Here is a 144,179-nt window from a genome sequence, read left to right as displayed (position 1 = left end):
GTGGTCCCAAAAGCATTGCGGGAGGCTGTGCTCCAGAGTACTCATGGGGGGTGGGGACTGGACACTTTGGGGTCACAAAAACACTGCGCCGTCTCCGTCAGGGCTTCTACTGGGGGCAGCACAAGAGGGATGTGGAGGACTTTTGTCGCCGCTGTGACAACTGCACAGCGAGAAAGGGCCCCCCAGGCCGCTCTCATGCTCAGCTCCAACAGTTCCTAGTGGGGGCTCCCATGGAGAGGGTGGGAGTGGATGTAGTTGGGCCGTTCCCCACCACAGACAGTGGAAACCGCTGGGTGCTCACGGCCATGGACTATTTCACAAAATGGCCCGAGGCCTATGCTCTGCCTGACCAGGAGGCAGAGACCATCGTCGACGCCTGACAGCGGGGATGTTCAGCAGGTTTGGAGCTGCAGAGTCCATCCACAGCGACCAAGGCAGAAACTTTGAGTCCCGTGTGTTCGCCACCATGTGTGAGAGGCTGGGTATGCACAAGACCTGCACTACTCCTCTCCATCCTCAAAGTGATGGCCTTGTGGAGCGCTTCAACAAAACGCTTGGACAGCAGCTGGCCATCGTCTCTTCCAAACACCAGCGTGACTGGGACAAGCACCTGCCTATGTTCCTCATGGCATGCCGCTCCGCTGTCCAAGACTCCACCTCCTGCACGCCTGCCCTCCTCATGCTGGGGAGAGATCCGCACCCCTGCGGAGATGGCGTTTGGTCGGCCCCTGGATAGCCCTCATGTTCCTCCGGGACCGGAGTATGCCCGGAGACTCCAGGACCGCCTGGAGACAGCCCACACCTTCGCCAGAGAGCAGCTGGTGAATGCAGGTGTGAGGCAGAAAAGGAACTATGACGTGCACACCCGGGAAGGCACTTTGTGGCTGGGGAGCTGGTCTGGGTCTACAGCCCCTAAGGAAAAAAGGCAGATGGCCAAAGTTGGACAGTCACTGGGTGGGACCCTGCAGTGTCCTGGAGAGGGTAGGGGAGGTTGTGTACCGGGTGCAGCTTCCTCCCAGGGGGAGAAAGGTGGCACTGCACCGGGACAGGTTAGCCCCATACAGAGGGGCCTCTTCTCCCCAAACCCCAGGAACCCCCACAATTCCCCTCTCTGGCAATGACATTCTCCAGGCACCCACCCTCAGGTGCCGCAGACAAGGCTCCAGACAGCCCACTCCCCCTGTCTCCCCCTGTGTCACCGCGTGGTTCCCAGAGCCACGGACTGTATTACCCGTTCCCGCTTCCTTGTCCCCCATATCCCTGCCTTCATCCCCTGGTTCCCAGAGGGGCACTCTGCGACCATCACGGCCACGCAGGCAAAGGAGACCTCCGGGTCGCTTCAGAGACTTTGTTTGTTCCTCGGGGACGAGGGACTTTGTGGTGGGGGGCTGTGTAGCGACCCGCACAGACAGCTGTGTGTTATGTGCTAGGCTAGGAGGTGGTTGTGTTGTACTGACCAGTACCCGGTGTTCGCGGGGTCCGACATGTCAATCAACCTGCTATCTGCCAATCACGGGAATGCCTGGAATGTTCTGATGCCGGGCATCCTGGTGGTTGGCGGAGTGGCGTGGAGGGGGGTTGGGCAGGGGGGTGGAGCATTGGAAGTTAAGACCAGGTTCAGCCTTTGTTCTCTCTCTCTTACGTCTGGGCTTCACAAGAGAAGGTCACGATTGGCTTGTGGGTTATCTGTCATCTATTTGGCGTGTGCTACGGCCCAAACAGTAGCCTGTGTAAAGTTGGTTTAATAAACCGTCAATTCGCAAACTCAAGCCTCTGTCTGGACAATTGTTCATTTATGATCTAGTCAGGTCATTACAGTACTATATGTTACGAATTTGCAAAACGTATGATATGTTACGAATTCAAGCTAGGTGACTAACGTTAGCTAGCTGGTTAACATTAGCTAAGCTAGGAGTTAAAGGTTAGGGTTAAATTTAGGAGTTCGGTTAAAGGGTTAAGGTTAGGGAAAGGATTAGCTAACATGCTAAGTAGTTGCAAAGTAGCTAAAAAGTAGTAAGTTGTTCAAAAGTTGCTTATTAGCTAAAATCTTAAAGTTGTCTGTGATAAGATTCAAACTCGCAACGTTTGAGTTGCTAGACATTCGCGTTATAAAAAGTAGAAAGTAGTTGAAAAGTTGCTAATTAGGTAAAATGCTAAAGTTGTCCGAGATGAGATTTGAACTTGCAGCATTTGGGTTGCTAGACGTTCATGTTATACACCCACCCATCCACCCTGACCAACTTAAGTAACCATCTGTCTTTATACTACAATCTGTCGACATGTCACAGTGACATATTGTTGTCCGACATAAAACTTAGCGTTGTTTTTATGAATAATAAACCCATCCATTTAAACATGAATTTAGTATATGTCATTCTAGCAAACCAGGCAACTAAAGGCAACTTTCTTAACATTCTTGGGGGGGTCTCGAATGGTTGAGGGACAGCTATTGGGGAACATCTATCCTTTGTGATTTATGTTCCCTTCCTGTTGTACAGTTGACAACCATGGACATAAAGGACAAAGCGCCCACCTTACTGAAGCACATTATTCCTACCACTCTATATTGACCTCGGCCTTGAAGAGTACCTCCAGGTAGTGCACACACATGTTTAACCTGTTTTAGAGAAGCAGTTATGTGAAGCTTCTGCATCTACTTAAAGCCAACACCTTGTTTGCTTTTAGTGCAGAACAAAGGATGTGTCCCCCTGTATATTTTGTGTCTTGGTGAATATTGTGATGATATTGGTCTGTGTTGTGACTGTGTTTTCTCCCCTCCTCTAGCTGATGACCTATGATCTTAAGCAGGGTGCAACGGTTCCCAAGTCTCTCTAGAGCGAGGACAACAAGGACAAGGCCACCGGTGGCATCATTTGTGAGGTGGCACTCATGGGCATGCTACGGCGTCTTCTAAACACAAACACCTCATGATATGATAGATCTGTTTACTTTAACTGGAATTGAGAAAATGATGTTGAATAAATTGGCTTTATATGATGATTCAAAATGATTAAATGTACAGTCATCTTCCCAACAGGTCATTTGAAGTCATGATGGTTTCAGTGGTTTTGCACTGTTGAACTGTTTCAATTCACAATCACATTCACAACTAATGTCCATGCAGTTGTCAGTTCTAGTTTTAAGGTAATGTGACTGAAATAAATAATCAAGGCAATAGATTATATTTATTTCTGCAGGCCTTAAAAGAAACAAATATAAAAATTGTAAATAAGAAAAATATAACTAATTGAAGCAATCAACTTAATTAGATTATATTGTGGGTTCAGAAGATACCTGAAAGCTTGAGCATGAATTAAGTACAATCCTCAACAACGGCAAACCTCAGATATGCAATGCATTAAATCTGCATCATTTGGCCACATTACTCAATGGGGTTGTTACTGGTGATGTTGAAGGTTATGGTGCTGTTGGAGTTGCGATTGGAAAAAGTTGTGTCGCTGTGGGTGAATCTTCCTTTCAGAGTTGGTTGGGGGGTTTTGGCCATCACGGTGTTGCTGTGGATATCTTCTTCAGTTTGGAGCTGCACATAACACAGAATATGAAACTCATTTTGAGTTTGAAGCAGACTTACATGATTTTACTTTTCAGAACAAGTGTGCTGGAAGGCAGTAGTTTGTACATGAAGACATTAAGTAAAGCCCGTATGGCAAGTTTGATTGACATTCAGCCTTGAAACTCTCCTGTAAGTACGATTTGGTGTATTTGTAGCTCTAAGACGTTGTGGTGTGTGTAGTTGAGTGAGAATGCTTTGTGTCTTAAGAATAGAGCATGTGTGTACCTGAGACGAACCAGAGCCGTCCTCACCCACTCGTCCTTAATGCTGGCGCATACCTTCTTGTTCTTCGTGGTATAGAAGCTACAACAGAAAACACACTTAACCCTCAACCTCATAGAGATTACAAATATGAGCATACATTTTGAGAGTATTGTAACTTTGTGTGTGTATATACATCATGCAGGGCTTACATGATAGCGTCATTGTTGCACACCTCCTTATAACTCTGTTGTTTGTAGCCCATTATCTGCGTGTAGGGTACAGGCTTCTCCTGGAACTCCACACAACAGTAAAGTTTCCGAGGACCATCTGAACACATATAAGCACACAAATCAGTCAGCCACAGGCAACATCAATTCAGATCACAAGAACATGAATGCAATGTAATAATATGACCCCAAAACAAGTTGGCAGGTCTCACTGCTAGATCTTACCGGACCTTGGTAAAAAAAAAAAAAAAAAATACAGTTTACATGGATAAACTGTTAAGCAGGTAAAGTGGTAAATTGGTTACAAGGTAAACTCACAAGCTGCTGAGGTTGAACTAAACATGGTCACAATGCAGCAGAGAAGCATGATCGTCTCTAGGTATCTGGAAGCCATGGTGATGGTACGTAGGACGAGAGAAGATACACTGAACAAACCTACTGACTGGTCCTATATACCCCTACAAACGTGTGTGTGTGCACGTGAATGTGTGTTTGTGGATTATACCCATGTGTCAATCACATCCTACACTCCTAACCTTTGGTTTTCTAAATTGGGGACAGGAAGGCCAGCTCTGCATCATAGCAGACAGAGATGCTAACACTGCAGTTTAGTGACACACAGAACTGTGCTTTCCCAATGGTGCTTGAATGGTGCGTGTTTTGATTGATATACATTTATAGTGTCCTTACAACTAGGGACCTCATCAAGGCACTTCTTGGCCTAACATCGTACGTTTTGGGCTGACAGACAGAGGGTTGATGCTCAAGACCCACAGAAGCTACCGTTCCAATTCGCTCCTGTATTGTCCCTTCTGACATTTTCTGAATCTACAAGAAGTTGGAGAAACAACCACATAAAAATAAAAGTGGTACATTTTGAGATTTATGTGAATGGAAGATCTCTAGCATGGACATAGTCTGCTGATCCTTGATCAAAAAGCTTTCAGCTGGCCAACAGTCAAGCTCTAATGTTCAATATCACAAGTCAAACATGTAGATACCTTTTTGAAAGCTAAACAATATGAGAGTGTTTGTGGTAAATGTATGAACCAATAGCAAGTTGTCAACAACAACAAAAAGGAATCTGTTCCATGACCCATTTAGTGGTGTTTCTGCAAAATGCTGAGAAGAGCAAACATCTCATCTGACCTAGATAAAAGAGATGTTGTTATTGTGTTCTCATGCAGCACTCAATATTCAACTTGTCTCAGTAACAAATGCCATGAGAAACAAAGCTATGGGGTAAATACCACTATGTGGGTTCGAGTGAGCCCAGAATCTGGTGCAGTGCTGTAGAGAAAACAAAAATGTGGCTTAATTGCATAAGATCACTAGAATGTGCATGTTAAGTGCATGCAATGTTTCAAGCATTATTTCAGAGTTGAATGTGGCTTAACATCAGTTGATAAAAACTCAAGTCAATAGTTGTTCAATACAGTGGAGGCTCCTCAGAGGAGGAAAGGGAGGACCATCCTACTCAGTGAATTTCATTTAAAAAATATATGAAGCATTTAAAAAAGTTATTATTTTTAGATAAAACTATACTAAATATATTCACGTCACCAAATAATTGATTAAAACACACTGTTTTGCAATGAAGGTCTACAGTAGCCTCAACTGCACTCTGTAGGGTAGCACAATGGTGTAGTCGGAGGACAGCTATTTTCCATCCTCCTCTGGGTACATTGACTTCAATAAAAAACCTAGGAAGCTCAAGGTTCTCACCCCCTTCCATAGATTTAAACAGTAATTATGACATCTTCCGGAGGACGTCCTCCAATCTATCAGAGCTCTTGCAGCATGAACTGATATGTTGTCCACCCAATCAAAGGATCAGAGAATGAATCTAGTACTGAAAGCATAAACTACAGCTAGCTAGCACTGCAGTGCATAAAATGTGGTGAGTAGTTGACTCAAAGAGAAAAACAATAGTTCAACAGTTTTGAAAAATTCACTTCCTCAAAAATGAAGGACAACCGAGAGAGAGAGAGAGCTAGCTGTATTTTGTTTTAAAAAATCACTTTCACTTACTTAGCTAGCGAATGCAGCTAGCTAGTTTAGCCTACTCAAACACCTGGCTCAAACAGAGAGGGATGCTATGTTAGCTAGCTGGCTATGGCTATCCAATACTGGAACTATTCCAAGTCAAGGTAAGCTTTTGGTTGTATGAAAAAAAGTAACACAATAAAATAGCAATAACGAGGCTATATACAGGGGGGGAGGGTGGGGGTCAATGTGAAAAGTCTGGGTGGCCATTTGATTATTTATGGCTTGGGGGAAGAAGCTGTTAAGGAGCCTTTTGGACCTAGACTTGGCGCTCTGGTACCGCTTGCCGTGTTGTAGCAGAGAGAACAGTCTTTGACTTGGGTGACTGGAGTCTTTGACAATTTTTTGGGCATTCCTCTGGCACCGTCTAGTATATAGGTCCTAGATGGCAGGAAGATTGGCCTCAGTGATGTACTGGGCCGTAAGCACTGCCCTCTGTAGCGCCTTACGGTCAGATGCCGAGCAGTTGCCATTCAAGGCGGTGATGCAACCAGTCAGGATGCTTTCGATGGTGCAGCTGTAGAACCTTTTGAGGATCTTTCTCCTAAGGGGGAAAAGGTGTTGTCGTGCCCTCTTGTCTTGGTGTATTTGGACCATGATAGTTTGTTGGTGATGTGGACACCAAGGAACTTGAAACTCTCAACCCGCTCTACTACAACCCTGTCGATGTGAATGGGGGCGTGTTCGGCCCTCCTTTTCCTGTAGTCCACGATCAGCTCCTTTGTCTTGTCTCTCACGTTGAGGGAGAGGTTGTTGACCTGGCACCACACTGCCAGGTCTCTGACCTCCTCCCTATTGTCTGTCTCATTGTTGTCGATGATCAGGCCTACCACTGTTGTGTCGTCAGCAAACTTAATGATATTGTTGAAGTCGTGCTTTGCCACGCGGTATTGGATGAACAGGGAGTACAGGAGGGGACTAAGCACGTACCCCTGAGGGACCCCCGTGTTGAGGATGAGCATGGCAGATGTGTTATTGCCTACCCTTACCACCTGGGGGCGGCCCGTCAGGATGTCCAGGATCCAGTTGCAGAGGGAGTTGTTTAGTCCCAGGGTCCTTAGCTTAGTGATTAGCTTTGTGGCCCTATGGTGTTGAACGTAATAGTCAATGAACAGAATTCTCACATAGGTGTTCCTTTTGTCCAGGTGGACAAAATTGCGTAATCTGTGGATCTGTTGGGGCAGTATGCGAATTGGAGTGGGCCTAGGGTTTACGAGATGATGGTGTTGATGTGAGCCATGACCTGTATTTCAAAGCACATCATGGCTACTGACGTGAGAGGCAGGCAAGAGTGTGCAAGGCAGTATTGAATGTGTCACTCTCTATCACCTTGATTCCTAAATATTGTCTCTCGACCTGTGCACCTACGTTGTAAACTTTAATTCATAGGCTAGGTTGTAGCAACCTCATGATGGGTGTAGGGAACATATTGATGTTACATTGAGCTGGGTGAATGGAATAGGAATGACAGCCATCCAATATGCTGTAATAGAAATAAGGCCATGCCCATAAAAACATTTTTGTCCTCCCTCATCTTAAACGGCATGATTCATAGCTGGTTCAATAGCACTCGGCGCTGTGACTTGTTTGGCGATTTTTCAAATGGTTTTTAGTCATTAAGCCACTTTAAACTCTCCAATATGTGAAAGCGCCATTGAAAAGCCAACCCCATAAAGAGTTTGGAGTTGAATTGAATGTAGGTCAGCTACATGAGGTGTTTTTCAAACAAAGCATTTAGTACGACTCCCAATTGGACAACATAATGGGGGAGTGGTGTGGGTGTGAGCTTGCATTGGTGTGGTAATAACCTTCTGGGGGAGTGGTGTGTGTGAGTTTGGGATATTGGTGGGTGTGAGTTTGTGCTAGTGTTGTGGTTACCTTCTACAAATGGCTCTTCTGACATTGAACACTTCAATAGAAAAGTTGGAGTTAAATGATCTCTATATTAGCAGTTGAATATGTGTTTTCTGAAATGATACATTGCCACCCATACACTGTCACCACAGAGTTGTGACGCAGAGTTTCAAATTCCACATTTTATTATGGTATACATCGTCCAACTAAATGCTTATTTGCAGGTTTCCTCTCAATAATGCAAAAACAACAATAAGAAATAATAAAAGATAATAAGAACAAAAAGGTCTTCCCACCCACCCACACACACACACACACACACACATATACACACACACACACACACACACACACACACACACACACACACACACACACACACACACACACACACACACATACACACACACACACACACACACACACACACACACACACACACACACACACACACACACACACACACACACACACACACACACACACACACACACACACACACACACCACTGATGAGCTATAGGAGGATAGGCTCATATTAAGATGCCGTCAGATCGGCAGAAAATTACCCCAATTCCAGCTTCTACTTCTACTTTGACTCATCTGCCCTTGGCTCTCTGTAATTCTGAACAAATTGTCGGGCTACCTAAGAGGAAACCAGTGTTACAGAGGCAAGAGAGGGGAGGCCTGGCGACATTAAGGCGAAGTGAAAACCGACCACCTCTTCCCTCCATTCTACTGGCTAATGTACAATCACATGATAATAAGATGGATGACCTCTGATTGTGGATTTGCAACGATTTTCTTTGCTTTTCAGAAACATTTTCAGAAACATGGCTCAGAAAGGGGGGGGGGTGCAACTGGTGTGCTAATTCCAGCATGAAAAGAAGGTCCGGAAAGTCGTCAAAGATTCCAACCCCCCAAGCTATAGATTATTTTCTCTACTGACGCTCGGCAAGAGGTACCGGTGCATCAAGTCTGACACCAACAGGCTCTTGAACAGCTCCCAAAGCAATATGACTGACAAATAGCTAGCAAAATAGCTACACAGACTAACTTTGAATCTTTATTGACCTTTTATTTCAATCTTTGCACTGTCTCTATGTACACTCTATGTACACTCACAGGGCCCTACACACTCTCGCACACACACACTAATTTTCTCACTCACACGTAATATGCACATACATTTATACTGACTAAACACCCGCACACCCACTCACATACAAGCTGCTGCTACTCTGTTTATTTTGCCCACTAGTCCCCATACCCCTATACATATAGTGCCTTTGGAAAGTATTCAGACGACTTGACTTTTTCCACATTTTGTTACGTTACAGCCTTATTCTAAAATTGATCAAATAGTTTTTTCCCCTCATCAATCTACACACAATACCCCATAATAACTAAGCAAAAACAGGTTTTTAGAACTTTTTGCACATTTATAAAAATATATATATTTTTAAAATCACATTTACATAAGGATTCAAACCCTTTACTCACTACTTTGTTGAAGCACCTTTGGCAGCAATTACAGCCTTGAGTCTTCTTAGGTATGATGCTACAAGCTTGGCACAGCTGTATTTGTGGAGTTTCTCCCATTCTTCTCTGCAGATCCTCTCAAGCTCTGTCAGGTTGGATGGGGAGTGTCGTTGCACAACTATTGTCAGGTCTCTCCAGAGATGTTAGATCGGGTTCATGTCTGGGCTCTGGCTGAGACACTCTCAGACTTTCAGAGACTTGTCCCGAAGCCACTCCTGTGTTGTCTTGGTTGTGTGCTTAAGGTCGTTGTCTTGTTGGAAGGTGAACCTTCGCCGCAGTCTGAGGTCCTGAGCACTCTGGAGCAGGTTTACATCAAGGATCTCTCTGTACATTGCTCCGTTCATCTTTCCCTCGATCCTGACTAGTCTCCCAGTCCCTGCTGCTGAAAAACATCCCCACAGCATGATGCTGCCACCTCCATCCTTCACCGTAGGGATGGTGCCAGGTTTTCTCCAGATATGACGCCTGGCATTCAGGCTAAAGAGTTCAATCTTGGTTTCATCAGACCAGATCATCTTGTTTCTCATGGTCTGAGAGTCCTTTAGGTGCCTTTTGGAAAACTCCAAGTGGGCTGTCATGTGCCTTTTACTGAGGAATGGCTTGTGTCTGGCCAATCTACCATAAAGGCCTGATTGGTGGAGTGCTGCAGAGATGGTTGTCCTTCTGTAAGTTTCTTCAATTTCCACAGAGAAACTCCTTGACCAAGGCCCTTCTCCCCTGCTTGTTCAGTTTGGCTGGGCGGCCAGCTCCGGAAAAGCCTTAGTGGTTCCAAACTTCTTCCACTTAAGAATGGAGGCTACCTTTGTTCTTGAGGACCTGTAATGCTGCAGACATTTTTTGGTACCCTTCCCCAGATCTGTGCCTCAACACAATCCTGTCTCGGAGCTCTACGGACAATTCCTTCAACCTCGCGGCTTGGTTTTTGCTCTGTCAACTGTTGGGCCTTATATAGACAGGTGTATGCCTTTCCAAATCATGTCCAATCCATTGAATTTACCACAGGTGGACTCTAGGATGATCAATGGAAACAGGATGCACTTGAGTTCAACTTCGAGTCTCATAGCAAAGGGTCTGAATACTAAAGGTATTTCTGGTTTTATTTTGAATACATTTGCTAAAAATGGTAAAAACCTGTTTTCACTTTGTCATTTTGGGGTATTGTGTGTAGATTTATGGAATAAGGCTGTAATGTAACAAAATGTGGAAAAAGTCAAGGGGTCTGAATATTTTCCGAATGCACTGTATCTACCTCCACAACGGCAGTATCTTTACACATGTAAATATGGTATTGGAACTGACTTTTTCAAAATTATTCCTGAATATAGGATGCTTACTTACTTACTTTATTGTGTATTTCATATTTCTCGTGTGTTTTTTTCTAGTAATACATAGTTATTGATTATTGCGTTGTTGGGTTTTGAGTTTGCAAGAAATGCATTTCACTGTACTTGCATGTGACAATTAACTGAAACATTGTAATGACTGGAATGTAATTAATGGAACATTATCAAGCACATCAAACATATAGAAGCCAAATGTTTGACTCGGTTCCATTAATTGCATTCCAGCCATTACAATGAGCCCATCTGTCCTCCTATAGCTCCTCCCACCAGCCTCCTCTGCCACACACACACACAAGTACACACACACACACACAAGTACACACACACACACACACTCCACAGCTTTTTGCATACTTATGATATTATACATTTTGTATTGTAGATATGTAGTGGTGTAATAGTGTTATGTGATGTACTGTTTTATATTTTGTTTTATGTGTAATGTAAGTGTCTTAATGTGTATGTACCCCAGGATCCCTAATAAATACAAAGACAACTAAGGTTTCATGCCAATGTTGTAGTTCTTATCATAACCAATAGAGGGTGATATGGCACAGTAATTCAACCCCTTTTAATTAAATTAAAATACATCATTTGTAATCTGCATGAATAGATTTAGTATAATCTCATTCAGTATAGTTAGATTTGTCCGTAGACACACAGATGCAAGTCCTTGGTCTCTGTCTGACCATCTTATGTATGTCTGTCTCCTATCTGCACTGACTGGCTCTGGTGTTCACTGTCCAGCAGTCTTTGATCTTGTGCATCCACCTCCCCCTGGAGCTCTTTGGTATAATCTGGTCAGCTATCTATGACCCTGATGACCCCCTGAGGTCCCAGCAGAACTAGGCTCCCAGATGATCTGTAGACCATCAGTGACTGTGATGAGCCCAGTCCTGGAGATCTGTAAGTCTGTCCCATGCTTTGATCACCCTCAGTTCAGACAAAGATGGGAGAATGAACATGGAGGGAAGGTACACAAGCCAATAGACCAAAGCCTTGAACCCGGAGCTCCCAGATTTGGGTTACAATCATTGAATAGAAAAATACCACCTATAGAAAGCAAAATGGATCATACGGAGGTTCAAAAGGACTCTCTGTGAGTTGGTCTCTCTCTGTCATGCAAAGCACAGGGCCCTGTTGTCCTCTCATCCTTGAAGGACGGATAGATAAAGAAGGCAAAGAAAGAGTGATGATTGGTTATCTGACACTTCACCCCTCCTGTATGTGTGTGATTGTCATTAGTTTGGTGTGGCAGAACAAACATGGCCGAGCAGGCTGTCAACAGCCAGAGACAGGATGTCACAGGTGACGAGTGACGGAACTCAAAACCAACTTTCTGTTGGAAGAGTCTACTGTTCTCTTCCTTCTCTTCAGTCTCTTCCTCTCTCCTCTCTGCTCTCAACGTGTTGCTATGTAGTACCCAAGTTAATGCTTTGCTATCGGAGGGCTGGTGTAGTGCTACTTTGTAGTGTGGGTGTGTGTCTGTCTGTGTGTCTGTGTGTGTGTCCTGCCTCCTCAGCACAACAAGGACCTGATAAAGGGAAAGGTGATGATAAGCAGTGCAATCATCTGAGTTTATGAGTCTAGTCCTCTACTGTAGTAATCCCCCTTAATACACAGTTCTTATCACACACACATGCATGTAAACACACTTCACTTTGTTTCCTTCCCTGGGCTCACAAGACAGATCTAGAGAGAACCTTTAACCAGCTCTCTCTCTTTCTCTCTCACCCTCTCGCTCGCTCGCTCTCTCTCTCTCTCTCTCTCTCTCTCTCTCTCTCTCTCTCTTTCTTTCTCTCCCTTCCTCTGTCTCCACCTCTTCTGGCACTTTGATTTATCGTAGCTCTCGTGCTCTGTAATCATGTTTGTTTTCAGTAACAGTGGCAAGTGAGTCTGCGTTTATTTAGTGGTGCTCCCATACAGTGTCATGTATGTGTGGTAATGTGTGTGTGTGGTGATGTGTGTGTGTGGTGATGTGTGTGTGTGGTAATGTGTGTGTGTGGTAATGTGTGTGTGTGTGTTTGAGTTGAGAGGACCGCGAATTATGTCCGACACAAAAGAGCTGACTGTTTGCATAAGCAAACGTGCGTGTGCCTGTCCACATATGTTTCACCTTGGGCCTCTCTCCCACTCGCTCTCCCAAAATGGTGGAAGGGGCTGAAGGAGGAAGGGACAGAGTGGGTCTCTTTGAGTTGTCCACTCACTCACTGTCCCCTATGGTCCCATCTGTCCTGCGTGGGCTGTCGGCCAACAGAAGCTGTAAAGGCAATGCCTTAGACTTTCAGTGGAAGGGTATGTTTCTTAGAGTCCTCTCCAATTGAATAAGTCATTAAGCGTGAATTAACAGCAAAGATTTAGATATTAGATTACAATGATTCTCATTTTCAAAAGTCACACCCACAAACAAAACACACACACACACACACACACATACAGAGAGTGAAGCATCCTCTTGACTGACATAATTAATGGCTGGTGAATAGTGGTTAGCCCTAAGCCCTATTCCTGGATAAATATCATCCATCAACAGTCTGACACAAACTACCAAGACAGATGGGAATCACAGTACACTCCCTCCTGGAGGAAGTAAGGACACACACACAAACACACACTCATGCACGCAACGGCACACATGTGCGCTCACCCACACCCATTAGAGGAACTATCAGTGATTAGTTATATACAGAAATATGAGTCGGGTGGAGACCCCAGGATGTGTGAGAGAGGGAGATTTTGAGGGGTCTTTTTTCAGGGAAGTCTCAGCTCTGTGGAGCTGAGGCCATACAGAAGCACCCCAATAGGTCACAATGATAAAGGAGGGGAGACGAGCGAAGATAACATTTTTCATGTGGTTTGGTCACACACACACACACACACACACACACACGCACACACACACACACACACACACACACACACACACGTGGGGGAGAGGCAGGATGGAGCCTGCGGGGTCACCAGGTGACCTCACGGTGTGCCATCACAGACCGTGCTGACAGACAGACCATGGAATCTACCACCACCCCCACGCTCTCCTTTTCTCTCACTGCCCATCTTTCTCTCTCAGTCCCTCACTGCCTCTCTCTGTCTTTCTCTCACTCACTCTACCCGTCTCTCTATTTTCCTTGGGACAGTGATCTGTTCATTCTGTTTAAGTGTACCAGGTGGAGAGAGGGAGGCAGTGTTCCCCTGTTCCTGAGGAGCAGGAAGACAACAAGACGCCAGCACAACAGATGCTTGGTGGAGAGAACCCGTGCTGCATCCATCTCTCCACCTTACAGATGAAGGATCTTGTTATGTATTTGAGTTTTAAAAAGGCTTCTGAAGTTTTTTATCTTCCACTTTGAAATTTCACTTTTGCCTTAATGAAAAATGTATCAACCCCTACAAAAATCTCCTTGAACTATAATCCACATAATAATGAACATTTCCCGTTGCTGAAGGATTATTTTCCTACTGTAGCAAACTGGCTCCAATGAAGATCCTATACTGTACATTCATCTGTACATTACTACACACACTGACTCACAGATACCCACACATAGACCAACACGAAAAAAGTTATAATTCTATCACACACAGAAAAAAGAAAGACAGTGAGAAAGAAAGAGAGGAAAGGAAGGAGAGGGAGGGGGAATAAAACAGGGTCTAGGTTCCTGCATGTGTTCTTTTAGAATTAGTGAGCAAACAAATAGAAGTGACACACACTCCTCCTACCTTTTCCTCCCGCCTTCTCCTCCTGCCTCCTCATCAAGCCTCATCCTCCCGCCTTCTCCTCCTGCCTCCTCATCCTGCCTCATCCTCCCGCCTTCTCCTCCTGCCTCCTCATCCTGCCTCAGCCTCCCACCTTCTCCTCCTGCCTCCTTATCCTGCCTCATCCTCCCGCCTTCTCCTCCTGCCTTTTCCTCCTGCCTCATCCTCCCGCCTTTTCCTCCTGCCTCATCCTCCTGCCTCCTCATCCTGCCTCCTCATCCTGCCTCATCCTCCTGCCTTTTCCTCCTGGGTTTATAGATGACACCAGCTGCTCTTTCCTTCCTCTGTTGGCATGGTAAACATTTTCACACACACATCCCTAACAGACAAATATCAGCAGATACATTATGACATAAGATTGCAAGGTGGTGTGCTTTTACCTCTTTAGTGCATAGGAAGGGAAAGAGAGGAGGAGAGGAATCCATGCTAGACTTGATGAACCTGGAGTCTTATTCAGCCAACTCTCACCCAGCCCTTCATCAGAGCAGCCGGTAGCTCAGTGGAATCATGTCAACTTGTGTGTGTGTGTGTGTGTGTGTGTGTGTGTGTGTGTGTGTGTGTGTGTGTGTGTGTGTGTGTGTGTGTGTGTGTGTGTGTGTGTGTGTGTGTGTGTGTGTGTGTGTGTGTGTGTGTTTCCTCAGAGTGGTGTGACAGATGCTAGCAAGCGCTAGGTCTCGACGCTACGCCTCCGGCATGTTAATGATGCTCTGTTTTTAACTGTGGGGTCTGGACACACACACATGAACATACAAATACAAACACAAATATATTCTACCCTCTTTCTAAGTTTCAGTCCTAATATAACATGATAAAGTGTGTTGTCAGTTAACCCATAGTCTTGTTCATGGAGTGTATGTGATAGAGGAAGCCCCATACAAAAGCTCAACTAGCAACTCTTCTGTCCTCTTTTTCTTCTTCTACTTTGTTCTTAAACACCCACACATCTACATCCCTGGAGAGTTTTCTTAAGCAGGAGGAAGCGAGATGGTGAGAGAGAGAGGGGGGGTGAGAAAGAGGGGTGTGAGAGAGAGAGAGAGAAAGAGAGAAAGAGGGGAGGGAGAGATATGGTGAGAGAGAGGGGGGGGTGAGAAAGAGGGGTGTGAGAGAGAGAGAGAGAGAGAGAGAGAGAGAGAGAGAGAGAGAAAGAGAGAAAGAGGGGAGGGAGAGAGATGGTGAGAGAGATGGAGGGGGTGAGAGAGGGGGGTTGGTGAGAGTAGAGAGGGGGGGAATGGTGAAAGAGAAAGAGGAGGAGGAGATGGTGAGAGACAGAGAATATGCTTGTTGCATACGCACACAACAACACATGTCCAATATCTCTCCATACACTAGCATCCCTATAACGTCCTCAGCGATGTGTCTACACAGCAGCTAGACCTAGATTATATATTTGTCACAACACTAAAGGGCCCTTCTGTGAACTTCTCTACACTACTGCTTCTACCACTACTTCTATTAAGAGTACTCCATTTTGTGAGTGTTTGTGGGAGGCATGAGGAGTTTGTTTGTGGTTTGAGGAGGGGGTTTGGATAGAGAGATGACTTCACTTTGGCTTCAGGGCCTCTTATGGGGGTTAGTGGGTTGGGTCTTGGTGGGTTTAGGCTTTCTAGTAATTAAAGGAAGAGTATTCCTTGGGGTGCATGGTGCTCACAAGCATACACACACTCACACACTCACTGATTGCCTGTGTATAGTTTCACAATGGAGAGGTGTGGGCAGTATAGGACCATATGGGGCCCTATAGGAACAAAACGTGTGTGGGGGCCGAAGGCTCGGGCCACAGTGGGAGTTCACTGTTCAGACCTGGGAATCCCTCAGGAGAATGGAAACACCATCACGACGGTCATCAATCAAAACTACACTGACATAAACGAGCCTAAACAACGGCCTGCAACTTTACCATGTCACCATGTCACCTCTGCCCTGTGGCGAGGGTCCGCCCACTGGAGCCGGTGTTCGATAGGCCCCTGCCCTCCATAGCTCAATGTGATTGGACACCGGCTCCAGAGCGAAGCCGCTGCCCACTCTCGGCTAATTGGCTCTTTGTGATTGCGCAGTCTATCGTGGGATTGGAGGAAGATAAAGCTAAGAAAACAGCATTATGGTCAGCGGCGGTGAGTGACGGGGCGATGCGAGGCGATCTCAAAGAGCCAGATGATCTTCCTTGGTCCATTATAGTGCATTATGGGAGATGGGATGGTTTCGCCTCAACAACCGAAATGACACAAAGACCCTCAGAGTGGGACCCTGGAGACAAACCCACACACAGCACCCCGTACTAAGGGCCCCGCCCGGACCTGAGAACGGCCCCATACACTGAGATGGAGAGCTTACGGAAAAACACGAATACAATTCACATACAGGTCTCACACACGTTAAGTGCTCCTTCTCAGCCTCTAAAATCGAGGTCAACACGGACACATCAAACACAAACAAAAGTCAAAAACTCTCTATCCAGCTGGACAACAAGTTTCAATATGATAAAAGACCTCTTATCCACATCTCAGACTCTCCAGGTAGAGCTCTAAACAAAACACACACAAAACTTGTGTGACTCTATTGAAAGCAATATTAGACATAGATAGTATGGAATTAAAGATAGTAGACTTCAAAGTAGAGCTGGGTGATATGGACAGAAACCTTTATCGTGATTAATTGCCTAAATTTTGTAAATAGAACAATAAATGTAGAAAATTACTGTGCACAACAGTTTTTTTGTATTATACTTCAATCTACAACCACTAATTTGATGGTTGTAGCCATCAATTGTCCCATTAACAATCATACATATTAGCAAACTTATTGAAATGAACAATATCAGCAAGATGCCTGCGATAAGTGATCGGTATGGTCGGTTTATCGTCCCAGCTCTACTTCAAAGGAAGGTGAGATAAATGCCCTACAGTTATAACAGGCTATAGTAAAGGACCAGTATCTATTCTCTTCAGTCATAACAGGCTATAGTAAAGGACCAGTATGTATTCTCTTCAGTTATAACAGGCTATAGTAAAGGACCAGTATCTATTCTCTTCAGTTATAACAGGCTATAGTAAAGGACCCGTATGTATTCTCTTCAGTCATAACAGGCTATAGTAAAGGACCAGTATCTATTCTCTTCAGTTATAACAGGCTATAGTAAAGGACCAGTATCTATTATATTCAGTTATAACAGGCTATAGTAAAGGACCAGTATCTATTCTCTTCAGTTATAACAGGCTATAGTAAAGGACCAGTATCTATTCTCTTCAGTTATAACAGGCTATAGTAAAGGACCAGTATCTATTATATTCAGTTATAACAGGCTATAGTAAAGGACCAGTATCTATTCTCTTCAGTTATAACAGGCTATAGTAAAGGACCCGTATGTATTCTCTTCAGTCATAACAGGCTATAGTAAAGGACCAGTATCTATTCTCTTCAGTTATAACAGGCTATAGTAAAGGACCAGTATCTATTCTCTTCAGTTATAACAGGCTATAGTAAAGGACAAGTATCTATTCTCTTCAGTTATAGCAGGCTATAGTAAAGGACCAGTATCTATTCTCTTCAGTTATAACAGGCTATAGTAAAGGACCAGTATCTATTCTCTTCAGTTATAACAGGCTATAGTAAAGGACCAGTATCTATTCTCTTCAGTTATAACAGGCTATAGTAAAGGACCAGTATGTATTCTCTTCAGTCATAACAGGCTATAGTAAAGGACCAGTATTTATTCTCTTCAGTTATAACAGGCTATAGTAAAGGACCAGTATCTATTCTCTTCAGTTATAGCAGGCTATAGTAAAGGACCAGTATCTATTCTCTTCAGTTATAACAGGCTATAGTAAAGGACCAGTATCTATTCTCTTCAGTTATAACAGGCTATAGTAAAGGACCAGTATCTATTCTCTTCAGTCATAACAGGCTATAGTAAAGGACCAGTATCTATTCTCTTCAGTTATAACAGGCTATAGTAAAGGACCAGTATCTATTCTCTTCAGTTATAACAGGCTATAGTAAAGGACCAGTATCTATTCTCTTCAGTTATAACAGGCTATAGTAAAGGACCAGTATGTATTCTCTTCAGGACCAGTATGTATTCTATTCTTCAGTCATAACAGGCTATAGTAAAGGACCAGTATCTATTCTCTTCAGTTATAACAGGCTATAGTAAAGGACCAGTATCTATTCTCTTCAGTTATAACATGCTATAGTAAAGGACCAGTATCTATTATCTTCAGTTATAACAGGCTATAGTAAAGGACCAGTATCTATTCTCTTCAGTTATAACAGGCTATAGTAAAGGACCAGTATCTATTCTCTTCAGTTATAACAGGCTATAGTAAAGGACCAGTATCTATTCTCTTCAGTTATAACAGGCTATAGTAAAGGACCAGTATCTATTCTCTTCAGTTATAACAGGCTATAGTAACCAGTATCTATTCTCTTCAGTCATAACAGGCTATAGTAAAGGACCAGTATCTATTCTCTTCAGTTATAACAGGCTATAGTAAAGGACCAGTATCTATTCTCTTCAGTTATAACAGGCTATAGTAAAGGACCAGTATCTATTCTCTTCAGTTATAACAGGCTATAGTAAAGGACCAGTATCTATTCTCTTCAGTTATAACAGGCTATAGTAAAGGACCAGTATCTATTCTCTTCAGTCATAACAGGCTATAGTAAAGGACCAGTATCTATTCTCTTCAGTTATAACAGGCTATAGTAAAGGACCAGTATCTATTCTCTTCAGTTATAACAGGCTATAGTAAAGGACCAGTATCTATTCTCTTCAGTTATAACAGGCTATAGTAAAGGACCAGTATCTATTCTCTTCAGTTATAACAGGCTATAGTAAAGGACCAGTATCTATTCTCTTCAGTTATAACAGGCTATAGTAAAGGACCAGTATCTATTCTCTTCAGTTATAACAGGCTATAGTAAAGGACCAGTATCTATTCTCTTCAGTTATAACAGGCTATAGTAAAGGACCAGTATCTATTCTCTTCAGTTATAACAGGCTATAGTAAAGGACCAGTATCTATTCTCTTCAGTTATAACAGGCTATAGTAAAGGACCAGTATCTATTCTCTTCAGTTATAACAGGCTATAGTAAAGGACCAGTATCTATTCTCTTCAGTTATAACAGGCTATAGTAAAGGACCAGTATCTATTCTCTTCAGTTATAACAGGCTATAGTAAAGGACCAGTATCTATTCTCTTCAGTTATAACAGGCTATAGTAAAGGACCAGTATGTATTCTCTTCAGTCATAACAGGCTATAGTAAAGGACCAGTATCTATTCTCTTCAGTTATAACAGGCTATAGTAAAGGACCAGTATCTATTCTCTTCAGTTATAACAGGCTATAGTAAAGGACCAGTATCTATTCTCTTCAGTTATAACAGGCTATAGTAAAGGACCAGTATCTATTCTCTTCAGTTATAACAGGCTATAGTATCTATTAGTTATAACAGGCTACCAGTATCTATTCTCTTCAGTTATAACAGGCTATAGTAAAGGACCAGTATCTATTCTCTTCAGTTATAACAGGCTATAGTAAAGGACCAGTATCTATTCTCTTCAGTTATAACAGGCTATAGTAAAGGACCAGTATCTATTCTCTTCAGTTATAACAGGCTATAGTAAAGGACCAGTATCTATTCTCTTCAGTCATAACAGGCTATAGTAAAGGACCAGTATCTATTCTCTTCAGTTATAACAGGCTATAGTAAAGGACCAGTATGTATTCTCTTCAGTCATAACAGGCTATAGTAAAGGACCAGTATCTATTCTCTTCAGTTATAACAGGCTATAGTAAAGGACCAGTATCTATTCTCTTCAGTTATAACAGGCTATAGTAAAGGACCAGTATCTATTCTCTTCAGTTATAACAGGCTATAGTAAAGGACCAGTATCTATTCTCTTCAGTTATAACAGGCTATAGTAAAGGACCAGTATCTATTCTCTTCAGTCATAACAGGCTATAGTAAAGGACCAGTATCTATTCTCTTCAGTTATAACAGGCTATAGTAAAGGACCAGTATCTATTCTCTTCAGTTATAACAGGCTATAGTAAAGGACCAGTATCTATTCTCTTCAGTTATAACAGGCTATAGTAAAGGACCAGTATGTATTCTCTTCAGTCATAACAGGCTATAGTAAAGGACCAGTATCTATTCTCTTCAGTTATAACAGGCTATAGTAAAGGACCAGTATCTATTCTCTTCAGGTATAACATGCTATAGTAAAGGACCAGTATCTATTATCTTCAGTTATAACAGGCTATAGTAAAGGACCAGTATCTATTCTCTTCAGTTATAACAGGCTATAGTAAAGGACCAGTATCTATTCTCTTCAGTTATAACAGGCTATAGTAAAGGACCAGTATCTATTCTCTTCAGTTATAACAGGCTATAGTAAAGGACCAGTATCTATTCTCTTCAGTTATAACAGGCTATAGTAAAGGACCAGTATCTATTCTCTTCAGTTATAACAGGCTATAGTAACCGACCAGTATCTATTATCTTCAGTTATAACAGGCTATAGTAAAGGACCAGTATCTATTCTCTTCAGTTATAACAGGCTATAGTAAAGGACCAGTATCTATTCTTCTTCAGTATAGTAACAGGCTATAGTAAAGGACCAGTATCTATTCTCTTCAGTTATAACAGGCTATAGTAAAGGACCAGTATCTATTCTCTTCAGTTATAACAGGCTATAGTAAAAGTATCTATTCTCTTCAGTCATAACAGGCTATAGTAAAGGACCAGTATCTATTCTCTTCAGTTATAACAGGCTATAGTAAAGGACCAGTATCTATTCTCTTCAGTTATAACAGGCTATAGTAAAGGACCAGTATCTATTCTCTTCAGTTATAACAGGCTATAGTAAAGGACCAGTATCTATTCTCTTCAGTCATAACAGGCTATAGTAAAGGACCAGTATCTATTCTCTTCAGTTATAACAGGCTATAGTAAAGGACCAGTATCTATTCTCTTCAGGTATAACATGCTATAGTAAAGGACCAGTATCTATTATCTTCAGTTATAACAGGCTATAGTAAAGGACCAGTATCTATTCTCTTCAGTTATAACAGGCTATAGTAAAGGACCAGTATCTATTCTCTTCAGTTATAACAGGCTATAGTAAAGGACCAGTATCTATTCTCTTCAGTTATAACAGGCTATAGTAAAGGACCAGTATCTATTCTCTTCAGTTATAACAGGCTATAGTAAAGGACCAGTATCTATTCTCTTCAGTTATAACAGGCTATAGTAACCGACCAGTATCTATTATCTTCAGTTATAACAGGCTATAGTAAAGGACCAGTATCTATTCTCTTCAGTTATAACAGGCTATAGTAAAGGACCAGTATCTATTCTCTTCAGTTATAACAGGCTATAGTAAAGGACAAGTATCTATTCTCTTCAGTTATAGCAGGCTATAGTAAAGGACCATTATCTATTCTCTTCAGTTATAACAGGCTATAGTAAAGGACCAGTATCTATTCTCTTCAGTTATAACAGGCTATAGTAAAGGACCAGTATCTATTCTCTTCAGTTATAACAGGCTATAGTAAAGGACCAGTATCTATTATCTTCAGTTATAACAGGCTATAGTAAAGGACCAGTATCTATTCTCTTCAGTTATAACAGGCTATAGTAAAGGACCAGTATCTATTCTCTTAAGTTATAACAGGCTATAGTAAAGGACCAGTATCTATTCTCTTCATTTATAACAGGCTATAGTAAAGGACCAGTATCTATTCTCTTCAGTTATAACAGGCTATAGTAAATGACCAGTATCTATTCTCTTCAGTTATAACAGGCTATAGTAAAGGACCAGTATCTATTCTCTTCAGTTATAACAGGCTATAGTAAAGGACCAGTATCTATTCTCTTCAGTTATAACAGGCTATAGTAAAGGACCAGTATGTATTCTCTTCAGTCATAACAGGGTATAGTAAAGGACCAGTATCTATTCTCTTCAGTTATAACAGGCTATAGTAAAGGACCAGTATCTATTCTCTTCAGTTATAGCAGGCTATAGTAAAGGACCAGAATCTATTCTCTTCAGTTATAACAGGCTATAGTAAAGGACCAGTATCTATTCTCTTCAGTTATAACAGGCTATAGTAAAGGACCAGTATCTATTCTCTTCAGTTATAACAGGCTATAGTAAAGGACCTGTATCTATTCTCTTCAGTTATAACAGGCTATAGTAAAGGACCAGTATCTATTCTCTTCAGTTATAACAGGCTATAGTAAAGGACCAGTATCTATTCTCTTCAGTTATAACAGGCTATAGTAAAGGACCAGTATCTATTCTCTTCAGTTATAACAGGCTATAGTAAAGGACCAGTATCTATTCTCTTCAGTCATAACAGGCTATAGTAAAGGACCAGTATCTATTCTCTTCAGTTATAACAGGCTATAGTAAAGGACCAGTATCTATTCTCTTCAGTTATAACAGGCTATAGTAAAGGACAAGTATCTATTCTCTTCAGTTATAGCAGGCTATAGTAAAGGACCAGTATCTATTCTCTTCAGTTATAACAGGCTATAGTAAAGGACCAGTATCTATTCTCTTCAGTTATAACAGGCTATAGTAAAGGACCAGTATCTATTCTCTTCAGTTATAACAGGCTATAGTAAAGGACCAGTATCTATTCTCTTCAGTTATAACAGGCTATAGTAAAGGACCAGTATCTATTCTCTTCAGTTATAACAGGCTATAGTAAAGGACCAGTATCTATTCTCTTCAGTTATAACAGGCTATAGTAAAGGACCAGTATCTATTCTCTTCAGTTATAACAGGCTATAGTAAAGGACCAGTATCTATTATCTTCAGTTATAACAGGCTATAGTAAAGGACCAGTATCTATTCTCTTCAGTTATAACAGGCTATAGTAAAGGACCAGTATCTATTCTCTTAAGTTATAACAGGCTATAGTAAAGGACCAGTATCTATTCTCTTCATTTATAACAGGCTATAGTAAAGGACCAGTATCTATTCTCTTCAGTTATAACAGGCTATAGTAAATGACCAGTATCTATTCTCTTCAGTTATAACAGGCTATAGTAAAGGACCAGTATCTATTCTCTTCAGTTATAACAGGCTATAGTAAAGGACCAGTATCTATTCTCTTCAGTTATAACAGGCTATAGTAAAGGACCAGTATGTATTCTCTTCAGTCATAACAGGGTATAGTAAAGGACCAGTATCTATTCTCTTCAGTTATAACAGGCTATAGTAAAGGACCAGTATCTATTATCTTCAGTTATAACAGGCTATAGTAAAGGACCAGTATCTATTCTCTTCAGTTATAACAGGCTATAGTAAAGGACCTGTATCTATTCTCTTCAGTTATAACAGGCTATAGTAAAGGACCAGTATCTATTCTCTTCAGTTATAACAGGCTATAGTAAAGGACCAGTATCTATTCTCTTCAGTTATAACAGGCTATAGTAAAGGACCAGTATCTATTCTCTTCAGTTATAACAGGCTATAGTAAAGGACCAGTATCTATTCTCTTCAGTTATAACAGGCTATAGTAAAGGACCAGTATCTATTCTCTTCAGTTATAACAGGCTATAGTAAAGGACCAGTATCTATTCTCTTCAGTTATAACAGGCTATAGTAAAGGACCAGTATCTATTCTCTTCAGTTATAACAGGCTATAGTAAAGGACCAGTATGTATTCTCTTCAGTCATAACAGGCTATAGTAAAGGACCAGTATCTATTCTCTTCAGTTATAACAGGCTATAGTAAAGGACCAGTATCTATTCTCTTCAGTTATAACAGGCTATAGTAAAGGACAAGTATCTATTCTCTTCAGTTATAGCAGGCTATAGTAAAGGACCAGTATCTATTCTCTTCAGTTATAACAGGCTATAGTAAAGGACCAGTATCTATTCTCTTCAGTTATAACAGGCTATAGTAAAGGACCAGTATCTATTATATTCAGTTATAACAGGCTATAGTAAAGGACCAGTATCTATTCTCTTCAGTTATAACAGGCTATAGTAAAGGACCAGTATCTATTCTCTTCAGTTATAACAGGCTATAGTAAAGGACCAGTATCTATTCTCTTCAGTTATAACAGGCTATAGTAAAGGACCAGTATGTATTCTCTTCAGTCATAACAGGCTATAGTAAAGGACCAGTATCTATTCTCTTCAGTTATAACAGGCTATAGTAAAGGACCAGTATGTCTTCATTCTATCTATTCTCTTCAGTTATAACAGGCTATAGTAAAGGACCAGTATCTATTCTCTTCAGTTATAACAGGCTATAGTAAAGGACCAGTATCTATTCTCTTCAGTTATAACAGGCTATAGTAAAGGACCAGTATCTATTCTCTTCAGTTATAACAGGCTATAGTAAAGGACCAGTATCTATTCTCTTCAGTTATAACAGGCTATAGTAAAGGACCAGTATCTATTCTCTTCAGTTATAACAGGCTATAGTAAAGGACCAGTATCTATTCTCTTCAGTTATAACAGGCTATAGTAAAGGACCAGTATCTATTCTCTTCAGTTATAACAGGCTATAGTAAAGGACCAGTATCTATTCTCTTCAGTTATAACAGGCTATAGTAAAGGACCAGTATCTATTCTCTTCAGTTATAACAGGCTATAGTAAAGGACCAGTATCTATTCTCTTCAGTTATAACAGGCTATAGTAAAGGACCAGTATCTATTCTCTTCAGTTATAACAGGCTATAGTAAAGGACCAGTATCTATTCTCTTCAGTTATAACAGGCTATAGTAAAGGACCAGTATCTATTCTCTTCAGTTATAACAGGCTATAGTAAAGGACCAGTATCTATTCTCTTCAGTTATAACAGGCTATAGTAAAGGACCAGTATCTATTCTCTTCAGTTATAACAGGCTATAGTAAAGGACCAGTATCTATTCTCTTCAGTTATAACAGGCTATAGTAAAGGACCAGTATCTATTCTCTTCAGTTATAACAGGCTATAGTAAAGGACCAGTATCTATTCTCTTCAGTTATAACAGGCTATAGTAAAGGACCAGTATCTATTCTCTTCAGTTATAACAGGCTATAGTAAAGGACCAGTATCTATTCTCTTCAGTTATAACAGGCTATAGTAAAGGACCAGTATCTATTCTCTTCAGTTATAACAGGCTATAGTAAAGGACCAGTATCTATTCTCTTCAGTTATAACAGGCTATAGTAAAGGACCAGTATCTATTCTCTTCAGTTATAACAGGCTATAGTAAAGGACCAGTATCTATTCTCTTCAGTTATAACAGGCTATAGTAAAGGACCAGTATCTATTCTCTTCAGTTATAACAGGCTATAGTAAAGGACCAGTATCTATTCTCTTCAGTTATAACAGGCTATAGTAAAGGACCAGTATCTATTCTCTTCAGTTATAACAGGCTATAGTAAAGGACCAGTATCTATTCTCTTCAGTTATAACAGGCTATAGTAAAGGACCAGTATCTATTCTCTTCAGTTATAACAGGCTATAGTAAAGGACCAGTATCTATTCTCTTCAGTTATAACAGGCTATAGTAAAGGACCAGTATCTATTCTCTTCAGTTATAACAGGCTATAGTAAAGGACCAGTATCTATTCTCTTCAGTTATAACAGGCTAACAGGCTAACAGGCTATAGTAAAGGACCAGTATCTATTCTCTTCAGTTATAACAGGCTATAGTAAAGGACCAGTATCTATTCTCTTCAGTTATAACAGGCTATAGTAATTCTCTTCAGGACCAGTATCTATTCTCTTCAGTTATAACAGGCTATAGTAAAGGACCAGTATCTATTCTCTTCAGTTATAACAGGCTATAGTAAAGGACCAGTATCTATTCTCTTCAGTTATAACAGGCTATAGTAAAGGACCAGTATCTATTCTCTTCAGTTATAACAGGCTATAGTAAAGGACCAGTATCTATTCTCTTCAGTTATAACAGGCTATAGTAAAGGACCAGTATCTATTCTCTTCAGTTATAACAGGCTATAGTAAAGGACCAGTATCTATTCTCTTCAGTTATAACAGGCTATAGTAAAGGACCAGTATCTATTCTCTTCAGTTATAACAGGCTATAGTAAAGGACCAGTATCTATTCTCTTCAGTTATAACAGGCTATAGTAAAGGACCAGTATCTATTCTCTTCAGTTATAACAGGCTATAGTAAAGGACCAGTATCTATTCTCTTCAGTTATAACAGGCTATAGTAAAGGACCAGTATCTATTCTCTTCAGTTATAACAGGCTATAGTAAAGGACCAGTATCTATTCTCTTCAGTTATAACAGGCTATAGTAAAGGACCAGTATCTATTCTCTTCAGTTATAACAGGCTATAGTAAAGGACCAGTATCTATTCTCTTCAGTTATAACAGGCTATAGTAAAGGACCAGTATCTATTCTCTTCAGTTATAACAGGCTATAGTAAAGGACCAGTATCTATTCTCTTCAGTTATAACAGGCTATAGTAAAGGACCAGTATCTATTCTCTTCAGTTATAACAGGCTATAGTAAAGGACCAGTATCTATTCTCTTCAGTTATAACAGGCTATAGTAAAGGACCAGTATCTATTCTCTTCAGTTATAACAGGCTATAGTAAAGGACCAGTATCTATTCTCTTCAGTTATAACAGGCTATAGTAAAGGACCAGTATCTATTCTCTTCAGTTATAACAGGCTATAGTAAAGGACCAGTATCTATTCTCTTCAGTTATAACAGGCTATAGTAAAGGACCAGTATCTATTCTCTTCAGTTATAACAGGCTATAGTAAAGGACCAGTATCTATTCTCTTCAGTTATAACAGGCTATAGTAAAGGACCAGTATCTATTCTCTTCAGTTATAACAGGCTATAGTAAAGGACCAGTATCTATTCTCTTCAGTTATAACAGGCTATAGTAAAGGACCAGTATCTATTCTCTTCAGTCATAACAGGCTATAGTAAAGGACCAGTATCTATTCTCTTCAGTTATAACAGGCTATAGTAAAGGACCAGTATCTATTCTCTTCAGTTATAACAGGCTATAGTAAAGGACCAGTATCTATTCTCTTCAGTTATAACAGGCTATAGTAAAGGACCAGTATCTATTCTCTTCAGTTATAACAGGCTATAGTAAAGGACCAGTATCTATTCTCTTCAGTTATAACAGGCTATAGTAAAGGACCAGTATCTATTCTCTTCAGTTATAACAGGCTATAGTAAAGGACCAGTATCTATTCTCTTCAGTTATAACAGGCTATAGTAAAGGACCAGTATCTATTCTCTTCAGTTATAACAGGCTATAGTAAAGGACCAGTATCTATTCTCTTCAGTTATAACAGGCTATAGTAAAGGACTATCTATTCTCTTCAGTTATAACAGGCTATAGTAAAGGACCAGTATCTATTCTCTTCAGTTATAACAGGCTATAGTAAAGGACCAGTATCTATTCTCTTCAGTTATAACAGGCTATAGTAAAGGACCAGTATCTATTCTCTTCAGTTATAACAGGCTATAGTAAAGGACCAGTATCTATTCTCTTCAGTTATAACAGGCTATAGTAAAGGACCAGTATCTATTCTCTTCAGTTATAACAGGCTATAGTAAAGGACCAGTATCTATTCTCTTCAGTTATAACAGGCTATAGTAAAGGACCATTCTCTTCAGTATAACAGGCTATAGTAAAGGACCAGTATCTATTCTCTTCAGTTATAACAGGCTATAGTAAAGGACCAGTATCTATTCTCTTCAGTTATAACAGGCTATAGTAAAGGACCAGTATCTATTCTCTTCAGTTATAACAGGCTATAGTAAAGGACCAGTATCTATTCTCTTCAGTTATAACAGGCTATAGTAAAGGACCAGTATCTATTCTCTTCAGTTATAACAGGCTATAGTAAAGGACCAGTATCTATTCTCTTCAGTTATAACAGGCTATAGTAAAGGACCAGTATCTATTCTCTTCAGTTATAACAGGCTATAGTAAAGGACCAGTATCTATTCTCTTCAGTCATAACAGGCTATAGTAAAGGACCAGTATCTATTCTCTTCAGTTATAACAGGCTATAGTAAAGGACCAGTATCTATTCTCTTCAGTTATAACAGGCTATAGTAAAGGACCAGTATCTATTCTCTTCAGTTATAACAGGCTATAGTAAAGGACCAGTATCTATTCTCTTCAGTCATAACAGGCTATAGTAAAGGACCAGTATCTATTCTCTTCAGTTATAACAGGCTATAGTAAAGGACCAGTATCTATTCTCTTCAGTTATAACAGGCTATAGTAAAGGACCAGTATCTATTCTCTTCAGTCATAACAGGCTATAGTAAAGGACCAGTATCTATTCTCTTCAGTTATAACAGGCTATAGTAAAGGACCAGTATCTATTCTCTTCAGTTATAACAGGCTATAGTAAAGGACCAGTATCTATTCTCTTCAGTTATAACAGGCTATAGTAAAGGACCAGTATCTATTCTCTTCAGTTATAACAGGCTATAGTAAAGGACCAGTATCTATTCTCTTCAGTTATAACAGGCTATAGTAAAGGACCAGTATCTATTCTCTTCAGTTATAACAGGCTATAGTAAAGGACCAGTATCTATTCTCTTCAGTTATAACAGGCTATAGTAAAGGACCAGTATCTATTCTCTTCAGTTATAACAGGCTATAGTAAAGGACCAGTATCTATTCTCTTCAGTTATAACAGGCTATAGTAAAGGACCAGTATCTATTCTCTTCAGTTATAACAGGCTATAGTAAAGGACCAGTATCTATTCTCTTCAGTTATAACAGGCTATAGTAAAGGACCAGTATCTATTCTCTTCAGTTATAACAGGCTATAGTAAAGGACCAGTATCTATTCTCTTCAGTCATAACAGGCTATAGTAAAGGACCAGTATCTATTCTCTTCAGTTATAACAGGCTATAGTAAAGGACCAGTATCTATTCTCTTCAGTTATAACAGGCTATAGTAAAGGACCAGTATCTATTATCTTCAGTTATAACAGGCTATAGTAAAGGACCAGTATCTATTCTCTTCAGTTATAACAGGCTATAGTAAAGGACCAGTATCTATTCTCTTCAGTTATAACAGGCTATAGTAAAGGACCAGTATCTATTCTCTTCAGTTATAACAGGCTATAGTAAAGGACCAGTATCTATTCTCTTCAGTTATAACAGGCTATAGTAAAGGACCAGTATCTATTCTCTTCAGTTATAACAGGCTATAGTAAAGGACCAGTATCTATTCTCTTCAGTTATAACAGGCTATAGTAAAGGACCAGTATCTATTCTCTTCAGTTATAACAGGCTATAGTAAAGGACCAGTATCTATTCTCTTCAGTTATAACAGGCTATAGTAAAGGACCAGTATCTATTCTCTTCAGTTATAACAGGCTATAGTAAAGGACCAGTATCTATTCTCTTCAGTTATAACAGGCTATAGTAAAGGACCAGTATCTATTCTCTTCAGTTATAACAGGCTATAGTAAAGGACCAGTATCTATTCTCTTCAGTTATAACAGGCTATAGTAAAGGACCAGTATCTATTCTCTTCATTTATAACAGGCTATAGTAAAGGACCAGTATCTATTCTCTTCAGTTATAACAGGCTATAGTAAAGGACCAGTATCTATTCTCTTCAGTTATAACAGGCTATAGTAAAGGACCAGTATCTATTCTCTTCAGTTATAACAGGCTATAGTAAAGGACCAGTATCTATTCTCTTCAGTCATAACAGGCTATAGTAAAGGACCAGTATCTATTCTCTTCAGTTATAACAGGCTATAGTAAAGGACCAGTATCTATTCTCTTCAGTTATAACAGGCTATAGTAAAGGACCAGTATCTATTCTCTTCAGTTATAACAGGCTATAGTAAAGGACCAGTATCTATTCTCTTCAGTTATAACAGGCTATAGTAAAGGACCAGTATCTATTCTCTTCAGTTATAACAGGCTATAGTAAAGGACCAGTATCTATTCTCTTCAGTTATAACAGGCTATAGTAAAGGACCAGTATCTATTCTCTTCAGTTATAACAGGCTATAGTAAAGGACCAGTATCTATTCTCTTCAGTTATAACAGGCTATAGTAAAGGACCAGTATCTATTCTCTTCAGTTATAACAGGCTATAGTAAAGGACCAGTATCTATTCTCTTCAGTTATAACAGGCTATAGTAAAGGACCAGTATCTATTCTCTTCAGTTATAACAGGCTATAGTAAAGGACCAGTATGTATTCTCTTCAGTCATAACAGGCTATAGTAAAGGACCAGTATCTATTCTCTTCAGTTATAACAGGCTATAGTAAAGGACCAGTATGTATTCTCTTCAGTCATAACAGGCTATAGTAAAGGACCAGTATCTATTCTCTTCAGTTATAACAGGCTATAGTAAAGGACCAGTATCTATTCTCTTCAGTTATAACAGGCTATAGTAAAGGACCAGTATCTATTCTCTTCAGTTATAACAGGCTATAGTAAAGGACCAGTATCTATTCTCTTCAGTTATAACAGGCTATAGTAAAGGACCAGTATCTATTCTCTTCAGTTATAACAGGCTATAGTAAAGGACCAGTATCTATTCTCTTCAGTTATAACAGGCTATAGTAAAGGACCAGTATCTATTCTCTTCAGTTATAACAGGCTATAGTAAAGGACCAGTATCTATTCTCTTCAGTTATAACAGGCTATAGTAAAGGACCAGTATCTATTCTCTTCAGTTATAACAGGCTATAGTAAAGGACCAGTATCTATTCTCTTCAGTTATAACAGGCTATAGTAAAGGACCAGTATCTATTCTCTTCAGTTATAACAGGCTATAGTAAAGGACCAGTATCTATTCTCTTCAGTCATAACAGGCTATAGTAAAGGACCAGTATCTATTCTCTTCAGTTATAACAGGCTATAGTAAAGGACCAGTATCTATTCTCTTCAGTTATAACAGGCTATAGTAAAGGACCAGTATCTATTCTCTTCAGTTATAACAGGCTATAGTAAAGGACCAGTATCTATTCTCTTCAGTTATAACAGGCTATAGTAAAGGACCAGTATCTATTCTCTTCAGTTATAACAGGCTATAGTAAAGGACCAGTATCTATTCTCTTCAGTTATAACAGGCTATAGTAAAGGACCAGTATCTATTCTCTTCAGTTATAACAGGCTATAGTAAAGGACCAGTATCTATTCTCTTCAGTTATAACAGGCTATAGTAAAGGACCAGTATCTATTCTCTTCAGTTATAACAGGCTATAGTAAAGGACCAGTATCTATTCTCTTCAGTTATAACAGGCTATAGTAAAGGACCAGTATCTATTCTCTTCAGTTATAACAGGCTATAGTAAAGGACCAGTATCTATTCTCTTCAGTTATAACAGGCTATAGTAAAGGACCAGTATCTATTCTCTTCAGTTATAACAGGCTATAGTAAAGGACCAGTATCTATTCTCTTCAGTTATAACAGGCTATAGTAAAGGACCAGTATCTATTCTCTTCAGTTATAACAGGCTATAGTAAAGGACCAGTATCTATTCTCTTCAGTTATAACAGGCTATAGTAAAGGACCAGTATCTATTCTCTTCAGTTATAACAGGCTATAGTAAAGGACCAGTATCTATTCTCTTCAGTTATAACAGGCTATTCTCTTCAGTAGTAAAGGACCAGTATCTATTCTCTTCAGTTATAACAGGCTATAGTAAAGGACCAGTATCTATTCTCTTCAGTTATAACAGGCTATAGTAAAGGACCAGTATCTATTCTCTTCAGTTATAACAGGCTATAGTAAAGGACCAGTATCTATTCTCTTCAGTTATAACAGGCTATAGTAAAGGACCAGTATCTATTCTCTTCAGTTATAACAGGCTATAGTAAAGGACCAGTATCTATTCTCTTCAGTTATAACAGGCTATAGTAAAGGACCAGTATCTATTCTCTTCAGTTATAACAGGCTATAGTAAAGGACCAGTATCTATTCTCTTCAGTTATAACAGGCTATAGTAAAGGACCAGTATCTATTCTCTTCAGTTATAACAGGCTATAGTAAAGGACCAGTATCTATTCTCTTCAGTTATAACAGGCTATAGTAAAGGACCAGTATCTATTCTCTTCAGTTATAACAGGCTATAGTAAAGGACCAGTATCTATTCTCTTCAGTTATAACAGGCTATAGTAAAGGACCAGTATCTATTCTCTTCAGTTATAACAGGCTATAGTAAAGGACCAGTATCTATTCTCTTCAGTCATAACAGGCTATAGTAAAGGACCAGTATCTATTCTCTTCAGTTATAACAGGCTATAGTAAAGGACCAGTATCTATTCTCTTCAGTTATAACAGGCTATAGTAAAGGACCAGTATCTATTCTCTTCAGTTATAACAGGCTATAGTAAAGGACCAGTATCTATTCTCTTCAGTTATAACAGGCTATAGTAAAGGACCAGTATCTATTCTCTTCAGTTATAACAGGCTATAGTAAAGGACTATTCTCTTCAGTTATAACTATTCTCTTCAGTTATAACAGGCTATAGTAAAGGACCAGTATCTATTCTCTTCAGTTATAACAGGCTATAGTAAAGGACCAGTATCTATTCTCTTCAGTTATAACAGGCTATAGTAAAGGACCAGTATCTATTCTCTTCAGTTATAACAGGCTATAGTAAAGGACCAGTATCTATTCTCTTCAGTTATAACAGGCTATAGTAAAGGACCAGTATCTATTCTCTTCAGTTATAACAGGCTATAGTAAAGGACCAGTATCTATTCTCTTCAGTTATAACAGGCTATAGTAAAGGACCAGTATCTATTCTCTTCAGTTATAACAGGCTATAGTAAAGGACCAGTATCTATTCTCTTCAGTTATAACAGGCTATAGTAAAGGACCAGTATCTATTCTCTTCAGTTATAACAGGCTATAGTAAAGGACCAGTATCTATTCTCTTCAGTTATAACAGGCTATAGTAAAGGACCAGTATCTATTCTCTTCAGTCATAACAGGCTATAGTAAAGGACCAGTATCTATTCTCTTCAGTTATAACAGGCTATAGTAAAGGACCAGTATCTATTCTCTTCAGTTATAACAGGCTATAGTAAAGGACCAGTATCTATTCTCTTCAGTTATAACAGGCTATAGTAAAGGACCAGTATCTATTCTCTTCAGTTATAACAGGCTATAGTAAAGGACCAGTATCTATTCTCTTCAGTTATAACAGGCTATAGTAAAGGACCAGTATCTATTCTCTTCAGTTATAACAGGCTATAGTAAAGGACCAGTATCTATTCTATTCTCTTCAGTTATAACAGGCTATAGTAAAGGACCAGTATCTATTCTCTTCAGTTATAACAGGCTATAGTAAAGGACCAGTATCTATTCTCTTCAGTTATAACAGGCTATAGTAAAGGACCAGTATCTATTCTCTTCAGTTATAACAGGCTATAGTAAAGGACCAGTATCTATTCTCTTCAGTTATAACAGGCTATAGTAAAGGACCAGTATCTATTCTCTTCAGTTATAACAGGCTATAGTAAAGGACCAGTATCTATTCTCTTCAGTTATAACAGGCTATAGTAAAGGACCAGTATCTATTCTCTTCAGTTATAACAGGCTATAGTAAAGGACCAGTATCTATTCTCTTCAGTTATAACAGGCTATAGTAAAGGACCAGTATCTATTCTCTTCAGTTATAACAGGCTATAGTAAAGGACCAGTATCTATTCTCTTCAGTTATAACAGGCTATAGTAAAGGACCAGTATCTATTCTCTTCAGTTATAACAGGCTATAGTAAAGGACCAGTATCTATTCTCTTCAGTTATAACAGGCTATAGTAAAGGACCAGTATCTATTCTCTTCAGTTATAACAGGCTATAGTAAAGGACCAGTATCTATTCTCTTCAGTTATAACAGGCTATAGTAAAGGACCAGTATCTATTCTCTTCAGTTATAACAGGCTATAGTAAAGGACCAGTATCTATTCTCTTCAGTTATAACAGGCTATAGTAAAGGACCAGTATCTATTCTCTTCAGTTATAACAGGCTATAGTAAAGGACCAGTATCTATTCTCTTCAGTTATAACAGGCTATAGTAAAGGACCAGTATCTATTCTCTTCAGTTATAACAGGCTATAGTAAAGGACCAGTATCTATTCTCTTCAGTTATAACAGGCTATAGTAAAGGACCAGTATCTATTCTCTTCAGTTATAACAGGCTATAGTAAAGGACCAGTATCTATTCTCTTCAGTTATAACAGGCTATAGTAAAGGACCAGTATCTATTCTCTTCAGTTATAACAGGCTATAGTAAAGGACCAGTATCTATTCTCTTCAGTTATAACAGGCTATAGTAAAGGACCAGTATCTATTCTCTTCAGTTATAACAGGCTATAGTAAAGGACCAGTATCTATTCTCTTCAGTCATAACAGGCTATAGTAAAGGACCAGTATCTATTCTCTTCAGTTATAACAGGCTATAGTAAAGGACCAGTATCTATTCTCTTCAGTTATAACAGGCTATAGTAAAGGACCAGTATCTATTCTCTTCAGTTATAACAGGCTATAGTAAAGGACCAGTATCTATTCTCTTCAGTTATAACAGGCTATAGTAAAGGACCAGTATCTATTCTCTTCAGTTATAACAGGCTATAGTAAAGGACCAGTATCTATTCTCTTCAGTTATAACAGGCTATAGTAAAGGACCAGTATCTATTCTCTTCAGTTATAACAGGCTATAGTAAAGGACCAGTATCTATTCTCTTCAGTTATAACAGGCTATAGTAAAGGACCAGTATCTATTCTCTTCAGTTATAACAGGCTATAGTAAAGGACCAGTATCTATTCTCTTCAGTTATAACAGGCTATAGTAAAGGACCAGTATCTATTCTCTTCAGTTATAACAGGCTATAGTAAAGGACCAGTATCTATTCTCTTCAGTTATAACAGGCTATAGTAAAGGACCAGTATCTATTCTCTTCAGTTATAACAGGCTATAGTAAAGGACCAGTATCTATTCTCTTCAGTTATAACAGGCTATAGTAAAGGACCAGTATCTATTCTCTTCAGTTATAACAGGCTATAGTAAAGGACCAGTATCTATTCTCTTCAGTTATAACAGGCTATAGTAAAGGACCAGTATCTATTCTCTTCAGTTATAACAGGCTATAGTAAAGGACCAGTATCTATTCTCTTCAGTTATAACAGGCTATAGTAAAGGACCAGTATCTATTCTCTTCAGTCATAACAGGCTATAGTAAAGGACCAGTATCTATTCTCTTCAGTTATAACAGGCTATAGTAAAGGACCAGTATCTATTCTCTTCAGTTATAACAGGCTATAGTAAAGGACCAGTATCTATTCTCTTCAGTTATAACAGGCTATAGTAAAGGACCAGTATCTATTCTCTTCAGTTATAACAGGCTATAGTAAAGGACCAGTATCTATTCTCTTCAGTTATAACAGGCTATAGTAAAGGACCAGTATCTATTCTCTTCAGTTATAACAGGCTATAGTAAAGGACCAGTATCTATTCTCTTCAGTTATAACAGGCTATAGTAAAGGACCAGTATCTATTCTCTTCAGTTATAACAGGCTATAGTAAAGGACCAGTATCTATTCTCTTCAGTTATAACAGGCTATAGTAAAGGACCAGTATCTATTCTCTTCAGTTATAACAGGCTATAGTAAAGGACCAGTATCTATTCTCTTCAGTCATAACAGGCTATAGTAAAGGACCAGTATCTATTCTCTTCAGTTATAACAGGCTATAGTAAAGGACCAGTATCTATTCTCTTCAGTTATAACAGGCTATAGTAAAGGACCAGTATCTATTCTCTTCAGTTATAACAGGCTATAGTAAAGGACCAGTATCTATTCTCTTCAGTTATAACAGGCTATAGTAAAGGACCAGTATCTATTCTCTTCAGTTATAACAGGCTATAGTAAAGGACCAGTATCTATTCTCTTCAGTTATAACAGGCTATAGTAAAGGACCAGTATCTATTCTCTTCAGTCATAACAGGCTATAGTAAAGGACCAGTATCTATTCTCTTCAGTTATAACAGGCTATAGTAAAGGACCAGTATCTATTCTCTTCAGTTATAACAGGCTATAGTAAAGGACCAGTATCTATTCTCTTCAGTTATAACAGGCTATAGTAAAGGACCAGTATCTATTCTCTTCAGTTATAACAGGCTATAGTAAAGGACCAGTATCTATTCTCTTCAGTTATAACAGGCTATAGTAAAGGACCAGTATCTATTCTCTTCAGTTATAACAGGCTATAGTAAAGGACCAGTATCTATTCTCTTCAGTTATAACAGGCTATAGTAAAGGACCAGTATCTATTCTCTTCAGTCATAACAGGCTATAGTAAAGGACCAGTATCTATTCTCTTCAGTTATAACAGGCTATAGTAAAGGACCAGTATCTATTCTCTTCAGTTATAACAGGCTATAGTAAAGGACCAGTATCTATTCTCTTCAGTTATAACAGGCTATAGTAAAGGACCAGTATATCTATTCTCTTCAGTTATAACAGGCTATAGTAAAGGACCAGTATCTATTCTCTTCAGTTATAACAGGCTATAGTAAAGGACCAGTATCTATTCTCTTCAGTTATAACAGGCTATAGTAAAGGACCAGTATCTATTCTCTTCAGTCATAACAGGCTATAGTAAAGGACCAGTATCTATTCTCTTCAGTTATAACAGGCTATAGTAAAGGACCAGTATCTATTCTCTTCAGTTATAACAGGCTATAGTAAAGGACCAGTATCTATTCTCTTCAGTTATAACAGGCTATAGTAAAGGACCAGTATCTATTCTCTTCAGTTATAACAGGCTATAGTAAAGGACCAGTATCTATTCTCTTCAGTTATAACAGGCTATAGTAAAGGACCAGTATCTATTCTCTTCAGTTATAACAGGCTATAGTAAAGGACCAGTATCTATTCTCTTCAGTTATAACAGGCTATAGTAAAGGACCAGTATCTATTCTCTTCAGTTATAACAGGCTATAGTAAAGGACCAGTATCTATTCTCTTCAGTTATAACAGGCTATAGTAAAGGACCAGTATCTATTCTCTTCAGTTATAACAGGCTATAGTAAAGGACCAGTATCTATTCTCTTCAGTTATAACAGGCTATAGTAAAGGACCAGTATCTATTCTCTTCAGTTATAACAGGCTATAGTAAAGGACCAGTATCTATTCTCTTCAGTTATAACAGGCTATAGTAAAGGACCAGTATCTATTCTCTTCAGTTATAACAGGCTATAGTAAAGGACCAGTATCTATTCTCTTCAGTTATAACAGGCTATAGTAAAGGACCAGTATCTATTCTCTTCAGTTATAACAGGCTATAGTAAAGGACCAGTATCTATTCTCTTCAGTTATAACAGGCTATAGTAAAGGACCAGTATCTATTCTCTTCAGTTATAACAGGCTATAGTAAAGGACCAGTATCTATTCTCTTCAGTTATAACAGGCTATAGTAAAGGACCAGTATCTATTCTCTTCAGTTATAACAGGCTATAGTAAAGGACCAGTATCTATTCTCTTCAGTCATAACAGGCTATAGTAAAGGACCAGTATCTATTCTCTTCAGTTATAACAGGCTATAGTAAAGGACCAGTATCTATTCTCTTCAGTTATAACAGGCTATAGTAAAGGACCAGTATCTATTCTCTTCAGTTATAACAGGCTATAGTAAAGGACCAGTATCTATTCTCTTCAGTTATAACAGGCTATAGTAAAGGACCAGTATCTATTCTCTTCAGTTATAACAGGCTATAGTAAAGGACCAGTATCTATTCTCTTCAGTTATAACAGGCTATAGTAAAGGACCAGTATCTATTCTCTTCAGTTATAACAGGCTATAGTAAAGGACCAGTATCTATTCTCTTCAGTTATAACAGGCTATAGTAAAGGACCAGTATCTATTCTCTTCAGTTATAACAGGCTATAGTAAAGGACCAGTATCTATTCTCTTCAGTTATAACAGGCTATAGTAAAGGACCAGTATCTATTCTCTTCAGTTATAACAGGCTATAGTAAAGGACCAGTATCTATTCTCTTCAGTTATAACAGGCTATAGTAAAGGACCAGTATCTATTCTCTTCAGTTATAACAGGCTATAGTAAAGGACCAGTATCTATTCTCTTCAGTTATAACAGGCTATAGTAAAGGACCAGTATCTATTCTCTTCAGTTATAACAGGCTATAGTAAAGGACCAGTATCTATTCTCTTCAGTTATAACAGGCTATAGTAAAGGACCAGTATCTATTCTCTTCAGTTATAACAGGCTATAGTAAAGGACCAGTATCTATTCTCTTCAGTTATAACAGGCTATAGTAAAGGACCAGTATCTATTCTCTTCAGTTATAACAGGCTATAGTAAAGGACCAGTATCTATTCTCTTCAGTTATAACAGGCTATAGTAAAGGACCAGTATCTATTCTCTTCAGTCATAACAGGCTATAGTAAAGGACCAGTATCTATTCTCTTCAGTTATAACAGGCTATAGTAAAGGACCAGTATCTATTCTCTTCAGTTATAACAGGCTATAGTAAAGGACCAGTATCTATTCTCTTCAGTTATAACAGGCTATAGTAAAGGACCAGTATCTATTCTCTTCAGTTATAACAGGCTATAGTAAAGGACCAGTATCTATTCTCTTCAGTTATAACAGGCTATAGTAAAGGACCAGTATCTATTCTCTTCAGTTATAACAGGCTATAGTAAAGGACCAGTATCTATTCTCTTCAGTTATAACAGGCTATAGTAAAGGACCAGTATCTATTCTCTTCAGTTATAACAGGCTATAGTAAAGGACCAGTATCTATTCTCTTCAGTTATAACAGGCTATAGTAAAGGACCAGTATCTATTCTCTTCAGTTATAACAGGCTATAGTAAAGGACCAGTATCTATTCTCTTCAGTTATAACAGGCTATAGTAAAGGACCAGTATCTATTCTCTTCAGTTATAACAGGCTATAGTAAAGGACCAGTATCTATTCTCTTCAGTTATAACAGGCTATAGTAAAGGACCAGTATCTATTCTCTTCAGTTATAACAGGCTATAGTAAAGGACCAGTATCTATTCTCTTCAGTTATAACAGGCTATAGTAAAGGACCAGTATCTATTCTCTTCAGTTATAACAGGCTATAGTAAAGGACCAGTATCTATTCTCTTCAGTTATAACAGGCTATAGTAAAGGACCAGTATCTATTCTCTTCAGTTATAACAGGCTATAGTAAAGGACCAGTATCTATTCTCTTCAGTTATAACAGGCTATAGTAAAGGACCAGTATCTATTCTCTTCAGTTATAACAGGCTATAGTAAAGGACCAGTATCTATTCTCTTCAGTTATAACAGGCTATAGTAAAGGACCAGTATCTATTCTCTTCAGTTATAACAGGCTATAGTAAAGGACCAGTATCTATTCTCTTCAGTTATAACAGGCTATAGTAAAGGACCAGTATCTATTCTCTTCAGTTATAACAGGCTATAGTAAAGGACCAGTATCTATTCTCTTCAGTTATAACAGGCTATAGTAAAGGACCAGTATCTATTCTCTTCAGTTATAACAGGCTATAGTAAAGGACCAGTATCTATTCTCTTCAGTTATAACAGGCTATAGTAAAGGACCAGTATCTATTCTCTTCAGTTATAACAGGCTATAGTAAAGGACCAGTATCTATTCTCTTCAGTTATAACAGGCTATAGTAAAGGACCAGTATCTATTCTCTTCAGTTATAACAGGCTATAGTAAAGGACCAGTATCTATTCTCTTCAGTTATAACAGGCTATAGTAAAGGACCAGTATCTATTCTCTTCAGTTATAACAGGCTATAGTAAAGGACCAGTATCTATTCTCTTCAGTTATAACAGGCTATAGTAAAGGACCAGTATCTATTCTCTTCAGTTATAACAGGCTATAGTAAAGGACCAGTATCTATTCTCTTCAGTTATAACAGGCTATAGTAAAGGACCAGTATCTATTCTCTTCAGTTATAACAGGCTATAGTAAAGGACCAGTATCTATTCTCTTCAGTTATAACAGGCTATAGTAAAGGACCAGTATCTATTCTCTTCAGTTATAACAGGCTATAGTAAAGGACCAGTATCTATTCTCTTCAGTTATAACAGGCTATAGTAAAGGACCAGTATCTATTCTCTTCAGTTATAACAGGCTATAGTAAAGGACCAGTATCTATTCTCTTCAGTTATAACAGGCTATAGTAAAGGACCAGTATCTATTCTCTTCAGTTATAACAGGCTATAGTAAAGGACCAGTATCTATTCTCTTCAGTTATAACAGGCTATAGTAAAGGACCAGTATCTATTCTCTTCAGTTATAACAGGCTATAGTAAAGGACCAGTATCTATTCTCTTCAGTTATAACAGGCTATAGTAAAGGACCAGTATCTATTCTCTTCAGTTATAACAGGCTATAGTAAAGGACCAGTATCTATTCTCTTCAGTTATAACAGGCTATAGTAAAGGACCAGTATCTATTCTCTTCAGTTATAACAGGCTATAGTAAAGGACCAGTATCTATTCTCTTCAGTTATAACAGGCTATAGTAAAGGACCAGTATCTATTCTCTTCAGTTATAACAGGCTATAGTAAAGGACCAGTATCTATTCTCTTCAGTTATAACAGGCTATAGTAAAGGACCAGTATCTATTCTCTTCAGTTATAACAGGCTATAGTAAAGGACCAGTATCTATTCTCTTCAGTTATAACAGGCTATAGTAAAGGACCAGTATCTATTCTCTTCAGTTATAACAGGCTATAGTAAAGGACCAGTATCTATTCTCTTCAGTTATAACAGGCTATAGTAAAGGACCAGTATCTATTCTCTTCAGTTATAACAGGCTATAGTAAAGGACCAGTATCTATTCTCTTCAGTTATAACAGGCTATAGTAAAGGACCAGTATCTATTCTCTTCAGTTATAACAGGCTATAGTAAAGGACCAGTATCTATTCTCTTCAGTTATAACAGGCTATAGTAAAGGACCAGTATCTATTCTCTTCAGTTATAACAGGCTATAGTAAAGGACCAGTATCTATTCTCTTCAGTTATAACAGGCTATAGTAAAGGACCAGTATCTATTCTCTTCAGTTATAACAGGCTATAGTAAAGGACCAGTATCTATTCTCTTCAGTTATAACAGGCTATAGTAAAGGACCAGTATCTATTCTCTTCAGTTATAACAGGCTATAGTAAAGGACCAGTATCTATTCTCTTCAGTTATAACAGGCTATAGTAAAGGACCAGTATCTATTCTCTTCAGTTATAACAGGCTATAGTAAAGGACCAGTATCTATTCTCTTCAGTTATAACAGGCTATAGTAAAGGACCAGTATCTATTCTCTTCAGTTATAACAGGCTATAGTAAAGGACCAGTATCTATTCTCTTCAGTTATAACAGGCTATAGTAAAGGACCAGTATCTATTCTCTTCAGTTATAACAGGCTATAGTAAAGGACCAGTATCTATTCTCTTCAGTTATAACAGGCTATAGTAAAGGACCAGTATCTATTCTCTTCAGTTATAACAGGCTATAGTAAAGGACCAGTATCTATTCTCTTCAGTTATAACAGGCTATAGTAAAGGACCAGTATCTATTCTCTTCAGTTATAACAGGCTATAGTAAAGGACCAGTATCTATTCTCTTCAGTTATAACAGGCTATAGTAAAGGACCAGTATCTATTCTCTTCAGTTATAACAGGCTATAGTAAAGGACCAGTATCTATTCTCTTCAGTTATAACAGGCTATAGTAAAGGACCAGTATCTATTCTCTTCAGTTATAACAGGCTATAGTAAAGGACCAGTATCTATTCTCTTCAGTTATAACAGGCTATAGTAAAGGACCAGTATCTATTCTCTTCAGTTATAACAGGCTATAGTAAAGGACCAGTATCTATTCTCTTCAGTTATAACAGGCTATAGTAAAGGACCAGTATCTATTCTCTTCAGTTATAACAGGCTATAGTAAAGGACCAGTATCTATTCTCTTCAGTTATAACAGGCTATAGTAAAGGACCAGTATCTATTCTCTTCAGTTATAACAGGCTATAGTAAAGGACCAGTATCTATTCTCTTCAGTTATAACAGGCTATAGTAAAGGACCAGTATCTATTCTCTTCAGTTATAACAGGCTATAGTAAAGGACCAGTATCTATTCTCTTCAGTTATAACAGGCTATAGTAAAGGACCAGTATCTATTCTCTTCAGTTATAACAGGCTATAGTAAAGGACCAGTATCTATTCTCTTCAGTTATAACAGGCTATAGTAAAGGACCAGTATCTATTCTCTTCAGTTATAACAGGCTATAGTAAAGGACCAGTATCTATTCTCTTCAGTTATAACAGGCTATAGTAAAGGACCAGTATCTATTCTCTTCAGTTATAACAGGCTATAGTAAAGGACCAGTATCTATTCTCTTCAGTTATAACAGGCTATAGTAAAGGACCAGTATCTATTCTCTTCAGTTATAACAGGCTATAGTAAAGGACCAGTATCTATTCTCTTCAGTTATAACAGGCTATAGTAAAGGACCAGTATCTATTCTCTTCAGTTATAACAGGCTATAGTAAAGGACCAGTATCTATTCTCTTCAGTTATAACAGGCTATAGTAAAGGACCAGTATCTATTCTCTTCAGTTATAACAGGCTATAGTAAAGGACCAGTATCTATTCTCTTCAGTTATAACAGGCTATAGTAAAGGACCAGTATCTATTCTCTTCAGTTATAACAGGCTATAGTAAAGGACCAGTATCTATTCTCTTCAGTTATAACAGGCTATAGTAAAGGACCAGTATCTATTCTCTTCAGTTATAACAGGCTATAGTAAAGGACCAGTATCTATTCTCTTCAGTTATAACAGGCTATAGTAAAGGACCAGTATCTATTCTCTTCAGTTATAACAGGCTATAGTAAAGGACCAGTATCTATTCTCTTCAGTTATAACAGGCTATAGTAAAGGACCAGTATCTATTCTCTTCAGTTATAACAGGCTATAGTAAAGGACCAGTATCTATTCTCTTCAGTTATAACAGGCTATAGTAAAGGACCAGTATCTATTCTCTTCAGTTATAACAGGCTATAGTAAAGGACCAGTATCTATTCTCTTCAGTTATAACAGGCTATAGTAAAGGACCAGTATCTATTCTCTTCAGTTATAACAGGCTATAGTAAAGGACCAGTATCTATTCTCTTCAGTTATAACAGGCTATAGTAAAGGACCAGTATCTATTCTCTTCAGTTATAACAGGCTATAGTAAAGGACCAGTATCTATTCTCTTCAGTTATAACAGGCTATAGTAAAGGACCAGTATCTATTCTCTTCAGTTATAACAGGCTATAGTAAAGGACCAGTATCTATTCTCTTCAGTTATAACAGGCTATAGTAAAGGACCAGTATCTATTCTCTTCAGTTATAACAGGCTATAGTAAAGGACCAGTATCTATTCTCTTCAGTTATAACAGGCTATAGTAAAGGACCAGTATCTATTCTCTTCAGTTATAACAGGCTATAGTAAAGGACCAGTATCTATTCTCTTCAGTTATAACAGGCTATAGTAAAGGACCAGTATCTATTCTCTTCAGTTATAACAGGCTATAGTAAAGGACCAGTATCTATTCTCTTCAGTTATAACAGGCTATAGTAAAGGACCAGTATCTATTCTCTTCAGTTATAACAGGCTATAGTAAAGGACCAGTATCTATTCTCTTCAGTTATAACAGGCTATAGTAAAGGACCAGTATCTATTCTCTTCAGTTATAACAGGCTATAGTAAAGGACCAGTATCTATTCTCTTCAGTTATAACAGGCTATAGTAAAGGACCAGTATCTATTCTCTTCAGTTATAACAGGCTATAGTAAAGGACCAGTATCTATTCTCTTCAGTTATAACAGGCTATAGTAAAGGACCAGTATCTATTCTCTTCAGTTATAACAGGCTATAGTAAAGGACCAGTATCTATTCTCTTCAGTTATAACAGGCTATAGTAAAGGACCAGTATCTATTCTCTTCAGTTATAACAGGCTATAGTAAAGGACCAGTATCTATTCTCTTCAGTTATAACAGGCTATAGTAAAGGACCAGTATCTATTCTCTTCAGTTATAACAGGCTATAGTAAAGGACCAGTATCTATTCTCTTCAGTTATAACAGGCTATAGTAAAGGACCAGTATCTATTCTCTTCAGTTATAACAGGCTATAGTAAAGGACCAGTATCTATTCTCTTCAGTTATAACAGGCTATAGTAAAGGACCAGTATCTATTCTCTTCAGTTATAACAGGCTATAGTAAAGGACCAGTATCTATTCTCTTCAGTCATAACAGGCTATAGTAAAGGACCAGTATCTATTCTCTTCAGTTATAACAGGCTATAGTAAAGGACCAGTATCTATTCTCTTCAGTTATAACAGGCTATAGTAAAGGACCAGTATCTATTCTCTTCAGTTATAACAGGCTATAGTAAAGGACCAGTATCTATTCTCTTCAGTTATAACAGGCTATAGTAAAGGACCAGTATCTATTCTCTTCAGTTATAACAGGCTATAGTAAAGGACCAGTATCTATTCTCTTCAGTTATAACAGGCTATAGTAAAGGACCAGTATCTATTCTCTTCAGTTATAACAGGCTATAGTAAAGGACCAGTATCTATTCTCTTCAGTTATAACAGGCTATAGTAAAGGACCAGTATCTATTCTCTTCAGTTATAACAGGCTATAGTAAAGGACCAGTATCTATTCTCTTCAGTTATAACAGGCTATAGTAAAGGACCAGTATCTATTCTCTTCAGTTATAACAGGCTATAGTAAAGGACCAGTATCTATTCTCTTCAGTTATAACAGGCTATAGTAAAGGACCAGTATCTATTCTCTTCAGTTATAACAGGCTATAGTAAAGGACCAGTATCTATTCTCTTCAGTTATAACAGGCTATAGTAAAGGACCAGTATCTATTCTCTTCAGTTATAACAGGCTATAGTAAAGGACCAGTATCTATTCTCTTCAGTTATAACAGGCTATAGTAAAGGACCAGTATCTATTCTCTTCAGTTATAACAGGCTATAGTAAAGGACCAGTATCTATTCTCTTCAGTTATAACAGGCTATAGTAAAGGACCAGTATCTATTCTCTTCAGTTATAACAGGCTATAGTAAAGGACCAGTATCTATTCTCTTCAGTCATAACAGGCTATAGTAAAGGACCAGTATCTATTCTCTTCAGTTATAACAGGCTATAGTAAAGGACCAGTATCTATTCTCTTCAGTTATAACAGGCTATAGTAAAGGACCAGTATCTATTCTCTTCAGTTATAACAGGCTATAGTAAAGGACCAGTATCTATTCTCTTCAGTTATAACAGGCTATAGTAAAGGACCAGTATCTATTCTCTTCAGTTATAACAGGCTATAGTAAAGGACCAGTATCTATTCTCTTCAGTTATAACAGGCTATAGTAAAGGACCAGTATCTATTCTCTTCAGTCATAACAGGCTATAGTAAAGGACCAGTATCTATTCTCTTCAGTTATAACAGGCTATAGTAAAGGACCAGTATCTATTCTCTTCAGTTATAACAGGCTATAGTAAAGGACCAGTATCTATTCTCTTCAGTTATAACAGGCTATAGTAAAGGACCAGTATCTATTCTCTTCAGTTATAACAGGCTATAGTAAAGGACCAGTATCTATTCTCTTCAGTTATAACAGGCTATAGTAAAGGACCAGTATCTATTCTCTTCAGTCATAACAGGCTATAGTAAAGGACCAGTATCTATTCTCTTCAGTTATAACAGGCTATAGTAAAGGACCAGTATCTATTCTCTTCAGTTATAACAGGCTATAGTAAAGGACCAGTATCTATTCTCTTCAGTTATAACAGGCTATAGTAAAGGACCAGTATCTATTCTCTTCAGTTATAACAGGCTATAGTAAAGGACCAGTATCTATTCTCTTCAGTTATAACAGGCTATAGTAAAGGACCAGTATCTATTCTCTTCAGTTATAACAGGCTATAGTAAAGGACCAGTATCTATTCTCTTCAGTTATAACAGGCTATAGTAAAGGACCAGTATCTATTCTCTTCAGTTATAACAGGCTATAGTAAAGGACCAGTATCTATTCTCTTCAGTTATAACAGGCTATAGTAAAGGACCAGTATCTATTCTCTTCAGTTATAACAGGCTATAGTAAAGGACCAGTATCTATTCTCTTCAGTTATAACAGGCTATAGTAAAGGACCAGTATCTATTCTCTTCAGTTATAACAGGCTATAGTAAAGGACCAGTATCTATTCTCTTCAGTTATAACAGGCTATAGTAAAGGACCAGTATCTATTCTCTTCAGTTATAACAGGCTATAGTAAAGGACCAGTATCTATTCTCTTCAGTTATAACAGGCTATAGTAAAGGACCAGTATGTATTCTCTTCAGTCATAACAGGCTATAGTAAAGGACCAGTATCTATTCTCTTCAGTTATAACAGGCTATAGTAAAGGACCAGTATCTATTCTCTTCAGTTATAACAGGCTATAGTAAAGGACCAGTATCTATTCTCTTCAGTTATAACAGGCTATAGTAAAGGACCAGTATCTATTCTCTTCAGTTATAACAGGCTATAGTAAAGGACCAGTATCTATTCTCTTCAGTTATAACAGGCTATAGTAAAGGACCAGTATCTATTATCTTCAGTTATAACAGGCTATAGTAAAGGACCAGTATCTATTCTCTTCAGTTATAACAGGCTATAGTAAAGGACCAGTATCTATTCTCTTCAGTTATAACAGGCTATAGTAAAGGACCAGTATCTATTCTCTTCAGTTATAACAGGCTATAGTAAAGGACCAGTATCTATTCTCTTCAGTCATAACAGGCTATAGTAAAGGACCAGTATCTATTCTCTTCAGTTATAACAGGCTATAGTAAAGGACCAGTATCTATTCTCTTCAGTTATAACAGGCTATAGTAAAGGACCAGTATCTATTCTCTTCAGTTATAACAGGCTATAGTAAAGGACCAGTATCTATTCTCTTCAGTTATAACAGGCTATAGTAAAGGACCAGTATCTATTCTCTTCAGTTATAACAGGCTATAGTAAAGGACCAGTATCTATTCTCTTCAGTTATAACAGGCTATAGTAAAGGACCAGTATCTATTCTCTTCAGTTATAACAGGCTATAGTAAAGGACCAGTATCTATTCTCTTCAGTTATAACAGGCTATAGTAAAGGACCAGTATCTATTCTCTTCAGTTATAACAGGCTATAGTAAAGGACCAGTATCTATTCTCTTCAGTTATAACAGGCTATAGTAAAGGACCAGTATCTATTCTCTTCAGTTATAACAGGCTATAGTAAAGGACCAGTATCTATTCTCTTCAGTTATAACAGGCTATAGTAAAGGACCAGTATCTATTCTCTTCAGTTATAACAGGCTATAGTAAAGGACCAGTATCTATTCTCTTCAGTTATAACAGGCTATAGTAAAGGACCAGTATCTATTCTCTTCAGTTATAACAGGCTATAGTAAAGGACCAGTATCTATTCTCTTCAGTTATAACAGGCTATAGTAAAGGACCAGTATCTATTCTCTTCAGTTATAACAGGCTATAGTAAAGGACCAGTATCTATTCTCTTCAGTTATAACAGGCTATAGTAAAGGACCAGTATCTATTCTCTTCAGTTATAACAGGCTATAGTAAAGGACCAGTATCTATTCTCTTCAGTTATAACAGGCTATAGTAAAGGACCAGTATCTATTCTCTTCAGTCATAACAGGCTATAGTAAAGGACCAGTATCTATTCTCTTCAGTTATAACAGGCTATAGTAAAGGACCAGTATCTATTCTCTTCAGTTATAACAGGCTATAGTAAAGGACCAGTATCTATTCTCTTCAGTTATAACAGGCTATAGTAAAGGACCAGTATCTATTCTCTTCAGTTATAACAGGCTATAGTAAAGGACCAGTATCTATTCTCTTCAGTTATAACAGGCTATAGTAAAGGACCAGTATCTATTCTCTTCAGTTATAACAGGCTATAGTAAAGGACCAGTATCTATTCTCTTCAGTTATAACAGGCTATAGTAAAGGACCAGTATCTATTCTCTTCAGTTATAACAGGCTATAGTAAAGGACCAGTATCTATTCTCTTCAGTTATAACAGGCTATAGTAAAGGACCAGTATCTATTCTCTTCAGTTATAACAGGCTATAGTAAAGGACCAGTATCTATTCTCTTCAGTTATAACAGGCTATAGTAAAGGACCAGTATCTATTCTCTTCAGTTATAACAGGCTATAGTAAAGGACCAGTATCTATTCTCTTCAGTTATAACAGGCTATAGTAAAGGACCAGTATCTATTCTCTTCAGTTATAACAGGCTATAGTAAAGGACCAGTATCTATTCTCTTCAGTTATAACAGGCTATAGTAAAGGACCAGTATCTATTCTCTTCAGTTATAACAGGCTATAGTAAAGGACCAGTATCTATTCTCTTCAGTTATAACAGGCTATAGTAAAGGACCAGTATCTATTCTCTTCAGTTATAACAGGCTATAGTAAAGGACCAGTATCTATTCTCTTCAGTTATAACAGGCTATAGTAAAGGACCAGTATCTATTCTCTTCAGTTATAACAGGCTATAGTAAAGGACCAGTATCTATTCTCTTCAGTTATAACAGGCTATAGTAAAGGACCAGTATCTATTCTCTTCAGTTATAACAGGCTATAGTAAAGGACCAGTATCTATTCTCTTCAGTTATAACAGGCTATAGTAAAGGACCAGTATCTATTCTCTTCAGTTATAACAGGCTATAGTAAAGGACCAGTATCTATTCTCTTCAGTTATAACAGGCTATAGTAAAGGACCAGTATCTATTCTCTTCAGTTATAACAGGCTATAGTAAAGGACCAGTATCTATTCTCTTCAGTTATAACAGGCTATAGTAAAGGACCAGTATCTATTCTCTTCAGTTATAACAGGCTATAGTAAAGGACCAGTATCTATTCTCTTCAGTTATAACAGGCTATAGTAAAGGACCAGTATCTATTCTCTTCAGTTATAACAGGCTATAGTAAAGGACAGTATCTATTCTCTTCAGTTATAACAGGCTATTTCTCTTCAGTTATAACAGGCTATAGTAAAGGACCAGTATCTATTCTCTTCAGTTATAACAGGCTATAGTAAAGGACCAGTATCTATTCTCTTCAGTTATAACAGGCTATAGTAAAGGACCAGTATCTATTCTCTTCAGTTATAACAGGCTATAGTAAAGGACCAGTATCTATTCTCTTCAGTTATAACAGGCTATAGTAAAGGACCAGTATCTATTCTCTTCAGTTATAACAGGCTATAGTAAAGGACCAGTATCTATTCTCTTCAGTTATAACAGGCTATAGTAAAGGACCAGTATCTATTCTCTTCAGTTATAACAGGCTATAGTAAAGGACCAGTATCTATTCTCTTCAGTTATAACAGGCTATAGTAAAGGACCAGTATCTATTCTCTTCAGTTATAACAGGCTATAGTAAAGGACCAGTATCTATTCTCTTCAGTTATAACAGGCTATAGTAAAGGACCAGTATCTATTCTCTTCAGTTATAACAGGCTATAGTAAAGGACCAGTATCTATTCTCTTCAGTTATAACAGGCTATAGTAAAGGACCAGTATCTATTCTCTTCAGTTATAACAGGCTATAGTAAAGGACCAGTATCTATTCTCTTCAGTTATAACAGGCTATAGTAAAGGACCAGTATCTATTCTCTTCAGTTATAACAGGCTATAGTAAAGGACCAGTATAACATTCTCTTCAGTTATAACAGGCTATAGTAAAGGACCAGTATCTATTCTCTTCAGTTATAACAGGCTATAGTAAAGGACCAGTATCTATTCTCTTCAGTTATAACAGGCTATAGTAAAGGACCAGTATCTATTCTCTTCAGTTATAACAGGCTATAGTAAAGGACCAGTATGTATTCTCTTCAGTCATAACAGGCTATAGTAAAGGACCAGTATCTATTCTCTTCAGTTATAACAGGCTATAGTAAAGGACCAGTATGTATTCTCTTCAGTCATAACAGGCTATAGTAAAGGACCAGTATCTATTCTCTTCAGTTATAACAGGCTATAGTAAAGGACCAGTATCTATTCTCTTCAGTTATAACAGGCTATAGTAAAGGACCAGTATCTATTCTCTTCAGTTATAACAGGCTATAGTAAAGGACCAGTATCTATTCTCTTCAGTTATAACAGGCTATAGTAAAGGACCAGTATCTATTCTCTTCAGTTATAACAGGCTATAGTAAAGGACCAGTATCTATTATCTTCAGTTATAACAGGCTATAGTAAAGGACCAGTATCTATTCTCTTCAGTTATAACAGGCTATAGTAAAGGACCAGTATCTATTCTCTTCAGTTATAACAGGCTATAGTAAAGGACCAGTATCTATTCTCTTCAGTTATAACAGGCTATAGTAAAGGACCAGTATGTATTCTCTTCAGTCATAACAGGCTATAGTAAAGGACCAGTATCTATTCTCTTCAGTTATAACAGGCTATAGTAAAGGACCAGTATGTATTCTCTTCAGTCATAACAGGCTATAGTAAAGGACCAGTATCTATTCTCTTCAGTTATAACAGGCTATAGTAAAGGACCAGTATCTATTCTCTTCAGTTATAGCAGGCTATAGTAAAGGACCAGTATCTATTCTCTTCAGTTATAACAGGCTATAGTAAAGGACCAGTATCTATTCTCTTCAGTCATAACAGGCTATAGTAAAGGACCAGTATCTATTCTCTTCAGTTATAACAGGCTATAGTAAAGGACCAGTATCTATTCTCTTCAGTTATAACAGGCTATAGTAAAGGACCAGTATCTATTCTCTTCAGTTATAACAGGCTATAGTAAAGGACCAGTATCTATTCTCTTCAGTTATAACAGGCTATAGTAAAGGACCAGTATCTATTCTCTTCAGTCATAACAGGCTATAGTAAAGGACCAGTATCTATTCTCTTCAGTTATAACAGGCTATAGTAAAGGACCAGTATCTATTCTCTTCAGTTATAACAGGCTATAGTAAAGGACCAGTATCTATTCTCTTCAGTCATAACAGGCTATAGTAAAGGACCAGTATCTATTCTCTTCAGTTATAACAGGCTATAGTAAAGGACCAGTATGTATTCTCTTCAGTTATAACAGGCTATAGTAAAGGACCAGTATCTATTCTCTTCAGTTGTAACAGGCTATAGTAAAGGACCAGTATCTATTCTCTTCAGTCATAACAGGCTATAGTAAAGGACCAGTATCTATTCTCTTCAGTTATAACAGGCTATAGTAAAGGACCAGTATCTATTCTCTTCAGTTATAACAGGCTATAGTAAAGGACCAGTATCTATTCTCTTCAGTCATAACAGGCTATAGTAAAGGACCAGTATCTATTCTCTTCAGTTATAACAGGCTATAGTAAAGGACCAGTATCTATTCTCTTCAGTTATAACAGGCTATAGTAAAGGACCAGTATCTATTCTCTTCAGTTATAACAGGCTATAGTAAAGGACCAGTATCTATTCTCTTCAGTTATAACAGGCTATAGTAAAGGACTAGTATCTATTCTCTTCAGTTAAAACAGGCTATAGTAAAGGACCAGTATATATTCTCTTCAGTTAAAACAGACCTCTACTGAGTGTCTTTGTGCAGCAGCTCCATTGAGAGAGAGAAGGTGTGGGAGGACAGGTCACACACCCCTCTCTTTGTACCTCCTCTGTGCTTTTAGAGCCTGCACAGGATGGAGTCTGCCTTTTTTAAAACAGTGTGTATAATGGCTGTGGTGTGTGCTTGACTCAGTGGCCTCCCTGTATGGTCGATGTGAGGCCTTGATCTTTATGGCACAGTGGTGCACTTGTCCCATAACAGCAAAGTTGCTGGGTCAAGAGCCCACTCTGACATGTTATGGTAATAGTATCACAGTTATTGTTATTTAGATATCATAGCCTTAGGCTATTGAGATCCACAACCATCACCCCAGATCTCACTGCAGATTGATTTGCGTCAGGTAGGGACATGAGCAAACGACAGGGGGCACTATCTCCCTCTAGTTTCTCCTCCATCCTTTTCAGTGAGGCATCGTATTCAGCAAGAAACGCGGGGTATATGTCTTACTATTTGATGTGTTCAATAACGAATATCAATAGCCAACAGTACACAAATCCATCTATATTAAACTATTTTGTAGTTGGTTATGAATGGTTGGTTACTTTTGTTTTAAGCTCTAAGCACTTTTCTATGCAACATTTGTCCAATTCAGTCCCAAACAAATAACATTATTTGTCACATAATGAATAATTTTCCTGATAAACTCGACTGTTATCGAAATGATCACGGCATATTGGCTCATCATGAATAATTGACGCAGCTGAAGTCATGACCGCTTTCTCAGGTAGGCAGTCGTCATGATGTTGTCACACTATTGTGACTTGTTAGAAACATCAGTAAAACAGTAAAAATATTAAAACATTACAACATAGTCTACACAAACATAACATTCAATTCACAAGTTACAAAAACATACATAAAAGGGCCTGCTGTGCCAGCAAGAGAGCACAGAAGATAAGAGACCTACAACATGCGTCAGAGGCGCGTGAGACCGCCTGTGCCACCAGCGTTCGCCTCGCGCGGAGTAAACTGTAATTCCCACACACTCATTCATTCTCCCACTGGGACAAAGCAACTATAGTCCGTGCGCGGAGCTAAACTGAGACTCTTCCTTACAGCGCAAATGGCTGCGAGTTTCTGCAGAACGACTTGTGCGTTTATATGGATGTTTGCTGTTGTTTCAACCGCTCGAGTATACCCACCGAACGAAGGTAAGGAGTGGAGTGTTTTTTGAGTATTTTGGGGGATTTAGGGAGGGTAACGTTACGGTTACCGCAGTATTTGGTTAGGCTACTCGCCGTGTCTTCATTGAGGGTCAGTTTCGGTCCCTTTTCGACTACTGGAATATGATAGATCTTATTATTTGGTAATAATAACATTTGAACCTGTTTACACATTTGGAGTAGTTTGCACATCGATTGGTTCAGCAAGTCCCAACCTGCGTTCTGTTGGATCCGCTCGGATAGATATTCAATGAGGAATGTCCCTTATCTGTCCAACCTGCTGCTGCCTGGAAAGCGCAGTTTTTCCTCTTTCATTTTACTTTTATCCAACAATTGTATAACAAACCTAAAATTATCATAATCTCAATACCACTATTTTTCTTTATCAGGTTCAGTATTTTACAGTTTTGTTTTTGCTCAATTTCAATTTCATGCAGGCCGTCGCTTTTTCAGACTGTAGTCATTTGAACAGAGGCACAAATGGAACGTCAGACAGACAGTACGGTTTTCATCACCGTTTTGTGACCGGGGCCTACCCTACTGCCTATGTTTCCGATCCTAACCCAGGGTCGTGAGTTACTAGCTACAAGATATGTTCAACGTGTATCCCAAAATCTACATTCGTTCCCGTAAATTTAAGATAGTCTTTTTATGCATTTTGAGTTATGCTCTTATGATTATCTTATTGCAATTTCTGCTTCTGTATGAAAATGTATAGGCTCTTATTGAGACCAAGAGCAGCAGAAAATTGACTAATTTCCATGTATTGAGACTGGGAATAGGAAATCACTTTCCTTATCTCTGTAACTGTGTGTTTCAGTGACATTACTGGACACAAGGACAGTTCCTGGGGAGCTGAAATGGGCAGCCAATCCCACAGAAGGAGGGGTGAGTGAGGACTTACCTACATCAAATCAAACTTTATTTTCCACATGCATCGAATACAACAAGTGTAGACTTTACCGTGAAATGCTTACTTACAGGCACTTAACCAACAGTGCAGTTCAAGAAGAAGAAAGTATTTACCAAGTAGGCTAAAATAAAAAGTAATAATATAGAGTAACACAATAAGAATAACAATAACGAGGCTAACGGTAGTTGAGGTAATCTGTAAATGTAGGTGGGGGCAAAGTGACTATGCAAAGGTAACAAACAAACAGCGAGTAGCAGCAGTGTACGAGGGGGGGTCAATGTAAATTGTCCGGTGGCGATTTTTATGAATTATAAGCTGTCTAATGGCTTGGAGGTAGAAACTGTTGAGAAGCATTTTGGTCCGAGACTTGGCGCTCCGGTACCACTTGCCATCCGATAGCAGAGAAAACAGTCTATAACTTGGGTGACTGGAGTCTGACAATTTTAAGGGTTTTCCTCTGACACGCCTATTATATAGGTCCTCGTTCGCACTACCCTCTGTAGCGCCTTACGGTCCGATGCAGAGCAGTTGCCATACCAGGCGGTGATGCAACCAGTCAGGATGCTCTCAATGGTGCAGCTGTAGAACCCTTTGAGGATCTGGGGACCCATGCCAAATCTTTTCAGTCTCCTGAGGGTGAAAAGGTTTTGTCGTGCCCTCTTCACGACTGTCTTGGTATGTTTGGACCATGATAGTTCGTTGGTGATGTGGACACCAAGGATATTGAAACTCTCGACCCGCTCCACTACAGCCACGTCGATGTTAATGGGGGCCTGTTCTACCCACCTTGTCCTGTAGTCCACGATCCTTTGTCTTGCTCACATTGAGGGAGAGGTTGTTGTCCTAGCACTACACTGCCAGTTCTCTGATCTCCTCCCTATAGGCCGTCTCATCGGTGATCAGGCCTACCACTGTTGTGTCATCAGCAAACTTAATGATGGTGTTGGAGTCGTGTTTGGCCATGCAGTTGTAGGTGAACAGGGAATATAGGAGGGGACTAAGTACACACCCATGTGGGGCCCCAGTGTTAAGGATCAGCATGGCAGACATGTTGTTGCCTACTATTACCACCTGGGGGCGGCCCATCAGGAAGTTCAGGATCCAGTTGCAGAGGGAGGTTTTTAGTCCCAGAGTCCTTAGCTTAGTGATGAGCTTTGTGGGCACTATGGTGTTGAACGCTGAGCTGAAGTCAATTAACCGCATTCTCACATAGGTGTTCCTTTTGTCCATGTGAGAAAGGGCAATGTGGAGTGCGATTGATATTGCGTCATCTGTGGAGTGGGTCTAGGGTGTCAGGGAGGATGCTGTTGATGTGAGCCGTTCAAAGCACTTCTTGGCTACCGACGTGAGGGCCACGGGATGGTAATCATTTAGGCAGATTACCTTCGCTTCCTTGGGCACAGGGTCTATGGTGGTCTGCTTGAAACATGTAGGTATTACAGACTAGGTCAGGGAGAGGTTGAAAATGTCAGTGAAGACACTTGACAGTTGGTCCTCGCATGCTTGAGTACACATCCTGGTAATCCGTATGGCCCAGCGGCTTTGTGAATGTTGACCTGTTTAAAGGTTTTGTTCACATCGGCTACCGAGAGCAATATCACACAGTCATCCAGAACAGCTGGTGCTCTCGTGCATGCTTCAATGTTGCTTGCCTCGCAGCGAGCATCAAAAGCATTTAGCTCGTCTGGTAGGCTTGCGTCACTGGACAGCTCGTGTCTGGGTTTCCCTTTGTAGTCCGTAATAGTTTTCAAGCCCTGCCACATCCGACAAGTGTCAGAGCCGGTGTAGTAAGATTCAATCTTAATCCTGTATTGACGCTTTGCTTGTTTGATGGTTCGTCTGAGGATATAGCGGGATTTCTGGTAAGCGTCCGGAATAGTCTCCCGCTCCTTGAAAGCAGCAGCTCTAGCCTTTAGCTCGATGTGGCTGTTGCCTGTAATCTAACAATGACTACTTTAGTGACAATGTGAAGATGGACTGCATTCTACTGCACCCTCCAACTCTCTCTCTTACTCTCTCTAATTCTCTCTCACTCTCCCTTTACAACCTCTTTGTTGGTTTAAGTTATTGGTGAACTGAATTTCTCTCCAGACTCCTTTCCAGTCTCCCTTGGTTCATTTTATTTTACTGAACTGCTTGATTGACAAGGTCCTGGTCCCCATGCACTGAGCCCTTTGATTGCCAGAACCCCCCACCCCCCACCCCTCCACAGACACACACTCACACTCCCGTCTTCACATCACAGTCGGGGCCAGTTTACAGCTTTATGACCAGATCCTATTGAACACCTCTATACACTCTCTGGCTTGCTACATCTAAAGCTCTCACCAGTAAGGTGAAGACACATTATTATTACATGGTAATAAGATGCCAATTACACATAGTTAGAAGAGTTCACCATACAGCTCCATACAACGTTCTTGATAAACTATCCAAGATAAAAGCATGGAAGGTTTTGTAGTCACTGAAGCTGATTAATGATTCTAAATTATGTTGGGGCCTCCCGAGTGGCGCAGTGGTCTAAGTCACTGCATCACAGTTGCTAGCTTTGCCACAGTAGATCCTGGTTTGAGTCCAGGCTCCGTCGCAGCCGGCCGCAACCAGGAGACCCATGGGACGGTGCACAATTGGCCCAGCGTCGTCTGGGTTAATGGAGGATTTGGTCGGCAGGGATGTCCTTGTCCCATCGCTCTCTAGTGACTACTTTGGTGGGCTGGGCGCAATACAGGCTGACACGGTCACCAGTTGTAAGGTGTTTCCTCCGTCACATTGGTGTGGCTGGCGTCCAGGTTAAGCGACCAGTGTGTCAAGAAGCAGCGCGGCTTGGCTGGGTTGTGTTTCAGAGGACGCATGGCTCTGGACCTTCGACTCTCCCGAGTCCGTACGGGAGTTGCAGCGATGAGACAAAACTGTAACTACCAATTGGGTACCATGAAATTGGGGAGAAAAAGGTGTCTAATAATTGGAATGTTTGTATGTGTGTTGCCAGTGGGAGGAGGTGAGCATCATGGATGAGAAGAACATCCCCATCAGAACGTACCAGGTGTGTAACGTGATGGAACCCAGCCAGAGCAACTGGCTTAGAACTGACTGGATCCCTCGGTCTGGTGCGCAGCGCATCTATGTCGAGATCAAGTTCACCCTCCGGGACTGTAACAGCCTGCCTGGAGTCACTGGCACCTGCAAGGAGACCTTCAACCTCTACTACTATGAGTCTAACAATGACAGAGAGCACTACATCAGAGAGAGCAACTTCCTCAAGATCGACACAGTGGCAGCCGACGAGAGCTTCACTCAGGTTAGGACTCTTGCTTCATTATTACTCTCTCTGTCAAAGTTTCAGATCTGACGGTATGTTGATTTGATGTTGTTTTTTCAGTGTAGAAATCACTATGAGGTAACATTGTGTTGCAATGGCTATTGATAATTATTAATGATATTATTATTATGATCAGGTGGACATCGGGGATCGCATCATGAAGCTAAACACGGAGGTGCGTAATGTAAAGGTCACAACCCGGAAGGGTTTCTACCTGGCGTTCCAGGATGTTGGCGCCTGCATCGCTCTGATCTCAGTTCGCGTTTTCTACAAGACCTGCCCCCTCAGCATCCGTAACCTGGCAACCTTCCCAGATACTAACACTGGAGCTGACACTTCCTCGTTAGTGGAGGTCAAGGGGTCGTGTGTGAACCAATCAGAGGAAAGGGAAGAGCCTAAGATGTATTGTGGCGCAGATGGAGAATGGCTGGTTCCCATTGGTGGGTGTGTCTGTATCCCGGGATACGAGGAGAAAGGTGGAGCCTGTCAGGGTAAGGCATTTGATTTACATATATTTCAATTTAATTACCACATTTTATTTGAAATTATATCGAACCCTGGGTGTATGCACTTAGTCGACTGAGCTAAAGTTAAGTCATCGGCTCTGAGCTCTGGAAGAGACATGGAAATAGGAGAGACTGTCGGGAACAGATGTTCTGAAGTCAGTTTTATAGCACGCCATTTCTCTCTCTATTAAACACACGGAAACACACACACACACACACACACACAGCAGTTGAGGCTCAATGCTTCAGTAGAGAGTGATATACAGCTGTGTATATCTTATTTATGATGACCATAGCCGCAGCCTGCGGACCCAGCGGAGGATGTGTGTGTGATAGTAGAGAAAGGGGTACCTATCAAATTGTTCTGTATGTGACAGACACCAGCTTCTCTCTCCCACTCTCTTCCTCTCTGTGCCTCTCTCTCCATTCATACCTCTCTCTCTTTCTCCATAGTAGAGTTAATGACATCTGAAAGCTGTTTTCTTTAACAAGATTGAACTAAACCCTTTACTTTGGTCAGCTTTGATCTGAAATTAAGGACCGGCTATTTTTAACAGTATATCCTTTCCCCCCGCTCTATTAAATCAAGACAGCCCACTCAGGACTGGAGTACTCTAGTGGTGCCAAAGTACTCTCAGACTTAATGACCTACTGGACTGAAAATTACATCTTAACATTTCCATCATGTCACTTAGCGCAGTGGTTCCCAACCAGAGCTACTAGGACCCCTGGGGGTACTTGGCCTATCCATAGGGGGTCGTTTAAAATATATATATATATACAGTATATATATTTTACCTTTATTTAACTGGGCAGGTCAGTTATGAACAAATTCTTATTTTCAATGACAGCCTAGGAACAGTGGGTTAACTGCCTTGTTCAGGGGCAGAACAACATATTTTTACCTTGTCAGCTCGGGGATTCTACCTTGCAACCTTTCGGTTACTAGCCCAACGCTCTAACCACTAGGCTACCTGCTGCCCCACTTGAGAAAACTCATGAGACTATAGGCCTACAGGTAAAATGCACACGAGGGGGTACTTCAGGGGTACTCCAGGCAGAGCTAAATTTAGTTGGTGGTACAGTAACCAAAAAAGGTTAGGAACCACTGAATTACTAGTGACCAACAAGGACATAGAGAAACAGGGAAAGAATGAGGCAGTGAATGAGAAGAATACTTTATAGCTCTATAGAGAGCTATGAAGAAAGAGTCCCCCTCCCCCATGGGAGAAATCAAAAGGTGGCCCTCTCTCACAGCCTCGCCTGCCATTGGATGGATACAAGGTGGATAGTGGGAAGGGGGAGGCATTCATCTTCAATGTGGGCTCACTAAAGGCTTGTGGAGGGTTGGAGGGAGGTGAAGGGGTGGAGAGAGAGGGAGGAGAGGAGGAAGAGATTTGTTTGTGAATGAGGGAGGAGTTCTATGAGGAGGCCATTGGTGGATTAAGTCATTAATGACAGCCCAGCCTCCCAATTGTTGCTGTGTCGCAGTGTTAGAGGGGGTGCACGAGGGGTGAACATGGAAGAGGTTCAGGGTTACCCCCCCTCCCCTAATCTTTACACCCCACCTGTGTACCTCACCTGCAACCCCTCTAACGCTCCGACACAGCAACAATTGGGAGGCTGGGCTGTCAGTGACGCCTTATGCCACCGATGGCCTCCTGATTTAACTCCTTCCCCATACTAATCCCCCCCCCACCATTCCCCATTAAGAGCAGGGTCATGTCTGTTCTACCCAAAATTGCTACATTACCGCAAAAATGGAAGTAGGGAACTAGTCTGTCGGAATTAAAGACTATAATTGGTTAAAGAAAATTGTGATGAATCAAAAAGGATATCAGTTTCATTTAAGGACCCAAAAATGGACAGCTGTGCCATATAGATGGCAAAATAGTTGAGATTAGATTTTCGACGTACTGATTCCATGGTTTATGTATGAACCGATACTCAAAACTATGCCGGATTCAAAACGTAGAACTTTTCAATGTAAATTATTATATAAAGTTCTTGCAACCAATAGAATGTTATATATATGGGGGATACAGCTTATTCATCTCTGCAGATTTTGCTGCGAAGAGACAGAATCATAAGATCATTTGTTTTGGTACTGTCCATACAACAAGATAACTCATGTAAAACATACTGTGTCCGTAAAACGTATATGCTGTATATTAAACTACCTTTCAAAAGTTTGGGGTCACTTAGAAATCTCCTTGTTATTTTAAATGAAAGCACTTTTTTGTCCACTAAAATTACATCAAATTGATCAGAAATAAACTGTGGATATTGTTGATGTTGTAAATTACTATTGTAGCTGGAAACGGCTGATTTTTAATGGAATATCTACATAGGCGTTCAGAGGCCCATTATCAGCAACTATCACTCCTGTGTTCCAATGGCACGTTGTGTTAGCTAATCCAAGTTGATCATTTTAAAAGGCTAATTGAACATTAGAAAACCATTTTGCAATTATGTTAGCACAGCTGAAAACTGTTGTTCTGATTAAAGAAGCAGTAAAACTGGCCATCTTTAGACTAGTTGAGTGTCTGGAGCATCAGCATTTGTGGGTTCGATTACAAGCTCATAATGACCAGAAACAAATAACTTTCTTCTGAAACTAGTCAGTCTTTTTTTGTTCTGAGAAATTAAGGCTATTCCATGCGAGAAACTGCCAAGAAACTGAAGATCTTGTACAACGCTGTGTACTACACCCTTCACAGAACAGCGCAAACGGGCTCTAACCAGAATAGAAAGAGGAGTGGGAGGCCCCGGTGCACAACTGAGCAAGAGGGAAAGTACATTAGAGTGTCTAGTTTGAGAAACAGATACCTCACAAGTCCTCAACTGGCAGCTTCATTGAATAGTACCCCCAAAACCAGTCTCCGAGGTCAACAGTGAAGAGGCGTCTCCGGGATACTGGCCTTCTAGGCAGAGTTCCACTGTCCAGTGTCTGTGTTCTTTTGCCCATCCTAATCTTTTCTTTTTATTGGCCAGTCCGAGATATGGCTTGTTCTTTGCAACTCTGCCTAGAAGGCCAGCGTCCCGGAGTCGCCTCTTCACCGTTGACATATATTTGTATTTATTTTACATTTTTATTTAACTAGGCAAGTCAGTTAAGAACAAATTCTTATTTACAATTACAGTCTACCAAAAGCCAAAAGGCCTCCTGCGGGGACGGGAGCCTGGGATTTAAAAAAACAAACAATATCAAAACACACATCACAACAAGAGACACAACACTTCATAAAGAGATACCTAAGACAACATAACAAGGCAGAAACACATGACAAAACAGCATGGTAGCAACACAACATGCCAACAACATGTCCACAGCACAAAGGTCAAGAAGGTAGAGACAACAATACATCATACAAAGCAGCAACAACTGTCAGTAAGAGTGTCCATGATTGTCTTTGAGTGATTGAGATAAAACTGTCCAGTTTGAGTGTTTGTTGCAGCTCGTTCCAGTCGCTAGCTGCAGCGAATGTGACTGGTAGAACGAGTGTTGTATGTGGAGAATTAGGGCTGCAGTAGATAACTCAGATAGGGGGGAGTGAGGCCTAAGAGGGTTTCATAAATGAGCATCAACCAGTGGGCCTTGCGACGGGTATACAGAGTTGACCAGTTTATAGAGGGGTATAGAATGCAGTGATGTGTCCTATAAGGAGCATTGGTGGCAAATCTGATGGCCGAATGGTTAAGAACATCTAGCCGCTCAAGAGCACCCTTACCTGCCGATCTATAAATGATGTCTCCGTAATCTTGCATGGGTATGATGGTCATCTGAATCAGTTAGCTTGGCAGCTGGGATTAAAGAGGAGTGATTACGATAGAGGAAACCAAGTCTAGATTTAACTTTAGCCTGCAGTTTTGATATGTGCTGAGAGAAGGACAGTGTACCTCTAGCCATACTCGTAAATACTTGTATGAGGTGACAACCCTCAGAGGTAGTAATCACACTGGTGGGGAGAGGGGCATTCTTCTTCATTCTTACTACCACATGACCTTTGTTTTGGAGGTGTTCAGAACAAGGTTAAGGGTAGAGAAAGTGTGTGTGTGTGTGTGTGTGTGTGTGTGTGTGTGTGTATGTGTGTGTGTGTGTGTGTGTGTGTGTGTGTGTGTGTGTGTGTGTGTGTGTGTGTGTGTGTGTGTGTGTGTGTGTGTGTGTGTGTGTGATTTGCCCCAAAAATAAAATATATGGGGAATTGGAGTAATGCAGACAACTACATTGACGCTACAGTCTATCTGCTATATTAAAGCTGATCTACCCCCTAATGAAAAGATTATATACAGTTGTTTTTAAAATACATTTAAAAAAGAGCAGGGTCATGCTCGAGGTTGATGAAGACGTCAAAAGAGAGGAAGGGAGGGAGAGACTGAGGAGCATAGAGACAACAGAGGCGGTTTAACTGGGAATGGGACAGCCACACTCAGGAATAAAAGAGGATCTCTGCATTTTGTTAGTTTTATTTGAGTTTTGTCGCCTACTTTTTAGAGGGACTTTGTTCCGCTGTGGCTGCTCATCTGCTGCTGATAATCTGTGTTGTTATGTGGGTTACATCTGTGTGTGTATGTGGGTGGTATTTGTGCGTGTTCAGTATGTGGATGGTATCTGTGTGTGTGTATGTATGTGGGTGGTAAGAATCCAAGATGGCTCAGCAGTAAGACGTGTTTGTTTTCATCCCATGTAAATATAGTCTTTTTCAGAGTGTTTTGTATACATTTCAATCTCTTTTTTTCCATTTTCAAAATAAATATACATTCCTGCAACCTGCCTCACCCAATGCGGTACGGATCAGCTATTTTTTTAGACCTTATAACTGGAACCTCCATCAGAGGCTAGCCAGCTAATTAGTTACGAGCTATTTAGTCATTGTTAGCCTCTGCTAGCTGTCTTACCTTTAGCTCGGACTCCTGCCGCTTTAGCCTGGATAGCCCGGATAATACCTGCCAGTCTGCACAGCGTGATACCAGCCCTGAGCATATGGGACTGCTTTTTCCACTACATCACCGGATTCCTGCCGCAAGCTCTGGACCATTACACCAGATCTTTGCAGCTAGCTAGTTACTACCGAGGAGCTATTGTGGCTAACGCCCTTGTCCAGAATCATGCACCAATTAGCCCCGAGCTAGGCTCATCTCCCGGCTAGCAAACGAAGTACACCAACTACAACACTTCTCTTGCTAATTGGCCTGGACCCTTTGTCGGCACGGAGCCCCGCCAATCCATCATGACTGGTCTGCTGACGTAACTAGGCCGAGGTGCTCTCAACTGGCCTCTGCGTCGTGGATGTTTGGTGATGATCCATCTGCTAGCCCCGGCCTGCTAGCTCCCTGAATGCCGTGTCTCCCGCTCGCTCAACGTAGTAATTGACTACCGAACTGTTCAGCTAATCAGCTAACCTTAACCCGGTCAACTCCTGCCAGTCTGCACAGCGCGATTCAACCCAGAGCATACCGGACTGCTTTTCCTCCACCAAATCTCCATATCTCCGGAGCGTCCTACCGCAAGCTCTGAACCTTTCACCTGGATCAGCACAGCTAGCTAGCTGCTATCCAAGTGCCTACTCCTGGCTAACGTCTCTGTCCCGAAGCAAGCACCAGTTAACCGGGAACTAGCCTCGTGCTAGGCCTATCTCTCGGCTAGCTGAAAAGGTCCATCAGCCACCTCTTGGGCTACAATACCTATTTTTCTAAGTGACCTGGACCCATTTTACTGCCGACACAGAGCACAGCCGATCCATCACGACTGGTTAACCGACGTAAATCCGCCCGAGGTGGTTTCAACAGGCTCCTCCGTCACGACGTTCCCTGAAGGCCCATCCGCTAGCCTGCTATCCGCGGCCCGCTAGCTGTCTTGAGCATATCGGACTGTTAGCTGAATAGGGCCATCAGCCAACTTCTTGGGCTACAATACCTATTTTTCTAAGTGGCCTGGACTCATTTTACTGCCTACATGGAACCCTGACAATCCATCACGACTGGCCTGCCAACGTAATCGTCCGAGGGGGCTACAACAGACTCTTCCGTCGCAACGTCCCCCTAAGGCCCTTCTGCTAGCCTGCTAGCCCCGGCCCACTAGCTGTCTGAATCTCCGTGTCTTTTCGCCTAGCTACTCACTGGTCCCTATGATCACTCGGCTACGCATGTCTCTCCCTAATGTCAGTATGCCTTGTCCATTGCTGTTTTGGTTAGTGATTATTGTCTTATTTCACTGTAGAGCCTCCAGCCCTGCTCAATATGCCTTAGCTAGCCCATCTGTTCCACCTCCCACATGTGTGGTGACCTCACCTGGTTTAAATGGTGTCTCTAGAGACAAAACCTCTCATTGTCACTCAATGCCTAGGTTTACCTCCACTGTATTCACATCCAGCTAGCTAAGGCATATTGAGCAGGGCTGGAGGCTCTACAGTGAAATAAGACAATAATCACTGATTTAAATGGTGTCTCTAGAGACAAAACCTCTCATCGTCACTCAATGCCTAGGTTTACCTCCACTGTATTCACATCCAACCATACCCTTGTCTGTACATTATGCCATGAATCTATTCTTCCGCTCCCAGAAACCTGCTCCTTTCACTCTCTGTTCTGAACGCACTAAAAGACCAGTTCTTCTAGCCTTTAGCTGTACCCTTATCCTAATCCTCCTCTGTTCCTCTGGTGATGTAGAGGTTAATCCAGGCCCTGCAGCGCCTAGCTCCACTCCCATTCCCCAGGCGCTCTCATTTGTTTAATGTAACCGTAAAAACCTTAGTTTCATACATGTTAACATTAGAAGCCTCCTCTCTAAGTTTTTTTTATTCACTGCTGCAACACACTCTACCAGCCCAGATGTCCTAGCCGTGTCTGAATCCTGGCTTAGAAAGGTCACCAAAAAATCCTGAGATTTCCATCCCTAACGATAACATTTCCCGACAAGATAGAACTGCCAAAGGGGGCGGAGTTAGCCTGCAGATTTCTGTCATACTATCCAAGTCTGTGCCCAAGCACTTCGAGCTTTGACTTCTAAAAATCCACCTTTCCAGTAACAAGTCTCTCACCGCTCCCGCTTGTTATAGACCACCTTCAGCCACCTGCTGTGCCCTGGACACCATATGTCATCTATCTTCAGAGCTTGTACTGTTAGGTGACCTAAACTGGGACATGCTTAACACCCCGGCCATCCTACAATCTAAGCTAGATGCCCTCAATCTCACACAAAAGATCAATGAACCTACCAGGTACAACCCCAAATCCGTAAACACTGGCACCCTCATAGATATCATCCTGACCAACCTGCCCTCTAAATACACCTCTGCTGTCTTCAACCAGGATCTCAGTGATCACTGCCTCATTGCCTGTGTCCGTAATGGGTCTGCGGTCAAACGTTCACCCGTCATCACTGTCAAACGCTCCCTAAAACACTTCAGCGAGCAGGCCTTTCTAATTGACCTCTACACAGATGACACTATTCTGTATACTTCTGGACCTTCTTTGGACACTGTGCTAACTAACCTCCAGACAAGCTTCCATAGAGTGGGGGTCATTGTCCATTTGGAAGACCCATTTGCGATCAAGGTTTAACTTCCTGACTGTCTTGAGATGTTGCTTCAATATATCCACATAATTCTCCGTCCTCATGATGCCATCTATTTTGTGACGTGCACCAGTCTCTCCTGCAGCAAAACACCCCCACAACATGATGCTGCCACCACTGTGCTTCACGGTTGGGATGGTGTTCTTCGGCTTGCTAGTCTCCCCCTTTTTCCTCTAAACTTATTAATGGTCATTATGGCCAAACAGTTCTATTTTTGTTTCATCAGACCAGAGGAAATTTCTCCAAAAAGTACAATCTTTGTCCCCATGTGCAGTTGCAAACCGTTGTCTGGCTTTTTATGGTGGGTTTGGAACAGTGGATTCTTCCTTGCTGAGTGGCCTTTCAGGTTATGTCGATATAGGACTCCACTTACTGTGGATATAGATACTTTTGTACCTGTTTCCTCCAGCATCTTCACAGGGTCCTTTGCTGCTGTTCTGGGATTGATTTGCACTTTTCGCACCAAGTATTTTCATCTCTAGGAGACAGAACGCATCTCCTTCCTGAGTGGTATGATGGCTGCGTAGTCCCATGGTGTTTATACTTGCGCACTATTTTTCGTACAGATGAATGTGGTACCTTCAGGCATTTGGAAATTGCTCCCAAGGATGAACCAGACTTGTGGAGGTCTACAAAAACAATTCTGATGTCTTGGCTTTTCCCATGATGTCAAGCAAAGAGGCACTGACTTTGAAGGTAGGCCTTGAAATACATCCACAGGTACACCTCCAATTGACTCAAATGATGTCAATTAGCCTATCAGAAGCTTCTAAAGCCATGACGTAATTTTCTGGACTTTTCCAAGCTGTTTAAAGGCACAGTCAACTTAGTGTATGTAAACTTCTGTTCCACTGGAATTGTGACACAGTGAATTATAAGTGAAATAATCTGTCTGTAAACAATTGTTGGAAAAATTACTTGTATCATGCACAAAACTATAGTTTAACAAGAAATTTGTGGAGTGGTTGAAAAACGAGTTTTAAAGACTCCAACCTAAGTGTATGTAAACTTCCAACTTCAACTGTATGTGTGTATGTGGGTGGTGTCTGTGTGGGTGGTGCATGTGTGAGTGGTAATTTTGTGTGTATTTGTGGGTGGTATCTGTGAGTGTGTGGGTGGTGTTTGTTTGTGTACAGTGCCTTCGGAAAGTATTTCCAACCCTTGACTTTTTCCACTTTTTCTTGTGTTAAAAAGTGCGATTAAAATAGATGTGATTGTATTTTTGTTGTTGTCAACTATCTACCCAAAATTCACAATTCTTCCAGCTCTGTCAAGTTTGTTGTTGATCATTGCTAGACTACCATTTTCAGGTCTTGCCATAGATGTTCAAGTAGATTTAAGTCAAAACTGTAACTCGGACACTCAGGAACATTCTCTGTCTTTTTGGTAAGCAACTCCAGTGTAGATTTGCTTTGTGTTTTAGGTTATTGTCATGCTGAAAGGCAAATTCATATCCCAGTGTCTGTTGGAAAGCAGACTGAACCTGGTTTTCCTCTAGGCTTTTGCCTGTGCTTAGCTCTATTCAGTTACTTTTTATATTAAAAAAAACCTCCTAAGTAATTGCTGATAACAAACATACCCATAACATGACGCAGCCACCATCATGTGTGAAAATATGAAGAGTGGTACTCAGTGACGTGTTGGATTTTCCACAAACATAACACTTTGTATTCAGGACATGAAGTTAATTTCATTGCAGTTTTACTTTAGTGCCTTATTGCAAACAGGATGCATGTTTTGGAATATTTTTATTCTGTACAGGCTTCCTTCTTTTCACTCTGTCGTTTAGGTTATTATTGTGGAGCAACTACAATGTTGTCTTCAGTTTTATCCTATCATAGCCATTAAACTCTATAACAGTTGTAAAGTCACCATTGGCCTCATGGTGAAATCCCTGAGTGGTTTCCTTCCTTTCCAGCAACTTAGTTAGGAAGGAAGCCTATACCTTTGTGACTGGGTGTATTTATACACCATCCAAAGTGTGTTCAGTCTGTTTTTTCCATCTACCAATAGGTGCCCTTCTTTGCGAGGCATTGGAAAACCTCCCTGGTCTTTGTGGTTGAATCTGTGTTTGAAATTCACTGCTCGACTGAGGATCTTACAGATAATTGTATGTGTGGGATACAGAGATGAGGTAGTCATTCAAAAATCATGTTAAGCGCTATTATTGCACACCGAGTGAGTCCATGCAACTTATTATCTAACTTGTTAAGCACATTTTTACTCCTGTGGAGTCACTGGCCTATACACCAAAATAATGAAAAAGTCAAGGGGTGTGAATACTTTCTGAATGCACTGTATGAGAGAGAGATGTGAATTTGTAAGATGTGTCCAAGTGTGAGAGAGATGTCAGAGAGATATTATGGCTGTAATTCACTCCTATGTACCTTCAGAGCACCCAACAGAGCATTCGGCATTTGGTTGTGTGTATGTATGCTTGTCTAAGTGTGTGTATGTGTGCATTTGTGCATGTGTGGAAGAGAAATTGAGAGTGAGTTGGAGTGGGACAGAGAGAGAGATTGTGGGTGCAGATAGCCGTACTGAGTGTGTAATTGCAGTAGACATCTCATCACGTCTGTCATAATTATAAGCAGATGTGGGACTTGTCCAGGTACTCAGCTCTGTTTGTGTGTGTGTGTGTGTGTGTGTGCATGCTTCTCTCTATGTGGGAGAATCCTGAATACATGATCATCACCTGTCTAGTGAGAGAGGAGAAAGAGAGAGAGATATGGGGATGAGATAGATGTATAGAGTTAGGGGGTGGGAGAACAAGAGGAGAGTGAAAAAGCAACATTCACAGTAAAGGTGCCCTTAATTCCATTTCTGTCATCTTTGTAATTTACATATTATAATTTTTTTACACAAATGCAAATCCAGAAAATGCTAATCCAGCTCTTTACATAGTTGTGTGTCTACTTCTGTGTTGGTTTCCATAACCCTGTACTCTCTCTCGCTCTCTGTTTATTTATTTATTTTATTTCACCTTTATTTAACCAGGTAAGCAAGTTGAGAACAAGTTCTCATTTACAATTGCGACCTGGCCAAGATAAAGCAAAGCAGTTCGACACATACAACGACACAGAGTTACACATGGAGTAAAACAAACATACAGTCAATAATACAGTAAAAAAAAACAAGTCTATATACAATGTGAGCAAATTAGGTGAGAAGGGAGGTAAAGGCAAAAAAAGGCCATGGTGGCAAAGTAAATACAATATAGCAAGTAAAACACTGGAATGGTAGTTTTGCAATGGAAGAATGTGCAAAGTAGAAATAAAAATAATGGGGTGCAAAGGAGCAAAATAAATAAATAAATTAAATACAGTTGGGAAAGAGGTAGTTGTTTGGGCTAAATTATAGGTGGGCTATGTACAGGTGCAGTAATCTGTAAGATGCTCTGACAGTTGGTGCTTAAAGCTAGTGAGGGAGATAAGTGTTTCCAATTTAAGAGATTTTTGTAGTTCGTTCCAGTCATTGGCAGCAGAGAACTGGAAGGAGAGGCGGCCAAAGAAAGAATTGGTTTTGGGGGTGACTAGAGATATATACCTGCTGGAGCGTGTGCTACAGGTGGGAGATGCTATGGTGACCAGCGAGCTGAGATAAGGGGGGACTTTACCTAGCAGGGTCTTGTAGATGACATGGAGCCAGTGGGTTTGGCGACGAGTATGAAGCGAGGGCCAGCCAACGAGAGCGTTCCTCTTCCAAAGGAATAGAGATATTTATATTATGTCGATATACAGTGTTACAAACTGCAGAAATAGTTCAAATACAATAGGGAAAATAAATAAACATAAATATGGGTTTTGTTTACAATGGTGTTTGTTCTTCACTAGTTCCCTTTTTTAGTAGCAACAGGTCACACATCTCACTTCTGTGCTGCTGGTATTTCACCCAATACATATGGGAGTTTATCAAAATTGTATTTGTTTTGGAATTCTTTGTGGGTCTGTGTAATCTTTGGGAAATAGGTGTCTCTAATGTGGTCATACATTTGGCAGGAAGTGCAGCTCAGTTTTCCTCAAATTTTTGTGGGCAGTGTGCACAATAGCATGTCTTCTCTTAAGAGCCAGGTCTGCCTATGGTGGCCTTTCTCAATAGCAAGACTATGCTCACTGAGTCTGTACATAGTCAAAGCTTTCCTTAATTTTTGGTCAGTCACAGTGGTCAGGTATTCTGCCACTGTGTACTCTCTACGGCCAAATAGCGTTATAGTTTGCTCTGTTTTTTCGTTATTTCTTTCCAATGTGTCAAGTAATTATCTTTTTGTTTTCATGATTTGGTTGGGTCTAATTGTGTTGCTCTGTGGGGTCTGTTTGTGAACAGAGGGGACTCACATATGTGATCGACTGGCTCGATTCGGTCTTATGAAGCAACATTTGTTTTTTACATTGGATAAAAGTAGAGACTCCGAGCTAGAAAAGGTTATCATACACTTGTCGTGTCTTTACTATCATTAAACTGAAGACTTATACGTTTTATCAAAGATTCTCTGTAATTAGTATTACGCGATTAGACTGATTAATCATGTAATTGTAATTAACTAGGAAGTTGGGGCACCAAGCAAAAATATTCAGATTACAAAGTTATAATTTCCTAAAATAACTTTTCAAATATTTTATCTGATCAATTAGCCTTCGAATTAATGAATTATTTACTTTACCTCACGTTAGTCTCATTCCAAACGTCGTAAATTGTTGGTTATCTGCACAAACCCAGTGTTCACAATGAGTCAACCATACATCAATTGTCTTAAATCATTTATTTATTACTAAGTAATTCACAGAAATGCGTAAATATGGTTACAAGAAATAGGAGAACATGCCCTAGTGGGCTTGTTAGACAAAAGGGGAAGTGGGGGTCGACTAAGAAGTCACTACAGAGTGATAATTATAACAATTGAAATACTAATCCTTTGCATATGAACGCTCACTCATTCGGGAACAATTGCAATCAATATATATATTTACGCTCAGTGTATCATCTTGATCGCTGGTGAAAAGTTTGTTTCTTTTTGTAGAATTGTCCGTCTCTCTCCCTCTCTCTCCCCCTTCTCTCTCTCTCTCTCTCTCTCTCTCTCTCTCTCTCTCCCTCTCTCTCTCTCTCTCTCTCTCTGTCGTGGTTATAGTGGATTGTTCAGAGTGACATTCATTCGTTTCGTAATAGAGTGGATGTTTCGGCGGTTGTCGTTCTTCGCGTTCAATGATACCAAATTCCTAGCTGCAGACTAGTAATTAATATCAAAGACTCGTTCTTATTCTGTCGGTATCGATAGTCTAAGAGTTTAACCACGTGGTATGGTTAAAAGATTCAGCAATGGTCCACAACCTTTGTCCTCCCCTAATGGAGAAAAACATGGTCTGCAACCTTTAGTCATCTCGTCTGCTGATCGAAAACCCGAGTAGGGGTTTTATTTTTTCTAACTGGCTAGCTTGCTAGCTACTTTTTTTTTTTTTTTTTTTACCTTTATTTAACCAGGCAAGTCAGTTAAGAACACATTCTTATTTTCAATGACGGCCTGGGAACATTGGGTTAACTGCCTGTTCAGGGGCAGAACGACAGATTTGTACCTTGTCAGCTCGGGGGTTTGAACTCGCAACCTTCCGGTTTCTAGTCCAACGCTCTAACCACTAGGCTACGCTTCCAGTCACAAATTAGAGAAAACTTCACTGTGGCCATTTTACTCGTCCTATCAGAGCTAGTTAGGCTGTTTTTATGTTATCCAGAGCATTGGTGACTGTAACTGTGCAGCTGGCAAAAATTTAATTATGCTTTTTTGCCAACGTTTACTGACACCGGCCATATTTAACGGGTGTTCAGAGTTTGGAAATTGGTCAGTTAATCTGCGCTCTAGCACACTCAGACAAGAGTGGTCTGAAATCGGAGTAGATAGCCAGAGCGAATTTACCAGCTATGTCTATTGTCAGTTGTCGCAGTGACATCATGAACATTCTATTGAAATGGTTACTTGCATAGTGGAGTCTTTTTGTTTAGACATGTAGCTAGCTAAACAATGAAACATAATCCCAACTCATAATGTTACTATCCTGCACGAATCTGCAGGTAGCTAACCAATAAGGTTCAGTGTTAGCTAGCTAACATTAAGCTATAACTAGCAATGCAAATGGCTCTGAGATACGAATAGTATTACTACACAGAACATACATATAACATTAACTAACGAGACAGCCAGCTAAGGTTAGCCAGATAGCCAACAGCACGTTTTAACATGAAATTAAAATTACTTTCTGACAAAATTAGAAACGTGTAATATCTGAAAATGTTGCTAGCTAGACTATTTTTACCTGTATACATCCTCCCTCTCTGTCACAGATACCATGGTTGCCCTTAGTTTGAAGATGTAATCTGAAGACAGATGTTTTATACAATAGCCTTCTGTGTGTTCTCTTTTCGACTCCCTCGTAATATTTGCAATCAAACGCCTGAATTTTCTCCATCTCCTTAGCTATCATATTGTAATTCCACTGGGCATTCCACTGTTTTCAAAACTTGGTCCTCCAGAAAGTGGAGAGCAACACTTTTGCAATTCTACTACAGTACTTGATATCTTTCAAAAAAAGTTGCGTTACAAATGATTACCTACACATACTGACCAGCTCATGTTATAGACAGAAGCGTGCTACATGGCAGACCAATCCAAACGCATCTCTCGGCATATCCAGCCCATCCATTCTTCTCAGCCAATCATGGCTTGCGGGAAGGTTCCCGTCCTTTTCTGTGGCTAAACCAACTAGGCTCGTAATTTAACAATTTGCTTCGTATTTACAGATGGCATGCAAGTTTGTTATTAAGACACATGAAAGTTCACATGTTCCAGAAGGCATTTCTTCCCAAAAAAAACATTTTGATTTCTAAAAAAAGTTTACATTCAAATGGAGTGCAACATACGCTTAGTTTCCTGAAACGAGTCACATATGTGCTTACGGGACTCTTATCCAGGTTCATATATCTGTAGGTGATGGCTTTGTTATGGAAGATTTTTTGAAATCAACAAAGCATGAGAACTTTTGTTTTGTTGTAGTCTGCTGTTAATGCATAGCATTTTCCCAAGGTTGCTGTTGACACATATTCCATGGTAGTTATTGAGATCACATTTGTCCTTGGTTCCAAGTATTGTGGAAGATGCCAGAGCTGCGGATGAGTGTTTAAGTGTTTAAGCATAGCAAATTGGAATTTGTGGTCTATATATTTTATCATTTCATTGAGGATACCATCAACACCACAGGCCTTTTTGGGTTGGAGGTTTATCCTGTACATTCAATGTAATTGGACAATCCAGTGGGTTTTGGAAGTCTTTAGTAGTTGATTCTAAGACACCTCACTATTACAGTGAAACGTTTTGTCCAGGAAGTTGTCTTGAAGGGATTGAATTTGTTGTTGCCTAATTGTTTTTGATAGATGGAACGAAAATAGTGTAGAAACCTATGACATTTCTTAATATTATGCAGTTTCTTTGGCTTTGATGCCTCATGATTTGAGTATTTCTCTGTTCAAGTAGACTGATTTTGCTGTGATCTGATAAGGGTGTCAGTGGGCTGACTGTGAACGCTCTGAGAGACTCTGTATTGATGTCAGTGACAAAGTAATATACAGTACTACTGCCAAGGGATGAGCTGTAGGTGTACCTACCATAAGAGTTCCCTCAAACCCTACCCCGAGGTTGTGGCTGTGGGTGATGTGGTGTGGGTGTAGGACCTCTTGGTGTGGATCCTCTTGGTGCAGGTTCTCCGGGGGGGTGCATTTCTGGGAGGGTGTCTCGCTGGTCTGGGCATGGTGTCCATTTCTCTATTGCTCCTGTATGAGGTGCTGGGGCTGCGGTTAAGGGTGATGTCCCTCAGGGCCCTAGCAACGGTGGGCACTGCTGCCTTGTAGAGGTGGACCTGGTCATAAAGGCTGTTTTAGTCCAAGTTGGAGTGGTGGGCCAGGTAAATACAGTGGGGCAAAAAAGTATTTAGTCAGCCACCAATTGTGCAAGTTCTCCCACTTCAAAAGATGAGAGAGGCCTGTAATTTTCATCATAGGTACACTTCAACTATGACAGACAAAATGCGAGAAAAAAAATCAAGAAAATCACATTGTAGGATTTTTAATGAATTTATTTGCAAATTATGGTGGAAAACAAGTATTTGGTCAATAACAAAAGTTTATCTCAATACTTTGTTATATACCCTTTGTTAGCAATGACAGATATCAAACGTTTTCTGTAAGTCTTCACAAGGTTTTCACACACTTTTGCTGGTATTTTGGCCCATTCCTCCATGCAGATCTCCTCTAGAGCAGTGATGTTTTGGGGCTGTTGCTGGGCAACACAGACTTTCAACCCCCTCCAAAGATTTTCTATGGGGTTGAGATCTGGAGACTGGCTAGGCCACTCCAGGACCTTGAAATGCTTCTCACGAAGCCACACCTTCATTGCCCAGGTGGTGTGTTTGGGATCATTGTCATGCTGAAAGACCCAGCCACGTTTCATCTTCAATGCCCTTGCTGATGGAAGGAGGTTTTCACTCAAAATCTCACGATACATGGCCCCATTCATTCTTTCCTTTACGCGGATCAGTCGTCCTGGTCCCTTTGCAGAAAAACAGCCCCAAAGCATGATGTTTCCACCCCAATGCTTCAACTTAGCATTCTTTGTCCTCCAAACACTACGAGTTGAGTTTTTACCAAAAAGTTCTATTTTGGTTTCATCTGACCATATGACATTCTCCCAATCTTCTTCTGGATCATCCAAATGCTCTCTAGCAAACTTCAGACGGACCTGAACATGTACTGGCTTAAGCAGGGGGACACGTCTGGCACTGCAGGATTTGAGTCCCTGGCGGCGTAGTGTGTTACTTATGGTAGGCTTTGTTACTTTGGTCCCAGCTCTCTGCAGGTCATTCATAGGTCCCCCATGTGGTTCTGGGATTTTTGCTCACCGTTCTTGTGATAATTTTGACCCCCACGGGGTGAGATCTTGCGTGGAGCCCCAGATCGAGGGAGATTATCAGTGGTCTTGTACATCTTCCATTTCCTAATAATTGCTCCCACAGTTGATTTCTTCAAACCAAGCTGCTTAGCTATTGCAGATTCAGTCTTCCCAGCCTTCCCAGCAGGTCTACAATTTTGTTTCTGGTGTCCTTTGACAGCTCTTTGGTCTTGGCCATAGTGGAGTTTGGAGTGTGACTGTTTGAGGTTGTGGACAGGTGTCTTTTATACTGATAACAAGTTCAAACAGGTGCCATTAATACAGGTAACAAGTGGAGGACAGAGGAGCCTCTTAAAGAAGAAGGTCAGGTCTGTGAGAGTCAGAAGTCTTGCTTGTTTGTAGGTGACCAAAATCTTATTTTCCACCATAATTTGCAAATAAATTCATTAAAAATCCTACAATGTGATTTTCTGGAGAAAAAAAATCGCATTTTGTCTGTCATAGTTGGAGTGTACCTATGATGAAAATTACAGGCCTCTCTCATTTTTTTAAGTGGGAGAACTTGCACATTTGGTGGCTGACTAAATACTTTTTTGCCCCACTGTATTTGGTTTTGAGGCACAGTCCTGGTAAATGCTTGCATTCACCCACTGTGGCTGTGTGAAAGGATTTTTGTGGTAGCAGGGTTGAGATTTTCTCTTTCTTGAGTCGGAAGTGCTGTTCCAGTGTGTCAGCTGTCTTGGTGCTGGATAGAGGGAGGGACACAGAGTGATGGATAGATGGAGCGATACATGAGGGCAGGATGGACATCAGAGGGCGCCGACAGAGATGGCCGCCTCGCTTCGCGTTCCTAGGAAACTATGCACTTTTTTGTTATTTTACGTGTTATTTCTTACATTTGTACCCCAGGTCATTTTAGGTTTCATTACATACAGTCGAGAAGAACTACTGAATATAAGATCAGCGTCAACTCACCATCAGTACGACCAAGAATATGTTTTCTGCGACGCGGATCCTGTGTTCTGCCTTACAAACAGGACAACGGAATGGATCGCATGCAGCGACCCAAGGAAACGACTCCGAAAAAGAGGGAAACGTAGCGGTCTTCTGGTCAGACTCAGGACAAGGGCACATCGCGCACCACTCCCCAGCATTCTTCTTGCCAATGTCCAGTCTCTTGACAACAAGGTTGATGAAATCCGAGCAAGGGTAGCATTCCAGAGGGACATCAGAGACTGCAACGTTCTCTGCTTCACGGAAACATGGCTCACTGGAAAGACGCTATCCGGGGTGGTGCAGCCAACGGGTTTCTCCACGCATCGCGCCGACAGAAACAAACATCTTTCTGGTAAGAAGAGTGGCGGGGGCGTATGCCTCATGACTAACGAGACATGGTGTGATGAAGGAAACATACAGGAACTCAAATCCTTCTGTTCACCTGATTTAGAATTCCTCACAATCAAATGTAGACCGCATTATCTTCCAAGAGAATTCTCTTCGATTATAATCACAGCCGTATATATCCCCCCCCAAGCAGACACATCGATGGCTCTGAACAAACTTTATTTAACTCTTTGCAAACTGGAAACCATTTATCCGGAGGCTGCATTCATTGTAGCTGGGGATTTTAACAAAACTAATCTGAAAACAAGACTCCCTAAATTTTATCAGCATATCGATTGCGCAACCAGGGGTGGTAAAACCTTGGATCATTGTTACTCTAACTTCCGCGACGCATATAAGGCCCTGCCCCGCCCCCCTTTCGGAAAAGCTGACCACGACTCCATTTTGTTGATCCCTGCCTACAGGCAGAAACTTAAACAAGAGGCTCCCACGCTGAGGTCTGTCCAACGCTGGTCAGACCAAGCTGACTCCACACTCCAAGACTGCTTCCATCACGTGGACTGGGACATGTTTCGTATTGCGTCAGATAAAAATATTGACGAATACGCTGATTCGGTGTGCGAGTTCATTAGAACGTGCGTTGAAGATGTCGTTCCCATAGCAACGATAAAAACATTCCCTAACCAGAAACCGTGGATTGATGGCAGCATTCGCGTGAAACTGAAAGCGCGAACCACTGCTTTTAATCAGGGCAAGGTGTCTGGCAACATGACCGAATACAAACAGTGCAGCTATTCCCTCCGCAAGGCTATTAAACAAGCTAAGCGTCAGTACACGCTGAGGTCTGTCCAACGCTGGTCAGACCAAGCTGACTCCACACTCCAAGACTGCTTCCATCACGTGGACTGGGACATGTTTCGTATTGCGTCAGATAAAAATATTGACGAATACGCTGTTTCGGTGTGCGAGTCCATTAGAACGTGCGTTGAAGATGTCGTTCCCATAGCAATGATAAAAACATTCCCTAACCAGAAACCGTGGATTGATGGCAGCATTTGCGTGAAACTGAAAGCGCAAACCACTGCTTTTAATCAGGAAGATGAAGAGGAATAAACAGACTCACCCCATCGCGACGTCCCCCAAAGGTTAACTCTCTAGCCCTCGCTATCTCCCTGCTTGCTAACTCGGCCTGCTAACGGCTAGCTTGTCAAGGTCCGGTCCGCTAACTGCTACCTTGTCTAGCTCGGGCCTACGAACTGTTAGCTTGTTAGCACAGGCCTGCTAACCGTCTGAACCACCGCGTCCCAATCACTCTCTGACCCCATTTACTTTTTGATTTTTAATTTGTTTATACCTTCCGGAAACCTGCCTCACCCAATGTGATACGGAATCGCTATTACTTTACTCTTATTTTTATTTTTATGACACACTCAAGAACCTCCAGACGCTAACCAGCTAACTAGCTACAAGCTATTTAGTCATTGTTAGTTTTTTAAAAACCTGGATAACACTCGCCAGCCCAGCCTCCCTGCCCATCCACCGCTGCCCCCTGGACACTGATCTCTTGGCTACATAGCTGACGCACGCTGGACTGTCCATTAATCACGGTACTCCTTTCTGCTTGTTTGTCTTACCTGTCGGCCCCGTTGCCTAGTCAACGCCATTTTACCTGCTGTTTGTTGTGCTAGCGGATTAGCCTCGCCTACTGTTTTTAGCTAGCTTTCCAAATTCAACACCTGTGATTACTGTATGCCTCGCTGTATGTCTCTCTCAGATGTCAATATGCCTTGTATACTGTTGTTCAGGTTAGTTATCATTGTTTTAGTTCACAATGGAGCCCCTAGACCCACTCTACATACCCCTGTTACCTCCTTTGTCCCACCTCCCACACATGCGGTGACCTCACCCATTACAACCAGCATGTCCAGAGATACAACGTCTCTCATCATCACCCAGTGCCTGGGCCTACCTCCGCTGTACCCGCACCCCACCATACCCCTGTCTGCGCATTATGCCCTGAATATATTCTACCATGCCCAGAAACCTGCTCCTCTTATCCTCTGCCCCCAACGCTCTAGGCGACCAGTTTTGATAGCCTTTAGCCGCACCCTCATACTACTCCTTCTCTGTTCCGCGGGTGATGTGGAGGTAAACCCAGGCCCTGCATGTCCCCAGGTACCCTCATTTGTTGACTTCTGTGATCGAAAAAGCCTTGGTTTTATGCATGTCAACATCAGAAGCCTCCTCCCTAAGTTTGTTTTACTCACTGCTTTAGCACACTCTGCTAACCCTGATGTCCTTGCCGTGTCTGAATCCTGGCTCAGGAAGGCCACCAAAAATTCAGAGATTTCCATACCCGACTATAACATCTTCCGTCAAGATAGAACTGCCAAAGGGGGCGGAGTTGCAGTCTACTGCAGAGACAGCCTGCAAAGTAATGTCATACTTTCCAGGTCCATACCCAAACAGTTCGAAATACTAATTTTGAAAATTACCCTCTCCAGAAATAAGTCTCTCACTGTTGCCGCCTGCTACCGACCACCCTCAGCTCCCAGCTGTGCCCTGGACACAATTTGTGAATTGATCGCCCCCCATCTAGCTTCAGAGTTTGTTCTGTTAGGTGACCTAAACTGGGATGTAAGCTAGATGCCCTCAATCTCACTCAAATCATCAAGGAACCCACCAGGTACAACCCTAACTCTGTAAACAAGGGCACCCTCATAGACGTCATCCTGACCAACTGGCCCTCCAAATACACCTCCGCTGTCTTCAACCAGGATCTCAGCGATCACTGCCTCATTGCCTGTATCCGCCACGGAGCCGCAGTCAAACGACCACCCCTCATCACTGTCAAACGCTCCCTAAAACACTTCTGTGAGCAGGCCTTTCTAATCGACCTGGCCCGGGTATCCTGGAAGGACATTGACCTCATCCCGTCAGTTGAGGATGCCTGGTCATTCTTTAAAAGTAACTTCCTCACCATTTTAGACAAGCATGCTCCGTTCAAAAAATGCAGAACCAAGAACAGATACAGCCCTTGGTTCACTCCAGACCTGACTGCCCTCGACCAGCACAAAAACATCCTGTGGCGGACTGCAATAGCATCGAATAGTTCAGGGAAGTCAGGAACCAATACACGCAGTCAGTCAGGAAAGCTAAGGCCAGCTTCTTCAGGCAGAAGTTTGCATCCTGTAGCTCCAACTCCAAAAAGTTCTGGGACACTGTGAAGTCCATGGAGAACAAGAGCACCTCCTCCCAGCTGCCCACTGCACTGAGGCTAGGTAACACGGTCTCCACCGATAAATCCAGGATTATCGAAAGCTTCAATAAGCACTTCTCAACGGCTGGCCATGCCTTCCGCCTGGCTACTCCAACCTCGGCCAACAGCTCCGCCCCCCCCCCGCAGCTCCTCGCCCAAGCCTCTCCAGGTTCTCCTTTACCCAAATCCAGATAGCAGATGTTCTGAAAGAGCTGCAAAACCTAGACCCGTACAAATCAGCTGGGCTTGACAATCTGGACCCTCTATTTCTGAAACTATCTGCCGCCATTGTCGCAACCCCTATTACCAGCCTGTTCAACCTCTCTTTGCCGGTCACGGGTGCACCTCAGCCACGCTCAAGGTACTAAACGATATCATAACCGCCATCGATAAAAGACAGTACTGTGCAGCCGTCTTCATCGACCTCGCCAAGGCTTGGCTTGCAGACAGAGTTCAGTGTGTCAAATCGGAGGGCATGCTGTCCGGTCCTCTGGCAGTCTCTATGGGGGTGCCACAGGGTTCAATTCTCGGGCCGACTCTTTTCTCTGTGTATATCAATGATGTTGCTCTTGCTGCGGGCGATTCCCTGATCCACCTCTACGCAGACGACACCATTCTATATACTTTCGGCCCGTCATTGGACACTGTGCTATCTAACCTCCAAACGAGCTTCAATGCCATACAGCACTCCTTCCGTGGCCTCCAACTGCTCTTAAACGCGAGTAAAACCAAATGCATGCTTTTCAACCGATCGCTTCCTGCACCCGCATGCCTGACTAGCATCACCACCCTGGATGGTTCCGACCTTGAATATGTGGACATCTATAAGTACCTAGGTGTCTGGCTAGACTGCAAACTCTCCTTCCAGACTCACATCAAACATCTCCAATCGAAAATCAAATCAAGAGTCGGCTTTCTATTCCGCAACAAAGCCTCCTTCACTCACGCCGCCAAGCTTACCCTAGTAAAACTGACTATCTTACCGATCCTCGACTTCGGCGATGTCATCTACAAAATGGCTTCCAACACTCGTTTTGTCACCAAAGCACCTTATACCACCCACCACTGCGACTTGTATGCTCTAGTCGGCTGGCCCTCGCTACATATTCGTCGCCAGACCCACTGGCTCCAGGTCATCTACAAGTCCATGCTAGGTAAAGCTCCGCCTTATCTCAGTTCACTGGTCACGATGGCAACACCCATCCGTAGCACGCGCTCCAGCAGGTGTATCTCACTGATCATCCCTAAAGCCAACACCTCATTTGGCCGCCTTTCGTTCCAGTACTCTGCTGCCTGTGACTGGAACGAACTGCAAAAATCGCTGAAGTTGGAGACTTTTATCTCCCTCACCAACTTCAAACATCAGCTATCCGAGCAGCTAACCGATCGCTGCAGCTGTACATAGTCTATTGGTAAATAGCCCACCCATTTTCACCTACCTCATTCCCATACTGTTTTTATACTGTTTTTTTATTTATTTATTTACTTTTCTGCTCTTTTGCACACCAATATCTCTACCTGTACATGACCATCTGATCATTTATCACTCCAGTGTTAATCTGCAAAATTGTATTATTCGCCTACCTCCTCATGCCTTTTGCACACATTGTATATAGACTGCCCATTTTTTTTTCTACTGTGTTATTGACTTGTTAATTGTTTACTCCATGTGTAACTCTGTGTTGTCTGTTCACACTGCTATGCTTTATCTTGGCCAGGTCGCAGTTGCAAATGAGAACTTGTTCTCAACTAGCCTACCTGGTTAAATAAAGGTGAAATAAAATAAAATAAAACAGAGACAAAGTAGAATCTCAATTCAACGGCTCAGACACAAGAGACATGTGGCAGGGTCTACAGTCAATCACGGACTACAAGAAGAAACCCAGCCCAGTCACGGACCAGGATGTCTTGCTCCCAGGCAGACTAAATAACTTTTTTGCCCGCTTTGAGGACAATACAGTGCCACTGACACGGCCTGCAACGAAAACATGCGGTCTCTCCTTCACTGCAGCCGAGGTGAGTAAGACATTTAAACGTGTTAACCCTCGCAAGGCTACAGGCCCAGACGGCATCCCCAGCCGCGCCCTCAGAGCATGCGCAGACCAGCTGGCCGGAGTGTTTACGGACATATTCAATCAATCCCTATACCAGTCTGCTGTTCCCACATGCTTCAAGAGGGCCACCATTGTTCCTGTTCCCAAGAAAGCTAAGGTAACTGAGCTAAACGACTACCGCCCCGTAGCACTCACTTCCGTCATCATGAAGTGCTTTGAGAGACTAGTCAAGGACCATATCACCTCCACCCTTCCTGACACCCTAGACCCACTCCAATTTGCTTACCGCCCAAATAGGTCCACAGACGATGCAATCTCAACCACACTGCACACTGCCCTAACCCACCTGGACAAGAGGAATACCTATGTGAGAATGCTGTTCATCGACTACAGCTCGGCTTTCAACACCATAGTACCCTCCAAGCTCGTCATCAAGCTCGAGACCCTGGGTCTCGACCCCGCCCTGTGCAACTGGGTACTGGACTTCCTGACGGGCCGCCCCCAGGTGGTGAGGGTAGGCAACAACCAACATCTCCTCCCCGCTGATCCTCAACACGGGGGCCCCACAAGGGTGCGTTCTGAGCCCTCTCCTGTACTCCCTGTTCACCCACGACTGCGTGGCCACGCACGCCTCCAACTCAATCATCAAGTTTGCGGACGACACAACAGTGGTAGGCTTGATTACCAACAACGACGAGACGGCCTACAGGGAGGAGGTGAGGGCCCTCGGAGTGTGGTGTCAGGAAAATAACCTCACACTCAACGTCAACAAAACTAAGGAGATGATTGTGGACTTCAGGAAACAGCAGAGGGAACACCCCCCTATCCACATCGATGGAACAGTAGTGGAGAGGGTAGCAAGTTTTAAGTTCCTCGGCATACACATCACAGACAAACTGAATTGGTCCACTCACACTGACAGCGTCGTGAAGAAGGCGCAGCAGCGCCTCTTCAACCTCAGGAGGCTGAAGAAATTCGGCTTGTCACCAAAAGCACTCACAAACTTCTACAGATGCACAATCGAGAGCATCCTGGCGGGCTGTATCACCGCCTGGTACGGCAACTGCTCCGCCCTCAACCGTAAGGCTCTCCAGAGGGTAGTGAGGTCTGCACAACGCATCACCGGGGCAAACTACCTGCCCTCCAGGACACCTACACCACCCGATGTTACAGGAAGGCCATAAAGATCATCAAGGACATCAACCACCCGAACCACTGCCTGTTCACCCCGCTATCATCCAGAAGGCGAGGTCAGTACAGGTGCATCAAAGCTGGGACCGAGAGACTGAAAAACAGCTTCTATCTCAAGGCCATCAGACTGTTAAACAGCCACCACTAACATTGAGTGGCTGCTGCCAACACACTGTCATTGACACTGACCCAACTCCAGCCACTTTAATAATGGGAATTGATGGGAAATGTTGTAAATATATCACTAGCCACTTTAAACAATGCTACCTTATATAATGTTACTTACCCTACATTATTCATCTCATATGCATACGTATATACTGTACTCTACATCATCGACTGCATCCTTATGTAATACATGTATCACTAGCCACTTTAACTATGCCACTTTGTTTACTTTGTCTACATTCTCATCTCATATGTATATACTGTACTCGATACCATCTACTGTATGCTGCTCTGTACCATCACTCATTCATATATCCTTATGTACATATTCTTTATCCCCTTACACTGTGTATAAGACAGTAGTTTTGGAATTGTTAGTTAGATTACTTGTTGGTTATCACTGCATTGTCGGAACTAGAAGCACAAGCATTTCGCTACACTCGCATTAACATCTGCTAACCATGTGTATGTGACAAATACATTTCATTTGATTTGATTTGATTTTGATTTGGGTTAGACCTGGGGAAAATTAGACGTTTTTCATAGTTAACCGTTGTGGAGTAGTAAACCCAAGGTTGTCCCAATCACTGCTCTGTGGTCTAGGTATTCTTGTAAATTGTAACACAATACAGCTCCTAAATCTTCATCTGATTCAGTAATCCCTGTTCTATTGTGCTACTACCTGCCTGCAGCTCTTGTGAACTAAACCAGAGTTCCTAACCAGATGAACTATGATTATCCTCAAAGGAGACGTTTGTCAACACCTCTGCAGTGACACACAGTGAGTGGTGTAGTTAAACACAACAGGACATCTGTGTAAGGGTTGGATATTATACTGTATATGACTACTCTGAGAGAGTGAGATGTCTGTCTGTCAGGCCTATCTAAACCATGATTAGATCCTTCCTCACCAACACACACACACACACACACGTACGTACACACATCTTGTGGGGACACACAATTCAGTCCCATTCAAAATCCTATTTTCCCTAAACCTAACCCGTACTCTTACCTTAACCCAAAAACATAAACCTAATGCTAGCTCCTATCCCTAACCCTTGCTCCTAACCCTGACCCTTAACGTAATTCTAACACTAATATTAACCTTAACCCTAAACCCCCTAGAAATAGCATTTGACCTTGTAGGGACTAACAAAATGTCCTTAGTTGGTCAAATGTTTGTTTGTTTACTATTCTTGTAGGGACTCCTGGCCCCCACAAGAATAGTTAAACACGTCCACAAACACACACACACACGTACACACTGTTACACTGATGCATCTGTCACTGAATAGGTGTTGACACTCCAGAATTCATCTCTCCTTCCTCCATCAGTCGACCAAACATGCTAGTAATATACTAGTTTAGGTGGATTTAGTTTCACATTCTCACAGCTTTTAGTGTGTGTGGGGGGGCTCAGGCTGGGGGAGGGGCGGTTGGAACCGACAGTGAGAATATTAGCATGTCAAAATCCCCCTGCAGCAATGATTCCCTTCTTTCTCTCGCTCTCTCACAGCTTAGAAATAAAGATTTCTACACTCATTTACTCACTCTACCTCACTCCGCCTTTTCACACACACATACACACACGTGAGTTGTCTCCATAGACATTAAAACTAGTAGATAGTGATAGCGCTGACGTCAGTTTGAAGCATGTCATATTGCTGAATGGGGCTGATTGGCACCATAAAATCGCTAAGGATCATGGTGAAAGTGGCTGTATGGTACATCATGGTTGATGTAGTCCTTTTCATCCTGCCTGAGTGCACGAGCCTCCTCATAGCCTGCCGGCCCGTGATTGGTCTGTGTCAGCACGTGGTCCTGTGTGAAGACAAATGTAGTAGTTAGAACGGATCACTATTTAATTAAATATCTAGTAGTTAGAATGCATCACTATTTAATTAAATATCTAGTAGTTAGAATGCATCACTATTTAATTAAATATCTAGTAGTTAGAATGCATCACTATTTAATTAAATATCTAGTAGTTAGAACGCATCACTATTTAATTAAATATCTAGTAGTTAGAATGCATCACTATTTAATTAAATATCTAGTAGTTAGAATGCATCACTATTTAATTAAATATCTAGTAGTTAGAATGCATCACTATTTAATTAAATATCTAGTAGTTAGAATGCATCACTATTTAATTAAATATCTAGTAGTTAGAATGCATCACTATTTAATTAAATATCTAGTAGTTAGAATGCATCACTATTTAATTAAATATCTAGTAGTTAGAATGCATCACTATTTAATTAAATATCTAGTAGTTAGAATGCATCACTATTTAATTAAATATCTAGTAGTTAGAATGCATCACTATTTAATTAAATATCTAGTAGTTAGAATGCATCACTATTTAATTAAATATCTAGTAGTTAGAATGCATCACTATTTAATTAAATATCTAGTAGTTAGAACGCATCACTATTTAATTAAATATCTAGTAGTTAGAATGCATCACTATTTAATTAAAATATCTAGTAGTTAGAATGCATCACTATTTAATTAAATATCTAGTAGTTAGAATGCATCACTATTTAATTAAATATCTAGTAGTTAGAATGCATCACTATTTAATTAACATTTACATTTACATTTAAGTCATTTAGCAGACGCTCTTATCCAGAGCGACTTACAAATTGGTGCATTCACCTTATGACCTCCAGTGGAACAGTAGTGCATCTAAATCTTTTCAGGGGGAGGGGGGGTGAGAGGGATTACTTTATCCTATCCTAGGTATTCCTTAAAGAGGTGGGGTTTCAGGTGTCTCCGGAAGGTGGTGATTGACTCCGCTGTCCTGGCGTCGTGAGGGAGTTTGTTCCACCATTGGGGGGCCAGAGCAGCGAACAGTTTTGACTGGGCTGAGCGGGAACTGTACTTCCTCAGTGGTAGGGAGGCGAGCAGGCCAGAGGTGGATGAACGCAGTGCCCTTGTTTGGGTGTAGGGCCTGATCAGAGCCTGGAGGTACTGAGGTGCCGTTCCCCTCACAGCTCCGTAGGCAAGCACCATGGTCTTGTAGCGGATGCGAGCTTCAACTGGAAGCCAGTGGAGGGAGCGGAGGAGCGGGGTGACGTGAGAGAACTTGGGAAGGTTGAACACCAGACGGGATGCGGCGTTCTGGATGAGTTGTAGGGGTTTAATGGCACAGGCAGGGAGCCCAGCCAACAGCGAGTTGCAGTAATCCAGACGGGAGATGACAAGTGCCTGGATTAGGACCTGCGCCGCTTCCTGTGTGAGGCAGGGTCGTACTCTGCGGATGTTGTAGAGCATGAACCTACAGGAACGGGCCACCGCCTTGATGTTAGTTGAGAACGACAGGGTGTTGTCCAGGATCACGCCAAGGTTCTTAGCGCTCTGGGAGGAGGACACAATGGAGTTGTCAACCGTGATGGCGAGATCATGGAACGGGCAGTCCTTCCCGGGAGGAAGAGCAGCTCCGTCTTGCCGAGGTTCAGCTTGAGGTGGTGATCCGTCATCCACACGGATATGTCTGCCAGACATGCAGAGATGCGATTCGCCACCTGGTCATCAGAAGGGGGAAAGGAGAAGATTAATTGTGTGTCGTCTGCATAGCAATGATAGGAGAGACCATGTGAGGTTATGACAGAGCCAAGTGACTTGGTGTATAGCGAGAATAGGAGAGGGCCTAGAACAGAGCCCTGGGGGACACCAGTGGTGAGAGCACGTGGTGTGGAGACGGATTCTCGCCACGCCACCTGGTAGGAGCGACCTGTCAGGTAGGACGCAATCCAAGCGTGGGCCGCGCCGGAGATGCCCAACTCGGAGAGGGTGGAGAGGAGGATCTGATGGTTCACAGTATCGAAGGCAGCCGATAGGTCTAGAAGGATGAGAGCAGAGGAGAGAGAGTTAGCTTTAGCAGTGCGGAGCGCCTCCGTGATACAGAGAAGAGCAGTCTCAGTTGAATGACTAGTCTTGAAACCTGACTGATTTGGATCAAGAAGGTCATTCTGAGAGAGATAGCGGGAGAGCTGGCCAAGGACGGCACGTTCAAGAGTTTTGGAGAGAAAAGAAAGATGGGATACTGGTCTGTAGTTGTTGACATCGGAGGGATCGAGTGTAGGTTTTTTCAGAAGGGTGCAACTCTCGCTCTCTTGAAGACGGAAGGGACGTAGCCAGCGGTCAGGGATGAGTTGATGAGCGAGGTGAGGTAAGGGAGGAGGTCTCCGGAAATGGTCTGGAGAAGAGAGGAGGGGATAGGGTCAAGCGGGCAGGTTGTAGGGCGGCCGGCCGTCACAAGACGCGAGATTTCATCTGGAGAGAGAGGGAGAAAGAGGTCAGAGCACAGGGTAGGGCAGTGTGAGCAGAACCAGCGGTGTCGTTTGACTTAGCAAACGAGGATCGGATGTCGTCGACCTTCTTTTCAAAATGGTTGACGAAGTCATCTGCAGAGAGGGAGGAGGGGGGGAGGGGGAGGAGGATTCAGGAGGGAGGAGAAGGTTGCAAAGAGCTTCCTAGGGTTAGAGGCAGATGCTTGGAATTTAGAGTGGTAGAAAGTGGCTTTAGCAGCAGAGAGAGAAGAGGAAAATGTAGAGAGGAGGGAGAAAGGATGTCAGGTCCGCAGGGAGGCGAGTTTTCCTCCATTTCCGCTCGGCTGCCCGGAGCCCTGTTCTGTGAGCTCGCAATGAGTCGTCGAGCCACGGAGCGGGAGGGGAGGACCGAGCCGGCCTGGAGGATAGGGGACATAGAGAGTCAAAGGATGCAGAAAGGGAGGAGAGGAGGGTTGAGGAGGCAGAATCAGGAGATAGGTTGGAGAAGGTTTGAGCAGAGGGAAGAGATGATAGGATGGAAGAGGAGAGAGTAGCGGGGGAGAGAGAGCGAAGGTTGGGACGGCGCGATACCATCCGAGTAGGGGCAGTGTGGGAAGTGTTGGATGAGAGCGAGAGGGAAAAGGATACAAGGTAGTGGTCGGAGACTTGGAGGGGAGTTGCAACGAGGTTAGTGGAAGAACAGCATCTAGTAAAGATGAGGTCGAGCGTATTTCCTGCCTTGTGAGTAGGGGGAGGTGAGAGGGTGAGGTCAAAAGAGGAGAGGAGTGGAAAGAAGGAGGCAGAGAGGAATGAGTCAAAGGTAGGCGTGGGGAGGTTAAAGTCGCCCAGAACTGTGAGAGGTGAGCCGTCCTCAGGAAAGGAGCTTATCAAGGCATCAAGCTCATTGATGAACTCTCCGAGGAACCTGGAGGGCGATAAATGATAAGGATGTTAAGCTTGAAAGGGCTGGTAACTGTGACAGCATGGAATTCAAAGGAGGCGATAGACAGATGGGTAAGGGGAGAAAGAGAGAATGACCACTTGGGAGAGATGAGGATCCCGGTGCCACCACCCCGCTGACCAGAAGCTCTCGGGGTGTGCGAGAACACGTGGGCAGACGAAGAGAGAGCAGTAGGAGTAGCAGTGTTGTCTGTGGTGATCCATGTTTCCGTCAGTGCCAAGAAGTCGAGGGACTGGAGGGAGACATAGGCGGAGATGAACTCTGCCTTGTTGGCCGCAGATCGGCAGTTCCAGAGGCTACCGGAGACCTGGAACTCCACGTGGGTCGTGCGCGCTGGGACCACCAGATTAGGTGGCCGCGCCACGCGGTGTGGAGCGTTTGTATGGTCTGTGCAGAGAGGAGAGAACAGGGATAGACAGACACATAGTTGACAGGCTACACAAGAGGCTACGCTAATGCAAAGGAGATTGGAATGACAAGTGGACTACACGTCACGAGTGTTCAGAGAGTTAAGCTTACGTAGCAAGAATCTTATTGACTAAAATGATTAAAATGATACAGTACTGCTGAAGTAGGCTAGCTGGCAGAGGCTGCGTTGTTGACTAAGTAGGCTAGTTGGCATTGGCTGCGTTGTTGACACTACACTAATCAAGTCGTTCCGTTGAGTGTAATAGTTTCTACTGTGCTGCTATTCGGGGCTAGCTGGCTAGCTAGCAGTGTTGATTACGTTACGCTATGCGTAAAAGAACGACAATAGCTGGCTAGCTAACCTAGGAAATCGCTCTAGACTACACAATTATCTTTGATACAAAGACGGCTATGTAGCTAGCTATGTAGCTAGCTACGATCAAACAAATCAAGCCGTTGTACTGTAATGAAATGAAATGAAAAATGTGATACTACCTGTGGAGCGAAGCGAAATGCGACCGGATTGTTGAGTGCAGAAGTTCTGTTCGGTAGACGTTGGCTAGCTGTTGGCTAGCTAGCAGAGTCTCCTGCGGACCGAGTGCAGATGCGACCGCTCGCTCCAACCCGGAAGTGATATTTAATTAAATAGTGATGCATTCTAACTACTAGATATTTAATTAAATAGTGATGCATTCTAACTACTAGATATTTAATTAAATAGTGATGCATTCTAACTACTAGATATTTAATTAAATAGTGATGCATCAAATAGTGATGCATTAAATATCTAGTAGTTAGAATGCATCACTATTTAATTAAATATCTAGTAGTTAGAATGCATCACTATTTAATCAAATATCTAGTAGTTAGAATGCATCACTATTTAATTAAATATCTAGTAGTTAGAATGCATCACTATTTAATTAAATATCTAGTAGTTAGAATGCATCACTATTTAATTAAATATCTAGTAGTTAGAATGCATCACTATTTAATTAAATATCTAGTAGTTAGAATGCATCACTATTTAATTAAATATCTAGTAGTTAGAATGCATCACTATTTAATTAAATATCTAGTAGTTAGAATGCATCACTATTTAATTAAATATCTAGTAGTTAGAACGCATCACTATTTAATTAAATATCTAGTAGTTAGAACGCATCACTATTTAATTAAATATCTAGTAGTTAGAACGCATCACTATTTAATTAAATATCTAGTAGTTAGAATGCATCACTATTTAATTAAATATCTAGTAGTTAGAATGCATCACTATTTAATTAAATATCTAGTAGTTAGAATGCATCACTATTTAATTAAATATCTAGTAGTTAGAATGCATCACTATTTAATTAAATATCTAGTAGTTAGAATGCATCACTATTTAATTAAATATCTAGTAGTTAGAACGCATCACTATTTAATTAAATATCTAGTAGTTAGAATGCATCACTATTTAATTAAAATATCTAGTAGTTAGAATGCATCACTATTTAATTAAATATCTAGTAGTTAGAATGCATCACTATTTAATTAAATATCTAGTAGTTAGAATGCATCACTATTTAATTAAATATCTAGTAGTTAGAATGCATCACTATTTAATTAAATATCTAGTAGTTAGAATGCATCACTATTTAATTAAATATCTAGTAGTTAGAATGCATCACTATTTAATTAAATATCTAGTAGTTAGAATGCATCACTATTTAATTAAATATCTAGTAGTTAGAACGCATCACTATTTAATTAAATATCTAGTAGTTAGAATGCATCACTATTTAATTAAATATCTAGTAGTTAGAATGCATCACTATTTAATTAAATATCTAGTAGTTAGAATGCATCACTATTTAATTAAATATCTAGTAGTTAGAATGCATCACTATTTAATTAAATATCTAGTAGTTAGAATGCATCACTATTTAATTAAATATCTAGTAGTTAGAATGCATCACTATTTAATTAAATATCTAGTAGTTAGAATGCATCACTATTTAATTAAATATCTAGTAGTTAGAATGCATCACTATTTAATTAAATATCTAGTAGTTAGAATGCATCACTATTTAATTAAATATCTAGTAGTTAGAATGCATCACTATTTAATTAAATATCTAGTAGTTAGAATGCATCACTATTTAATTAAATATCTAGTAGTTCGAAAGCATCACTATTTAATTAAATATCTAGTAGTTAGAATGCATCGCTATTTAATTAAATATCTAGTAGTTAGAATGCATCATTATTTAATTAAATATCTAGTAGTTAGAATGCATCACTATTTAATTAAATATCTAGTAGTTAGAATGCATCACTATTTAATTAAATATCTAGTAGTTAGAATGCATCACTATTTAATTAAATATCTAGTAGTTAGAACGCATCACTATTTAATTAAATATCTAGTAGTTAGTATGCATCACTATTTAATTAAATATCTAGTAGTTAGAACGCATCACTATTTAATTAAATATCTAGTAGTTAGAATGCATCACTATTTAATTAAATATCTAGTAGTTAGAATGCATCACTATTTAATTAAATATCTAGTAGTTAGAATGCATCACTATTTAATTAAATATCTAGTAGTTAGAATGCATCACTGTTTAATTAAATATCTAGTAGTTAGAATGCATCACTATTTAATTAAATATCTAGTAGTTAGAATGCATCACTATTTAATTAAATATCTAGTAGTTAGAACGCATCACTATTTAATTAAATATCACATTTTGTAGGGAACTTTAACATAATTCACCGTGGGGATCGAACTTGATTATAAACTAATTTTAAAGCCCAAAACAACATCTAAAAAAATGTATTTAGGCTTTCTAGTGCAGACCAGGGCTTTTGGCCTAGCTGGGTTGCAACACAGTAGCCGACCAGCAGAGCTCATGACTTCACGCTCCAGACCAGATACTGGAGGCCTGGTTGTCTCCCCCCTACCTGCTTGGCTGGCAGCTTCAGCTGCTCTCATCAGGAGATTGGATACAAAAGCCAAGAAACTGACTGTTTACAGTGTGTATCTACTGTCCTTCCTCCTCTGTCACTGTGTGCATTCCTGCCCTGCAGGATCTTATCAGGGGGCGGGTCTCCTGTTTCTCTGAGTCTGATGGATGACCCCGGAGCTGTCAATCAAGGACACACGCGATACCTGACCTGCCATTGACATGGGAAAAAAACACACACTTACTCTCTCACACACACACGGTCTCTGTCGCTCCCATACTCACACACATGCACAAACACACTGGCACACATACAACCATACTGGCATACATTTTGGCACACTGTGAGCTATTGAGGTGTAGCAAGAAGACAGGACACAATGCTGTGAGCTGGCTTTGTCTCCATCCCACCCTGCCCTCCTCCCTCTTCTCCACATTAAAAGGGCAGGTGACTGAAAGAGAGGGAGAGAGAATGAAGAGGGAGAGAATAAGAAAGGGATGTGCAGCCATAAACTCTCTCCCCCTCTCTCTCTACCATACCTGCTTTCTCAACCTCTGAATTCTCGGCTTTGAAAAGCTAACTGACATTTACTCCTGAGGTGCTGGCCTGTTGCACCCTCTATAACCACTGTGATTATTATTTAACCCTGCTGGTCATCTATGAACGTTTGAATATCTTGAGGAACGAGCCGGCCTTAATGGACATTTTTGTTAGATATTACTGCACTTTTGGAGCTAGGAACACAAGTATTTCACTAAACCTGCAATATCATCAGATAAATATGCGAATGCGACCGATATCATTTGATTTGATGCACTCTTATAATCTCCACCCGGCACAGCCAGAAGAGGACTGACTCCTCACCCCTCATACCTGTGTGTGCGTGTTTTTATGCTCTCAGTGCTTAATTGAGCTATAAAAAACAATAATCTTTAAAGCATTCCTTTGTGTTGGAGAGAGAGAGGACTGATAACCCCAATCCACAAAAGTGGAGACAAATTTGACCACAATAACTACCTTGGGATATGCGTCAAAAGCAACCTTGGGGAAATCCTCTGCATTATCATTAACATCAAACTTGTACATTTCCTCAGTGAAAACAATGTACATTGGTTCCTCCTTTAAAAGTTGCGTAATACTGCACATCCCATAGGCATACAGTTATTTTTATCCTCCACTACACAATAAGCAAGTAAAAAATAAGCTAGCTATGCTACTTATACTACATTGCACGGAAAGGCAAGCTTACACAATTGTACATTCAATTTGCATTAAATGCTTTAGCTAGCTAGATTCTTTGCATCCACTCTTTCCCACTGTTGCTGGTTTTCTCAGGAGTCACTAAAACATTTAACAACATGAATTGCAATGTCATACTCATGTAATAACACCAGCTAGCTAGCTGGCTAATGTTAGCTAGTCAGCTAACTTGATAAATAGCGATTTTCATGAATGAACTTTATGACAAAAATATGCACAATCATCTGTCTCTACGTTAACTAACATATTCCTCTCAATTGTACATTTTTTGCTTGACTCGTTATGACGTTATTATTACTTACATTTGCTTCCACCGTGATGTTTTGTCAGCCATCTTTGCTGAAGAAAGTCACCAGGGACGGGTGGCTCGTGTCAAATTCGCCATTGGAACCACTCGATATGATTGGTCATATAAAAACCTTGGGACCCAAATGCATAATGGTGTTCTAACTCCCCCTTGTGGTGCTCTGGAGCAATGAAGCCGTGACGCTGGGTACCTCTAAGTCCCGCGGTGCAAGCTCACAACTTTTAAAGGAGGAACCACTGTACTGAGCAAATGTCAAATTAACTTTTTACCAAATTACCGTACGATAGACCACGTATTCACCCTGCACACCCTAACTGACACAAACAAACAAAACAAAAGAAATGCAACGTCAAACCAAATTAATGGAAAGTGGTGTTGGGGGAAAAACATTCAACATTATAAAATCCATGTACACAAACAACAAGTGTGCAGTTAGAATTGGCAAAAAAACAAATTTATTTCCCCAGGGTTGTGGGGTGAGACAGGGATGCAGCCACCTTATTCAACATATAAATGACAAGGAAATGGCGAGGGTACTAGAACAGTCTGCAGCACCCGACCTCACCCTACTAGAATCTGAAGTCAAATGAATACTGTTTGCTAATGATCAGGTGTTTCTGACCCCAACCAATGAGGGTCTACAGCAGCACCTAGATCTTCTGCACAGATTCTGTCAGACCTGGGCCCTGACAGTAAATCTCAGTAAGACAAAAATAATGGTGTTCCAAAAAAGGTCCAGTTGCCAGGACCTCAAATACAAATTCCATCTAGAGTTGCCCTAGAGCACACAAAAACAATATATACCTCGGCCTAAACATCACAGCCACCGGTAACTTCCACAAAGCTGTGAACGATCTGAGAGACAAGGCAAGAAGGGCCTTATATGCCATCGAAAGGAACAAAAAATGTGACATACCATTTAGGATCTGGCTAAAAACACTTGGATCAGTTATAGAATCCATTGCCCTTTATGGTTGTGAGGTCTAGGGTCTGCTCACCAACCAGGAATTTACAAAATGGGACAAACACCAATTGAGACTCCTCATGCAAAATTCTGGAAAAATATCCTCAGGGTACAACGTAAAACACCAAATAATGCATACAGAGCAGAATTAGACCGATACCCGCTGATACCCAAAATCCAGAAAATACATGTTAAATTCTACAACCACCTAAAAGGAAGTGATTCCCATACCATCCATAACAAAGCCATCAACTACAGAGAAATTCACCTGGAGAAGAGCTCCTTATTAAGCAAGCTGGTACTGGGTCTCTGTACACAAACAGACCCCACAGAGCCCCAGGACAGCAACACAATTAGACTCAACCAAATCATGAGAAAACAAAAAGATAATTACTTGACATATTGGAAAGAATTAACAAAAAAACTGAGCAAACTATAATACTCCCTAATCAGAGAGTACACAGTAGCAGAATACCTGACCACTGTGACTGACCCAAAATTAAGGAAAGCTTTGACTATGTACAGACTCAGTGAGCATAGCCTTGCTATTGAGAAAGGCCGCCATAGGCAGACCTGGCACTCAAGAGAAGACATGCTATGTGCTCACTGCCCACAAAATTAGATGAAAACTGAGCTGCACTTCCCAACCTCCTGCAAAATGTATGACCATATTCGAGACTCATGTTTCCTTCAGATTACACAGACCCACAAAGAATTAGAAAACAAATCAAATTTTGATAAACTCCCACATCTATTGGGTGAAATACCAGCAGCACGATTTGTGACCTGTTGCCAAAAGAAAAAGACAACCAGTGAAGAATAAGCACCATTGTAAATACAACCTATATTTCTTTATTTATTTTCCCTTTTTTATCCTTTAACTATTTGCACATCGTCACAACACTGTATATAGATATGACTTCTGACATTTCTTTATTCTTTTGGAACTTGTGTGAGTGTAATATTTACTGTTCACTTTTTATTGTTTATTTCACTTGTTTATCCATTTCACTTGCTTTGGCAATGTAAACATATGTTTCCCATGCCAATAAAGCCCCTTGAATTGAATTGAGAGGCGATGTCAGCAGCAGAGTGTGAGAGGCAGCAGCAAGAAATGTGGAATAGTGAGAGAGAGAGAAAGAGAGAGCATTAGAGCATTAGAGCGAAAGAGAGCATTAGTGAGAAAGAAAGAGCGCAAAGGGAGAGAGTATGAAAGAGCAAGAGGATTAGAGAAAAGAGAGCATTAGAAAGAGTATTGGAGCGAGAGAGCATGAAAGAGCAAGAGGATTAGAGAGAAGAGTTAGAGAGAAAGGAAGAGAGCGAGGATTAGAGAGAAAGGAAGAGAGCGAGGATTAGAGGGAAAGAAAGAGAGCATTACAGAGAGAGGGAGAGAGAGGATTAGGGACAGACAGAGGATTAGAGAGAAGAGAGCATTAGAAAGAGAGTATTAGAGCGAGAGAGCATGAAAGAGCAAGAGGATTAGAGAGAAAGGAAGAGAGCGAGGATTAGAGAGAAAGGAAGAGAGTGAGGATTAGAGGGAAAGAAAGAGAGCATTACAGAGAGAGGGAGAGAAAGGATTAGGGACAGACAGAGGATTAGAGAGAAGAGAGCATTAGAAAGAGAGTATTAGAGCGAGAGAGCATGAAAGAGCAAGAGGATTAGAGAGAAGAGTTAGAGAGAAAGGAAGAGAGCGAGGATTAGAGAGAAAGAAAGAGAGCGAGGATTAGAGAGAAAGGAAGAGAGCGAGGATTAGAGAGAAAGGAAGAGAGCTTTACAGAGAGAGGGAGAGAGAGAGAGGATTAGCGACAGACAGAGGATTAGCGAGAAGAGTTAGAGAGAAAGGAAGAGAGCGCGATTAGAGGGAAAGGAAGAGAGCGGGATTAGAGGGAAAGGAAGAGAGCGAGGATTAGAGAGAAAGGAAGAGAGCAAGGATTAGAGAGAAAGAAAGAGAGCGAGGATTAGAGGGAAAGGAAGAGAGCATTACAGAGAGAGGGAGAGAGAGGATTAGCGACAGACAGAGGATTAGCGAGAGAGCATTAGAGAGTGAGCTTTAGATAGAGAGGATTAGAGAGAAAGTGAGCATTAGAGAGAGAGAGGATTAGAGAGGGAGAAAATCAGAAATGAAATGCTAAAAAGCAGCACACCTGAGTTGCAAAATGCTGTGCTTAAATATTTCAACATGGTTTTAACTTCTGGCTGCTTCCCTGATGTCTGGAACCAGGGGCTCATCACCCCTATCCACAACAGTGGAGACAAATCAGACCCCAATAATTACAGGGGAATTTGCGTAAACAGCAACTTGGGAAAGGTTTTCTGTAGCATTTTGAATTCAAGGATTGAAACCTTTCTTCAAGAAGAAAATGTAAATAGTAAATGTCAAATTGGCTTTTTTCCCCTGACGGAGTTCAAATTTATTTGGCTATGAGGTACAGTGGGGAGAACAAGTATTTGATACACTGACGATTTTGCAGGTTTTCCTACTTACTAAGCATGTAGAGGTCTGCAATTTTTATCATAGGTGCACTTCAATTGTGAGAGACGGAATCTAAAACAAATATCCAGAAAATCACATTGTATGATTTTTAAGTAATTCACTTGCATTATATTGCATGACATAAGTATTTGATCACCTACCAACCAGTAAGAATTCCATCTCTCACAGACCTGTTAGTTTTTCTTTAAGAAGCCCTCCTGTTCTCCACTCATTACCTGTATTAACTGCACCTGTTTGAACTCATTACCTGTATAAAAGACACCTGTCTACACACTCAATCAAACAGACTCCAACCTCTCCACAATGGCCAAGACCAGACAGCCGTGTAAGGACATCAGGGATAAAATTGTAGAACTGCACACAGGTGGGATGGGCTATAGGACAATAGGCAAGCAGCTTGGTGAGAAGGCAACAACTGTTGGCGCATTTATTAGACAATGGAAGAAGTTCAAGATGACGGTCAATCACCCTCGGTCTGGGGCTCCATACAAGATCTCACCTCGTGGGGCATCCATGATCATGAGGAAGGTGAGGGATCAGCCCAGAACTACACGGCAGGACCTGGTCAATGACCTGAAGAGAGCTGGGACCACAGTCTCAAAGAAAACCATTGCGCCGTCATGGATTAAAATCCTGCAGCGCACGCAAGGTCCCCCTGCTCAAGCCAGCGCATGTCCAGGCCCGTCTGAAGTTTGCCAATGACCATCTGCATGATTCAGAGGAGGAATGGGAGAAGGTCATGTGGTCTGATGAGACAAAAAAAATAGCTTTTTGGTCTAAACTCCACTCGCCGTGTTTGGAGGAAGAAGAAGGATGAGTACAACCCCAAGAACACCATCCCAACCGTGAAGCATGGAGGTGGAAACATCATTCTTTGGGGATGCTTTTCTGCAAAGGAGACAGGACGTCTGCACCGTATTGAGGGGAGGATGGATGGGGCCATGTATCACAAGATCTTGGCCAACAACCTCCTTCCCTCAGTAAGAGCATTGAAGATGGGTCGTGGCTGGGTCTTCAAGCATGACAACGACCCGAAACACACAGCCAGGGCAACTAAGGAGTGGCTCCGTAAGAAGCACCTCCAGACGTGAACCCAATAGAAAATCTTTGGAGGGAGCTGAAAGTCCGTATTGCCCAGCGACAGCCCCGAAACCTGAAGGATCTGGAGAAGGTCTGTATGGAGGAGTGGGCCAAAATCCCTGCTGCAGTGTGTGCAAACATTGCCAAGAACTACAGGAAACGTATGATGTCTGTAATTGCAAACAAAGGTTTCTGTACCAAATATTAAGTTCTGCTTTTCTGATGTATCAAATACTTATGTCATGCAATAATATGCAAATTAATTACTTAAAAATCATACAATGTGATTTTCTGGATTTTTATTTTAGATTCCGTCTCTCACAGTTGAAGTGTACCTATGATAAAAATTACAGACCTCTACATGCTTTGTAAGTAGGAAAACCTGCAAAATCGGCAGTGTATCAAATACTTGTTCTCCCCACTGTACACCTTACACAATAATTAATAAAGTCTTTGCTCTCTTTATTGACTTTAAAAAAGTGTTCAATCCTATTTGGCATGAAGGGCATTTCTACAAAATTCTCCAAAGTGGGCTTGGTGGCGAGGTGTATGACTTAATAAAATGTATGTACACAGAAAACAAGTGTGCAATAAAAATCTAAAACCAAAGAACATAATTATTATCACCACGTCGACGTGTGATACAAGGCTGCAGTTTGAGTCCAAATCTTTTCAACATTTATCTCAATGAATTAGCAGACATGTTGGACCATTCTCCAGCCCCAGGACTCACACTATTTGACACAAGAGGTAAAATACCTGCTATATGCTGATGATTTGCTACTTCTATCACCAACCAAAGAAGGTCTTCAACAGAACCTTAACATTCAAGAGCAATATTGCCATAATTGGGCCCTGGCAGTACATTTCAAAAAACGAAAATCATGATTTTTCACCAAATAAACAGATGTCAGAATCACAAATATAAATAGAATTATAGAAATAGAAATTATAAATAGAAATATTTCGCAACAAAGCCTCCTTCACTCACGCCGCCAAACTTACCCTAGTAAAACTGACTATCCTACCGATCCTCGACTTTGGCGACGTCATCTACAAAATAGCTTCCAACACTCTACTCAGCAAGCTGGATGCAGTCTATCACAGTGCCATTCGTTTTGTTACCAAATCACCTTATACCACTGCGACCTGTATGCTCTAGTCGGCTGGCCTTCGCTACATATTTGTGACCAGACCCATTGGCTCCAGGTCATCTATACGTCTGTGCTAGGTAAAGCTCCACCTTATCTCAGTTCACTGGTCACGATAACACCCATCTGTAGCACACGTTCCAGCAGGTATATCTCACTGATCATCCCCAAAGCCAACACCTCATTTGGCAGCCTTTCCTTTCAGTTCTCTGCTGCCAGCGACTGGAAAGAATTGCAAAAATCGCTGAAGTTGGAGACTTTTATTTCCCTCACCAACTTTAAACATCTGCTATCTGAGCAGCTAACCGATCACTGCAGCTGTACATAGTCCACCTGTAAATAGCCCACCCAATCTACCTACCTCATCCCCATACTGTTTTTCTTTAATTTTCTGCTCTTTTGCACACCAATATCTCTACTTGCACATCATCATCTGCTCATGTATCACTCCAGTGTTAATCTGCTAAATTGTAACTATTCGCTCCCTTGGCCTATTTATTGCCTACCTCCTCATGCCTTTTGCACACACTGTATATAGACTTTCTTTTTTTCTACGGTGTCATTGACTTGTCTATTGTGTTATTGGCTTGTTTATTGTTTACTCCATGTGTAACTCTGTGTTGTCTGTGTCACACTGCTTTGCTTTATCTTGGCCAGGTCACAGTTGTAAATGAGAACTTGTTCTCAACCAGCTGACCTGGTGAAATAAAGGTGAAATAAAGGTGAAATGAAGGTGAAATAAATAATATGGCAGTGAATGCACTCAAAGAAAAAGCCTGCAGAGCATTGCATGCAATAAAAATGAAATGATTCAATATCAACATCCCAATTAGAATTTGGACCAAAATATTTGACTGTGTAATCCTACCAATTGCTCTTTACGGAAGTGAGGTTTGGGGGCCACTCAATATACTGGACTTTAATCTGTGGGACAAACATCCAATTGAAGCCCTACATGCAGAGAAAGCCCTACATGCAGAGAAAGCCCTACATGCAGAGAAAGCCCTACAAGTCCAGAGAAATACACCAACTCATGCACGTATGGCAGAATTGGGCCGCTTTCCAGTGGTAATGAACATTCTCAAAAGATCCTTCAAAATTTGGTTACATCCAAATTCAAGTCTGCAATTTAAAGCACTTCAAATCCAGGAGCTGAGCCCAGAAATGAGCACTTTTAGTCAGCTGGTCTTGGACCTAAACAAACAAGCTGACACCAGCACTGCTTCAAAAGAAAGAATTCAAATAAACAAAATCATGAACCAATCAAAGGACTCATTTACAACATTGGAAAACCAAACAAAATCCCAAAGCCGACTAAATTGATATCTGACCCTAAACAAAGAATATGCATTGGCTGATTATCTCTACTCTGTCAAAGATACGAAGCAGAGACAGATCCTTACCAAGTACAGGCTGTTTCCACCAATTGGCAATAGAAACCGGCAGACATAAAAAGACATGGCTACCCAAAGAGGAGCATGTATGTGGTCGCTGCACGACAGGGGAGGTAGAAACAGAGATTAACTTTCTCCTTTACTGCGAGAAATATTCCTCACCAAGAGATTCATTTTTCACAGAAATGACTACATTTATTCCAAATGTTAACTTATTAAACCCACAGGAAAAACTAAGAATACTCATGGGCGAAGGAGCAATGGCTCCTCTTGCAGCCAAATATGTATTTTCCTGCCATAGCCTGAGGGACACTGAATAATAACATCTGCATAGTAAATAGTAACTTACTTATTATTACTATTATTGGTATTATTGTTATTACTATTATTATTGTTGTTTATCATTCTAAATAGCAGTGGTATGGGTAGTAGGGTGATGGTAATGATAGCAGTTCAGTGATGGTGGTGGTGGTAGTAGTAGTAATGATGATGGTAGTTGTAGTACTGATGTAATGGTGAATAGACAGTTATTTAGTTATAAGTTAGTTTCATTTTCCATGTTTAGCTTTTTATAGTTATTACATTTCTACTATTTCTGTTATATTTGTATATCATTGTGTATTATTTACTACCATTTTATATTATTTTATTACAATGTATATTGTAATTTTTAATATTGCTTTGGCAATATTGACACAATGTTTTTTGTGCCAATAAAGCAGCTTGAATTTGAAAGAGCATTAGTGAGAGAGCATTAGAGAGAGAGCATTAGAAAAAGAGAGAGAAAGCATTAGAGAGAACGAGAGGATTAGAGAGAAATAAAGCGAGAGGGCATTAGAGAGAGAGCATAAGAGAGCGATTATTAGAGAGAAAGGAAGAGCGAGCATTGGAGAGAAATAGAGGGCATTAGAAAGAGATTATTAGAGAGAAAGAAAGAGGGAGAGCATTGGAGAGAAATAGAGGGCATTAGAAAGAGATTATTAGAGAGAAAGAAAGAGGGAGAGCATTGGAGAGAAATAGAGAGAGCATTAGAAATAGAGATTATTAGAGAGAAGGAGAGGGCATTAGAGAGAGGGCATTAGACCGAGAGCATTAGTGAAAGAGAGAGAGGGCATTAGAGAGAGAGGGGGAGAGGGCATTAGAGAGAGAGAGAGAGAGAGAGAGAGGGCATTACAGAGAGAGAGGGCATTAGAGAGAGAGAGAGGGCGTTAGAGAGAGAGAGGGCATTATAGAGAGAGAGGGGGCATTAGAGAGCGAGAGGGGGCATTAGAGAGAGAGAGAGGGAGGGAGGGGACATGAGAGAGCGATAGAGGGCATTAGAGAGAGAGGGGGAGCATTAGAGAGGAGAAAGAGAGATGATTAGAGAGCAAGAGAGAGCATTAGAAAGAGAGGGAGAGAGCCTTAGAAAGAAAGAAAGAGAGAGCATTAGAAAGAAAGGGAGGATTAGAGAAAGAGAGCACAGAGGGAAAGAAAGAGGATTGGAGGGAGAGGATTAGAGAGAAAGAAAGCGAGAGGGCATTAGAGAGAGAGAGAGCATAAGAGAGGGGGCTCTCTAGAGAGCAAGAGCATTAGAGAGCTTTAGAGTGAGCGGAAGCATTAGAGCGAACGAGAGCATTAGAGAGAGCGAGAGCATTAGAGAGAGCGAGAGCATTAGAGAGAGAGAGCGCATTAGAGAGCGAGCGCATTAGAGAGGGAGAGAGATTATTAGACAGAGCATTAGAGAGAGAGAGCATTAGAGAGCGAGAGCATTAGAGAGAGAGGTCATTAGAGAGAGAGAGAGCATTAGAGAGAAGGAGAGAGAGCATTAGAGAGAAGGATAGAGAGCATTAGAGAGCGAGAGCATTAGAGAGATAGAGCGAGAGCATTAGAGAGATAGAGCGAGAGCATTAGAGAGATAGAGAAAGAGCATTAGAGAGATAGAGAAAGAGCATTAGAGAGAGAGAGCATTAGAGAGATAGAGCGAGAGCATTAGAGAGATAGAGAAAGAGCATTAGAGAGATAGAGAAAGAGCATTAGAGAGAGAGAGCATTAGAGAGATAGAGCGAGAGCATTAGAGAGATAGAGAAAGAGCATTAGAGAGAGAGAGCATTAGAGAGAGAGCATTGGAGAGAGAGAGCATTGGAGAGAGAGAGCATTGGAGAGAGAGAGAGCATTAGTGAGAAATTGAGTGCAGTAGAAAGAAAGAGCATTAGAGAGAAAGAGAGAGTATTAGAGGTAATTACAGAGATAATTACAGAGTAATTACAGGGACTATAGGAATACTTCCTATGCTGATGAGTGTGTCATTCTGTCATCACCCCCCCAACACACACACACACACACACACACACAAACACTGTTACCCCCACTTTTCTCACACACCATGGGGGTTATGTCAAACTAAGTAGTATGTCAATGCATTTGTTGATGGAATGACAAGTCATTGAATCTGTCTCTCTGCAGCATGTAAGGTTGGTTTCTACAGAGCTGTGTCTACAGACGGAGCATGTTCTGAGTGTCCTCCACACAGTCACTCAGAGAAAGCAGGGGCTACTGTCTGTGACTGCAACCCAGGATACTACCGCTCTGAGACGGACCCTGCATCTATGCCCTGCACACGTAAGAACACATGAACACACACACACTGTATTTCCCCATAGGGGTATCTCACACACTGTATTTCCCCATAGGGGTATCTCACACACTGTATTTCCCCATAGGGGTATCTCACACACTGTATTTCCCCATAGGGGTATCTCACACACTGTATTTCTCCATAGGGGTATCTCACACACTGTATTTCCCCATAGGGGTATCTCACACACTGTATTTCCCCATAGGGGTATCTCACACACTGTATTTCCCCATAGGGGTATCTCACACACTGTATTTCCCCATAGGGGTATCTCACACACTGTATTTCCCCATAGGGGTATCTCACACACTGTATTTCCCCATAGAGGTATCTCATACACTGTATTTCTCCATAGGGGTATCTCACACACTGTATTTCCCCATAGGGGTATCTCACACACTCTATTTCCCCATACTTCCCCATAGGGGTATCTCACACACTGTATTTCCCCATAGGGGTACCTCACACACTGTATTTCCCCATAGGGGTATCTCACACACTGTATTTCTCCATAGGGGTATCTCACACACTGTATTTCCCCATAGGGGTATCTCACACACTGTATTTCCCCATAGGGGTATCTCACACACTGTATTTCTCCATAGGGGTATCTCACATACTGTATTTCCCCATAGGGGTATCTCACACACTGTATTTCCCCATAGGGGTATCTCATACACTGTATTTCCCCATAGGGGTATCTCACACACTGTATTTCTCCATAGGGGTATCTCACACACTGTATTTCCCCATAGGGGTATCTCACACACTGTATTTCCCCATAGGGGTATCTCACACACTGTATTTCCCCATAGGGGTATCTCACACACTGTATTTTCCCATAGGGGTATCTCACACACTGTATTTCCCCATAGGGGTATCTCACACACTGTATTTCTCCATAGGGGTATCTCACACACTGTATTTCCCCATAGGGGTATCTCACACACTGTATTTCCCCATAGGGGTATCTCACACACTGTATTTCCCCATAGGGGTATCTCACACACTCTATTTCCCCATAGGGGTATCTCACACACTGTATTTCCCCATAGGGGTATCTCACACACTGTATTTCCCCATAGGGGTATCTCACACACTGTATTTCCACATAGGGGTATCTCACACACTGTATTTCCCCATAGGGGTATCTCACACACTGTATTTCCACATAGGGGTATCTCACACACTGTATTTCCAAATAGGGGTATCTCACACACTGTATTTCCACATAGGGGTATCTCACACACTGTATTTCCCCATAGGGGTATCTCACACACTGTATTTCCCCATAGGGGTATCTCACACACTGTATTTCCCCATAGGGGTATCTCACACACTCTATTTCCCCATAGGGGTATCTCACACACTGTATTTCCCCATAGGGGTATCTCACACACTGTATTTCCCCATAGGGGTATCTCACACACTGTATTTCCCCATAGGGGTATCTCACACACTGTATTTCCACATAGGGGTATCTCACACACTGTATTTCCCCATAGGGGTATCTCACACACTGTATTTCCACATAGGGGTATCTCACACACTGTATTTCCCCATAGGGGTATCTCACACACTGTATTTCCACATAGGGGTATCTCACACACTGTATTTCCCCATTGGGGTATCTCACACACTGTATTTCCCCATAGGGGTATCTCACACACTGTATTTCCCCATAGGGGTATCTCACACACTGTATTTCCCCATAGGGGTATCTCACACACTGTATTTCCCCATAGGGGTATCTCACACACTGTATTTCCCCATAGGGGTATCTCACACACTGTATTTCCACATAGGGGTATCTCACACACTGTATTTCTCCATAGGGGTATCTCACGCATTGTATTTCTCCATAGGGGTATCTCACACACTGTATTTCCCCATAGGGGTATCTCACACACTGTATTTCCCCATAGGGGTATCTCACACACTGTATTTCCACATAGGGGTATCTCACACACTGTATTTCCCCATAGGGGTATCTCACACACTGTATTTCCCCATAGGGGTATCTCACACACTGTATTTCTCCATAGGGGTATCTCACACACTGTATTTCCCCATAGGGGAATCTCACACACTGTATTTCCACATAGGGGTATCTCACACACTGTATTTCCCCATAGGGGTATCTCACACACTGTATTTCCCCATAGGGGTATCTCACACACTGTATTTCTCCATAGGGGTATCTCACACACTGTATTTCCCCATAGGGGTATCTCACACACTGTATTTCCCCATAGGGGTATCTCACACACTGTATTTCCCCATAGGGGTATCTCACACACTGTATTTCCCCATAGGGGTATCTCACACACTGTATTTCCACATAGGGGTATCTCACACACTGTATTTCCCCATAGGGGTATCTCACACACTGTATTTCCACATAGGGGTATCTCACACACTGTATTTCCACATAGGGGTATCTCACACACTGTATTTCCCCATAGGGGTATCTCACACACTGTATTTCCACATAGGGGTATCTCACACACTGTATTTCCCCATAGGGGTATCTCACACACTGTATTTCCCCATAGGGGTATCTCACACACTGTATTTCTCCATAGGGGTATCTCACACACTGTATTTCCCCATAGGGGTATCTCACACACTGTATTTCCCCATAGGGGTATCTCACACACTGTATTTCCCCATAGGGGTATCTCACACACTGTATTTCCCCATAGGGGTATCTCACACACTGTATTTCCACATAGGGGTATCTCACACACTGTATTTCCCCATAGGGGTATCTCACACACTGTATTTCCACATAGGGGTATCTCACACACTGTATTTCCACATAGGGGTATCTCACACACTGTATTTCCACATAGGGGTATCTCACACACTGTATTTCCCCATAGGGGTATCTCACACACTGTATTTCCCCATAGGGGTATCTCACACACTGTATTTCCACATAGGGGTATCTCACACACTGTATTTCTCCATAGGGGTATCTCACGCATTGTATTTCTCCATAGGGGTATCTCACACACTGTATTTCCCCATAGGGGTATCTCACACACTGTATTTCTCCATAGGGGTATCTCACACACTGTATTTCCACATAGGGGTATCTCACACACTGTATTTCCACATAGGGGTATCTCACACACTGTATTTCCCCATAGGGGTATCTCACACACTGTATTTCCCCATAGGGGTATCTCACACACTGTATTTCTCCATAGGGGTATCTCACACACTGTATTTCCCCATAGGGGTATCTCACACACTGTATTTCCCCATAGGGGTATCTCACACACTGTATTTCCCCATAGGGGTATCTCACACACTGTATTTCCCCATAGGGGTATCTCAAACTATTTCTCCTCTCTTTTCTACTTACTCCATCCTTTATTTCTCCTCATTCTCTCTCTCACGCCTCCCTCTGTCTCTCTCCTCTCACGCCTCCCTCTGTCTCTCTCGTCTCACGCCTCCCTCTGTCTCTCTCCTCTCACGCCTCCCTCTGTCTCTCTCCTCTCACGCCTCCCTCTGTCTCTCTCCTCTCACGCCTCCCTCTGTCTCTCTCCTCTCACGCCTCCCTCTGTCTCTCTCCTCTCACGCCTCCCTCTGTCTCTCTCCTCTCACGCCTCCCTCTGTCTCTCTCCTCTCACGCCTGTCTCTCTCTCTCCTCTCAAGCCTGTCTCTCTCTCTCCTCTCACGCATGTCTCTCTCTCTCCTCTCACGCCTGTCTGTCTCTCTCCTCTCACGCCTGTCTCTCTCTCTCCTCTCAAGCCTGTCTCTCTCTCTCCTCTCACGCATGTCTCTCTCTCTCCTCTCACGCCTGTCTGTCTCTCTCCTCTCACGCCTGTCTGTCTCTCTCCTCTCACGCCTCCCTCTGTCTCTCTCCTCTCACGCCTGTCTCTCTCCTCTCTCGCCTCCCTCTGTCTCTCCTCTCACGCCTGTCTCTCTCTCTCCTCTCAAGCCTGTCTCTCTCTCTCCTCTCACTCCTGTCTCTCTCACCTCTCAAGCCTGTCTCTCTCTCTCCTCTCACGCCGGTCTCTCTCTCTCCTCTCACGCCTGTCTGTCTCTCTCCTCTCACGCCTCCCTCTGTCTCTCTCCTCTCACGCCTGTCTCTCTCTCTCCTCTCACACCTCCCTCTCTCTCTCTCTCCTCTCACGCCTGCCTCTGTCTCTCTCCTCTCACGCCTCCCTCTGTCTCTCTCCTCTCACGCCTGTCTCTCTCTCTCCTCTCACGCCTCCCTCTGTCTCTCTCCTCTCACACCTCCCTCTGTCTCTCTCCTCTCACGCCTCCCTCTGTCTCTCTCCTCTCACGCCTCCCTCTGTCTCTCTCCTATCACGCCTCCCTCTGTCTCTCTCCTCTCACGCCTCCCTCTGTCTCTCTCCTCTCACGCCTGTCTCTCTCTCTCCTCTCACGCCTCCCTCTCTCTCTCTCTCCTCTCACGCCTGCCTCTGTCTCTCTCCTCTCATGCCTGTCTCTCTCTCTCCTCTCACGCCTGTCTGTCTCTCTCCTCTCACGCCTCCCTCTGTCTCTCTCCTCTCACGCCTCCCTCTGTCTCTCTCCTCTCACGCCTCCCTCTGTCTCTCTCCTCTCACGCCTCCCTCTGTCTCTCTCCTCTCACGCCTCCCTCTGTCTCTCTCCTCTCACGCCTCCTCTGTCTCTCTCCTCTCACGCCTCCCTCTGTCTCTCTCCTCTCACACCTCCCTCTGTCTCTCTCCTCTCACGCCTCCCTCTGTCTCTCTCCTCTCACACCTCCCTCTGTCTCTCTCCTCTCACGCCTCCCTCTGTCTCTCTCCTCTCACACCTCCCTCTGTCTCTCTCCTCTCACGCCTCCCTCTGTCTCTCTCCTCTCACGCCTCCCTCTGTCTCTCTCCTCTCACGCCTGTCTCTCTCTCTCCTCTCACGCCTGTCTGTCTCTCTCCTCTCACGCCTCCCTCTGTCTCTCTCCTCTCACGCCTCCCTCTGTCTCTCTCCTCTCACGCCTGTCTCTCTCCTCTCACGCCTGTCTCTCTCCTCTCACGCCTCCCTCTGTCTCTCTCCTCTCACGCCTCCCTCTGTCTCTCTCCTCTCACGCCTGTCTCTCTCCTCTCATTCCTCCCTCTGTCTCTCTCCTCTCACGCCTCCCTCTGTCTCTCTCCTCTCACGCCTCCCTCTGTCTCTCTCCTCTCACGCCTCCCTCTGTCTCTCTCCTCTCACGCCGCCCATTATACTGATCCAATGACTTAAGAGTAATACACCATGTCCTGAGTGGGATGAATAGTCCTCAGTAACATTTCTCTCTCTCTCTCTCTCAGTAAATATGTTCTGACTGAGACCTTGGTCTGTTTGTCATAAACTTAATTATGCCTATATACAGCACATGGTTCACCAAGTCAGCCTGAGAAAACACATAGAACACACAACAGAACAACAATAAGTACCAAAATGGAACGTACAGTGGCTTGCGAAGTATTCACTCCCCTTGGCGTTTTTCCTATTTTGTTGCCTTACAACCTGCAATTAAAATATATTTTGGGGGGGTTTGTAATCATTTGATTTACACAACACGCCTACCACTTTGAAGATGCAGAATATTTTTTATTGTGAAACAAACAAGAAATAAGACAAAAAAACAGAACTTGCGCATGCATAACTATTCACCCCCCCAAATTCAATACTTTGTAGGGCCACCTTTTGCAGCAATTACAGCTTCAAGTCTCTTGGGGTATGTCTCCGTAAGCTTGGCAAATCTAGCCACTGGGATTTTTGCCCATTCTTCAAGGCAAAACTGCTCCAGGTCCTTCAAGTTGGATGGGTTCTGCTAGTGTACAGCAATCTTTAAGTCATACCACAGATTCTCAATTGGATTGAGGTCTGGGCTTTGACTAGGCCATTCCAAGACATTTAAATGTTTCCCCTTTAAACCACTCGAGTGTTGCTTTAGCAGTATGTGTAACGGCGTTCTTCTATCTCCTCCTCTGATGAAGAGGTAGAACAAGGATCGGACCAAAATGCAGCGTGATGATGATTCATGATATAATTGTAATGAAGGAAAAAACAATATAAGCGGAAACTACAAAATAATGAAAAGTGAAAACCGAAACAGCCCTATCTGGTGCAAACACTAAGACAGGAGCAATCACCCACAAAATACACAGTGAAACCCAGGCTACCTAAATATGGTTCCCAATCAGAGACAACGAGAATCACCTGACTCTGATTGAGAACCGCCTCAGGCAGCCAAGCCTATGCTAGACACACCCCTAATCAACCACAATCCCAATGCCTACAAAAACCCCAATACGACAATACAATAAACCCATGTCACACCCTGGCCTGAACAAATAATTAAAGAAAACACAAAATACTAAGACCAAGGCGTGACAGCACCCCCCCCCCCCCTAGGTGCGGACTCCCGGACGCATCTCAAAACCATAGGGAGGGTCCGGGTGGGCGTCTGTCCATGGTGGCGGCTCTGGCTCGGGACGTGGACCCCACTCCATTAATGTAATAGTTCCTCCCCTTCGCGTCCTGGGATAATCCACCCTCGCCGCCGACCATGGCCTAATAGTCCTCACCCAGAACCCCACTGGACTGAGGGGCAGCTTGTGACTGAGGGGCAGCTTGGGACTGAGGGGCAGCTCGGGACTGAGGCAGCTCGGGACTGAGGGGAAGCTCGGGACTGAGGGGAAGCTCGGGACTGAGGGGCAGCTCGGGACTGAGGGGCAGCTCGGGACTGAGGGGAAGCCCGGGAATGAGGGGAAGCCCGGGACTGAGGGGAAGCCCGGGACTGAGGGGAAGCCCGGGACTGAGGGAAAGCCCAGTACCGAGAGGAAGCCCAGTACTGAGAGGAAGCCCAGTACTGAGAGGAAGCCCAGTACTGAGATGAAGCTCAGGCAGGTAGTTGACTCCGGTAGATCCTGGCTGGCTGGCGGATCTGGAAGATTCTGGTTGACTGGCAGATCTGGAAAGAGTCTGGTTGACTGGCAGATCTGGAAGAATCTGGTTGACTGGCAGATCTGGAAGATCATGGCTGACTGGCGGATCTAGCTGCACTGGCTGCTCCATGCAGACTGACAGCTCAGGCTGCTCCATACAGGCTGACAGCTCTGGCTGCTCCATGCAGACTGACAGCTCTGGCTGCGCTGAACAGGCAGGAGGCTCCGGCAGCGCAGGAGAGGAGACAGGCTCTGGCTGCGCTAAACAGGCGGGAGGCTCCGGCAGCGCAGGAGAGGAGGAAGGCTCTGGCTGCGCTGAACAGGCTGGAGGCTGTGGGGAGCTGCCACCGGAGGGCTGGTGTGTGAAGGTGGCACAGGATGGACCTGACCGTGAAGGTGTACTGGAGAGCCTGAGAGCAGGGCTGGCACAGGACGTGCAAGGCTAGGTAGGTACACAAGAGGCCTAGTGCGTGAGGCTGGCACTATTTTCACCAGCCGACTAACACGCACCTCAGGACGAGTATGGAGCGCTGATCCAGGTGCCATCAAATCCCCGACACGCTCCGTCGGACGAATATAGTACCTAAAGCACCAAGCTAGCAACTCCCTCATTACTCTCTCCTCCACTTTCCCCATTAACTCCTTCACAGTCTCTGCTTCGCTCCCCTCTAATACCGGCTCTGGTTCTGGTCTCCTCCTTGGCTCCTCACGATAAACAGGGAGAGTTGGCTCAGGTCTGACTCCTGACTCTGCCACTCTCTCCCTGAGCCACCCCCCAATACATTTTTTGAGCTGACTCTCGGGCTTTCTTCTGCGCCGCCGTGTTTTTCTCTTCGACTCCATTCTCCTATAGCCCTCTTCGCACTGCTCCAGCGAATCCCAGGCGGGTTCCGGAACTCTCTCTGGGTCGACCGCCCACCTGTCTATATCCTCCCAAGTAGTGTAGTCCCGATATTGATCCTGCTGCCGCTGTTGCTTCTCCTCATACCAGCGCCTCTCAGCTCTCGCCGCCTCTAGTTCTTCTTTGGGGCGGCGATATTTTCCCGGCTGTGCCCAGGGTCCTTTACCGTCCAATATCTCCTCCCAAGTCCAGAAGTCCTTTGATCGCTGCTCCTCATGTCGCTGTTGCCTGTTACCACGCCACTCGGTCCGGGTGTGGTGGGTGATTCTGTAACGGCGTTCTTCTATCTCCTCCTCTGATGAAGAGGTAGAACAAGGATCGGACCAAAATGCAGCGTGATGATGATTCATGATATAATTGTAATGAAGGAAAAAACAATATAAGCGGAAACTACAAAATAATGAAAAGTGAAAACCGAAACAGCCCTATCTGGTGCAAACACTAAGACAGGAGCAATCACCCACAAAATACACAGTGAAACCCAGGCTACCTAAATATGGTTCCCAATCAGAGACAACGAGAATCACCTGACTCTGATTGAGAACCGCCTCAGGCAGCCAAGCCTATGCTAGACACACCCCTAATCAGCCACAATCCCAATGCCTACAAAAACCCCAATACGACAACACAATAAACCCATGTCACACCCTGGCCTGAACAAATAATTAAAGAAAACACAAAATACTAAGACCAAGGCGTGACAGTATGCTTAGGGTCATGTCCTGCTGGAAGATAAACCTCCATCCCAGTCTCAAATCTCTGGAAGACTGAAACAGGTTTCCCTCAAGAATATCCCTGTATTTAGCGCCATCCATCATTCCTTTAATTCTGACCAGTTTCCCTGCCGATGAAAAACATCCCCACAGCATGATGCTGCCACCACCATGCTTCACTGTGAGGATGGTGTTCTCAGGGTGATGAGAGGTGTTGGGTTTGCGCCAGACATAGCGTTTTCCTTGATGGCAAAAAAGCAACATTTTAGTCTCATCTGACCAGAGTACCTTCTTCCATATGTTTGGGGAGTCTCCCACATGCCTTTTGGCGAAACGTGTTTGCTTATTTTTTTCTTGAAGCAATGGCTTATTTCTGGCCACTCTTCTGTAAAGCCCAGCTCTTTGGAGTGTATGGCTTAAAGTGGTCCTATGGACAGAAACTCCAATCTCTGCTGTGGAGCTTTGCAGCTCCTTCAGGGTTATCATCATTTGTTGCCTCTCTGATTAATGCCCTCCTTGCCTGGTCCATGTGTTTTGGTGGGCGGCCCTCTCTTGGCAGGTTTGTTGTGGTGCCATTCTTTCAATTTTTTAGAATGGATTTAATGGCGCTTCGTGGGATGTTCAAAAAAAAATTATAACCCAACCCTGATCTGTACTTCTCCACAACTTTGTTCCTGGCCTGTTTGGAGAGCTCCTTGGTGTTCATGGTGTCGCTTGCTTGCTGGTGCCCCTTGCTTAGTGGTGTATAAGACTCCCTGGGCCTTTCAGAACAGGTGTGTGTGTGTGTGTGTGTGTGTGTGTGTATATATATATATATATATACACTGAGATCATAAGACACTTAGATTGCACACAAGTGGACTTTATTTAACTAATTTTGTGACTTCTGAAGGTAATCGGTTGCACCAGATCTTATTGAGAGCAAAGGGGGTGAATACATATGCACACACCACTTTTCCATTTTGTGAAATTTATGAAAGAAGTATTTTTTTCACTTCACCAATTTGGACTATTTAAATAAAAAATCAATTTAAGTTACAGGTTGTAATATAACAAAAGAGTAAAACCGCCAAAGGGGGTGAATACTTTTGCAAGGCACTGTATGTAACCATTGCCACAATATCATTTCTAACTCAACCTACCTGTCCTATTTATCCCAGAACCCCCCTCTGCTCCACAGCAGCTGATCTCAGAGGTCAACGAGACATCAGTGGTTCTAGAGTGGAGCGCCCCCCTCAGGCTTGGAGGGAGAACTGACATCAGATACAGTGTGGACTGCCTGCTCTGCCACGGTCCTGAGAGTTACCCTGGGAGTCAAACCGGGAATCAAACTCAGATTGGCAGTTCGTCTGGGAGTGAACTTGGAGAGGCTGGTAGCCTTGGGGGTCCTGACGGGCCTCTTGGGACCCAGCTCTGCCTACCCTGTGGCCCAGACGTCCTCTTCTCCCCCCAGCATAGCGGCCTGGGGGCCACCAGAGTGTGTGTGAGCGAGCTCCAGGCACACACACGCTACACCTTCACAATCGGCGCCCGCAACGGAGTTTCCCAAGGCCACACTGCAGGGGCAAGAGAGAGTGTGTCTGTCACTCTCACCACCAACCAGGCCGGTGAGTTTGTGTGTGTGTGAGAGAGTTTAGAAGTAAGTGGAGGGAGAGTGTATGTGTAACGGCTTTCTAGGTGTGGTGAAGGAGAGTCGGACCAAAACGCAGCGTGTAGATTGCGATCCATGTTTAATGAAAAAAACACACGTAAACACGAATCAATACCAAAAACGTAACGAAACTAACAGTAGATAGTTACAAGGACACTAAGGACAATCACCCACGACAAACTCAAAGAATATGGCTGCCTAAATATGGTTCCCAATCAGAGACAACGATAAGCACCTGCCTCTGATTGAGAACCACTCCAGACAGCCATAGACTTTGCTAGATAACCCCACTAGCTACAATCCCAAATACATACACACCAAAACCCCAAGACAAAACACACCACAATACAAAAACTCCATGCCACACCCTGGCCTGACCCAATACATGAAGAAAAACACAAAATACTTAGACCAGGGCGTGACAGTATGTGTGTTTTAAGGGGCCAAGCAGGACTGTGTTTATTCCATGTCTGTTTGAGAGTTTCTGAAGCGGGTTGGTTTAATTGGATTTAGTGTTTGTCCCCTCTCTCAAGGAGTGACTTGTCTCAGTGACATAAACATAATACCACAGTGGAGTCGTCATGTAATTGGTTTAGGTTGATGTTTAGATGCCTCGGTAACGCAATACTTGTCTATTGCGCCTCTTTGTGTGTGTGTGTGTGTGTGTGTGTGAGAAAATGCTGAGTGAAGAATACTTTATTTCTGCTACAAACTCAGTAAACAGTGTGAGAGATAGATAGAGGATACATCCTTTGTTAGTTTTACTTATTATCAGTCGACTAAAACACTGGACAATCTGTCTCGTTTTAGTCACAGCCATTTTAGTCACATAATAGTCTTTTTTTTTTTATCAAATAATGAATATTAGGCTACCTCTAACTTCCAATATGTGCACGTTCAGATAGCCTTATCCAACTAACCCTACTATCTCCTCATATACCGTAGCTGACAACACTGATATTGTTGCAGATTCTGACCAATGCAGCCATAATTAACCGTATAGGCTATTAAAAATGAAAAACAACGTTTTAAGTGAGAAGTAGGCATTTGTCTGAAGCCGAAAAAGAAAGGAAATTTACATGAGCACCACAATGCCTACTTCACCCATGTTCTACCAAGGTTTTCCAGCACACAGCTTTGACCTACTAAAGAAGATAAGTTGGTATTTTACTTCAAACTGTGTGGCGGCAGGTTGCTTAGAATTCAAACCTTCTCCAACAGCCTAATTCATACTCTTAGATGAGGTGCTCCCACAATAATGTGATTTGTACCACACACAAGGTAAAGTATTGGATTCTTCCCACATCACACTAATCCCATTCCACTACCTTTTCAAGCTTTTTTAATCATATGATAACAAGCTTTGCTATTATACTTACAAGACCATCATGCTTGATTCAGCGAGCTGTTTTGTCTTGTACTAATGTAGTGCCTGCCTGTATTTCCTTAAACCTTTTGATTTAGCAATACTTGTCATTGAGAAATATTTTTTGGTCAGTAGATGCCCAACATAACCCCAGGTGGTGTGTTGGACATAGTCATTCATATATAGAGGTCTATAGAGCCTGTCTGCATTCCTGATTTCTGCAACCGTTAGCTTACCTGTGTAATATTGGCATAAGCTCATTGCAAACATGGTACTGTTTTATCAATTGCTGTGCGGATGAATAGGCAGTTCATTACCTCAATTGAATATATAGCTTAAAGTTGTGTGCATTTGTCTGTCTTTTTGCAATAAAGCTGGTGATGCGAGAATAATGCACATTTATAATAGGCCTATATCTAGAAATACATACTGTCACGCCCTGACCTTAGAGATCCTTATTTTTCTCTGTTTGGTGAGGTCAGGGTGGGAAAGGCTGTTTTCTGTTTTTTTGTTTTTGGCCGTGTGTGGTTCCCAATCAGAGGCAGCTGTCTATCGTTGTCTCTGATTGGGGATCACACATAAGTTTTTCTTTTGGGTTTTGTGGGATCTTGTTTTCTGTTTAGTGTCTGTACCTAACAGAACTGTGCACTTTCGTTTTTGCGTTTGTTATTTTTGTTTGAGTGTTTTTGAATAAAGTATCATAAACACTTTCCACGCTGCGCTTTGGTCCACTCTTCCTTCTACCAACGAGAGCCGTTACACATACAGCCTAATGATATATACAGTTGAAGTCAGAAGTTTACATACACTTAGGTTGGAGTCATTAAAACTTGTTTTTCAGCCACTCCACAAATTTCTTGTTAACAAACTATAGTTTTGGCAAGTCGGTCAGGACATCTACTTTGTGCATGACACAAGTAATTTTTCCAACAATTGTTTACAGACAGATTATTTCACTTATACTTCACTGTATCACAATTCCAGTGGGTCAGCAGTTTACATACACTAAGTTGACTGTGCCTTTAAACAGCTTGGAAAATTCCAGAAAATTATGTCATGGCTTTAGATGCTTCTGATAGGCTAATTGACATAATTTGAGTCAATTGGAGGTGTACCTGTGGATGTATTTCAAGGCCTACTTTCAAACTCAGTGCCTCTTTGCTTGACATCATGGGAAAATTCAAATAAATCAGCCAAGAAAATTGGAGACCTCCACAAGTCTGGTTCATCCTTGCGAGCAATTTCCAAATGCCTGAAGGTACCACGTTCATCTGTACAAACAATTGTGTGCAAGTATAAACACCATGGAACCACGCAGCTGTTGTACAGCTCAGGAAGGCGACGTGTTCTCTCTCTCCTAGAGATGAACGTACTTTGGTGCGAGAAGTGCAAATCAATCCCAGAACAACAGCAAAGGATGTTGTGAAGATGCTGGAGAAAACCGGTACAAAAGTATCTATATCCACAGTAAAACGAGTCCTATATTGACATAACCTGAAAGGCTGCTCAGCAAGGACGAAGCCACTGCTCCAAAACATACATGTAAAATATATCACTAGCCACTTTAAACAATGCTACCTAATATAATGTTTACATACCCTACATTATTCATCTCATATGTCTACTTATATACTGTACTCTATATCATCTACTGCATCCTTATGTAATACATGTATCACTAGCCACTTTAACTATGCCACTTTGTTTACATACTCATCTCATATGTATATACTGCACTCAATACCATCTACTGTATCTTGCCTATGCCGCTCTGTACCATCACTCATTCATATATCTTTATGTACATATTCTTTATCCCCTTACACTTGTGTCTATAAGGTAGTAGTTTTGGAATTGTTAGCTAGATTACATTTACATTTACATTTAAGTCATTTAGCAGACGCTCTTATCCAGAGCGACTTACAAATTGGTGCATTCACCTTATGACATCCAGTGGAACAGTAGTGCATCTAAATCTTTTAAGGGGGGGGGGGGGGTGAGAGGGATTACTTTATCCTATCCTAGGTATTCCTTAAAGAGGTGGGGTTTCAGGTGTCTCCGGAAGGTGGTGATTGACTCCGCTGTCCTGGCGTCGTGAGGGAGTTTGTTCCACCATTGGGGGGCCAGAGCAGCGAACAGTTTTGACTGGGCTGAGCGGGAACTGTACTTCCTCAGTGGTAGGGAGGCGAGCAGGCCAGAGGTGGATTACTTGTTGGTTATTACTGCATTGTCAGAACTAGAAGCACAAGCATTTTGCTACACTCGCACTAACATCTGCTAACCATGTGTATGTGACAAATACAATTTGATTTGATTTGATTTACATAAAAAAGCCAGACTATGGTTTGTAACTGCAGATGGGGACAAAGATCGTACTTTTTAGAGAAATGTCCTCTAGTCTGATGAAACAAAAATAGAACTGTTTGGCCATAATGATCATCGTTATGTTTGGAGGAAAAAGGGGGATGCTTGCAAGACGAAGAACACCATCCCAAATGTGAAGCTCAGGGGTGGCAGCATCATGTTGTGGGGCTGCTTTGCTGCAGGAGGCACTTCACAAAATAGATGGCTTCATGAGGAAGGGAAATTATGTGGATTTATTGAAGCAAATTCTCAAGACATTAGTCAGGAAGTTAAATCTTGGTCGCAAATGGGTCTTCCAAATGGACAATGACCCCAAGCATACTTCAAAAGTTGTAGCAAAATGACGTAAGGAGACCAAAGTCAAGGTATTGGAGTGTCCATCATAAAGCCCTGACCTCAGTCCCATAGAAATTTTGTGGACAGAACTGAGAAAGAGTGTGCGATCAAGGAGGCCTTCAAACCTGACTTAGTTACACCAGCTCTGTCAGGAGGAATGGGCCAAAATTCACCCAACTTATTGTGGAAAGCTTGTGGAAGGCTACCTAAAATGTTTGACCCAAGTTAAAGAATTTAAAGGCAATACTACCAAATACTAATTGAGTGTATGTTAACTTCTGACCCACTGGGAATGTAATGAAATAAATAAAAGCTGAAATAAATCATTCTCTCTACCATTATTCTGACATTTCATCTAGTATTTTGTCTTTGAGTCACAGATAGCAGTAGACACACCTACTTTAACTGCCTGATGGAAGTGTGGAAAAAATGCAGCGGTCTAAGGCACTACATCGCAGTGCTAGAGGCTTCGCTACAGACCTAGGTTTGATCCCAGGCTGCATCACAACCGCCCGTGATCAGGAGTCCCATAGGGCGGCACATAATTGGCCCAGCATTGTCCGGGTTTGGCCGGGGGGCTTTACTTGGCTCATCGCGCTCTAGAGACTCCTTGTGGAGGGCCCGGTGCCTGCAGGCAGTTGAACAGTGTTTCCTCCGACACATTGGTGCGGCTGGATTCCGGGTTAAGCAAGCGGTTGTTAAGAAGTGTTCATTCTTCAACTTGTGTACCCCTCTTTCTCTCCTCTCTCCCTCTCACTCACAGCTCCCTCCCCAGTCACGTCCATCCAGGCCAGTGATGTCACCAGGCACGATGTGTCGTTGGCATGGCAACAGCCCGACCGGCCCAACGGGGTCATCCTTGAGTATGAGGTCAAGTACTACGAGAAGGTAAGGTGTCTCGTGGGAACCGCGGTTCAGAAATCAGATATCCTATGGAAACCTATTGTAACTGTGTGTTATGTGTATCTGTGAGTGTATAAGTTTTCAACTGCTTCAACTGTTATCAATAGACCTATAAAATAATCAATAGACCTATAAAATAACCAATAAACTATCTTCAAAGCTTTCCTTGTGTTTGACACAGAAAAGGATAGCCTCTTGTCCTGGAGGCAGAACTGGGTGTAAAAATTTGTGAAAACAAAAATATATTTTTTAGGGTTAGGCTTTAGGGTTAGCAATGTGGTTAGGGTTCAAATGTTGTGACTTTGGCTGTGCCAGCTAGTGACCACTGCAGAGCTGCCTCCAGAACAAGATACATTTCACAAAACGCTAACCTGCAGAAATGGAGGGAGAGAATACGAGAAAAGATATGTTGGGAGAGAAAAAAAGAGAGTTTGAGGCAATGTAGATAAGAGATGGGCAAGCTGTGGGAGGGATTTGTGACTGTGTGGCAATGTTTTTGTGTGTTTCCTTGCTTGAATAGTTTTGTGATTGTAGGCCATAGGGAGAGGAATTTCCCTCCAGAACCACAGAAAACATTGTTCTGCAACTTCAAGTTACATTTTAGAATCATGTTCACATCTTTTACCCATTTTATTTTTGCTTGCCAATTACAATGGGTTGTATTTTAGTATGATGTACTGGATTGGAACGCTTCATATAGTGGACATTGACATGTCCCTCAACTCTTTTCCTCCTATCCAATCAGAATCAGAAGGAGAGGTCCTACCGCATTATGAAGACGGCATCCCGTAGTGCTGATATCACTGGGCTAAACCCACTCACTGTGTACGTATTTCAAGTGCGAGCTCGCACGGCCGCCGGATACGGAGAGTTCAGCGCCCCCTTTGAGTTTTCCACCAACTCAGGTACAACACTATGTTCTATTATTTCATATTATATGATATTCTATTTGTCTATTTTTATAGAGCTATGGATATTGATAAAATATGTACCTGTTTTTGAATGAAAATGTCCTGGTTTGTGACCTGTTGTCTCCTCCCTCTGTCAGATCCCTTGCCTCTGATTGGTAATGCCGCTAACTCCACCCTTCTCCTACTGTCAATCAGTGGGGGTGTGGTTCTACTGCTCATCTCTACCACAGTCTTCATCATCAGCCACAGGTACACACACACACAGCCACAGGGAAACATACATAGTGTGTCCTAAAGGAGGCAGTATGTCCAAAAGGAGACCGTGTGTATGATGGCACCAGGAGGAGATGGCTGCCATGTTACGGACTCCTAACCAATTGTGCTATTGTGTGTGTTTTTTTTGTAACTTATATTGTACATAATGTTTCTGCCACTGTCTCTTATGACCGAAAAGAGCTTCTGGAAATCAGGACAGCGATTACCCACCTCATACGGACAAATATTTTTTCCAAGGCCCAAATCCCCGTCAATCGCATGAAGAAGAGACAGAGATATCGGTGACGAAGGTCGGGGTGTAAGTACGGCTAGTGAGTAATCCCCCTCTACCATCAGTCCTATTAGCCAACGTGCAATTATTGGGTAACAAAATGGATGAGCCCCGATCAAGATTATCCTACCAAACACTGTAATATCTTGTGTTTCACCGAGTCGTGGCTGAACGATGACATGGATAACATACAGCTAGCTTGGTTTTCGGTCCATCGGGAAGATAGAACAGCTGCATCCGCTAAGACACGGGGTGGCAGTCTATGTCTATTTGTAAATAACAGCTGGTGCACGAAATCTTAAGGAAGTCTCAAGGTTTGGCTCACCTGAGGTAGAGTTTCTCATGATAAGCTGTAGACCACACTATTTACCAAGAGTTCTCATCTATATTTTTTGTAGCTGTCTATCACCACAAACCGATGCTGGCACTAAGACAGCACTCAACGAGCTGTATAAGGCAATAAGCAAACAAGAAAATGCTCATCGAGGTGGCGCTCCTAGTGGCCGGGGACTTTAATGCATGGAATAATTATTTATTTTTTACCTAATTTCTACCAGCATGTTAAATGTGCAACCAGGGGGGAAAAAACTCTAGACCACATTTACTCCACACACAGAGACGCGTACAAAGCTCTCCCTCGCCCTCAATTTGGCAAATCTGACAATAACTCTATCCTCCCGAACTAAAGCAGGAAGTACCAGTGAGTCGCTCAAGGAAGTGGTCGGATACCGAGGATGCTAAGCTACAGGACTGTTTTACTAGGACAGACTGGAATATGTTCCAGGATTCTTCAAATGGCATTGAGGAGTATATCACATCAGTCACTGGCTTCATCAATAAGTGCATCGATGACATCGTCCCCACAGTGACCGTACGTACATACCGCAAACAGAAGCCATGTATTACAGGCAACATCCTCACTGAGCTAAAGGGTAAAGCTGCCGCTTTCAAGGAGCGGGACTCTAACCCAGACGCTTATAAGAAATCCCGCTATGCCCTCTGACGAACCATCAAACAGGCAAAACATCAATACAGGACTAAGATTGAATCGTACTACACCGGCTCTGATGCTTTTTGGATGTGGCAGGGCTTGCAAACTCTAACAGACTACAAAGGGAAGCACAGCCGTGAGTTGCCTAGTGACACAAGCCTAGCAGATGAGCTAAATAACTTCTATGCTCTCTTCGAGTCAAGCAACACTGAAGCATGCATGAGAGCATCAGCTGTTCCGGGCGACTCTCCGTAGCCAATGTGAGTAAACCAGGTTAACATTCACAAGGCCGCAGGGCCAGACAAATTACCAGGACGTGTACTCCGAGCATGCGCTGACCAACTGGCAAGTGTCTTCACTGACATTTTCAACCTGTCTCTGACCGAGTCTATAATGCCAACATGTTTCAAGCAGACCACCATAGTACCTGTGCCCAAGAACACGAACCTGCCTAAATGACTACCAACCCGTAGCACTCATGTCTGTAGCCATGAAGTGCTTTGAAAGGCTGGTCATGGCTCACATCAACACCATTATCCCTGAAACCCTAGACCCACCCCAAAAGATCCACAGATGATGCAATCTATATGGCACTCCACACTGCTCTTTCCCACCTGGACAAAAGGAACACCCACGTGAGAATTGACTATAGTTCAGCGTTCAACACCATAGTGCCCTCCAAGCTCATCACTAAGCTAAGGACCCTGGGACTAAACACCTCCCTCTGCAACTGGATCCTAAGACTTCCTGACGGGCCGCCCCCAGGTAGTAGGGGTAGGCAACAACACCTCTGCCACGCTGATCCTCAGCACGGGAGCCCCTCGGGTGCTTGCTCAGTACCCTCCTGTACTCCCTGTTTACCCATGACTGCATGGCCAAGCACAACACCAACACCATTGTTAAGTTGACCGACAACACATTAGTGGTAGGTCTGATCACCAACAGCGATGAGACAGCCTATAAGGAGGAGGTCAGAGACCTGGCAGTGTTGTGCCAGAATAACAACCTCTCCCTCAATGTGATCAAGACAAAGGAGATGATTGTGGACTACAGGAAAAGGAGGACCGAACACGCCTCCATTCTCATCGACGGAGCTTTAGTGGAGCAGGTTGAGAGCTTCAAGTTCCTTGGTGTCCACATCACCAACAAACTTTCATGGTCCAAACACCAAGACAGTCATAAAGAGGGCACGACACAACCTATTCCCCCTCAGGAGACTGGAAAGATTTGTTATGGGTCCTCAGATCCTTAAAAAGTTCTACAGCTGCACCATCAAGAGCAACCTGACTGGTTGCATCACCACCTGGCATGGCAACTGGTTGCCCTCCGACTGTAAGGCACTACAGAGGGTAGTGTGTTCGGCCCAGTACATCACTGGGGCCAAGGTTCCTGCCATCCAGGACCTCTATACCAGGCAGTGTCAGAGGAAGGCCTCTGAAGGGTCGAGCACAAGAAATTTCCAGCGACTCCAGCCACCCTAGTCATAGACTGTTCTCTCTGCTACCGCACGGCAAGCGGTACAGGAGTACCAAGTCTAGGTTCAAAAGGCTTCTTAACAGCTTCTACCCCCAAGCCATAAGACTCCTGAACAGCTAATCAAATGGCTACCCAGACTATTTGCATTGACCTCCACCCCCATTTTTACTCTGCTGCTACTCTCTGTTTATTACCCATGCATAGTCACTTTACCTCTACCTACATGTACACTACCGTTCAAATGTTTGGGGTCACTTCGAAATGTCGTTTTCCATGAAAACATACATGAAATGAGTTACAAAATTAATAGGAAATATAAGACATTGAACAATATTATAAATCATTATTTTTAATTTAAATAATAATTGTGTCCTTCAAACTTTGCTTTTGTCAAATAATCCTTAATTTGCAGCAATTACAGCCTTGGACATTCTAGTTGTCAATTTGTTGAGGTAATCTGAAGAGATTTCACCCTGTGCTTCCTGAAGCACCTCCCACAAGCTGGTTTGGCTGGATGGGCACTTCTTACGTACCATACGGTCAAGCTGCTCTTACAGCTCAATAGGGTTGAGATCTGATGACTGTGCTGGCCACGCCATTATAGACAGAATACCAGCTGACTGCTTCTTCCCTAATAGTTCTTGCAGAGTTTGGAGCTGTGCTTTGGGTCATTGTCCTGTTGTAGGAGGAAATCGCCCCCAATTAAGTGCCATCCACAGGGTATGGCTTGGCGTTGCAAAATGGAGTTATAGCTTTCCTTCTTCAAGATCCCTTTTACCCTGTACAAATCTCCCACTTTACCACCACCAAAGCACCCCCAGACCATCACATTGCCTCCAGCATGCTTTGTGATCCAAACACCTCAAACTTAGATTTCTCTGTCCATAACACTTTTTTCCAATCTTCCTCTGTCCAGTGTCTGTTCTTTTGCCCATCTTAATCCTTTGTTTTTATTGGCGGTCTGAGATATGGCTTTTTCTTTGCAAGTCTGATTGGAAGGCCAGCATCCCGGAGTTGCCTCTTCACTGTTGACATAGTACCTGCAAAGCACCCGTCTCTATTTAATGAAGCTGCAAGTTGAGTACTTGTGAGGTGTCTGTTTCTCAAACTAGATACTCTGATGTACTTGTCCTCTTGCTCAGTTGTGCACCGGTGCCTCCCACTCCTCTTTCTATTCTGGTTAGAGCCAGTGTGTGCTGTTCTGTGAAGGGAGTAGGACACAGCGTTGTATGAGATATTCAGTTTCTTGGCAGTTTCTCGCATGGAATAGCCTTCATTTCTCAGAACAAGAATAGACTGATGAGTTTCAGAAGAAAGTTGTTTTTTTCTGGTCATTATGAGCCTGTAATCGAACCCACAAATGCTGATGCTCCAGATACTCAACTAGTCTAAAAAAAGGCCAGTTTTATTGCTTCTTTTCAGCTGTGCTAACATAATTGCAAAAGTGTTTTCTAATGATCAATTAGCCTTTTTAAAATGATAAACTTGGATCAGCTAACACAACGTGCCATTGGAACACAGGAGTGATGGTTGCTGATAATGGCCCTCTGTACGCCTATGTAGATATTCCATAAAAAAGTCAGCCGTTTCCAGCTACAAAAGTCATTTACAATATTAACAATGTCTACACTGTATTTCTGATAAATTTTTATTTTAATGGACAAAACATTTGCTGTTCTTTCAAAAACAAGGAGATTTCTAAGTGGCCCCAAACTTTTGAATGGTAGTGTACCTATTACCTCGACTAACCGGTGCCCCCGCACATTGACTTTGTACTGGTATCCCCTGTATATTGCCTCGCTACAGTTATTTTATTGTCGCTCCTTAATTATTTGTTATTTTTATTATTTTTATTTTTTACTTCAGTTCATTTTAGTAAATAGTTTCTTAACACTTCTTAAAACTGAATTGTTGATTAAGGGCTTGTAAGTAAGAATTTCACTGTAAGGTCTAGATGGTCAGATGTTGTATTCGGCGCATCTGACAAATAACATTTGATTTGATTTGTCCTAAAAGAGACAGTGTTTCCTAAAGGCCTGATTTCTCACCTGGTAATCCCCTTGTCCCTGATTTTATTATTAGTGTCCACAAAAACACAGCCCCTGTATCAACTCCCCCTTGCCTCCCCACACACACACAACCTCTCCCTTGAGGTTGCTTTATACTGAGAGTGGCTCTCAGGACTAAGGTGTCACACGCGCACACACACACACCTGCACACACAACTCATTTTCTCCTTCCATCCCCCTCTCCTTCTTCCTAAATTACTATTCACCCTCCATCCCATTAAGTCACTATTCTCCCTCCATCCCCCTCTCCTTCTTCCTAAGTCACTATTCTCCCTCCATCCCGTTAAGTCACTATTCTCCCTCCATCCCCCTCTCCTTCTTCCTAAGTCACTATGCTCCCTCCATCCCATTAAGTCACTATTCTCCCTCAATCCCCCATCTCCTTCTTCATAAGTCACTATTCTCCATCCATCCCCCCTCTCCTTCTTCCTAAGTCACTATTCTCCCTCCATCCCGTTAAGTCACTATTCTCCCTCCATCCCCCTCTCCTTCTTCCTAAGTCACTATTCTCCCTCCATCCCATTAAGTCACTATTCTCCCTCCATCCCCCCTCTCCTTCTTCCTAAGTCACTATTCTCCCTCCATCCCCCATCTCCTTCTTCCTAAGTCACTATTCTCCCTCCATCCCATTAAGTCACTATTCTCCCTCCATCCCCCTCTCCTTCTTCCTAAGTCACTATTCTCCCTCCATCGCCCTGTCCTCCTTCTACCTGTTAGCGAGCTGTGTTCTGTTCCCTTCACTACTTCATTCTCTACCTCTGTTATTTCAGGAGGGGACAATACAGCAAAGCTAAGCAGGACTTAGAGGAGGAGAAACATTTAAACCCAGGTAAGACCCCACACACAAACAAACATGGCCGAGCACATACTCATGTGAGCATCCCTCCCTTCCAATTTATTTTCTCAAACCATCTCCCTTCCCCCCCTCCTTCCCTATCCCTCTCCATCTGAAGGTGTGAGGATATACGTGGACCCCTTCACCTATGAGGACCCGGACCAGGCTGTCCATGATTTTGCCAAAGAGATTGACGCCTCCAACATACACATAGAGAAAGTAATTGGCATCGGTAAGGGAGCCTGACACACACACGGACAATAAATCATCTGTGTTTGTGTGTGTGTGTGTGTGTGTGTGTGTATGTGTGTGTGTGTGTGTGTGTGTGTGTGTGTGTGTGTGTGTTGTAGGTGAGTTTGGGGAGGTGTGTAGTTATTGATATTGTGTTTATCTATGTGCGTTGTAGGTGAGTTCGGGGAGGTGTGTAGTGGCCGTCTGCGGCTCCAGGGGAAGAGGGAGATCTACGTGGCCATAAAGAGTCTGAAGGCAGGATACGCTGACAAACAGAGGCGGGACTTCCTCTCTGAGGCCAGCATCATGGGACAGTTCGACCACCCAAACATCATCAGACTGGAGGGTGTGGTCACACGATGTGAGTGATTAACAGCTACTTTGACCAATCGAAGCAGAGATTTACAGGTTCTTTCTTCATTTATAAAGTAAAAGCAGGGAACCCAAAACTGATCTTTGTGGAACTCCACCCTGGCTTAATCGCTGTTTGTTTGTCTCCTGTTCAGGTAAACCAGTGATGATCATCACAGAGTACATGGAGAATGGATCCCTCAACACCTTCCTCAGGGTAAGAAGGAGAATGAGAGAGAGTATGTATCTCTGTGTTCACACTGTAAACTCTATTCTAATGTCTATATTGTCTTTCTCCGTTAGAAACACGACGGTCAGTTCACAGTGATCCAGCTGGTGGGCATGCTGCGTGGCATCGTGTCGGGCATGAAGTACCTGTCTGACATGAGCTACGTTCACCGAGACCTGGCCGCACGCAACATCTTGGTCAACAGCAACCTGGTGTGTAAGGTGTCTGACTTTGGCCTGTCACGAGTACTGGAGGATGAGTCTGAGGCAGCATACACCACACAGGTAAGAACACAGAAACACAGGAAAGAACATAGACCCTAAACATGTATATTACTTGTCTGGAGTAATGATTTATTATGCAAGATAAGGTTTCAATGACTGTTAGATCACTCATCTTTTAAATGTGGGTCCTTAGCACCCGTGGATCCTAATTTCTCATTTTCTCATTCTCTTCCATGTGTTACAGGAGGTGACTGGGACGTACCACTCTCCAGGGGGGAAGATCCCCATCAGGTGGACTGCTCCAGAGGCCATCGCCTACAGGAAGTTCACTCCAGCCTCTGACACATGGAGCTACGGCGTGGTCATGTGGGAGGTGATGTCATATGGAGAACGGCCATATTGGGACATGAGTAACCAGGATGTAAGTGTGTGTTAAAACTCAAAAACAGGACAGAAACTAAGTTGAACAGTTAGACAAAGTTAGTTAAACATGCTTTCTTACCCACTTGATCCCTTTCTCCCCCTCTCTCTAGGTGATAAAAGCGATAGATGAGGGTTACCGTCTGCCCCCACCTATGGACTGTCCAGTTTGTCTGCACCAACTGATGTTAGATTGCTGGCAGAGAGACAGAATACAAAGACCCAGTTTCACGCAGATCCTCAACATTCTGGATAAACTCATCCGCAACCCAACCACCACACTGAGGAGGACAGGAGGGGAGAGGTACACACACACACACACACACACACACACACACACACACACACACACACACAGGAAACCATGTCTTTCATTGCAGGCCCTTTCAATGTTTTTTCATAACATGGACTCACTATAACTCATTCTTTCTTTGTCTCTGTGCAGGCCTGTTCCCACTCTATTGGAACCTGTAGGAGGTCCAGAGTTTGTGTCGGTGTGGTCAGTAGAATACTGGCTCCAGGCTATAGGGATGGACATGTACAGAGACACCCTCACTGCTGCTGGATACACCAGTCCTGACAGCCTGCTAACCCTCACACAGCAGTAAGTCGGTTTCTCTCTCGTTACCTGTCTCTCTCCTTGTCTCTCTCCCTCTATCTCTCTCTCTCTGTCTCCCTCTCTCCCTCTCTCTCAATTCAAGGGGCTTTATTGGCATGTTAACATTGCCAAAGCAAGTGAAGTAGATAATATACAAAAGTGAAATAAACAATACAAATAAACAGTAAACATTACACTCACAGAAGTTCCAAAAGAATAAAGACATTTCAAATATCATATTGTGTATATATACAGTGTTGTAATGATGAGCAAATAGAAAAAGTACAAAAAGGAAAATAAATAAACATAAATGTGTGTGGTATTTACAATGGTGTTCATTCTTCACTGGTTGCCCTTTTCTTGTGGCAACAGGTCACAAATCATGCTGCTGTGATGGCACACTGTGGTATTTCACCCAGTAGATATGGGAGTTCATCAAAATTGTGTTTGTTTTTTCGAATTCTTTGTGGATCTGTGTCATCTGAAGGAAATATGTGTCTAATATGGTCATACATTGGGCAGGAGGTTAGGAAGTGCAGCTCAGTTTCCACCTCATTTTGTGGGCAGTGTGCACATAGCCTGTCTTCTCTTGAGAGCCAGGTCTGCCTACGGTGGCCTTTCTCAATAGTCTCTCTGTCTCTCCTATTCTCTTTCTCTTTTTCTCTCTCATTTTGTGTGTCCGTGAGCATGCTGTTTTCAACTCCCAACATGCCTAATTGTGTGTTGTACTATGTTTACAGGGACATGGCCAGTATAGGAATCGTCACACCATCACACCAGGACCAGATCCTTGCCAGTGTGCAGCAGGTATTGCTGTCCCACATGCAACAAATACAGGAACAGATGCAGGACAGTATGGTTCCCGTCTGAGCCAGTGAATGGATATAAAACAGAAACAGACATTTGTTTTAATGAATTCCATTTACGTCATCCATGCACTTTAGATTGAGATTTTCATAAGGAATAACGTCAACAAACAAACCCTACAACAGAAAATATGAACGGAGGAGAGAAAAGAGGCACTTTTATAAACCATATAACCTTTGAACTATGCCCTGAGGATTGACCTGAGGCTGAAGAAGCTGTTTGTTTCAGTGGAACCAACGGAACTTTCCGTCTCTTGTTCTGTTTACTTTTTGTACATACGTGTCTGTGTAAAAAAAAAAGAAAATTAACTGCTCTTGATTATTTTATTTTTTTGGTGACTTTATGACACGACAATGTTGGTCACAGTCATCCTGACTTTTATGTCATGTGCGAAACGTTTCGGTAGTTTGTTTAGAGTTCGGCTGGGCGATATGGCCTTAAAATCAATGCTTGGTCATTTTTTTCACATATATCCATTTTTAAAAGGTTTTCTCTAAATAAGCGTTGTTGTATAAAGATAAAATACACTACATTTCACTAATTATTGTATTATTTTCAAAAAAATAGTTTAACCTTCTTTTTTTGCAATAATCACTGATATGGCTTTCAAGTCTGTCTATGAAAATGCTAATTTTGTTACAAATGTAATAACCAGAAGCATGCATAATGCACATTCATAAATAATGACTAACTTCTTGTAGAAGGCATCACAGAAGATTATAAACCATCTCTCAAGCACCAGTCCACGTCCTACGGAGTAATCTTTATATTTCACATTTTGCCAAATTGGATTTATTTGCTAGCTTACAAGGCAGAACAGCTGAATTGTTATCGCCTCTCATTGTTAGGGCAGAAACATGAGCATCTCGTCATTATATACAGATCTCTGGTGTAAATGGGAAGGTGCACACAGCACAGAGGGAGCGAAGGAGACAAGACCAAAAAGATAACATGAGAACAAGAGGAAATAAGAAGGTTATCAAAAAAGATAACTTGATTTTGCGATACAGGCATTTGATATATTGCCCAGCCCTAGTTCAGATTGGTGCCAATGTTTTCCGTTCAGATAAACATTTGTTTTTGATCTCCACTACACAAACAGAATATATGTCTCCAATTTGCCACATATGCATTTCAGGACCACACTACTCATTAATCTCTAATACAATACAAGGACTCCAACTCCCATACCCACTAAGGAGTAGTCCATCCATTGAACTTTGTTGACAAGTACTAATAAGTGCTACATCCATTCATCAACAAGGACTTGTAAGTCTATAGTGAAGCAGAGTTCAATGAATAAACCAGGAGTTGAATGTCCACCAAGTATGGCCTAAGGCATTTCATATGTCTACGATAGTCTATATATTGTCATTGTGCAAATGTGCTGTTTATCATATCTGAACCGTGACAGAATGTTGTCAAATTTTCAGCTGGTAGAGGAGAGATGTTGTAGCTGTTGTGGAGCTTTGGGCTCTATCTGAAACATTTGAAGGATTTCTGAAAGTCAACAGAAACTTAGGACAAGCTGAGGAAGTGTAGTTCTGAAGCATCACGCTGTGTGTGTGTGTGTGTGTGTGTGTGTGTGTGTGTGTGTGTGTGTGTGTGTGTGTGTGTGTGTGTGTGTGTGTGTGTGTGTGTGTGTGTGTGTGTGTGTGTGTATGTGTGTGCGCGTGTGCTTGTCTTTGAGGACCAGTTTTGGATATGCAAAGACAGGAAGATGGAGGAGAGTGTTATGTGATAGAATTTATTGTGCCAAGCTCTCAATGCCTTTTTTATTGAGGATGAACACACTAACAATGGTTTTATCTAGTCAACGATTAGCATATACTGTAGGTATTCTATGTCTTTGTAAATGTCATTGTTTGAAAATGAATTCAGGTACATGAAGCATTTCATTCTATTTATAGTCTTCTAATTATCTGGGTTGTAAATTGTAAAATAGGAAAATGGAAAATGACTGACTGACATATTGCATTGTAATAAATGTCCAAACTGAGATGGTCTGCATCTGTCATAACTTATTTTTGACACTGATGCGGCAGAGTGTGTGTGACTGGGAAGTGTGTGTTTGTGTGTATGTAACGAAGAGAAGAGTGTTCACTAGTGTGTTCTGGCCAGCGGCGGCAAAGCCAGGTGGATTCAAGTGAAGGGTGCTGGGAGGCGTTCTGTTAAAACGTTCAGTGGTGTGGAGCGTGCCATCTGCTAAACACACACTGTGACACACACACACACACACACACACACACACACACACACACACACACACACACACACACACACACAACAGGAGAGAACTACACATGGACAGAATAGATATAGGACAGGGGACTAACATACATAGCAGTACAGAACATGGTGTACTCAGGGATATGTGTCACTTGAGCAACTGCTTGCACAAAACCAAACCTCAATTTCACATTCAAATCTGGGATATTTGTTCATTTGATTTTGGATTAAATAAAAATCTTGCCAGCTGGAGACAACAGGCAAATCACCTTGGATACTCAGACATTCTACACCAGGGTTTTACATGAGATCTGACTGACACAGACACACACACGGACACACAGCTGCCCTGTGGGTTAGGGGTGCAGCGCAGAGATATTCTGTGACAGTCTTTTTGAAGAGTTGATCCTGTTAACGTCCTTAGACACACTGCTTCTCACACAAAACACATCTTGTCATATGAATACAGGCACACCCACTCTACCAGATCCAAGATGGCGTAGCAGTAAGTCGTCCTGACGTATCGTCTCTCTGTAAATATCGTCTCTTTTTCGTTTCGTTTTAGATATTTTTCTTCGCATATCTTTAAAAACATTTTGCTAAACCTAAGCTTCCAAATACTCTCCTGCAACCCGCCTCACCCAATGTAGCTACTTTTCCTAAAGTATTTATATTTACTTCGGAACCGGAACCCCTCAACTGAAGCTAACCACCAGCTATGCTAGCGGTCTTCGGCTAACTGGTCATCAGCTAACCTTTAGCTCGGAAAGCTCTCGCCAGTTCGAACATTTACATTACATTTAAGTCATTTAGCAGACGCTCTTATCCAGAGCGACTTACAAATTGGTGCGTTCACCTTAAGACATCCAGTGGAACAGCCACTTTACAATAGTGCATCTAAATCTTTTAAGGGGGGTGAGAAGGATTACTTTATCCTATCCTAGGTATTCCTGAAAGAGGTGGGGTTTCAGGTGTCTCCGGAAGGTGGTGATTGACTCCGCTGTCCTGGCGTCGTGAGGGAGTTTGTTCCACCATTGGGGGGCCAGAGCAGCGAACAGTTTTGACTGGGCTGAGCGGGAACTGTACTTCCTCAGTGGTAGGGAGGCGAGCAGGCCAGAGGTGGATGAACGCAGTGCCCTTGTTTGGGTGTAGGGCCTGATCAGAGCCTGGAGGTACTGAGGTGCCGTTCCCCTCACAGCTCCGTAGGCAAGCACCATGGTCTTGTAGCGGATGCGAGCTTCAACTGGAAGCCAGTGGAGAGAGTCTTCTGCTTGGATAGTTCCATCTGTGCCACTGACTTAGTCTGTCTTTAATTCCAGTTTGTTTACAAATTAATAGTTTATATGGTGGATTTACATCTCAATCTCAAACAGAAAATCGAAGTATAAAAATAGAACTAAATCAAACTTTATTTAAAGTGCATTCAAAGTTAGATTTGATTTAGTCCTGTACTTTATCTTATACTATAACCTATACTAACCTACACTTTAATTTTGGTTTGAGATGGAGATGTGAATCGAACATGTAAATTATGAGTTTGCAGAAGATACTGTAAATATCCTTCAAATGTTGATATTTGGTTGCGTTGACAACAACACAATTCAACAAGTTAACAAATGATATGTTGGATTCATGTCTCCAACTAAACCAAAAATAAAAGTTAAAGAATGGGATTATTAAACCAGTGGCTGAAATGGAACTATCCAAGCAGTACATCTCCTTTTAGATGTTGATGTTTGGTTGCGTTATCAACTGAACACAATTCAATATTACTTTTGTAATGCAGTAAAAAGCCTGAAGTTAAGGATATCATACAAACTAAAATGAGTAACACATGCATGGACATATTTTGAGGTTACTGTAACTATACATTTCTTCTTATGCAATCAAATAAAGCGTTCATGTTCAAGATAGCATGCAATAGTGTAGGTCATCGCAGGTCTGTGGAGATCTTCACAATTGCTTTAATAATCTGCGCAGAATCTCAAACAGCACTGATCACTCGCACCATTTACTTTTAATGTAATCTCAGCTGCAATGCAGGTCATTTGGTTATGCTGCTAGATGAAGCACGGCAGTAACACATTCATCTGTTGTTTAAATAAACATTGTGATTGTGGTTGAAGATTTTAGGGAGGGGAGGGGACGAGTTTGTATCAATGATGGTCGGGGGACACGGGTCAATGTGACTAGAGGTACATCGTCAGGTTTAGATATTACGTAAGTAGCGTCCTCCATTGCTGGTATATGTGAGTGGGATGTGAAGTCAGAATCTACATTAGGGGGGTGACCATTTCCCAGTTATGTGCAACAATGACCTTGACATTTGTTTTCAGAAAAGGGACCTGGTCACAGTGCTTTGACAAAACAAACTGGGAACTATTTGACACTTCATGTCAATGGGTCAGTAGAAGACTGCTACGTCTATGAATTCCGGCATATTGGATCCTTTCTTATTGGCTTTTCCAATAGGCCGGGGGATGGTAGACGGACGATGGTTCCTTGGTGGGCCGAAGTACAGGGGATTGTAGACGGATGATGGTTCCTTGGTGGGTCCGAAGTACAGGGAATGGTAGACAGACGATGGTTCCTTGGTGGGTCCGAAGCACAGGGGATGGTAGACGGACGATGGTTCCGTGGTGGGCCCGAAGAACAGGGGATGGTAGACGGACGATGGTTCCTCGGTGGGCCCGAAGAACAGGGGATGGTAGAAGGACGATGGTTCCGTGGTGGGCCCGAAGAACAGGGGATGGTAGACGGACGATGGTTCCGTGGTGGGCTGAAGCACGGGATGGTAGACTGACGATGGTTCCTTGGTGGGCTGAAGCACAGGGGATTGTAGACGGATGATGGTTCCTTGGTGGGTCCGAAGTACAGGGAATGGTAGACAGACGATGGTTCCTTGGTGGGCCCGAAGCACAGGGGATGGTAGACGGACGATGGTTCCGTGGTGGGCCCGAAGCACAGGGGATGTTAGACGGACGATGGTTCCGTGGTGGGCTGAAGCACAGGGGATGTTAGACGGACGATGGTTCCTTGGTGGGCCGAAGCACAGGGGATGGTAGACGGACGATGGTTCCTCGGTGGGTCCGAAGTACAGGGGATGGTAGACGGACAATGGTTCCTTGGTGGGCCGAAGCACAGGGGATGGTAGACGGACGATGGTTCCTCGGTGGGTCCGAAGCACAGGGGATGGTAGACGGACAATGGTTCCTTGGTGGGCCGAAGCATGTGTTAAGGCCATCAATGATCGTGATAATGCATTTAGGACATTGAAGGATAATTTGACATTTGATCACAATAGATTTTCAGAGAAAGAGATTGTGACTAGGAACGTCATTAAGACTGCAAAGAAAGGTGTGAACAACGCGACGCTAACCAGAGCATAAGGGACCTATTTATTTTTTATCCCCGGATTCCCACCGTACACGGAACATTTTTCAGCTGGATCTTCACAACTAGCTATCGAGCTAAACCGCAACCCTGGTCGATTACTCCTGGCTAGCGTTTCCACCCACGTAGCTTGAAGCTAACCCGGCCAGACCTCCTGTGCTCCTAGCATACTCCTGGGCTACAATACCCGGACTCACGACCGGTCTATCGATGTCACTGCATTAAGAGGAATAAACAGACTCACCCCACCGCGACGTCCTCCAAAGGCTAACTCTCTAGCCCTCGCTATCTCCTTGCTTGCTAATTCGGCATGCTAACTGCTAGCTTGTTTAACCCAGGTCCGCTAACTACTACCTTGTTTACCCCGGCCTGCTAATCTGTTAGCTTGTTAGCACAGGCCTGCTAACCGTCTGCATCGACGCATCCCAAACACGCAGTGGCCCATATGTACTTTCTATCTCTTCCCGATTTTTAAAAATTTGTTTATACCTTCTGGAAACCTGCCTCACCCAATGTGATACGGAATCGCTATTATTTTTCATTTTTAGAACACACTCAAGAACCTCCAGAAGCTAACCAGCTAACTATTGTTAGTTTCTTAACCTGGATAACACTCGCCAGTCCAGCCCCCCTGCCCCATCCACCGCTGCCCCTGGACTCTGATCACTTGGCTACATAGCTGATGCACGCTGGACTGTCCATTAATCACGGTACTCCATTCTGCTTGTTCGTTTTATCTGTCGGCCCCGTTGCCTAGTCAATGCCATTTTACCTGCTGTTGTTATGCTAGCTGAATAGCTGTTGTCTCACCCACTGTTTTAGCTAGCTTTCCGAATTCAACACATGTGATTACTGTATGCCTCGCTGTATGTCTCTCTCAAATGTCAATATGCCTTGTATACTGTTGCTCAGGTTAGTTATCATTGTTTTAGTTCACAATGGAGCCCCTAGTCCCACTCCTCATACCCCTGATACCCCCTTTGTCCCACCTCCCACATATGCGGTGACCTCACCCATTACAACCAGCATGTCCAGAGATAAAACCTCTCTCATCATCACCCAGTGCCTGGGCTTACCTCCGCCATACCCGCACCCCACCATACCCCTGTCTGCGCATTATGCCCTGAATATATTCTACCATGCCCAGAAACCTGCTCCTCTTATTCTCTGTCCCCAACGCTCTAGGCGAGCCAGTTTTGAGAGCCTTTAGCCGCACCCTCATACTACTCCTTCTCTGTTCCGCGGGTGATGTGGAGGTAAACCCAGGCCCTGCATGTCCCCATGCACCCTCATTTGTTGACTTCTGTGATCGAAAAAGCCTTGGTTTCATGCATGTCAACATCAGAAGCCTCCTCCCTAAGTTTGTTTTACTCACTGCTTTAGCACACTCTGCTAACCCTGATGTCCTTGCCGTGTCTGAATCCTGGCTCAGGAAGGCCACCAAAAATTCAGAGATTTCCATACCCAACTATAACATCTTCCGTCAAGATAGAACTGCCAAAGGGGGAGGAGTTGCAGTCTACTGCAGAGATAGCCTGCAAAGTAATGTCATACTTTCCAGGTCCATACCCAAACAGTTCGAACTACTAATTCTGAAAATTACTCTCTCCAGAAATAAGTCTCTCACTGTTGCCGCCTGCTACCGACCCCCCTCAGCTCCCAGCTGTGCCCTGGACACCATTTGTGAACTGATTGCCCCCCATCTAGCTTCAGAGTTTGTTCTGTTAGGTGACCTAAACTGGGATATGCTTAACACCCCGGCAGTCCTACAATCTAAGCTAGATGCCCTCAATCTCACACAAATCATCAAGGAACCCACCAGGTACAACCCTAACTCTGTAAGCAAGGGCACCCTCATAGACGTCATCCTGACCAACTGGCCCTCCAAATACACCTCCGCTGTCTTCAACCAGGATCTCAGCGACCACTGCCTCATTGCCTGTATCCGCTACGGTGCCGCAGTCAAACGACCACCCCTCATCACTGTCAAACGCTCCCTAAAACACTTCTGTGAGCAGGCCTTTCTAATCGACCTGGCCCGGGTATCCTGGAAGGACATTGACCTCATCCCGTCAGTTGAGGATGCCTGGTCATTATTTAAGAGTAACTTCCTCACCATTTTAGATAAGCATGCTCCGTTCAAAAAATGCAGAACTAAGAACAGATACAGCCCTTGGTTCACTCCAGACCTGACTGCCCTCGACCAGCACAAAAACATCCTGTGGCGGACTGCAATAGCATCGAACAGTCCCCGCGATATGCAACTGTTCAGGGAAGTCAGGAACCAATACACGCAGTCAGTCAGGAAAGCTAAGGCCAGCTTCTTCATGCAGAAGTTTGCATCCTGTAGCTCCAACTCCAAAAAGTTCTGGGACACTGTGAAGTCCATGGAGAACAAGAGCACCTCCTCCCAGCTGCCCACTGCACTGAGGCTAGGGAACACGGTCACCACCGACAAATCCATGATTATCGAAAACTTCAACAAGCATTTCTCAACGGCTGGCCATGCCTTCCGCCTGGCTACTCCTACCTCGGCCAACAGCTCCGGCCCCCCGCAGCTCCTCGCCCAAGCCTCTCCAGGTTCTCCTTTACCCAAATCCAGATAGCAGATGTTCTGAAAGAGCTGCAAAACCTGGACCCGTATAAATCAGCTGGGCTTGACAATCTGGACCCTCTATTTCTGAAACTATCCGCCGCCATTGTCGCAACCCCTATTACCAGCCTGTTCAACCTCTCTTTCATATCGTCTGAGATCCCCAAGGATTGGAAAGCTGCCGCAGTCATCCCCCTCTTCAAAGGGGGAGACACCCTGGACCCAAACTGTTACAGACCTATATCCATTCTGCCCTGCCTATCTAAGGTCTTCGAAAGCCAAGTCAACAAACAGGTCACTGACCATCTCGAATCCCACCGTACCTTCTCCGCTGTGCAATCTGGTTTCCGAGCCGGTCACGGGTGCACCTCAGCCACACTCAAGGTACTAAACGACATCATAACCGCCATCGATAAAAGACAGTACTGTGCAGCCGTCTTCATCGACCTTGCCAAGGCTTTCGACTCTGTCAATCACCATATTCTTATCGGCAGACTCAGTAGCCTCGGTTTTTCAGATGACTGCCTTGCCTGGTTCACCAATTACTTTGCAGACAGAGTTCAGTGTGTCAAATCGGAGGGCATGCTGTCAGGCAGTCTCTATGGGGTGCCACAGGGTTCAATTCTCGGGCCGACTCTTTTCTCTGTATGAATCAAAGATGTTGCTCTTGCTGCGGGCGATTCCCTGATCCACCTCTACGCAGACGACACCATTCTATATACTTTCGGCCCGTCATTGGACACTGTGCTATTTAACCTCCAAACGAGCTTCAATGCCATACAACACTCCTTCCGTGGCCTCCAACTGCTCTTAAACGCTAGTAAAACCAAATGCATGCTTTTCAACCGATCGCTGCCTGCACCCGCATGCCCGACTAGCATCACCACACTGGATGGTTCCGACCTTGAATATGTGGACACCTATAAGTACCTAGGTGTCTGGCTAGACTGCAAACTCTCCTTCCAGACCCATATCAAACATCTCCAATCGAAAATCAAATCAAGAGTCGGCTTTCTATTCCGCAACAAAGCCTCCTTCACTCACGCTGCCAAGCTTACCCTAGTAAAACTGACTATCCTACCGATCCTCGACTTCGGCGATGTCATCTACAAAATTGCTTCCAACACTCTACTCAGCAAACTGGATGCAGTTTATCACAGTGCCATCCGTTTTGTCACTAAAGCACCTTATACTACCCACCACTGCGACTTGTATGCTCTAGTCGGCTGGCCCTCGCTACATATTCGTCGCCAGACCCACTGGCTCAGGTCATCTACAAGGCCATGCTAGGTAAAGCTCCGCATTATCTCAGTTCACTGGTCACGATGGCAACACCCATCCGTAGCACGCGCTCCAGCAGGTGTATCTCACTGATCATCCCTAAAGCCAACACCTCATTCGGCCGCCTTTCGTTCCAGTACTCTGCTGCCTGTGACTGGAACGAATTGCAAAAATCGCTGAAGTTGGAGACTTTTATCTCCCTCACCAACTTCAAACATCTGCTATCTGAGCAGCTAACCGATCGCTGCAGCTGTACATAATCTATTGGTAAACAGCCCACCCATTTTCACCTACCTCATCCCCACAGTTTTTATTTATTTACTTTTCTGCTCTTTTGTACACCAATATCTCTACCTGTACATGATCATCTGATCATTTATCACTCCAGTGTTAATCTGCAATATTGTAATTATTCGCCTACCTCCTCATGCCTTTTGCACACATTGTATATAGACTCCCCTTTTCTTCGACTGTGTTATTGACTTGTTAATTGTTTACTCCATGTGTAACTCTGTGTTGTCTGTTCACACTGCTATGCTTTATCTTGGCCAGGTCGCAGTTGCAAATGAGAACTTGTTCTCAACTAGCCTACCTGGTTAAATAAAGGTGAAATAAAAAAATAAAATAAAAAAATAAAACATTCTAATAGAGTTTGTGGGATACCCAAACACCAAGCTAGACACCAGTTCCTAATCTGCCTGTCTGTCTCTGCAAGAAACCATATTAATCTCTCTCTCTCTCTCTCTCTCTCTCTCTCTCTCTCTCTCTGTGTCTCTGTAGGGTGTCATTGTGGTCTTTTGGTCACTAGATTAGTGTGGTAATAGAACAGACTAATCCCGCCTGGTTTTACATGGGGGAGTGGCAGTGGGGTGTCTTTAATAGCCAGTCAACCGTACCCTAATGTATGTGTGACTGGGAGGAGAGAGACAGGGTTTAGAGATACACGCACAGAGAGGCATGCACACACACACACAGCCAGGGTTTCAATATATTTCCATTTAAATGCATCACCTCATTGACCAATGCAATGCCAGAGGCATTCCCACGGTAAACCTGGTGTGTGTGTGCTTTGTGTGTGTACGTGCATGCAAGTGTGTGTGTCCGCTGGTACTGGTAGAGAGAAAAGCCAGGCAGTCCTCCAAGTGTAAATTAGCTTATATCCACACCATGAAATTATTTCTTATCCCGGTTCAATCTCCAATACTCTTAATATATGTATTGAAGATGCGAGGAGATAAGAGAAAATGGGAGGAGGAGAGAAATGAAGGGAAGAGGAGAGGACAGGAGGGGAGAGCAGAGGAGATGAGGGAAGAGGACAGGAGGGAAGAGGAGGGGAGAGGAGAGGACAGGAGGGGAGAGCAGAGGAGATGAGGGAAGAGGACAGGAGGGAAGAGGAGGGGAGAGGAGAGGAAAGAAAATTAGACTTTCTGTTATACACTGTAGAAGGAATTGAGTCCCCTCCCCCTTCTTTCTCCTTCTCTCTCACCATCCTGGTGTAGCCACCTGTCCAACTTGGCAACCTGTGCTACCCTCATTACTAAAGCCACTGACTCGAGTCATGTGATCCATGTCCCCTGCTGCCAGTGGACAGGTAACATCTGACAGACATTAAAAGCTGACTAATGAGTCTGAGACAGACATTAGGAGACAATTAATGAGTCTGAAGTAGCATCTTACTACAGCACTTTTTACCCTAAAAAGCTGCTTAGTCCAGTCAGTTTTGTAATAGCTCTACGACTTCTTACTTTTCTGCTGAATAGTTATCTGGAATACTTCAAAGAACAGTGAGTACCAGAAATGCTAAAACCTTATAATGGAGTCTCGTCAATGGGATTACGTGGTTATAATGAAAACATCAGAGTAGAAAAGCTGATATAGGACCAGTTTTGTCTTTTAGACGATAATTCTAGAGCAGCAATCCAGAGATGCAGTGTGAATACGGACCCAGAAATAAGGAATCCTGGTCTTGAGGTCATAGAGGGTCACTGAGGGGAGGGGGTAGTTCTCGGGGTCAGGTGAAAGAGGGTGTGGTCAGCAGACCTCCCACGTCTCTGTTATGGTCTACCCAGAATCCCCTTGGGAATACCAGTGTGATTAACACTAATCCTGATGCTATTTACACAACAGCCTCCACCGTTACAATGTTACCACCAATTCCCAATCACCTTCACACACTACAAGCCCCAGTTCTCCTTCAACCCAGAAAAGCTCTCTTTAAGACGCACACAGCCATGCAAGCGCATATTCACATACAACTTACAGAGAGAGAGAGAGAGAGATAGATACTGTTGACTGTATTGTACAGTGTGTGTTTGTGTCAACTGATTCCAGTAGTGGACCAAGTTAAGTGTGTGTAAATGGAACGGAATTCCCTTTTTATGCACTTTTCTCTCTAGGTGTATCCTGACATTGAATTTAAGCATGAGAATAGCATGCCATTCACCTGCTATTCGTTTGGGGAAGAGATACATCAAATGAAGGTGTGTCTCAGGTGTGTCTATAGATACTCCGTATTCTGACCTTGACTTTATTCCATCATATTTCCCCCAACTTTACGCTTGAAGAAATGATGAGTAGTGGAAATAACACCATTCTTCATGACTGTCATTTACAAATGGATAAGAGCCATTGATAAGAGCTAGGTAAATGAGTTAGACGTTTGGATAAGGGGATTGTAAATATAAATGACAATAGATTTAAATCTATTTCACCGTTCCTTACGATCGATGGAGACAAATATGAAACCAGTCATATCACAGCAAACTGAAACATTTCAACATATCACTATTTCCACAGTGAAGTTTATGAACTTCTGGCCTCATAACCTATGAGAGCCAAGAGGTCAGTAGGAGCTGGGTAGAGATCAGTAGGAGCTGGGTGGAGGGGAGGGGGCTGGGTAGAGGTCAGTAGGAGCTGGGTATAGTTCAGTAGGAGCTGGGTGGAGGGGAGGGGCTGGGTAGAGGTCAGTAGGAGCTGGGTGGAGGGGAGGGGGCTGGGTAGAGGTCAGTAGGAGCTGGGTATAGTTCAGTAGGAGCTGGGTGGAGGGGAGGGGCTGGGTAGAGGTCAGTAGGAGCTGGGTGGAGGGGAGGGGGCTGGGTAGAGGTCAGTAGGAGCTGGGTATAGGTCAGTAGGAGCTGGGTATAGATCAGTAGGAGGGGAGGGGGCTGGGTAGAGGTCAGTAGGAGCTGGGTGGAGGGGAGGGGCTGGGTAGAGGTCAGTAGGAGCTGGGTATAGTTCAGTAGGAGCTGGGTGGAGGGGAGGGGGCTGGGTAGAGGTCAGTAGGAGCTGGGTGGAGGGGAGGGGGCTGGGTAGAGGTCAGTGGGAGCTGGGTATAGTTCAGTAGGAGCTGGGTGGAGGGGAGGGGCTGGGTAGAGGTCAGTAGGAGCTGGGTATAGGTCAGTAGGAGCTGGGTATAGATCAGTAGGAGGGGAGGGGGCTGGGTAGAGGTCAGTAGGAGCTGGGTGGAGGGGAGGGGCTGGGTAGAGGTCAGTAGGAGCTGGGTAGAGATCAGTAAGTGCTGGGTGGAGGGGAGGGGGCTGGGTAGAGGTCAGTAGGAGCTGGGTGGAGGGGGTGGGGGGCAGCCTGATCACTAGAAGTACACTTTGATTTCGGACATTTAAAAAGGTCCCCAAAATGTTGATAATATGCCTTCCTCTTAAACGATTGTCCAGCACTGGGTGCAAACTCATGATGCTCAGAGCCAGAGCGTGCTGCTTAGACCACTGCGCCACTGCAATGCTCTAGCAAGCCATGATACTATTTCATTATAGTTGATGGAAACACATGGTTTTTAATTATTTTAATTTCAGCCTTCCCCAAAACATAGACCAAACCTTAATCACTCAAAATTAATGCCTAAACTGTTAAACTTCCATCTGTTTCTGTTTTAACCCTGTTAGGGATGTTAATATGGCGCCGTAGAGAATGGCTGATGTTTTACTTGTTCGTAATTAATTGTGCTATTTTGTTTGTTTTTTGCGTTGTTTGTATCTTATTTTGTACATAATGTTGCTTCCAAAAATAACTTCTGGACATCAGAACTGGAATTACTCACCACGAACTGGAAGAAGATTTTTCCTTTAATAAATCTGGCGAGAAAGATATACTGCTCTCCCGGGAACAGGCCCAGATCCCCATCATTTGCGTGAAGAAAAGACGGACGAAAAGAGGAAGTAGATTGGGCTGCCTTTTGAGAATTCGTAGGCGAGCGAATAAACTCCCACAGCCATCAATTCTACTTGCGAACCTGCAATCATTGGAAAATAAAATTGATGACCTACTATTATCCTACCAATGGAACATTAAGAACTGTAATATCGTATGTTTCACCGAGTCGTGGCTGAATAACGACCCGGGTAATATAGAGCTGTAGTGTGTTTCTTTTTGTCAATAACAGCTGGTGAGTGATGTCTAATATTAAAGGTAGAGTACCTTATGATAAGCTGTAGACCACACTATCTACCAAGAGAGTTATCATCTATATTATTCGTAGCCGTCTATTTACCACCACAGACTGATGCTGGCACTACGACCGCAATCAACCAACTCTATAAGGCCATAAGCAAACAAGAAAATGCTCACCCAGTAGCTGCGCTCCTAGTGGCCAGGGACTTTAATGCAGGCAAAATTATATACGTTTTACCAAATTTTTACCAGCATGTCACATGTGCAACCAGAGGAAAAACTCTAGACCACCTTTACTCCATACACAGAGATGCATACAAATCTGACCATAATGCTATCCTCCTGATTCCTGCTTACAAGCAAAAACTAAAGCAGGAAGTACCAGTGACTCGCTCAATACGGAAGTGGTCAGATAATGTGGATGCTAAGCTACAGGACTGTTCCAGGATTCATCCAATGGCATTGTGGAGAATAACACCTCAGTCACTGGCTTCATCAATAAGTGCATCGACGTCATCCCCACAGTGACCGTACGTACATATCTCAACCAGAAGCCATGGATTACAGGCAATATCCGCATCAAGCTAAAGGCTAGAGCTGCCACTTTCAAGGAGTGGGACACTAATCCGGACCCCTATAAGAAATCCGGCTATTTTTTTTTTTTGTATCTTTATTTTACTAGGCAAGTCAGTTAAGAACAAATTCCTATTTTCAATGACAGCCTAGGAACAGTGGGTTAACTGCCTGTTCAGGGGCAGAATGACAGATTTGTACCTTGTCAGCTCGGGGGTTTGAACTTGCAACCTTCCGGTTACTAGTCCAATGCTTTAACCACTAGGCTACCCTGCCCTCTGATGAACCATCAAACAAGCAAAGCATCAGTACAGCATTAAGATTGAATCCAACTACACTGGCTCTGATGCTCGTCGGATGTGGCAGGGCTTGAAAACTATTATGGGAAACCCAGAAGCGAGCTGCCCAGTGAAGCGAGCCTACCAGATTAGCCTTTTATGCTCGCTTCGAGGCAAGCAACACTGAAGCATGGACAAGAGCACCAGCTGTTCTGGATGACTGTGTGATAACGCTCTCGCTAGCCGATGTGAGCAAGACCTTCAAACGGGTCAACATTCACAAGGCCGCAGGGCCAGATAGATTACCAGGACGTGTACTCCAAGCATTCGTTGACCAACTGGCAAGTGTCTTCACTGACATTTTCAACCTCTCCCTGACTGAGTCTGTAATGCCTACATGTTTCAAGCAGACCACCATAGTCCCTGTGCCCAAGGAAGTGAAGGTAGCCTGCCTAAACCTTTTCCCCCTCAGGAGACTGAAAAGATTTGGCATGGGACCCCAGATCCTCAAAAAGTTCTACAGCTGCACCAACGAGAGCATTCTGGCCGGTTGCATCACCACCTGGTATGGCAACTGCTCGGCATCTGACCGTAAGGCGCCACATAGGGTAGTGCGTATGGGTCAGTACATCACTGGGGCCAAGCTTCCTGCCATCCTTGTCAGAGACTCCAGTCACCCAAGTCATAGACTGTTTTCTCTGCTACCACATGGCAAGCGGTACCAGAGCGCCAAGTCTAGGACCAAAAGGCTCCGTGACAGCATCTACCCCCAAGCCATAAGACTGCTGAATAATTAATCAAATGGCCATCGGTCTATTACATTGACCCCCACCACCCCACCATTTGTTTTGTACATTTCTGGTACTCACTGTTATTATCTATGCATAGCCACTTCACCCCTACCTACAGTTGAAATCAGAAGTTTACATACAGCTTAGCCAAATACAACTAAACGCAGTTTTTCACAATTCCTGACATTTAATCCTAGTAAATATTCCCTGTTTTAGGTCAGTTAGGATCGCCAATTTATTTTAGGAATGTGACATGTCAGAATAATAGTAGAGAGAATTATTTATTTCAGCTTTAATTTCTTTCATGACATTCCCAGTGGGTCAGAAGTTTACATGCACTCAATTAGTATTTGGTAGCGTTGCCTTTAAATTGTTTAATTTGAATCAAACGTTTCATACTTTGATGTTAAGTTGTAACATTTTGAGCAGGTGATTTTAGTTCAATGAACAAAAGATCTTAGCTTTATGTGTATTGTCTCCAAGCAATTGGAAAAAGTGTTAAGATTTTCGAGAAATTTGCATTTTAATCATTGGTTGTGAGTTTTGTGTCTAGAGTTTTGAAAAATGACATCAAGGTTCCGAAATTAGTGCCAAAGTGATTGTAAAAAACGAATAGATGTTCATCCATAATACGTTGAATATCAAAGGGGAACTATGAGATCTTGTGAGCGGAGCCGAGGAGATGGAGAAGAGAGACATGTCAATCACTCTGGCGTCTCGCTGAGTGAACAAATGAAGTGTTGTGTTTCTTGGGGTGCAGGGTTAATGCATTTACTGTCCTCCACAGCAGGTTTACAGCAGTGAGTCTGTCTGTGTGCGTGCGTGCGTGTGTGTGTGTGTGCGTGCGTGTGTGTGTGTGCGTGCGTGCGTGCGTGCGTGCATGTGTGTGCGTGTGTGTGTGTGCGTGCGTGCGTGTGTGTGCTCTGTCTGTCCTCTGATGTCCTGGATAACTGTGTTTAATCCTGAGGCTCAGAGATAATAGAAAGGCTAAGAGGCATACAGAGAGAGATGGAGAGAGGGATGGAGAGAGGAATGGAAAGAGAGATGGAGAGAGGGATGGAGAGAGGAATGGAAAGAGAGATGGAGAGAGAGATGGAGAGAGGGATGGAGAGAGAGATGGAGAGAGGAATGGAGAGAGGAATGGAGAGGAAGATGATGAGAGAGATGGTGAGAGAGATGGAGAGAGGGATGGAGAGAGAGATGGTGAGAGGAATGGAGAGAGGGATGGAGAGAGGAA

The 144,179-nt window shown here is 42.3% G+C and overlaps 2 protein-coding genes across 2 annotated transcripts; one reads left to right on the top strand and one right to left on the bottom strand.

The window, feature by feature from the left end:
• Nucleotides 1-3,166: 3,166 nt before the first annotated feature.
• Nucleotides 3,167-4,415, bottom strand: LOC115113998 (C-C motif chemokine 20-like). The gene is made up of 4 exons (XM_029641931.2): nucleotides 4,324-4,415; nucleotides 3,988-4,105; nucleotides 3,800-3,877; nucleotides 3,167-3,541 (listed from the first exon to the last, which is right to left on the bottom strand). Exons 1-4 carry the CDS (start codon nucleotides 4,397-4,399, stop codon nucleotides 3,505-3,507), a joined length of 309 nt encoding a protein of 102 aa, XP_029497791.1. The 5' UTR covers nucleotides 4,400-4,415; the 3' UTR covers nucleotides 3,167-3,504.
• Nucleotides 4,416-53,255: 48,840 nt separating this feature from the next.
• On the top strand, nucleotides 53,256-129,399 carry LOC115114711 (ephrin type-A receptor 4-like). Its single transcript, XM_029643181.2, has 18 exons — nucleotides 53,256-53,376; nucleotides 54,209-54,276; nucleotides 57,291-57,599; nucleotides 57,757-58,111; nucleotides 102,341-102,496; nucleotides 112,192-112,638; nucleotides 117,512-117,636; nucleotides 118,397-118,556; nucleotides 118,700-118,811; nucleotides 124,416-124,474; nucleotides 124,599-124,712; nucleotides 124,887-125,072; nucleotides 125,218-125,279; nucleotides 125,366-125,575; nucleotides 125,760-125,936; nucleotides 126,049-126,239; nucleotides 126,381-126,539; nucleotides 127,274-129,399. Exons 1-18 carry the CDS (start codon nucleotides 53,289-53,291, stop codon nucleotides 127,401-127,403), a joined length of 3,108 nt encoding a protein of 1,035 aa, XP_029499041.2. The 5' UTR covers nucleotides 53,256-53,288; the 3' UTR covers nucleotides 127,404-129,399.
• The last annotated feature ends 14,780 nt before the right edge of the window (nucleotides 129,400-144,179 follow it).

This window comes from Oncorhynchus nerka, linkage group LG9b (genome assembly GCF_034236695.1).
Source record: "Oncorhynchus nerka isolate Pitt River linkage group LG9b, Oner_Uvic_2.0, whole genome shotgun sequence".
NCBI lineage: Eukaryota > Metazoa > Chordata > Actinopteri > Salmoniformes > Salmonidae > Oncorhynchus > Oncorhynchus nerka.
This window is presented reverse-complemented; position numbering and strand designations above follow the sequence as displayed.

What these genes read in the sequence shown, in the direction of transcription:
- LOC115113998 (XM_029641931.2), bottom strand. Translation starts at nt 4,399, where the DNA reads ATGGCTTCCAGATACCTAGAGACGATCATGCTTCTCTGCTGCATTGTG. An exon ending in TGCAACAATGACGCTATCAT is followed by an intron (nt 3,878 to 3,987) that starts GTAAGCCCTGCA and finishes TTTCTGTTGTAG; the next exon opens with CTTCTATACCACGAAGAACA. An exon ending in ACGGCTCTGGTTCGTCTCAG is followed by an intron (nt 3,542 to 3,799) that starts GTACACACATGC and finishes TGTTATGTGCAG; the next exon opens with CTCCAAACTGAAGAAGATAT.
- LOC115114711 (XM_029643181.2), top strand. Translation starts at nt 53,289, where the DNA reads ATGGCTGCGAGTTTCTGCAGAACGACTTGTGCGTTTATATGGATGTTT. An exon ending in TGAGTTTTCCACCAACTCAG is followed by an intron (nt 118,557 to 118,699) that starts GTACAACACTAT and finishes TCCCTCTGTCAG; the next exon opens with ATCCCTTGCCTCTGATTGGT. An exon ending in CTGCTAACCCTCACACAGCA is followed by an intron (nt 126,540 to 127,273) that starts GTAAGTCGGTTT and finishes CTATGTTTACAG; the next exon opens with GGACATGGCCAGTATAGGAA.